Raw genomic sequence first — 121,896 nt, forward strand, 5'->3', positions numbered from 1 at the left:
TGCAGAAACGTTTTAGTTTAATGCAATCCCAATTTTCTATTTTTGCTTTTTTGCCTGCATTTTTGGTGTCACGGCCAAAAAATAATTGCCCAGACCTCTGTCAAGATTTTCTTTTTTTTTTTTTTTTTTTTTTTTTTTTTTTTTAGATGGAGGCTTGCTCTGCTGCCCAGGCTAGAGTGGAGCAGCAGGATCTCAGCTCACTGCAACTTCCTCCTCCCAGATTCAAGAGATTCTCCTCCCTCAGCCTCTCAAGTAGCTGGGATTAAAGGCCTGTGCCACCATGCCTGGCTAATTTTTGTATTTTTAGTGGGGATGGGGTTTCACCATGCTGGCCAGGCTAATCTCATACTCCTGACCTCAGGTGATCCACCCGCCTCAGCCTCCCAAAGTGCTGGGATTACAGGCACAAGCCACCGCAGCCAGTTCTGTTTTCTTCTAGTAGTTTTATGGCTTAAGGTCTTACAGTTAAGTCTTTTGAATTTAATCCATTTTGAATTGCTTCTTGTATGCAGTATGAGGGTCTAATTTCATTCTTCTGCATGTGGATATCCAGTTTTTTCAACACTATTATACTATTTACAGAAGAGACTATCAGTAATTACAAAGTAAATGATTTTCTCCCAAAACAAAAAGCACCAGGCCAGACTGGTTCACTGGTAAATTCTACCAAACATTTAAGGATCAAATTTTACTCATTTCAGAAGATAGACACAGAAGGAACAATTACTGTTTCATTCTACAAGGCCAGCATCATCCTAACACCAAAATCAGACAGACTTTACAGGAAAACTGTCTACCAATATCTCTGATGAACATAGATGCAAAAATCTCCCCCAAAATATTAGCAAATCAAACCCAACAATGTATAAAAACAATTATCCACCAAAACAACTGGTATTTATCTTTATGCAAGCCTGGTTCAACATACAAAAATCAATTAGGCAATCATCACATCAAAGGGCTCAGGAACAAATATCACATGATCATTTCAACAGGTGCAGAAAAAGCATTTGACAAAATTCTACACCCATTAATGATTTTTTTTAAAAAACTCTCAGTAAACTAGGGATCCTCTTACTTGACAAAGAATACCTATTTAAAACCTACAGCTAATATTATACTTAATGGTGAGAATCATGAAGCTTTCCCACTAAGATCAGGAACAAGGTAAGGGTGTTCTCTCTCATCACTGTCTTTCAACATTGTATTGGGAATTCTACTTAATAAAATAAAGTGAGAAAAGGAAATAAAATGTGTACAACTGGGAAGAAAAAAATAAAACTGTATTTGTTTGCAGATGGCATGATTACCTATACAGAGAATATAAAATAATACAAAATAACCAAGAAAAAAACTTCTGGGATAAATGATTATACCAAAGGTGCAGAATGCAAGTTTAATATACGAGAGTCAATCACTTTTCTTTACCAGTTTCAAGAATCAGTTTTAACAATGAAAAGTAGAAACTGAAATTAAAAGCATAATACCATGTATGTGCTCACTTTGGCAGCATGTATTCTAAAAAACATAATGTCATTTACATTAGCACCCTGTAAAATAAAATATTTAGTTATTAACAAAATATGAACAAGACCTATGCAAGGCAAACTATAAAACCCTGATGAAAGAAAACTATATAAATGGATAGATAGTTCATGTTCATGAATAGGATTCAATATTTTTAAGATGTCTGTTCTTCCCATCTTGATCTATAGATTCAATATAATCCCAATGAAAATCCCAGCAAGTTTATTTCATAGATATTAACAGAGTATTCTAAATTTTACATGCAAAGGCAAAACACCCTTAATAGCCAATTCAATATTGAAAGACAGGAACAAAGTTGGAGGATCAACATACCTGACTCCAAGACTTTCTCTAAATCTGTAATAAGTAACACAGTGTGGTATTTGCAAAAGAATAGACCAATAGATCAATGGAACAGAATAGAGAGTCCAGAAATTGACCCACATATAGTCAACTGAGCTTTGTCACAGAACAAAGGCAATACAATGCAGAAAAATTAGAATTTTCGAGAAGTGGTGTTGTAACAAATAGACATCCACATGTTAAAAAAAAAAGAGAGAATCCAGACACACGCCTTACACCCTTCACAAAAATTAGCTCAAAATGAATCACAGACCTAAATATAAAACACAGAACTATAATACTCCTAGAAGATAATAGAACAAAATCTAGATGGCCTTGGGTTTAGCAATAACTTTTTAGTTGTGACACCAAAGTCATGATCTATGAAAGAAAGAATTGATAAGGTGAACTTCATTAAAAGTAAAAACTTCTGCTCTGCAAAGGACACTGTCAAGATAATGAAAAGACAAGCCTTTGACTGTGAGAAAATATTTGCAAAAGACATAACTGATAAAGGACTGTTATCACCAATAAAAAAGAATTCTTTAAAACTCAAAAATAAGATAACAAGCAACCTAATTTTGTAAATGGGCCAGCAGACTTAACACAACCTAACCAAAGAAGATACACAGAAGCAAATGAGTATATGAAAAGACATTCCACATCCTGGATAACCATGGAAATGCAAATTATAACAATGATGAGATACTACTAACACTAATTAGAATGCCCAAAATGCAGAATACTGACAACACCAAACACTAGTGAGGATGTGAAGCAACAAGAACTCTCATTGGTGGTGGGAATGCAAAATGGTACAGCTGCTTTGGAAGACACTTTGGAGGTTTCTTACAAAACTAAACGTACCCTTACCATACAATCCAACCAGCACACTCTTGGTATTTACTCAAAGGACTTGAAAACTTATGTCCACACAGTTACCTACACATGGATGCTTATAGAACCTAATTTTATTCTTAACTGCCAAATATTAGAAGAAACCAAGATGACCTTTAGTAGTTGAATGTATAAATAAACCATGATACATCCAGACAAAAGGATATCATTCAGCACTAAAATGAAATGAAATATCAAGCCATGAAGAGAAACAAAGGAAACATAAATGTATATTACTAAGTGGAAGAAATCAGTCTGAGAAGGCTACATACTGTGTGATTCCAACTATATGACATTCCGGAAAAGGTAAAACTATTGAGACAGGAAAAAGATCAATGGTCGCCAATGGTTAGAGTGGAGGGAAAGATGAACGTGGAACACGGGATTTTTAGGGCAGTGAAACTACTCTTTATGACACTGTAACAGTGGATGCATGTCACTATACATGAGTCCAAACCCATAAAATGTACAGCACCAATAGTGAACCCTAATGTCACTATGGACTTTGGGTGAAAATGATGTGTCAATGTAGGTTCGTCAGTTGCAACAAATAGGCCATTCTGGGAGGTGATACTGGTCATGGGGAGGCCATGCATGTGTGGGTGCAGGGGAATATAGGAAATCACTGTAAACCTTCTGCTAAATTTTGTTTGGAAGAGAACAGAACCCAACCTAGTAAGTTCCATTAGTAACAAGTATTCCCATGGGGGCTGGAGAGATTAAAAACAGGTGGGCAGGGTCAGAAGCTTACCTGAGAGAAAATGGAAAGGAGAAGATAAAAAAAAAGACAAAGGAACAAATGTGATGAATAGAAAACAAACATCAAGATGGTACGTTGTAACCCAAGCATATTGATAATCTTGATATTAGTTATAAATGTACTAAACAATGATATGCTATATACAAGAAACCCATTTTTTGCTCATATCATTTTTATTTTGATTTTTAATGCTGCACAAGACAGTATCTATTTCATTATTTCTTTTATTTTATTTATATGCTGCTATTTACCAAAAGTGAGAGGGAACTTATGTGGCCTTTTTCTTTTTCTGTAGGCCACTTCAAGCGTTCTAAACTTGGAATACTTGATCAAGCTGAAGGAAAAAGGGAGTTTCACAAATCTGCTGGGTGCGGGGAGGGGAAGGTTGCTTTGTTAATCATGCCCTGTGGTGGTTGATTAACTGCTTGTACAATTATGTTTCACTTTTAATAAATGGCTTAGAGCGCTCCTGCTGATGAAGGCAGCTGAGATTAATAGTTATATCCATGGTGCGAGTGAAGGGATGGTGGTATTAGTGGCAGTTATCTCCACTAGCAGGGCTGATTCTCAGAAAAGTCACAGCCATGTGGTCCCTCTGGGACTTAGGAGTAGCATCCTCAGGAGTAGGTGATGAGCAAATTCTGCAAAGTGGTCCCAGAAGTCATGCCTTGGCCACAAAGCAGGTCTCAGTTGCTTGGCATGCAGTCAGACTGCTGGCTGACACAATCTTGCCCAGGAAGATTGTGGGACATAGTCCATGGGCTGGTACTGGTGGGAGCCAGGGTAATGGGGTGCACATCCATCCTCCTGAAACAGGTCAGGGTCATTCATCTCATGGTCTAAGGTATTATCTGAGCTTGTGGTCTCACAACCAAGAAAATTAAGGCACATGGATACAAAGGGTGTGGTTGGAGCAAAAATATAATAAGAAAAAGAAGAAAGCTCTCCACTGAAAAGAGGGGTCCCGGATGGTTGCTGGGTTATAGTGGAATTCAAAAGCTTTTATAAGAAACTGCTCTTATCTCTATAACTGTTTGAGTAACTTTTCTTATCTATAAAACTGTCTGCATCACTCTCCCTTACTTGTGTAGCTGTATGCCTTGAGACAAGCACAAAGGAAAGATTTTTGTTTTGTTAAGTGTGGCTTTTTTTTAAGTAAGCCCCCTTCTTCCCTGTGCAAGTTCCCACAGAGCCCACCATGCACATATGTGAAAAGGGGAGGAAACTTTTTCCTGGGAGCTCGCTAATCATACATAGAACAAACAGCCTTCGTGCCGGACTTTGTCTGCCTTGCCTCTTTATCTGTGTCTTATCTGTACAGCTGCAGTCTGAATTTTGTCCAGGCTGCTCTATTTTTGCCTGTAGCTATGATTTTTCAGCCAGGCAGCTTCACAAGTTTTCAGACAGGCAGCTTCTCCGAGGACTAGTCAGTTAGTTGTTTACCCAACTAATTTTTCCTTTCCTTCTTCCTCATCCCCCATGTCAGGAGTGGAAACCCTAACTGCTGTTAGGGAGATTGGGTGTTGATCTTTCTGGCTACTTCACACTGAAGAGGGGCATTATGTGGGAAACAGCAGCTAGGATTCCCCCAGGGCTGGTTTAAGGATCCTCAGAAGAAAGGGGCATTTATGCATGGTTCCGTTTGCATTACCATTTGGAGGTTGATAGCCTCTAGGCAAAAAGAAACAATTTTGGTTATTAGAGAACATGTATTAAAATGAAACAAGGTGGGTAAGGACAGCTTAAAAAAAATCACAAGGCTGCTGACATGCCCTAATAACTGGTGGCTATAGTTATGCCTGTTAAGATTTGGGTGCATGCTCTTGGCTTTGTTTAGCTTTCTTGGTCTTACTTTTCCAAAAAGGAAACCTTTGGGTTATAGGTAATCCATTTATTCTTATTACCTGGCAGGTTTTGTAGGATAATTGCCCAGAACTGGAATGTTGTTCCAGATTTTTATATTACCCATCCCTTTCTGTCTCCTTTGAGCTGCAGCTACAGATCACTCATTGGTTTACAGGAATAAGCAGGGTTGGTTTAAAATGTAGGCAAGAACCTAAAAACAACTAATAAGACTAGAAATTAATGACAATTGTATGATAAGTTTTTAAACATAATTTATCTCTCTCTAGTCCTCATTTCTGTTAAATACAGATTATAATAGGTCTGAATTGTTCACAAAATAGACTTTAGTCTTATACCTGGTCTGGTTTTTTGTATAAAGTGCAACAAGAATAATTACTTTTACTTAGACCTGTCAGATTGGCTCTTACAGAACTCTGTTCTGCAAGTAATCTCAGATAGGACTCTCTAAAGCAGAGCCCCACCATGGGTTTGTACCCTCAAATACTTGTGAGTTGGGTAAACTCCTCTTTTCTTGAGATTCCAAGAATATGGGGTTCCTGGGCCTATTAGAAAGTGATATTCTTTACTTACCACAGGTTAGGAACCCTGTACAGGGGCTGTGTAGACAAAGTATAAGGCCAGTTTCCCTAGGGGCTTTTATCAGCTCTGCAAGTCAAGCTTGACTCCTGAAAGAGAAACACACTCTTCCAATCAAGGCCTTGGTAAAACAACCAGTTTTTCCAATTGTGTCCTGTTACAAAAGAAAATGGATTCTTATTGCACTGATGCAAACAACTATATTGTTATAAGTCAGTACTCACAACCAGTTTCTGAATTACAGAGGAACCAGGCAGAGAGAAGCAAGCATGTTTCAAAATTTGCTCATAGAAGTATAATTTACTCAATTATTAAAGGCCATAAATAGCTTGAAATAAGTTTTCTTGACCCTGAAAAACAAAACAAGGATTAGTGCTCCAAGTGTAAGTCAAAAATATTATGCCAGCTTTCTACTAGTTCAGTCCATTTAGCTAACTCTTGTTCTGCTTGACACTTATAAACATTTTAGCTTTCCATTAATCCTATACATTTTGTTATGAGAAATTTGCATTTGAAAGCACCTGTTAAAGCCCCACATCTGATTATAAATCTTTTGAAAAGGATAAAACAAGACAACAATTGTCTGTAAATGACAAAATACCCATGATGGTTACAGTCAAGAACATGATTGACAAAGAAATTTGGTTATTTCTGTGGTTTACAATAACTTAACATAGCAATCTTAATTGTAATTGATAGCATATACTCAGACATTAGAACTTTATGGCCAGGCACAGTGGCTCACACCTGTAATTCCAGCACTTTGGGAGGGCAAAGCAGGAGGATCACAAAGTCAGGAGTTCGAAACCAGCCTGACCAACATGGTGAAACCCCATCTCTATTAAAAATACAAAAATTAGCTGGGTGTGGTGGCATGTGCCTGTAATCCCAGCTACTCAGGAGGCTGAGGCAGGAGAACTGCTTGACCCCGGGAGGCTGAGGTTGCAGTGAGCCAAGATCATGCCACTGCACACCAGCCTGGGCAACAGAGTGAGACTCTGACTCAAAAAAAAAAGAACCTTAGACATCCCGTGTGGTTTTTGAACATATGCTAATATTATTCCTAAAATATAACTTGAAGAAAATTAGACATCATTTTGGCAATTCCGTGTACCTAAACATGTCAAATAACTTTCTTTAACTCTCTTCTGGATATTCCAGAGATCCTCTGTAGCACCCAAAAGCTAGGGGTCAGGAAAGCAACCTTTTTTTTTTTTTTTTTGAGACGGAGTTTCGCTCTTGTTACCCAGGCTGGAGTGCAATGGCACGATCTCGGCTCACCGCAACCTCCGCCTCCTGGGTTCAGGCAATTCTCCTGCCTCAGCCTCCTGAATAGCTGGGATTACAGGCACGTGCCACCATGCCCAGATAATTTTTTGTATTTTTAGTAGAGATGGGGTTTCACCATGTTGACCAGGATGGTCTCGATCTCTTGACCTCGTGATCCACCCACCTCGGCCTCCCAAAGTGCTGGGATTACAAGCTTGAGCCACTGCGCCCAGCCCCGGAAAGAGAACCTTGTGTCTGAAGTTTGATTTGGTGAAGCCTGTTAAATATGTTAGAGGTTCAAAACTTGATATTATGAAATAGAATTTTAGATTATCATTAAGTCATTTGTTTTGCCAAAATGATGAGTCAAAATATGAAAAAGCAAAAAATATTCATTCGCTTTTATTAGTACATGAAAATCCTGTTCAAGAGAGAAAGTTAAATTTACTCTTGCATTAGTCTACTATTAATGTTAACCCCAATTTTTGATGAAACCTTATAGACAATTCTATCTGACCTTAACCAGTTTGACCATGAGGTGACATTTTCACAAACTTTTTATAACTCTTTAAAATTTTGCTAAAGAGCAGATTAATGTCTTAAGAAAACCTTGCTGTACTTTTACTTCAATGCTCAATTTACAGAAAAATCATCTGTAATTTTCAATTTAGTCAGTATGTTCACACATAGTTTCCTTTGCAAGACTGATTTTTTCAATTTTCCCCAATTTGTTAAACATTCAGCTTTATCTAATTTAAGACAGTTCTTTATCCCTAGACAAAATGTACACTTCCATGCCTTCTTATAATCTTTTACTAAAACACGTTTTACTGTTTTTACACACCTTGCATGTAAATCTATTTCAGTAGTTTCAATTACATGTCATAATGGTAATTCTTAGCAATTTTTAACTTGAATGGAAAACCTGGCAAATTGTTTTTTAATTATGTGCTTGGTGTAGATAAAGTTTGACTCCTTCCAAACATATGGGGTGTAGTTACTTCCCTATGTTCCCAGGCCTTACCAATTGTGGAGCAGGCATGTTGACAGTTTTTAAAGGCCACAGAAACAGTTCACAACCTCAAGACATTTAGCAAACTTAGTATTTGACCTACATAATTTAGACCACATCTTTAAACCTTGAAGACGTTTGTATTTTACCAATAATCCCTAAGACTGTTCTAATTTTTAAAGATTAAAGTTATGTAAAATAAGAGTTATTACAGCTCTTACTTTTCCTTTAAAAATATTTTATCCAAGTGCTTATTCTTTTTAAAGATAATTAGAGCTCTTTTTAAAATTAATTTTAAAAGGCATACACATCACATATATGACCACACAGACAAACAGAAGGTCGAGCAGCTCAGGGTGGAGCCCTTTAAGAATAGGGTCAGGAAAGCATGTAGTTTCTAGAACCTAATCAACAGGCATGGCTGGAAGACAGAAACAGATTTTGAGAGGGATTTATTTGCCTTTAATTCCATGGGTTCCATGATGAAATCAGATATTTATCCCCAGATGGGGTCTGTGGTGCCTTTTCTGTTTTTCCAAGGGTTCCATGCCACCAGAACTCATCTTAGGACCTTCCATGCATCCGCCAAGAGTGGCAAAACAGAGTAGACAAATATAATTCAGTCAACTGAGAAAAATATTTTCCAGAAAAGCAAGATCTAAGAGGTGGGGAAAAGGGCTTTTAATATATCTGTAACTAGGATATCCACTTTTAATTAAGCTGAGCACTCTTTAAGAAAATGCTTTTTCATTAATTAAAACTTTACAGGGAATATAAGCAGTGATCCTTATTATTACTCCTTTTACCAGTTTGCACCACTACCTGTTCACTCATGTTCAGGTTCTCCAGTTTCTTCTGGGAGAAAGTGGCTGGGTTCAGGCAAGGCAAGGTTCTTAACTGGACTGTAGATCCCTCTGGCAGCAAAGCTTGCTATCTGAGGGGGCAATTGTCTGTTAGCCAGAGACTCCCTTAAAGGACAGCAGCTCTGCTATACTGCATGAGATGCAAACAGTTAAATTATTCCCCATGGTTAACCTGGTGGCCTCCGGCACCAGCAAAGCTACCACTGTAACTGCTTGAAGGCAAGCTGGCCATCCTTTAGCCAACAAGTTAAGTTCTTCACTTAAGTAGCCCACTGGCTGTTGAGCTGAATCTTGAGCCTTAGTTAAAACTCCCAGGGCCATTTCCTTCCTTTCTAATACATAGATACAGAATGCTTTTCCTATGGGAATATTGAGGGCTGGTGCTTTAAGCAAGGTTTGTGGCAGAAACCAAGGCTGGTTAAAGGCTTTTGCGTTTTGGGTTTCCAAGTTAGAAAGCAAGTTTCAGCTGCTTGTGTTTCTTTTATGGGGTGGTATAAAGGGTGAACTATTTCACTGTACCCAGGTACCTACAGTCTGCAAAATTCTGCAATGCCTAATAATCCCCTCAACTGTTAAAGAAAATGGGCTTAATCCTTTCCTCACCTGGTGCTCTGGTCCCTCTTGATAAGACTAGGCCTGCATACTTTACTGAAGTCTGACAGAACTGAGCCTTAGATTTTGAAACTCTATATCACCTTGATAGCTAAGAAATTGAGGATAGCCTCAGTGCCTTCCTGAGACTTCCTCAGCTGCGGCACAGAGAACAGTGTCATTTACATACTGCAAAGTTTCAACTTGAGGGTGAGAAAAAATTAGAAAGATCTTGGACAGGGCCTGTTTCAGCAAATTCCTTTCAATATCAGGAGCTGCCTGAGTAATAAACCTGTTCTTTATTGAATAAAAAGGTTCAGGCCAGGCACAGTGGCTCATGTCTGTAATCCCAACCCTTTGGGAGACTAAGGCAGGTGGATCACTTGAGGTCAGGAGTTCAAGACCATCCTGGCCAACATGGTGAAACCCTGTCTCTACTAAAAATACAAAAATTAGCCAGGTATGGTGTCAAGTGCCTGCATTCTCAGCTACTTGGAAGGCTGAGGCTGGATAATGACTTGAACCCAGGAGGCAGAGGCAGCAGTGAACCAAGATCACACCACTGCACCCTAGCCTGGACAACAGCAGAAGACTCCATCTCAAAAAAAAAAAAAAAAAAAAAAAAAAAAAAAAAAAAGGTTGAGGGATTTTCATCTAGTTTTTGATCTACCATGGAAAGTTTGGAGTTGTTATAGGTTTGGCTCTAATCCTTTTCAACCCTCCAATATACACATTTGAAAGAGTTTCCTTCTCCATTTTCTGATGCCATCATCCTGGTCTCATAAGAGTCCACCAAGGGCACTGCTACTTTCCTCATTTTATTCCACTTCTATGGTACATTCTTGCAGGACAGTTTAAATACTTGAGTTAAATCCTGGAAAGCCTCTGTGAGTAAAGTTGAGGCTTGCCCAGAGCGAACTTCAGGGTCTGAGAGTTAAAGGAGATCCATGTTGCACTCAAGGGGAGTGTAGGCTTGAAGATTACCCGTCTAGAAAAGAGACAAGGGAAGAGGCATCCCTCAGTCTCCTTCTTCTTTTTGGAGTGACCCAGGATGGAGGGTAAGGCCAAAAGGGCATCCCCCTTCACCCATTTTCTCCCATCATCTGGGTCCCAGTGACCATCATAGGCACTGCCCTGTGGATGCAAGCATGACCTTCATCCACAGATGTGGAGAAGCTAGTCAGCAGAATTAGTCATGCTCACTTACATAAAGCCCCAGCCCTTTGCTCTACTGGTTTCCTAGACTCGCTTGGCCCATAAGGCTCCCAGGGTACCCTAGAGGTCCAGGAGAGGTTGTATTTGGGTGAGACGCTTTAAAGGAGGAAGTGTTTCAATACTATCCCTGGATTCCCTTGCAGTGCTCCTAGCAAAACACTGAAATACCAGAGAATGGGAACAATTGACTTCCATAGAATCCCTTTTTTGTTTAAATGCCAACAGAGTTGGATGTAGAACAGGTGTCTCAAAAGAACGTATGAACTTAATAGCTGTCCTCTCAACTCTTAAAGGTGGAGTTTTGCTGTTTATAGATGAGGCATGGAGCCTGGTCCCTAATAGAGGGTTGTAGGAGGGAGAGAAATTGGGGAACTAGAGGTTTTGGACAAAGGGCCAACAGGGCCCCCCCAGAGGAAAAAATTATGCCATCCCAATAGGTGGCGCTGTAGGATCTGAAATATTAAGTATGGCCTCTGACTCCAAATTCTTCGCAGGCAGAAGTTAGAAAGAGAGGTTTGGGGCTTAATAGACTGTCCCTATAGTATGCCTTCAAGCAGAAGAAAATTAACTTGTCTCATAAAGGAACTGTTTAAATTCATCAGGCAGTGCTGAGCTTTTATATGGAGGGAAGAAACAACCCAAATGGAAAGGGAAGATATTCACTTGGTGTATTAATCTGTTTTCATGCTGCTAATAAAGACATACTTGAGACTGAGTAATTTATAAAGGAAAGAGGGCTAATGGACTCACAGTTCAACATAGCTGGGAAGGCTTCATAATCATGGTGAAAAAGACAGCATGTGCAGGGGAACGTCCCTTTATAAAACCATCAGATCTCATGAGACTTATTCACTAGCAGGAGAACAGCATGGGGAAAAAGCCACCCTCTTGATTCAATTACCTCCCACTGGGTCCCTTCCACAATACATGGGAATTATGGGAGCTACAGTTCAAGATGAGATTTGGGTGGAGACACAGCCAAACCATGTCATTCTTCCCCTGACCCCTTCCAAATATAATGTCCTCACATTTAAAAAACAATCATGGCTTCTCAACAGTCCCCCAAAGTCTTTGCTCATTTCAGCATTAACTTGAAAGTCCACAGTCCAAATTCTCATCTGAGACAAGGCAAGTCCCTTCTATCTATGAGTCTGTAAAATCAAAGCAAGTTAGTTACTTCCTAAATACAACAGGGGTACAGGTATTGGATAAATACATTCATTCCAAATGGGAGAAATTGGTCAAAATGAAGGGGCTACAGGCCCCATGCAAGTCCAAAACCCTGCAAGGTAGTCAAATCTTCAAGCTCCAAAATGATCTCCTTTGGCTCCATGTTTCACAACCAGGGTGTGCTGACACAAGAGGTGGGCTCTCAGGCACTTGGGCAGCTCCACCACTGTGGCTTTGCAGGATATAGCTTCCTCCTGGTTGCTTTAACAGGCTGCGATAAACATATGAATTCATTTCTATATTTGTTTTTATTAGTGTATTGTTTAACACACACATACCAAGGATTGATTGAGATTGTATTGAATCTATAGATCAATTGGAAAAGGTTTAACATTATTAACATAGTGAGTCTTTCAAGACATGAACATAATATATGCCTTCTTTACATAGATCTTCCTTAAGTTCTCTCAATAATTTTTTACAGATTTCGGTGTAGATGTCTTACACATCTTTTGTTAGATTTATTTTATTAATAATTATTGCATGTATGAATCATTTTATTAGGAACTGCCAAATGGTGATTTTCTAATTCTACCATTTATTATGCATTCAATTCACTAGAATTATCCTATAAATAAAAACTCTCCCGCATTCTCTAAGACTATTTCATTTTCCTGATATACAGTTAATACAAAAAAGGCAAGATAAATGCTTCTTTCCTTTTAATTACTTTTTTCTTTTATTTGCAGACATCAACCAAGAGAAGATTAATTACTAATTTTTAAACAAATAACTTGGTGCCCAGCAATCTCCAAAAGTGACTAGTTTTATTTATCTTTCTCTTTTGAACTATAAATTAATGATTTTATATATTCAATATGTTTGTATAGGTTGTTGGCATTATGTTGGGTTTTCAAATTCTGCCATCTTTAGACAGAATGTCCCTTCAAGCTAGCTCCTGTTTTTTCTTGACAAACTCCTTTTTTTACCTAGATAGACAAACGCCTTTTTTTCCCCAAGTTAGAGCCCAAGAAAAGGGCTTGTATGTAGATAGTGCATTTGGGAAGGTGATTCCACAGAGCGGGAGTGAATGCCACGGGAAATGCTAGGAATTGGGGACGTGTTGGCCACTGGGAGACTTTTTCTTTTTTTCTGACTAGTACTTTTTGAGGAGCATTTTAAAACATGTCTCAGAATTATCCACCTAATGGCACAGAGGTGAAGCATTTATACACTGGCTACTACTCCTCACTGATCAAGAGTAGCTTCCTGGGTATTTATTCTACCTGAATTCCCACTTGCACATGCATGCCCATTAGATGGGTTCCTACCAAGTTTCTACACCTCGCAAAGAGTCAGATATGCCCCAGGGTGAAAAACAGGGTGGAAATCAGTAGCACAATCAGGCAGGAAACATTATCTCTTTATCCCTGTACAAAGCCTGTCAAAGCTTGCATGAACAATTGACTACAACTGTGACCGAAATAAGAGGTGAGGCTGGGAAAACATTGAAGTGCTGCACAAGAAGTGTCCAGTGCTGTTCACTCTGAGACATTCATGTGACTTATAAGTCTAGTCCATCACAGAACCTCCTCCAACAGTGGTCAGCCCCAATTTCTGCAAGGATCCCATGTAAGTGGATAAGTGGAACAAAGTACGGTTCCCATTGCTCAGCAGGTCTAAAGGTTGATTGGGATAGTCATCACACAACACCTTCATCCTCACTTCAGCCTGCAGCATACTTCTGAAAAGAAGTTAATCTCTTCTGAGGGTTTTTATTTTTTACCTTTAAATGTACATGTGATTGCTATATTGTAAATACCAGTTTCTGGAAGACTGTTTCTGTAAGCAGAATAATGCAACCCAAAGTGAAAAGGTGTTCCTCTTATTCCAGCAGTATCTTGCCTTCAAAGAATAGTCCATTACATCTTGCCTGATTTTGAAGGTTGTGTTATTGGATGGAAAGCTTAACTGGGTAGTAATTTCCAAATGTTCTTTACTCTGTATATTATAAGCAAAATTGTTTTTTTTAATCTTTTTCTGTTGAGCACTTTATGCTTTTTAGACAACTGCATTTGAGAATATAGTTTAGAAATTCTTTCACGTTAAAGCCATGTTAAAACTGATAGAGGATAATGAAAATGAGTGTACATTATTTTGTATTTAACTTACTGGTTTGTGATGCATGTAAGCAAAACATTAGAAATATATTGTCTTTTTGTAATACTACTCTTCGACCTCATTTAAGGTGACCTGCCACGAGGTCTCAATGATCAAGTTTATTTATTTTAGCATGTTTTATTCTAATACCTAAGGAATTCAGGCAACTTTGTTTCTATCATCAATAGTCTCAAAAAATCATGTGCTTTATCTATATTACTGCCTGTTTTCAATATTTAAGAGAATAATTGTCTTCTGATTTCTACTGAGCCTATTAATAATCACTAAAAACCTAAAAAAGTGAGTAATTTTTTCCTTCTGTTAGAGTATTTGAAATAGCCCATTCGAGATAATGATAGTGTGAAAATGAATCATCCAAGCTTTGCTGTGATATCTAAATTTTGAATAATTAATATCCACTTCCAAAAATTTCAAACATTGTCTTAAAACAGTCACTACTGTTTGCATTAATCCTGGATATTCAGTGGATGTGAAGTCATAATTTGGCATTGTATTAGAAGTAGTGCTAGTCACTGGTCTTGCTCTTTGAACATTACTTTCATTTGTAAAATCAGGGAATTGGTTTGTTATGATGGGAAATAAGTCAACTTTCAGGGTCCTGAGAAAGTTGCTTCATTCATGGCAGTGTTTGGAATAACTAAAGTAATGTTTTTTCAGGGATTTGGTATCATGGTTTTTTGTTTGTTATTTTGTAGTTTTTGGTTTTTTTGTTGTTGTTGTTACTGTTGTTAAGACAAAGCCTCACTCTGTTGTCCAGGCTGAAGTGCAGTGGCACGATCCTGAGTTGCTGGGATTACAGGCACCCACCACAGTGCCTGGCTAATTTTTATACTTTTAGTAGAGACACAGTTTCACCATCTTGGCCAGGCTGGTCTTGAACTCCTGACCTCATGATCCACCCACCTTGGCATCCCAAAGTGCTGGGATTATAGGTGTGGGCCACTGCACCAGCTTGGTGTCATGTTTTGGAGTTAATGTTTATTGCTTACATAATATTAAATTATTACATAAGTTTTACTGGTATACATTTATAGATACTAGAGTTTGGATTCTCACCAAACTAGTAGAATGGTATTCTCTCTTTAATATGTTATTGCCTGTAATGGCCAAGTAGATATACCTTAAAGTACTAGGAAAGGTTTTATATGTATATTAAAATGTGTGTGTGTACTTTTAAATCTGTGAAGGTTATCTGGAATTTTTACTGTGTTAACTTCAGAAGTATATGGGCATTATGACTTTTTTACTATACAAAAAACATTACTACAATCATAAATGTTGAAATACAGATGTTCCTTGACTTATCATAGGGCTATCTATATTTCAAAAGACCCATGGTAAATTGAAAATACCTTAAGTTTAAAATGCATTTAATACACCTAACCTACCGAATACCCTAGCTTAGCCTAGCCTACCTTAAATGTGCTCGGAACACTTAATGTTGGCCTATACTTGAGCAAAATCATCTAATACAAAACTTTTTTTATAATAAAGTGTTTAATATCTCAAAAAAAGAAAGAAAGAAGAAGAAGTTAATCTCTTCCCTGCCTTGTTCCTGTCAAGTGTTGTTCCCATGAAAACCAAGGGGCCAGGCACAGTTGTTCACACCTGTAATCCCAGCACTTTGGGAGGCTGTGGCAGGTGGATCATTTGAGGCCAGGAGTTCCACATTTCTTGAAAAGACTCCTAGATTTGATAAATAAATTCAGTAAAGTCTCAGCTTATAAAATCAATGTGCACAATTAGTAGCACTGTTATAACAGCAATGATAACCAAGCTGAAAATCAAGTTAAGAAATCAATCTCATTGAAAAGTAAAAATAAAATACTTAGGAATATACTTAACCAAATAGGTGAAAGGTCTCTACAGGATGAACTACAAAACATAGACGAAAGAAATCATAGATGACAGAAACAAATGGAAAAATATCTCACATTCATGCATTAGAAGAATCAAAATTCTGAAAATAACCATACTGCCCAAAGCAATGCACAGATTAAATGTGATTCCTATTAAATTAAAAATGTCATTTTTCACAGAACTAAATAAAACAATCCTAAAATGTATATGGACCCAAAAGAGAACCCAAATAGCCAAAGCAATCCTAAGCAAAAAGAACAAGGCTGGAAGCATCACATTACTCAACTTAAAATTATACTACAAGGCTATCGTAACCAAAACCGCACGGTATTGATATAAAAGTAGACACATAGACCAACGGAACAGAATGTAGAACCCAGAAATAAAGCCAAATACCTACAACCAACTAATCTTTGACAAAGCAGACAAAAACATGCACTGGGGAAACAACACAACATACCCTTCTATAATGGTGATAAGAAAATTGGATAGCCACATGCAGAAGAATGAAACTGGTCCTATCTCATAACATATACAAAAATCAACTCAAAATGTATTAAAAGCTTAAATATAAGATCTGAAGCGATAAAAACTCTAGAAGAAACCCTAAGAAAAAAATCATCTGGACATTGGCTTAGATAAATAACTTATAACTAAGACCCAAAAAGCAAATTCAACAAAAATAAAACAAGTAAATGGGACTTAATTAAACTAAAAGGCTTTTACACAGCAGAAGAAATAACAGTAAATAGATAACTTACAGAAAGGGAGAAAATATTCACATACTACATATCTGACGAAAGACTAATTCAAGAATCTATCTACAAGGAACTCAAACAAATAAGCAAGAAAAAAAAATCCCATTTAAAGGAGAGCAAACAACATGAATAGACATATCTTAAAAGGAGATATGCGAATAGCCAAGAAACACATGTCAAAATGCTCAACATATCTAATCATTAGGAAAACACAACTTAAAACTATGAAATACCACCTTACCCTCATCACAATGCCATTTTTGTTTTCTTTTTTTAAAAAAAAAAATACAAGCGGGCCTCACTATGTTGCCCAGGCTGGTCTCCAACTCCTGGGTTCAAACAATTCTCTCTCCTCAGTCTCCCAAAGTGCTGGGATTGCAAGCATGAGTCATTGCACCCAGACACAATGGCCGTTTTTTAAAAGTCAAAAAACGATAGATGTTGGTACAGATGCAGTGAAAAGGAAACACTTACACATTGTCGGTGGGAATGTAAGGTAGTACAACCACTATGAAAAACAGTATGGAGATTTCTCAAAGAAGCAAAGGTAAATCTACCATTTAATTCAATAAGACTACTACTAGGTATCTACCCAAAAGAAAATAAGCCATTGTATTAAAAAGACACCTGCATTTACATGTTTATCATAGCACAATTCAGAATTGCAAAAATATAAAATCAACCTAAGTGCCCATCAACAGATGACTGGACAAAGAAAATGTGGTATATGCATACCATGGAATACTACTCAGCCACAAAAAACAATGAAGTAAGTCTTTTGCAGCAACATGGATGGAACTGGAGGCTATTATCCTAACTGAAGTAACTCAAGAACAGAAAACCAAATACTGCATGCTCTCACTTATAAGAGAGAGCTAAACTATGGGTATACAAAAGCATACAGAGTATTATAATAATACTGGAATCTCAGAAGAGGGAAGAGAGTGAGGGATTTTTAAAAATCACCCGTTGGGTGCACACTATTCAGGTTATGGGTACAGTAAAAGCTGAGACTTTACCACTACACAATTTATCCATATAACCAAAACTACTTGTACCCTTAAAGCGATTGAAATAAAAATTTTTTTAAACTGAGTCATGAAGAAATAGAAAATCTAGATAGATCTATCACTAGTAAGATTAAATCAGTAATCAAAAACCTCCCAATAGAGAAAATACCTGAATCTAATAGCTTCAGTGGTGAATTCTACCAAAGTGTTAAAGAACGTATTTGTCAAACTCTTCCAAAACATTGAAAAGGAGGGAACACTTTCTACCTTATTCTATAAGGCCAGTATTGCCCTGAAACCAAAGTCAAAGACACTGCAGGGAAAAAAAAATACGGACCAATCTCCCTCATAAGCACTGATGCAAAATACTAGCACATCAAATTCAATAGCATATTAAAAGGATTATGTATTATGACCAAGTGGGATTTGTTCCTGGAATTCAAAGATGTTTCAATATGAAAATTGATCAGTGTAATACATCACATTAACAGCATGAAAGAAAAAAATCCGTATGATAATCTAAGTTGATATAGAAAAAGCATTTGACAAAATGTAACACCTTTTCATAAGAACATTCAACATAAAAAGCATCATATTTGAAAAATCCACAACATCATAGTCAATGGTGAAAGACTAAAATATTTTTCTCTACAATCAGCAACAAGATAAGGATGCTTTTCCTACTTCTAATCAACATAATAACGGAATAGTATTATTCTACCAGAGCAATTAGCAAGAAAAAGAAATCAAAGGCATCCAAATTGGAAAAGATATAAAACAATCTCTGTTCAAATATGATGTGATCTTGTAAGTAGAAAACCTTAAACTATTCCATACCGAAAAAAAGCTTTTAGAAGTAACAAAAAAAAAAAAAAAAAAAAAAACTGAGCTTATTACCAAAACACCAGAGGTTCTATCTAGGTCCCATCACTTGCCACACACAGAAAGCCAATCACTGAGATAATGAGTACTGTCAAGGAAAAAATATTTTATTTGGGTGCTGGAGGTGAGCAAAATAGAAGATCAGTCTCAAATCTGTCTCTCAACTGACTAAAATTAAGAGTTTATATAGCAGAGAAGAACAGTAACTGTGTGTAGAGAAACAGGAATTAAAGAGGAGTAAGGAAGAGGAGTTGGTCAATAGTTAGGCAATCATATACTAGTGAGAAATCTGGCAACTATTGTCCAAAGGTGTTGAATCTGGTAAGTTTTAGTTCTTTGATACTATCTGGGAGGCATGATGGTTGGTTTCCTGAGAAAGAAACTGAGATAAGACAAATGTAAGTTTCTTAAGTTTTAAGACTGGGAGGGTCAGTATCTATGTTTATTCAGAAAAAAAAAAAAAAAAAAAACATAAACATTAGTTCTATGGAACAATGGGGCCAGTTTCAAGTTCAGCAAAGTAGCAGGTTACAAAAACCAACATTCAAAAATCAGTTGCATTTCTTTTCACTAATAATGAACACTCTGAAACAAAATTAAGAAAACAATTCCATTTACAATAGCATGGAAAATAATAAAATACTTAGAAATAAACTTAACCGGCCAGGCACGGTGGCTCATGTCTGTAGTCCCAGCACTTTGGGAGGCCAAGGTGGGTGGATCACGAGGTCAAGATATCTAGACCATCCCCGGTCAATATGGTGAAACCCAATCTCTACTAAAAATACAAAAAATCAGCTGGGCATGGTGGTACGTGCCTGTAATCCCAGCTACTCAGGAGGCTGAGGCAGGAGAATTGCCTGAACCCAGGAGGCAGAGGTTGCAGTGAGCCAAGATTGTGCCATTGCACTCCAGCCTGGGTAACAAGAGTGAAACTCCATCTCAAACAAACAAACAAAAGAAATAAATAAACTATAAAGCATTGCTGAAATAAGAAAGATATAAATAAATGAAAATATATTCTGCATTCATGAACTGAAAGACTTAATAGTGTTAAGATGTCAATACTGCCCAAAGCAATCTACAGTCAATGTAATCCCTAGCAAAATTCCAATGAAACATTTTGCAGAAATCAAAAAGTATGTCCTAAAATTTATGTGGAATCTTAAGAAATCCCAAATAACCAAAACAATCTTGAAAAAGAAGACCAAATTCACAGAACTCACACTTTATGATTTCAAATTGTATTACAAAGCTACAATAATAAGAACAGTGTGATACTGACATAAAGACAGACAATATAGATCAATGGAATAGAAAAGAGAGCCAGAAATAAACCCTCTCATATATAGGCAAATAATTTTCAACAAGGGTGTCAGAACCATTCAACAGGGAAAGGACAGTCTTTTCAACAAATGGTGCTGGGAAAGCTGTGTATCCACACACAAAAGAATAAAACTGGCTCCCTACCTAATATCCATCAAACAAATTAATTTAAAATAGGTTGAAGACCTGAACATAGAGCTAAAATGATAAACTTCTTAGAAGTAAACATAGGGGGAGTCTTTATGCCATTGGATTTCACAATGATTTCTTGGATATGATACCAAAAGCACAGAAACAAAAACAAAAATGGCAATTCAACTTTATCAAAATTAAAACTTTGTTTGCATGAAGGGACACCATCAACAGAGTAAAAGAGCCATGCATATAATGTGAGAAAATATTTTCAAATTACATATCTGATAAGGGATTACTATCAGTGTATATAGAGAACACCTAAAACTTGACAACAACAACAACAAACAAAAACCTAAAATACCCCATCCAAAAATGGGCAAAGGACTTGAATAGGCATTTCTCCAAAGAAGATATATAAATGGCCAATAATCCCATGAAAAGATGTTCAACATCACTAATCATCAGGGAAACGTAAATCAAAATTACAATGAGATAACACTTTATACCCATTAGGACTGCTATTATCTAATAAAGAGAAAACAACAAATGCTGGAGTGGCTATGGAGAAATTGGACTTGTTGTGTACTGCTTGTGGGAAAGTAAAATAGTGCAGCTGCTGAAAACAGTATGATAGTTCCTCAAAAACCTAAACTTAGAATTACCATTTGACAAGCAACTCCACTTGTGGGTATATACACAAAAAATGAAAGCAAGGACCAAAACAGATACTTCTATATCAATTTTCATAGCAGCATTATTCACAATAACTAAAATATAAAAACAATCTGAATGTCCATCAAGTGATGAATTGATAAAGAAAATACATATATGTATATACACACAATGGAATATTATTCTGCCTTCAAAAGGAATGATTTTCTGATATATGACACAACATGGATGAAATTGAAGGCATTATGCTAAGTAAAATGAGTCAGACACAAAAAGACAAGTATTGTATGATTCCACTTCCATGAGGTACCTCTAGAAGTCAAATCATCCATAGACTAAGAAAGAACAGTGGTTACCAGAGGCTGGGAGGAGGGAGGAATGTGGAGTTATGTTTAATGGGTACAGTGTGAGATGATGAAAAAGTTCTGGAGATGGATAGTGATAATGGTTGCACAACTATGTAAATATACTTCATGTGTCACAACTATGTAAATATACTTAGTGTGCAATTAAAAATCAATAAAATGGTAAATTTTATGTTACATTTATTTTACCACATTTTAGAAAGAAAGAAAGGCATTCTATAATTCAGTGTGGATCCTGTTCAGCAACCTGCCCTTGTTACCTGCCTGGCTCTGTATCTTGAGTTTCTTTCCTTCTCTCCCTTCCTTCCTTCCTTTCTTTCCTTCCTACTTCTTTCTTTCCTTCTTTCTTTCTTTTTTTGTGACAGGGTCTCACTCTGTCTCCTAGGCTGGGGTGCAGTGGCACCATCATAGCTCACTGCAGCCTCAAACTCCTGGGCTCAAAGATCCTCCTGCCTCAGCCACTCAAGTACTTAGTATTACAAGTGTGTGCCATGATGCTCCACTAATTTTTAATTTTTTTATAAAAATGGGGTCTTGCTGTGTTGTCCAGGCTGATGTCAAACTCCTGGCCTCAAGCAATCCTCCCAACTTGACGTCCCAAAATGCTGTGATTACAGGTGTGAGCCACTGTGTGGCCTGTATCTTGAATTTTCGCCTCTTACCTGCTTGCCCCTGTATCTTCCATTTTCAGTCATTTCTGGATAGTCTCAAGTTCTGATGGTCCTAAATACTATCCAGCTTCTGCAGTGCTCCAGGCCCTCCCATGTTTGAATCTCTCAGGTGTGATACGTCCCAGGCAGGTTCTTCTAACTACAGGTCTGCAGGCAATGCAAGCACAAGGGTAGCAAGGTCAGCCAACTGCAACTTTTTAACTTTATCAATGCATCATAACAATTTTTCTGATCGATAAATTTAAATCTAGTTCATCCTTTTTCAATGTAATACATTGCAGAAATATAACATATTATCGAAAAGGCATACTATATTTAACTATTCCCATGGTGACAGACATTCGCTATCTTGCACAATGGTGCAATACGAATCTTTAATTACTCTTCTTTTTTTTTTTTTTTTTTTTTAGAGACATTGTTTCTCCATGTTGGCCAGGATGGTTTCAAACTCATGACCTTGTGATCCACCCGCCTCGGCCTCCCAAAGTGCTGGGATTACAGGCATGACTGTGCCCGGCCAATTATTCTTATCTATCAATTCTCTACAGTGGAGTTCCTAAACTGATTATTAGGCAAAGTGAATGGTATATTGAGATTTTTCTTTAACCCATCTTTAATTTTTGTTTGTTTATCATGTAAAACAGAAGGGGAGATTTTCTGCATTAGTTAGGATATGGATTCAGCTATATGTAACAAAAACCTCGAGTATCTGTGATTTACATAGATATAATTTTACTTATCTTTCACCTAACAATCTGGAGGTGGTCATTCCAGGTGGGCACTGGTGGGTACTAGTTTAGTAGTCTACATTAATAGGAGACCACTCTGTGAAACTATCCCAAGAACCTAGCCTCTTTTCACCCTCTTGCCCTAACATTGGTCTAAGACAACCCATTATTATCTTCTGGGCAGCAGGAAAGGGGAAAGGGAGAAGATGGGCACACTGTTTTTTTTTTCAGGACACCCCCTAGAAGCTGCCTGTATCAATTCCAATCACAGCCCCTTGGCCTGAACTTAGTCATATAATTCCACCTAGATAAAAGGAAGGCTGGTGTGTTAGTCCATTCTGACACTACTATAAAGAACTAACTGAGAATGGGTAATTTATAAAGAAAAGAGGTTTGATCAACTCACCATTCCACAGGCTATATGGGAGGCACAGCTGGGGAGGCCTCAGGAAACTTACAATAAGGGTGGAAGGGCAAGAGGGAAGCAAACACATCTTCACATGATGGCAGGAGAGAAAGAGAGTGAAGGGGGATGTGCCACACACTTTTAAACAACCAGGTCTCATGACAGCTCATTTACTATCACAAGAACAGCAAGGGGGAAATTCGCCCCCATGATCCCATCACCCCTGACCAGGCCCCTCCTGCAACACTGTGGATTACAACTCAATATGAGATTTGGGTGAGGACACAGAGCCAAACCATATTATTCCACCCCAGCCCCTCCCAAATCTCATGTCCTTCTCACATTTCAGAGTCAATCATGCCTTCACAACCACCCCCCCAGGTCCAAAGTCTTATCTGAGACAAGGCAAATCCCTTCCACCTATGAGCTTGTAAAATCAAAACTGAGTTTGTTACTTCCAAGAAACAATGGGGATACAGGCATTGGGTAAGTGCTCCTGTTCCAAAAGGTAGAAATTGGCCAAAACAAAGGAGCGAAAGGCCCCATGCAAGTCCAAAACCTAGCAGAGCAGTCATTAAATCTTAGAGCTCCAGAATAATCTCCTTTGACTCCATGTCTCACATCCAGGGCACACTAATACAAGGGGTAGGCTCACAAGGCCTTGGGAAGCTATGCTCATGTGACTACAGGGCTCAGCTCCAATAGCTACTCTCAAGAGCTGGCAGTGAGTAGTCCTGCAGCTTTTCCAGACACACAGTGCAAGCTGTCAGTGGATCTACCATTCTGGGATCTGGAGGACAGTGGCCCTCTTCCTCACAGCCTCACTAGGCAGTGCCCCAGTGAGGACTCTGTGTGGGGGCTCCAACCCTACATTTTCCCTTTGCACCGCTCTCATAGAGGTTCTCCAGGAAGACTCTGCTCCTGCAGCAGACTTCTGCCTGGATATCCAGGCATTTCCATACATCTTCTGAAATCTAGGCAGAGGCTCTCAAACCTCAGCTCTTGCCTTCTGTGTACCTGCAAGCTCAATTAGAAATAAAATGGGAGATATTACAACTGATACCACAGAAATACAAAAGATCATTTAAGATTACTATGAACACCTTTGCATGCACAAAGTGGAAAATCTAGTGGAGATGGATAAATTACTGGAAATATACTACCCTGGTAGGTTAAATCAGGAAGAAATACAAACTCTGAACAGACCAATTACAAGTAGCAAGATTGAAACAGTAATTTAAAAACTGCAGGCCAGGCACAGTGTCTCACGCCTGTAATTCCAGCTACTCGGGAGGCTGAAGCAAGAGAAGCCCTTGAACCAGGAAAGTGGACATTGCAGTAAGCCAAGGTCGTGCCACTGCTCTCCAACCTGGGCAACAAAAGCAAAACTTCATCTCAAATAATAATAATTACCAACAAAGCTGGGCATGGTGGCTCATGCCTGTAATCCAAGCACTTTGGGAGGCCAAAGTAGGTGGATCACAAGATCAGGAGTTCGAGACCAGCCTGGCCAACATGGTGAAATACCGTCTCTACTAAAAGCTTAAAAAAAAAAAAAAAAGCCCAATGCGGTGGCTTGCACCTATAATCCCAGCTACTCAGGAGGCTGGGGCAGGAGAATTGCTTGAACCCAGGAGACAGAGGTCACAGTGAGCCAAGATCATGCCACAGCCTGGGTGATAGAGCAAGACTCTGTCTCAGGGGAAGAAAAATTGCAAACAAAAAAAGTCCAGGACCAGATGGATTCACAGCTGACTTCTATCAGACATTCAAAGAAGAATTGGTATCAATCTTACTGAAAATATTTCAAAAGATAGAGAAAGAGGGAATGCTCCCAAAATCATCCTATGAAGTCAATATCACCCTAATTCCAAAACCAGAAAAGGACATAACAAAAAAAAGAAAACTACAGACCAATATCCCTGATGAACACAGACGCAAAAATCCTTAACAAAATACTAGCTAACCTGGATTTGGGGATTATGGCAAATGGAAGGCAGGACTAGATCGCAACTCCAGACACTGCACCACGTAGAAGCTTCCATTGTAAATTCTACTCTGGATCAACTGCAAGAAAAAAAAAACAGCAATACTGAGAGGACCCAAAGACCCTCTGAAAGAAGCAGACTGCTCCTACAGGATCCAGGAGACACCCCGAATTCTGTGAGTGCTCCAACTGCAGAAGTAGGAAAGGGAGACCCTCCCTTCCCAAACACACACCACCACTAAAGAAGCTGAAGGTCTGTTTGTGGGAGAAGTTTCCAACTTTACCTGGAGCTGAGTCAAGTTAGAGAGCTGAGCCAAGGGAAATACAAGGGTAGAAGCAGCAGAAAGGCCCTGGGAGCTTGCCCAAGCAGGCCATTCCTGCCTGACACCACAGGGATCCATGGGGAAGGTAGCCAAAGGAGCAGGGCATAAAACTCCACAGGGAGAAGGAATTCTCTAGCTGAATTTTTTAACAATTAGAAAGGGGCAAGAAACCTCCTGGCCACAACTTCAGGGAGGGCACAAATCTACGAATCTGGGGTACAGACTTCACAGGCGGGGGAAGAACTAAAACCCTAACCCCCTTCCCCCATCCCCCGCCCGGTAGCTGGAAGGAGGAAAACCACAGGTGAGTTTTCAAGCCTGTCTCACCCTCTGCCTGGAAACAGACTCAAGGCTGTTGTGGGAGGCCCAGTGGGAGTGAGACTGGCCCTTCAGTTTGCATGGGAGCTGGAGGAGGCCTGTGACTGCTGGATTTCCACCCTCTTCCCTGACAACCTGGATGACTCAGCAGAGGCAGACATAATCCTTCTACATACACAACTCCAGTGACCTGGGAATCTCACTCACATTCCCTACAGCAGCCACAGCAAGACCCGCCCAAGGAGAGTCTCAGCTCAGACTGCCAAGCCTCACCTCCACCTGATGGTCCTTCCCATCAGGTGGAGAAGACAAAAAGAATTTAATCTTGGGAGTTCTAGGGTCCCGCCCATCACTAGTTTCTCTCCACACTACTTCAGCTGATGCTTTCTGGAAAGCGCCACCTCCTGGCAGGAGGCAAGCCAGCACAAAAATAGTGCATTAAATCACCAAAGTTAAGGACCCTAACAGAGTCTGTTGCATCGTCTGCCACCTCCACTGGAACAGGCACTGGTATCCACAGCTGAGAGGCCCATCTTCTGAGTTCACATCACAGAACTGTATGCAGACAATACCCAGTACCAGCCTGGAGCCGAGTAAACTCACTGGGCCGCTAGACCCAGAAGAGAGACAATAATTACTGCAGTTTGGCTCACAGGAAGCTACAGCCACAGCAAAAGGGGGAGAGTACTACATCAAGGGAATACTCCATGGAACAAAAAAAATCTGAACAACCTTAAGCCCTAGACTTTCCCTCTAGCAGAGCCTACCCAAATAAGAACCAGAAAACTCACCCTGTTAATATGACCAAACAAGATGCTTTGACACCCCCCAAAAATCATACTAGTTCACTAGTAATGGATTCAAACCAAGAAGAAATACCTGATTTACCTGAAAAAGAATTCAGGAGGTTAGCTATGAAACTAATCAGGGAGGAAGCAGAGAAAGACAAAGCCTAGTGCAAGGAAATTCCCTAAAAATGATAAAAGAAGTGAAGGGGGAAATATTCAAAGAAATAGATAACTTAAAGAAAAAAACAATCAAAAATTCAGGAAACTTTGGACACACTTTTAGGAATGTGAAATGCTCTGGAAAGTCTCAGCAATAGAATTGAACAAGTAAAGAAAGAAATTCAGAGCTCAAAGACAAGGTATTTGAATTAACCCAATCCAACAAAGTCAAAGAAAAAAAGGAAAAGAAAATATGAACAAAGCCTCCAAGAAGTCTGAGATTATGTGAAATGACCAAACCTAAGAATGACCACTGCTCCTGAGGAAGAAGACGTTTCTAAAAGCTTGGAAAACTTATTTGGGGCAATAATCAAGGAAAACTTCCCCAGTCTTGCTAGAGACCTAGACATGCAAATACAAGAAGCATAAAGAACTCCTGGAAAATTCATCACAAAAAATTATCTTCATCTAAGCACATTGTCATCAGGTTATCCAAAGTTAAGACAAAGCAAAAAATCTTAAGAGCTGTGAGACAGAAGCACCAGGTAACCTATAAAGAAAAACCTATCAGATGAACAGCAGATTTCTCAGCAGAAACCCTACTAGCTAGAAGGGATTGGGACACTATCTTTGGCCTCCTCAAACAAAACAATTATCAGCCAAGAATTTGTATCTAGCAAAACTAAGCATTATATATGAAGAAAAGATACAGTAGTTTTCAAACAAACACATGCTGAGAGAATTCACCATTACCAAGCCACCACTGTAAGAACTGCTAAAGGAGCTCTAAATCGTGAAACAAATCCTGGAAACACATCAAAACAGAACCTCTTGAAACCATAAATCATGCAGGATCTATAAAACAAAAATACGAGTCAAAAAGTAAAAAAAAAAAAAAAATTAAGTACATGGGCAAAAAAGAGCATGATGAATGCAATGGTACCTCATATTTCAATACTAACATTTTATGTAAATTGCCTACATACTCCACTTAAAAGACAGAGAACCACAAAGAGAATAAGAACTCACCAACAAATCATCTGCTGCCTTCAGGAGACTCACCTAACACATAAGGACTTACATAAACTTAAAGTAAAGGGGTGAAAAAGGCATTTCATGCAAATGGACACCAAAAGCAAGCAGGGGTAGCTAATCTTACATCAGACCAAACAAACTTTAAAGAACAGCAGTTAAGAGGAACGTTACATAATGGTAAAAGGTCTTGTCCAACAGAAAAAATCACAATTCTAAATATATATGCACCTAACACTGGAGCTCCCAAATTTATAAAACAATTCCTACTAAACTTGAGAAATGAGATAGCAACGCAATAATAGTGGGGACTTCAATACTCCACTGACAGCACTAGACAGGTCATCAAGACAGAAAGTCAACAAAGAAACAATGGATTTAAACTATACCTTGGGGCTGGGCATAGTGGCTCATGCCCATAATCCCGGCACTTTGGGAGGTTGAGGCAGGTGGATCATCTGAGGTCAGGAGTTCAAGAACAGCCTGACCAACATGGAGAAACCCTGTCTCTACTAAAAATACAAAAAATTATCCAGGCATGGTGTCACATGCCTATAATCCCAGCTACTCTGGAGGCTGAGACAGAATCGCTTGAACCTGAAAGTCAGAGTTTGTAGTAAGCCAAGATCATGCCACTGCACTCCACCCTGGGCAGTAAGAGTGAAACTCCATCTCAAAATTAATTAATTAATTACTTAATTAACTGTAGCTTGGAACAAATAGACAAGAGAACATTTCATCCAATGACCACATAATACACATTCTATTCAACAGCACATTGGAACTTTTTCCAAAATAGACCATGGGATAGGCCATAAAACAAGCCTCAGTAAATTTCAGAAAATTGAAACTATATCAAGCACTCACTCAAACCACAGTGGAATAAAACTGGAAGTCAACTTCAAAAGCAACATTGAAAACCACACAAATATATGGAAGTTAAATAACCTGTTCCTGAATGAGCACTGGGCCAAAAACAAAATCAAGATGAAAAATAAAAAATTCTTTGAACTGAATGACAAAAATTAATCTATCAAAACCTCCAGGACACAGCTAAGGTGGTGCTAAGAGAAAAGTTCATAGCCCTAAATGCCTACATCACAAAGTCTGAAAGAGCACAAACAGGCAAGCTAAGGTCACACCTCAAGGAACTAGAGAAACAAGAACAAACCAAACTGAAACCTAGCAGAAGAAAGAAAATAACCAAGATCAGGGTAGAACCAAATAAAATTGCAACAAAAAAGTTACAAAAGATAAATGAAACAAGAAGCTGGTTTGTTGAAACGATCAATAATCTGATAGACCATTAGCAAGATTAACCATAAAAAAAGAGAATAAAAAATCTAGAGAGAGATCCAAGATGGCTGATCACTAGCAGCTCGGGATTGTAGCTCCCAGTGAAAGCGCAAAGAACGAGAGGACGCCATACCTTCACATGAATTCTTGTTGCTCACACACCAGGAGAGTCCCAGCGGAGGAGCCCCACGGGTCGCCAGCGCGACTCTTGTGACCGGCGAGGCAGTTTTGCCGGTGACTTGGAGCGTCAGTTTTTGGTGCAGAGTCAGAAAAGCACCATCAATCTTAACACCGCTGATTTAGTCGGCGCAGTGGGTTGCTCAGATTTCGGCGCTGAGAATCAATAAGTTGGACGTCCACTCAGAAACCCAATTACAAAGACAGTAAATACAAAGACCACAGATGGATAAATCTACAACAAAGGGAAGAAAACAGCCCAAAAAGGCTGAGAATACCCAAGATCAGAACGCCTCTCCCTCAGCAGGGGATCATAGTTCCTCATCAGCAACGGAATGAGGCTTGATGGAGAGTGAGTGTGTTCCAATTACAGAAGCAGGCTTCAAAATGTGGATAATGAGAAACTTCTGTGAATTAAAACAACTTGTTTTAACCCAATCCAAAGAAACTAAGAACTTTGAAAAAAGATTTGACGAAATGTTAACAAGAATACACAATTTAGAGAGGAATATAAGTGAATTGATGGAGCTGAAAAACACAATACGAGAACTATGTGAAGTATGCACGAGTTTTAACAGCTGAATTGATCAAGCAGAAGAAAGGATATCAGAGGTCGAAGACCAACTCAATGAAATAAAACAAGAAGACAAGATTAGAGAAAAAAGGATAAAAAGGAACGAGCAAAGTCTCCAAGAAATATGGGACTATGTGAAAAGACCTAATCTACGCTTGATAGGTGTACCTGAATGTGATGAAGAGAATGAATCCACGCTGGAAAATACGCTTCAGGACATTATTCAGGAAAATTTTCCCAACCTAGTAAGGCAGGATAATATTCAACTCCAGGTAATACAGAGAACACCACAGAGATATTCCTCAAGAAGAGCAACTCCAAGGCACATAATCCTCAGATTCACCAGGGATGAAATGAAGGAGAAAATACTAAGGGCAGCCAGAGAGAAAGGTCAGGTCACCCACAAAGGGAAGCCTATCAGACTTACAGCAGATCTCTCAGCAGAAACCCTACAAGCCAGAAGAGAGTGGGGACCAATATTCAACATCCTTAAAGAAAAGAACTTTCGACAATAGAGCCCCCGCGCGTAGAGCGAGCGCTTTCAGCCTCCCCGCCCCTCCCGCAACGCTGGACCCCAGGATTCCCTCGGCTCGCTTGCTAGCCATGGCCGACAAGGAAGCAGCCTTCGACGACGCAGTGGAAGAACGAGTGATCAACGAGGAGTACAAAATATGGAAAAAGAACACTCCTTTTCTTTATGACTTGGTGATGACCCATGCCCTGGAGTGGCCCAGCCTAACTGCCCAGTGGCTTCCAGATGTAACCAGACCAGAAGGGAAAGATTTCAGCATTCATCGGCTTGTGCTGGGGACACACACATCGGATGAACAAAACCATCTTATGATAGCCAGTGTGCAGCTCCCTAATGATGATGCTCAGTTTGATGCATCACACTACAACAGTGAGAAAGGAGAATTTGGAGGTTTTGGTTTAGTTAGTGGAAAAATTGAAATAGAAATCAAGATCAACCATGAAGGAGAAGTAAACAGGGCTCGTTATATGCCCCAGAACCCTTGTATCATTGCAACAAAGACTCCTTCCAGTGATGTTCTTGTCTTTGACTATACAAAACATCCTTCTAAACCAGATCCTTCTGGAGAATGCAACCCAGATTTGCGTCTCTGTGGACATCAGAAAGAAGGCTATGGGCTTTCTTGGAACCCAAATCTCAGTGGGCACTTGCTTAGTGCTTCAGATGACCACACCATCTGCCTGTGGGACATCAGTGCCGTTCCAAAGGAAGGAAAAGTGGTGGATGCGAAGACCATCTTTACAGGGCATACAGCAGTAGTAGAAGATGTTTCCTGGCATCTGCTCCATGAGTCTCTCTTTGGGTCAGTGGCTGATGATCAGAAACTTATGATTTGGGATATTCGTTCAAACAATACTTCCAAACCAAGCCACTCAGTTGACGCTCACACTGCTCAAGTGAACTGCCTCTCTTTCAATCCTTATAGTGAGTTCATTCTTGCCACAGGATCAGCTGACAAGACTGTTGCTTTGTGGGATCTGAGAAATCTGAAACTTAAGTTGCATTCCTTTGAATCACATAAGGATGAAATATTCCAGGTTCAGTGGTCACCTCACAATGAGACTATTTTGGCTTCCAGTGGTACTGATCGCAGACTGAATGTCTGGGATTTAAGTAAAATTGGAGAAGAACAATCCCCAGAAGATGCAGAAGATGGGCCACCAGAGTTGTTGTTTATTCATGGTGGTCACACTGCCAAGATGAGCCTTGGGTGATTTGTTCTGTATCAGAAGATAATATCATGCAAGTGTGGCAAATGGTAAGGGTCATTTATTTGGGGGAGCTGAAATGAGAAAGCCATTGAATCAATTTGCATTTATATATTTCATGATTACAGCTACCATCTGTGTTCATTTTACTCCCAGGTGTGATTTTAAGGCTTGTCTATACTTTGTCATTTTTGACTGCCTACTTGTATTTGGTTATCCCACTGGTATTTTAAATTCAGCTAAACAAAACCGATCCTCTCTCCCACTTCTCTTTTCTCCTCTTTCCTCCTCCTGTCTTTATTTTTGTTTTGTTTTGCTTTGATTTTGAGACAGAGTTTAGCTTTTGTTGCCCAGGCTGGAATGCAGTGGCGCTCACTGCAACCTCTGCCTCCTTGGTTCAAGTGATTCTCTTGTCTCAGCCTCCTGAGTAGCTGGGATTACAGGTGCCTGCCACCACACGTGGCTAATTTTGTATTTTTGGTAGAGACGGAGTTTCTCCATGTCGTTCAGGTTGGTTTAGAACTCCTGACCTCAAGTGATGTGCCCACCTTGGCCTCACAAAATGCTAGGACTTCCTTCTTTTTCTTAACATGGCTCCAATATTTTCCCAGCTAACCAGACTGGAAAACTCAAGAATTTTTCATGTCCTTTCACCTTTAGTTCTAGTTCATTCCCAAATTTCATACCATCTGTCTGCAGTGTTTCTCCTATCTTTCCTCATCATCTTACAAGTACAAATTTACATACCCAGAGGAGGTGTGTCATCATAGCATCAAATACTACCATTTCTCCATGAAACCTAGCTAGATTTCAAAAATATTCCTTTATCTCTACCTCAAAGAAGGTAGTCACCCTCTTCAAATTTTCAAAGCACTTCAGTTTAATAAAAATAACTGGTGTCTCATATTAATATTAAAAAATAGTTACATTCTGGAAAAAAAAAGAAAAGAAAAGAAAAGAAAAGAACTTTCAACCCAGAATTTCACATCCAGCCAAACTAAGCTTCACATGTGAAGGAAAAATAAAGTTTTTTGTGAATAAGCAAGCACTCAGAGATTTCATCACCACCAGGCCTGCTTTACAAGAGCTTCTGAAAGAACCACTACACATAGAAAGGAACAAACAGTATCAGCCTTTCTAAAAAAAATACCAAAAAGAGCATCAATATAATGAAGAATTTACATCAACTAATGGGCAAAATAGCCAGCTAATATTAAATGGCAGTATTAAACTCACATATATTATTATTAATTCTAAATTTAAATTGACTAAATCCCTCAATCCAAAGACAGACAGGCAATTTGAATAAAAACTAAAACCCATCAGTATGCTGCGTCCAGACCCATCTCACATTCAAGGATACACAAAGACTCAAAACAAGGGATGGAGAAGGATTTACCAACCAACCAGAGAGCTAAAATAAATAAATAAAAAGCAGAAGTTACAATTAAGCAACAAAGATCAAAAGAAGCAAAGAAGGACATTATATAATGATAAAAGGATCAATGCAACAACAAGAAGAGCTAAAGATCCTAAATATATACGCACCCAATACAGGAATATGCAGACATACAAGACTTATAAAGAGACTTAGACTCCTACATAATAATAGTGGGAGACTTCAACATTAATATTAGACAGATCAATGAGACAGAAAATTAACAACGATATCCAGGACTTGAACTCAGATCTGGAACAAGTAAATGTAATTAACATTTATAGAACTCTCCACTTTAAATATACAAAATATACACTCTTATCAGTACCACATCATATCAACTTAGAAGTTTAAACGAAATGTTGGTTGGCTCCTTGTTTGTTATTCTCTTCCCTCATTTTCTTTTATATCTCCATTATTAAGGACAATTATAGGCATACCCATATTTAGATTGCATTCTAGCCCAGGCAATAAAGCAATACCCCCATCCTCTCTCCCTCTTCCTCCTTCTCTTTCTTCCTCTTCTTTATTCTTTTTCTTATTAAAAAAAAAAAAAAGAAAGAAAGAAAGAAAAGAAAGGACAGGTTTTCAGATCTATTCCTGTCCACAGTTCCCTGAATAACCAGTTTGAAATATATCAAGAAACTGTGTTCTGAGGTGGCACATTCTTGCCTTCCACATTACCTTCCACTTATTCCCCCAGGAGTTTCCTAGTCACTTCCTTACCATGCACTGTCCCTCAGAGTCCAAAGACCCTTAAAAAAAAAAAGAAGAAAAAAAAAGAAAAAAGAAAGAAAATCCAAATAACCACACTAAGAAATGAAACAGGATATATTACTACTGACACCACCGAAACACAAAAATCATTCAACACTGCTGTGAACACCTTTATGCACATAACTAGAAAACCTAGAAAAAAAATGGATAAATTCCTGGAAAAATACAGCCCTCCTAGCTTAAATCAGGAAGAATTAGATACCCTGAACAGACCAATACAAGCAGTGAGATTGAAATGGTAACTTAAAAAATATCAACCAAAAAAAAGTCCAAGACCAGACAGATTCACAGCAAAATTCTACCAGATATTCAGAGAATTAGCACCAATCCTGACACAATTCCACAAGGTAGAGAAAGAAGGACACAAGAAGGAACCGTCCCTAATTCATTCTATGAAGCCAGCATCACCCTAATACCAAAACCAGGAAGGGACACAACCAGAAAGGAAACTAACTACAGACCGATATACTTGCTGGACATAGATGCTAAAATCCTTAACAAAATACTAGCTAACTGAAATCAACAACATATCAAAAAGATAATCCACCATGATCAAGTGGGTTTCATACCGCAGATGCAGGGATGGTTTAACATATGGAAGTCAATAAATGTGACACACCACATAAACAGAATTAAAAATCATACGATCATCTCAGTAGATGCAGAAAAAAGCATTTGGCAAAATCCAGGATCCCCTTATAATTAATACTCTCAGCAAAACTGGCATACAAGGGACATACTCAATGTAATCAAAGCTATCTATGACAAACCCACAGCCACCATAATACTGAATGGGGAAAAGTTGAAAGCATTCCCTCTGAGAATGGGAACAAGACAAGGATGTCCACTCTCACCACTTGTCTTCAACATAGCACTGGAAGTTCTAGCCAGAACAATCAGATGAGAGAGTGAAATAAAAGGCATCCGAAGCAAAACTAAGCAAAAAGAAGTCAAACTGTCACTGTTTGCTGACAATATGATCGTTTCCCTTGGAAACCCTAAAGCCTCCTCCAGAAAGCTCCTAGAACTGATAAAAGAATTCAGCAAAGTTACTAGACACAAGATTAATGTACATAAATAAGTAGCTCTTCTATACACCAACAGCAACCAAGTGGAAAATCAAATCAAAAACTCAACCTTTTACAACAGTAGGGCAAAACAAACAAACAAAAACAAAAACAAAAAACACTTAAGAATATACGTAGCAAAGGAGTCAAAAGACCTCGACAAGGAAAACTACAAAACACTGCTGAAAGAAATCATAGATGACACCAACAAATAGAAACACATCCCATGCTTATGGATGGGTAGGGTCAATATTGTGAAAATGACCATACTGCCAAAAGGAACCTACAAATTCAACACAATCCGCATCTAAATACCACCATCATTCTTCACGGAGTTAGAAAAAACAATTCTAAAATTCATATGGAATTAAAAAAAGAGCCCACATAGCCAAAGCAAAACTAAGCAAAAAGAACGAATCTGGAGGCATCTCACTACCTGATTTCAAATTATACTATAAGGCCATAGTCACCAAAACAGTATGGTGCTGGCATAAAAATAGGCATATAGACCAAAGGAACAGAATAAAACACCCAGAAATAAACTCAAATACTTATAGCCAACTGATCTTTGACAAAGCAAGCAAAAACACAAAGTGAGGAAAGGACACCTTATTTAACAAATAGTGCTTGGATAATTGACAACCCACATGTGGGAGAATGAAACCGGATCCTCATCTCTCACCTTATTAAAAAATCATCTCAAGATGGATTAAAGAATTTAAAATCTGAAACTATAAAAATTCTAGAAGATAACCTCAGAAAAACCCTTTGCCTAGACATTGGCTTAGGCAAAGATTTCAAGTTCAAGAACCCAAAAGCAAATGCAATAAAAGCAAAGATAAATAGCTGGGACATAATTAAACCAAAAAGCTTTTGCACACCGAAAGAAAAGTCAACAGAGTAAACAGACAACCCACAGAATGGGAGAAAATCGTCACAGTATATACATCTGACTAAGGACTAGAATCCAGAATCTACAACAAACTCAAACAAATCAGTAAGAAAAAAACAGTCCCATCAAGAAGTGGGCTAAGAACATGAATAGACAACTCTCAAAAGTAGATATACAAATGACCAACAAACATATGAAAAAATGCTCAGCATCACTAATGATCAGGGAAATGCAAATCAAAACCACAATGAGACACCACCTTAATCCTGCAAGGATGGCCATAATTAAAAAGTCAAGAAACAGTAGATGTTGGCATGGATGCAGTGATACAGGAACACTTCTACACTGCTGGTGGGAATGTAAACTAGCACAGCCACTATGGAAAACAGTGTGGAGATTCCTTAAAGAACTAAAAGTAGAACTACCATTTGATCCAGCAATCCCACTGCTGAGTACCCACCCAGAGGAAAAGAAGTCATTATTTGAAAAAGATACTTGCAGAGGCATGTTTATAGCAGCACAATTTACAATTGCAAAATTTTGGAACCAACCCAAATGCCCATCAATCAATGAGTGGATAAAGAAACTGTGGAATATATATATACAATAGAATACTACACAGCCATAAAAAGGAATGAATTAACAGCATTTGCAGTGATCTGAATGAGACTGGAGATTATTACTCTAAGTGAAGTAACTCAGGAATGGAAAAAAAACATTGTATGTTCTCACTGATATGTGGGAGCTAAGCTATGAGGACACAAAAGCATAAGAATGATACAATGGACTTTGGGAGCTTGAGGGGAAGAGTGGGAGGGGAGCAAGAGATAAAAGACTACAAATATGGTGCAGTGTATACTGCTCAGGTGACGGGTGCCCCAAAATCTCACAAATCACCACCAAATAACTTACTCATGCAACCAAATACCACCAGTACCCCAATAACTTATGAAAAAAAAAATTTGAAAGATAATACAGCAATGGCCAAGTGGGTTCCATACCAGGGATGCCGGGATATACTGGTCAATAAATGTGACATATCCAGTAAACAGAATTAAAAACAAAAATCATATGATTATCTCAATCAATGCAGAAAAAGCATTTGACAAAATCCAGCATCACTTTATGATTAAAACCCTCAGCAAAATTGGCATGGAAAGGACATTCCTCAAGGTAATAAAATGACAAACCCACAGCCAATATTATACTGAACAGGGAAAAGCTGAAAGCATTTCCCCTGAGAACTCAAACCAGCCAAGGATGTCCACTTTCCCCACTTCTATTCAACATAGTTTGAATAGAAGTCCTAGCCAGAGCAATCAGACATAAGAAAGAAATAAAGGACATTCAAATCTGTAAAGAGGAAGTCAAACTGTTGCTGTTCACTGATGATAAGATTGTATACCTCAAAAACCCTAAAGACTCACCAAAAAAACTCCAAGATTGGTTAAAAAAAAATCAGTAAGGTTTCAGGATGCAAAATCAATGTTCACAAATCAGTAACACTACTATATACAACAATGACCAAGCTGAGAAACAAATAAAGAACTCAATCCCTTTTACAACCGCTGAAAGAAAAAATACTTAGGAATATACCTAACCAAGGAGATGAAAGCCTCTACAAGGAAAGCTACAAAACACTGCTGAAAAAAATCACTGATGACACAAACAAATGCAAACATATCCCATGTTCATGGATGGGTAGAATCAATATTGTGAAATTGACCATACTGTCAGAAGCAATCTACAGATTCAATGCAATTCCTATCAAAGTACCATCATCATTCTTCACATAACTGGAAAAAAAAACAATTCTAAAATTCATATGGAACCAAAAAAGACCCCATATAGCCAAAGCAAGACTAAGAAAAAAAAATCTGGGCCGGGCGCGGTGGCTCAAGCCTGTAATCCCAGCACTTTGGGAGGCCAAGGCAGGTGGATCACGAGGTCAAGAGATCGAGACCATCCTGGTCAACATGGTGAAACCCCGTCTCTACTAAAAATACAAAAAATTAGCTGGGCATGGTGGTGCGTGCCTGTAATCCCAGCTACTCAGGAGGCTGAGGCAGGAGAATTGCCTGAACCCAGGAGGTGGAGGTTGCGATGAGCTGAGATTGTGCCATTGCACTCCAGCCTGGGTAACAGGAGCAAAACTCTGTCTCAGAAAAATATAATAATAATAATAATAATAATAATTAAAAAGAAAAAAAATCTGAGGGAATCACATTAACTGACTTCAAACCATCCTACAAGGTTTATACCGTTCCAAAACAGTACAGTACCAATATAAAAATAGGCACATAGACCAATAGAATAGAGAACACCCAGAAATAAAGCCAAATACTTACAGCCAAATGGCCTTCTACAAAGAAAGCAAAAAATGCAAAGTGGGGAAAGGACACCCTAGTCAACAAATGGTTCCGGGATAATTGGCAAGCCACATATAGAAGAATGAAACTGGATCCTCGTCTCTCACCTTATATACAAACGTCAACTCAAGATGGATCAAAGACTTAAATGTAAGACCTGAAACCATAAAAACTTTAGAAGATAACATTGGAAAAACTCTCTAGACATTGGCTTAGGCAAAGAGTTAAAGACCAAGAACCCAAAAGAAAATGCAACAAAAACAAACATAAATATATATGACAATTAAATTAAAACACTTCTGCACAGTGAAAGAAATAGCGAGCAGAGTAACCAGACACACCCACAGAATGGGAGAAAATACTCACAAACTAGGCATCTGACAAAGGACTAATATCTAGAATCTGCAAGGAACTCAAACAAATCAGCAAGAAAAAAAAAGAAATAATCCCATCAAAAAGTGGGCAAAGAACATGAATAGACAGTTTTCTAAGGAAGATATACAAATGACCAACACGCACATGAAAAAATGCTCAACATCGCTAATTATCAGGGAAATCCAAATTAAAAAACCACAATGAGATACCACCTTACTTCTGCAAGACTGGCCATACTTTTCAAAATCAAAAAATAGTAGATGTTGGTGTGGATGTGGTGAAAAGGGAAACACTTTTGCACTGCTGGTGGGAATGTAAACTAGTACAACCATGATGGAAAACAGTATGAAAATTCCTTACAGAACTAAAGGTAAAACTACCATTTGATCCAGCAGTCCCACTACTAAGTATCTACCCAGAGAAAAAGAAGTCATTTTATGAAAAAGCTACTTGCATATTCATGTTTACAGTGGCAGAATTCACAATTGCAAAAACATGGAACCAGTCTAAATGCCCCTCGACCAACAAGTGAATAAAGAAAATGTGGTATATTTACACCATAGAATTCTACTCAGTCATAGAAAGGAAGGAAGTAATGGCATTTGCAGCAATCTGTATGGAGTTGGAGACCATTATTCCAAGTGAAGTAACTCAGGAATGGAAAACCAAACATCAAATGTTCTCACTTATAAGGAAGAGCTAAGCTATGAGGATTCAAAGGCATAAGAATGATATAATGGACTTTGGAGACTCAAGGGAAAGAGCGAGGAGGATGAAGGATAAAAAAAGTATGTACTGGGTACAGGGTACACTGCTCAGGTGATGAGTACATAAAAATCTCAGAAATCACCACTAAAGAACTTATCCATGTAACAAAAAATGACCTGCTTCCCGGAAACTATCGAAATGTTTGTTAAAAATGTAAACATTAGCCAAGGTGTTGGTGCGCACCTCTAGTCCCAGCTACTTAGGAAGCCGTGGCAGGAAAGGGTGCAGTGAGCCATGATCGCACCACTGGACTCTATCCTGCACAACAAAGTGAGACCCTGTCTCACACACACATAAACACACACACACACATACACACACACACACACAAAATTGGTTTTGTCCTGACACCTGGTTATTATACTTTGAGGCAGAAATAATTTTCTTTGTTTAGATTTTTTAATATTATGAAGCATCTCTACCAGCCAGTAACTATACAGGTAAGAGGTCACACCTTTGTTTCATCATCGTAAGCAAAGTAAATATTACTAAAGAAAACATCTGTCCATAAAAGGAATCTGGTGGCAGACGACAGCCTCTCCCAGGGTAACAGATATTCAGGACGTCACTCTATCAACAATTTCAAAAGCAATGGGTGTGAGCAAGTGCTAGGATAAGATGTGTGTTAAAGTTCCCGAGCTGAAGACAAATTTAAAAGATGCCCTCCCAGCTCCTGGCTGTGGCCCATCCTGCCTCTAACAGGGTGCACAACTCCATTATCCTTTTAACTGATGGCACTGCCTCTTGGCCATTACCACCTCCCACCAGATCTCATTCACTCTATTTTACCAGGGAAAGATCTATTCCAGTTAACGTCTTATCCTTCAAAGTGATTTTCTCTGACTGTATAGAAAGGGAGAGCTATTTGGTCAAGAGGCTGCCCACTGGATTCTGCGTCCTTCTGCACTGCGAATGAGTATCCATGGCCCTGCTTTAAAGCCCAAATACAAACATCTCTTCCATGAATCCTTTCCTGATTGCCAGTGGCCTCAACAGCAGGGAATAAGCTGCCAGGCATCTTAGAGGTCTAGACCCACGGTCCTCAATCCCGACTTCCCCAGGCCTCCTGAGAAGCTTTTAATAGGTGCATCAGCCGGCACTCCTCCCCTGGATTCTTAACAGTAGGTCTGAGATGGCGCCTTAGAGCTTGTGTTCATTTCATATTGTGCACAGGGGTGATGGGCAACACACAGAGTGCAGAACCATTCCACGAGGCCAGCCTCGTAGCTTACAGAAGAGGACGCTGCTGCGACAGCACAATATCACAAAGAAAGTCACGCGCTCCTCAGCAGGAAGCCCCCTTCTCCAGGACAGGGACTTTGTCTCCTCAGCTCTATCGCCAGCACCTAGAACTATGTGTACCTGACAGATCTGTCATCAGATGAGCACACGGCAGATTTGTTGAATGAATGAATGAATGAAGGAGTGAACTATGTGACACTCAAACTTAGCCACCAAACTTAAACTAGAAAACCTGGATCGTGGTCTCTGATGTACCGTTGGAGCCTTCTTCCTTTGCTGGAGGGTGATCCGTTTCTCCCGGATCCGTGGCTGTTTCTCCTGTGTGTTCTCACTGGTTGCCTGGCTTGGTAACACTCTTCCGGAGCCACAGCCTCTGCTCGGGGTCCGCGCCTCTTCCCAGGCCCGGCCTTCGCTTTGCATCCCAGGAGGTCACGGTTGGTTGCAATCCTCCTGGTGACCCAGGAACCAGACGCTCCTGAAGCACACAGCTTAGGGAGTTCCCGGGACCAGAGACATCTCCAAGGGAAGATCAAGGGCGTGGAGGAAGTACGGGCCCGACGACAGAGGCCCGGCACGCTGGCCCGGACCGGGAAAGGCGGTCAAGGTTGGAAAGGGACTGGCTGCTGCCGGGCGGGGCGAAGAGGAGCAGGGCGGGGCGGGGCGGGGCGCAGCGGGGCGGGCCTGGAGCTGCACCTGCTCCTGGGCGGCCGCACTTGGCACGCAGCGCGGGCTGCAGACGGCTGAGAGGCGCTGGGCACAGGTCAGTCGTCCGCACCCGTAAGGGGCTGGAACCTGGAGGAGGGCTCGAAGGGATGAGGGGCCCGCCAAGGAGCTGGGCTGTGATGGAGAGGGGGCTCCGGCTCGCAGGGTGACCTGCGGCGGAGGGGACGCGGACAGGGAGGAGCTCTGGGACAGGGTGGAGGCTTCTCTAGAGGAGGGCGGGTCGGGGGAGGAGGGCCCTGGTGCCTCGGAAGCCCACCTGGGGCCCTCTCCGGGCTGCAGAACGGGTGCGCCCACTACTCCCACCGCCCGCGAGCGCCTCCGGCTGGCTGGCAGCGGCCCTGGAATGAATACTGCTCAGTCCCCCGGGTCAGGTCCGCCACCGGGTGAAGGGACGGTGTGAAGCCCCGGGCCTCCGTCTGGCCCGTGGGTCCCGGGACTCGCGCCGGCGGCGATGGCTCCACCCGGCCCCTGGGCTGTGTCCAGCCGCAGCTCACATAGCTCTGGGCACTGGTACCCCGACTGCCTCTCCTCCTTAGCTGCGAGCCACAAAAACTCGAGCCAGATCCTTTCCTGAGGCCAGGAAGCCTGGAATCTAATAACACTGAGCGGTGGATAAAGTCCCCTGAGCCAGCGCTTAGCTTCCGCTAATAAGAGTAATGGATGGAAGCGGATGTCAGGCGCCGTGGGGGAGAAATTTGCGGGGATGGCCCTGTCTAGGACCAGAGAAACAACCTCTGAAGTTTTGATCCAGCCCTAGACGGAAGAAAGATGTGAGTTTCAGCCAGGGAAACCTAGCATTTTAAGAAATAGGAACCCTTTCAAAATTTGAGGACAGGTAGCTCTCCTAAAAGTTGCAGAAATGGCCACCTCCTTTCACGTTCTCTTCGACGGTATTCTGCGATGTCTGCCGTTTTCCTCTTCGTCCCAGCAACTTTTTGTCTCCTAGGGTTGAATAGCTTCTTTCCAAACAGACCTGCCTACAGCATTTTTCCTGCAATTTTACACTCATTTTAATGGGAAGGATGGCTTACTGTTCATGAGAAATGTGTACTGTTTTTAACCAGGCATGCAGTATCTTCAGTACAACCTGAGTACTGCGCAGTGGGGAATTATGAAAAGAATCGGGACACATGGTGAGGTAGGGGCCCAGTGGCTTCAGACTTAGCTCTTCGTGACTGCGAGCTTCTTGGTTGAATAAGGATATTGGCACCCTCTGTTTCTGGGGTTTCTGGGAAAAGATACGAAGCTGATACGAAGGTATTATTGAATGTGGCCCACTGATTTTACGGCAGAGGTGCTTGAGATAAGCAGAAGGCGAGGCATGACCTCTGGCTGTGCATTATTTGTTCTGATATTACAGGAGCAAGCATTCCATTTCCTTCCTTTTAAAGAGCTTTGATTTCCTCTCCAATCTTCATGAAGATGGAAACAGTATCCCCACTTACTTATCCTGGGACCACACCTGTTCCCATTTACACTTCTGTGAGTTCCTCACTTACCCTTCTGGTCGATGGTTTGATCGCGTAAGCGAAGCTATTAAAACTCACATTTGGCACCAGTTATTTCTGTTTCTTATCTCCCCCTACGTTCAGTTAGACATTGGCTGCCATACTTAACTGTTCAAAGTACAGATGTTACCTGTGTTGGGTGTAATCAAAAGATTATCTCTTTGCCTCAAATGTAAAATGGTGAGGACATGTGAGGACACATAGAGTCACTCCCCTAGCCAAAGTCCTTGCTATTGCTAAACTTTTATTGTAAGAGAAGTGAAGTCACTAGCTAGTCATCAGATAATGGGTACTTGTAGACACATTCCATATTTGTTTCTATAGACAGGTCATAAGACAAACACTAGACTATTCCCAATATGAGACCATAACTGAATGTGAACAATTAGAGGCCACAGATGAGTGCTGGCTGTCCCCCTCACATTTTCTTTGAACTCTTAAGCTTCTGCCTTTTTAACCAGCCAGCCCTCTCCCCGAAACCTTCACTGAAGCTAGAAACAAACACAAAGAGACTGAATTTTAGCGAATTCTGTCTTTCTTTTCTGTTCTCTTGTGTAAAAGTTAAATGGTCACTAGCTACACTACTGGAGGAAAAAGGAACGTCATAAGGTCCATCAGCCTCCTGTATGTGATGTAGAGTTCAGCTGAAGATAGCAAGGCACACACCCGCATTGTTCTCCTCACCGAGACTTAGATATCATAAACCATCACCTTGCTGGTTGTTGAAATCATAATGGGGCTTTACAGAGCACAAGGCGATGTTTGTAACCAGCACTGTGAGTTAAGATTAGAATCGTATTTTTTAAATGAGGAGATAGAAACAGAGATATTGTGTGTGTGACCCAGTAATTAAATGGCAGAGCCAGAACTCAAACCAGCATTCCTTCCAGAATATCACAGCTGCCTCCGGGGTGGTTTTTCTGAATTTTGTGATGGAAGATTGTGATTTGTTTTTCCCGAACACTTATTTTCTGACTTAAACTGTTAGAATCTAAATTTAGAAACTATCTCATTTGGTATATTTCATGCCCATCTTTGTTCCATGTAATTACAAAACTATCTTAGAACTGGGTATAACCCTAAAGATTGTCAAGTCCAATCTTATGGTTTTTCAAAGAAGAAAACTGGATTCAGGAAAAATAAAAGCAAGTACCTCAGGTTGCTTCCCTAACTCTACTTCATTGGAGAATTACTAAATTCTCTAAATCCAATGTTCAGATTAGTGCTCCTTCTGGCATGTGGTCTGTCCCTTGAGAATCTGTGCCTTTATTTTATTTTCATTAGCCTTTTGCCTCACTCCTCTTGAGGGTATTACTTTATTTTTTAATTTTCTACTTTGGTCAACACAAATCAATGTATAGTCTTAGAAGTTGTTCGTTGTAGATTTTACTGAGTTTGTACTGAGTATATAACCCTAGCGGCAATTACTTTCAATGCTTTGGGTTGCGTTTTCTGATATTACCATATCCTGAATAGCATGCAAATACTGGCCATTTCTTCTTCTCTTTTTCAGTTCTGGATGACATCTATTGATATCCTACCTAGAGGGATGAGGGTTTAGCTCCTTTACACTCCAACCCTCTTATCTTATCTTCACATCCCTTTCTTGTAAGTTCCCAATATGGTTATATCCTAAATTTTTGATAAGTCAATGTTTGGTGTTTACATTATTATGACCATGGATATCTTATTCCCAACTAAGGCAGGTGATACACCATGATCTTTACATTTCCCTTCTTAACCAGTCTTTCCCCTACAAAGTCCTGGAGTTAGGAATTGCTACGTTTTCTTTAGTTTATTTACTTGTTTGAGAACTCACCAGCAAGGAGTCATTTCCTGAAGCCGAGGAAACTCATGGAACCCCTCTGAGTGCCGCTAATTGCATTGTAAGCTGTTGAGTGGGGAGGAAAATCCAGGCTGCCATCAAGAAGCATTTGTAGTAAATTTTCTAAGCACATCTGGAAAGAAAGAGTCTAGAACATTCACGGCCCCTGTCTGTTGTGATTTCTTTTCTCATTCTAAATACATACCCACTTTTTTTTTTTCTATCCAGGCCATCTCTTGTGGAATACATATACACTTTCATACCCAATTATGTACAGTTTTTGTAATTTTATGCCTTTTTCTTAAAGAAGGCTCCCAAAAGTGTGTAAGATTCAGGCCCCATGAGACACAGTTGCTTTTTGAGCTTGTACCCATTTAAGATGTCACCTTTCTTCCTTCACACTTGATTGCCGGTTTGGCTGGGTATGGGATATTAATCGGAAATCATTTCCTGTCCGAATTTTGAAAACATTGCTCTATTTTCTTCTACTTTCTTACAGTGCTGTTGAGAAGCTGATGCCATTCTAATTCCTGACCCCTTGTATTTCGTTTTAATCTCTGGTCATTTGTAGGGTTTGCTTTTCTTTATTGCTCATGTTCTGATATTTCATGATGTTGTTATTTAATGTTGGGGAGGAGCTTTTTGGCGGGGGATATGGGGAACTATCAGTCACTGTCCTAGGTATTTTATAGACCTTTTCAATCCAAAAATTACATTCTTCAGTTCTGAGTGATTTTCTTCTGTTATATAATTTTCTCGTTCTTTCTTTCTGAAACTTAAATTACTTAGACTGAATCTGAAAATGGAATCTCTTGGATCTGTCCTGTAATTTTATCTTTTTTATTTTTAAAATGTCCCATGATTTTTAGTTCTAATAAATCTTCCAACGCTGCTATTAAATGTTTACATTCCTACCATTTTATTTTTAATTATCAGGAGCTTTTATGGGCAAGAGGTGTGGTCTTCTAAATGGTTTTTACAGTATCCTGTTCTCATTTCATGAGTGAAGTATCTTATTCTACTGAGAATATTAACTCCGTGCTTTTTCTACATTTTAAAAGTTTTCGTCTGGGCACAGTGGCTCACACCTGTAATTTCAGCACTTTGGGAGGCTGAGACAGACACATTGCCTGAGGTCAGGAGTTCAAGACCAGCCTGGCCAACATACTGAAACCCCGTCTCTACTAAAAATAAAAAAAATTCATCAGGCATGGTGGCACGCACCTGTAATCCCAGCTACTCAGGAGGCTGAGACAGGAGAATCGCTTGAACCCAGTAGGCAGAGGTTGCAGTGAGCCAAGATCACGCCATTGCACTCCAGCCTAGGTGACAGAGTGAGACTCCATCTTAAAAAAAAAAAAAAAAAAAAAAAAAAATATTTTCTTCAGCTGCCTACAATGTCTGTGTCTATTTTCAAAGTGGCTTTCAAAGTTGCTTTTGGCCTGCCTTTCATGTTGGAAGCTTCATTCATGGGTACACGTTTAGGAATGGTGTGCGTCGTCTGTGAGTGCCGCTTGTAGGTTGGTGGGCTTCATTGTAGGGTGGTTAGGCAGAGAAGGCCTTTTTGATGGCTTATCATCTGTCTCTAGTGCTTTCTAGTACGTATAATGAGTTTATCTGTAGAAAGATCCCACTTCTAGCCATTTATTCCTGTTTGAGAAAAGTCCAATAATAACTTAGATGTATTTATTATGTAATCTGTTTAATAACAGATGTTCTTGTTATAAGGTAGCTAAGTGGAAGTCTAGGATTCAAACTGGGAAATGTGTCCTTGATTCTGCCTCACTTTGAAGTTGCTGATATTCGGCATGGTTTTTTTTTCTATTGAAAAATAAAAATAAAAAGTACTGAGATATTAGAGAATGAAAACTCTTAGAATACATGTGCAACTAATTACTTTTGGATAACCATTTGCAAAATATTCATTACCCACCTACGAAGAAACAGTCACTAATCCAGAATAAATTAGGGCCTCTGGAGATGCTCCCTGCCATGCCGGTGTTTTTCTTTACAGGTTGTGTAGGCAGAAGGCTTAGTTAAGATGGAAAAGTATAATTAACAGTGTTTTTCTTTAATGGGCTATATTGGTAAACATGTTTCTAATACCTCTAGAGAATGTTTTGGTTATAGAATTTGGGACCAATTTTCTGCCCTCGAAGGTCACCCTTCAAATCCATGCAATTTTTCCCTTGTGCAGCCTGACAGTGATCATCAAAACTTGGAGTAGATTCATCTTTTTTTTTTTTTTTTTTTCGGGAAAGATTTAGAGCACATGAAGGGAACAGATAATATATATGATAGGAATAGTTCCTGTTTTAGCTTCCTAAGACTTCTCACTTGGAAAGCCTGCCCATTCAACCTTGGATTTTTTCCTTCTTAGGCACCTTTAAAAATGACTGCAGACTTCCTGATAGCACGGGCCCAGGCTTGTCACCTCTTCTCCTCTATCACCCAGAGCACTGCCTTATGCATAGTAGGCACTTGATGAATGTTAGTGGACTTAAATTGACCCTATTATCTGTTTTAAACTAGACCTTCCTACCTGTCCTCTTGCTATTTCCTCTGTTTCTCTTAACATCTTTTTATGTCACCACCTCTTGGATGATGCTACCTCATTCTCAAATCTGATGGTATGGAACAGCTATGAGCAAACAAAGTTGGAAGATCTCTAACTGCTAGGACTCTAAGTAGAATTTCTAGGATTGAAAACTCCCCATATCACCTGACTAAATATCTAATTATTTCATAGATTATCACCAGCCACCCTGCATAGGGTCCCTCTTGAGCCACAGTTCAATTTGGATTATTTTTTCCTCATGTTTCATCCTTTGACTGTAGTGCTCTTCCCATCCTTCCAATGTCTTTGATCAGCCTCCACTTTGATCCAGACCTTCTCTTTGATCTGTTCTAATGGTCATTTTTCTGCCTTCTTCCCTACATTGATCTACCATCTGGCATATTTTATAGATTATACAAAGCACAGTGTTGTGCTAATTTCAAAATACCTTTTCAAACCTAACTCAGACCCACGATGAAAATCTCTCTCCTCTGGCCATTACTGAGATAACTCCTGCTTTGGTCTCCCTGGGGCTGTTTATTTCTCTATAGGAGGCTCTAGAACAGTAACTAAACTACAGTGCAAAACAGTGATCTGTAGATTCGTGTTTCTCAGTCATCTGCACTAACAATAGAACCTAAACTCCCAAGGACCTGGAGACTTGGCTGGGAACAGCCTAGTGTAAGCTGCAGTCTCCCTTAATACTAAAAAACATATGCCACCCCAAAATATGTCTACATCTGTTTTAAAATGAAAATCATTTTTCCAGAATCTGTAGGTGAAATTGATACTCTAGGATTATGAGCCATGTTTGTCCTGTGATTTCAGATATCATTTGTGGGGAGAGGATTCACACATACACAGTCTGTGAGACACAGTACTAGAAATCAAAGGACTTATCTAGCTCTAAGAATTATATGAAAGCAGTGATGGTACCAGCAACTTTACCAATGACTAGATTTAGGAGATGATGTCCTCATGATTCAAGATTAAGGCTAAGCTGCACCCTTTCAGTTCAGTTCAAGACCTATTATTATATATCAAGCTTGTGCTAAAGCTTGATATATAATAGGAGATGATAAGGTGCCTGCTCTTGAAGGTTCTGTAGACTAATGGGCAAGACATATGTCACTATAATTTTAATATGACATGGTATGTGATAAAAATCAACGTATGAATAAGGTCCTTTGAAAACACAGAGGTGGGGCACTTAGCCCAGCCTGGAGATTCAGAGGCTTCCTGGAAGAGATAAGGCCTAAATATGGAAAACAGATTCAAGGTGAGCCAAATAAGAGGAGTGAAAAGGACATGCAATGCAGAGGGGACAACATGAGCAAAGGGGACACTGTCAGGTTCATGGCGGGGAGAAATGGGAGGTGACACTGGAGAGGAGCCACATCCAGGTACACCCAATACAACAGGGTGTGGACCCCTCCACAGGGTGCTGGTTACCCAATGGAATATTTTTCATTCTCTAGTAGCATAGTCAGATTTACACAGAAGGTAGATGACTCTGGCTGCAGGATGGAAGAAGCATTCATGGACAGCAGGACTAGAGGCCTCCCAGTCGTTTAGGAAAAAGACAATGAGAGCCCAAATGAGATCATCGCTGCAGGCACAGAAGGGAAAAAGAAAATCCCAGAATAAAAAAAAAAAAAAAAAAAAAAAGAAAAGAAAAGAAAATCCCAGAATACTAGGGGAAGCAAACGTAGCAGAATTTTGGCGTCTTTGTGGGGAATGGTGAGGGGAGAGGAGAGTCCAGAATAACTCCCAGGATTCTGGCTTTCTGGGTGACTGGACGTTAAGCTATTACCCACGTTTGGGATATGAGAAGAGAAGCCTATTTGGTGGGGAAAGAAGACGGTGAATTCAGTCTTAGACTTACTGACTTGAGGTGTCTAAGAAACATCTATATGTTTACGTGTGTGTCTGTCTATTCAGCAGGTTGTTGGATCTATGAGTCTGAGACTTAGAGACAAGGTCAGGGCTGGAGATGAAGGTATGGGAGTCATCAGTGTGCAAGTGGTGATTAACCCACGGGTGTGCATGAGAGTTCTTGCAAGGGGAAGAGGAAATATAAGTAAGGGCTTGCGCAAGGAGGACTGTCGAGTGAAGTGGAAGTCCCAGCCTCCGCCTATTCACTAATGCCAGTGCTGAACAAGCTCACTGGCAGTGGATGCTGAGGGAAGGAGAGAAGGAGTCTATCTGTAGGCTTGAGCATTTTTCTAAGAGTTGGAGAAGGCAGAGAGCCAAAGCCTTGGAGAAATGTTCCTTAGTGGCCTGCCATCTTGGAAATTTGACTCCATGACTTTGAAGAGATCTTTCCATTGTTAGTTTCCTTGACCACCCAAAAACAGAATTCTGAACTAAATGTACTCTTTCACATGGGTGAATTAAGGATAGTGTTAATTATTGAAATACATGTAAGGTTTTGTTTTTTTTTTTTTTAAGTTGTTTGAAAACTAAGCCAAGCTTTGAAGTCCAGAAATGCTCTTTCACTCTAATGCATGCTGACATGGCAACTGGTAACTGTTTCCTTGTAGGTCATATCCATAGCCTTAGTTTCATTCTCCCTTATTCATGATTGAAACTTGCCCAAACTTCTGCATTTTTGTTTTTGTGATGTATTAACGAGGAGCAAAGACATAAAGGGATTCCAGAATTAGGAAGAGCCATGGAGAGTCCCTCTTCCAAACTACCTATTTAACAAATGAAGAACTTATGACCCTGAGAGGTTATGTGTCTTGCTCAAGGTCACAGAGTGAATTCATAGCAGAATTCAGGCTAGAACCCAGGTATTCTGACTCGGTGGCCAGTGTTCTTGTTAGATGTTGAGAAAATAGAATTTAGTCCAGATTTGTTTTTCAATCTTGAATTCAAGATCCAGCAAAATTGCCTAAGTTTCCTGACAGTTTGGAGAAAGGCCCAGATCAAATGCCACCTCCCCTGTGAGGCCTGGCCAGTTTCTCAGGCGAGGGTTACCCACTTTGTATTCCATGTGCTAGGATGTCCCAGAACAATCATTCTTTCACAAGTATTGTCACGTGACGCTTAACAGTGGGGACATGTTCTGAGAAACGTATCGTTAGATGATTTTGTTGTGCGGACATCCTCGAGTGTACTTGCACAAACCCGATGTCATAGCCAACCACATACCCAAGCTATGTGGTGTATAATGTCAGTGCTGAGCAAACACGCTCTTAGCAGATAGTGAAAGAAGGAGTCTGCAGGCATGAGCACTTTTTCCAAGAATTCACTCCAAACCTGTACAGCACGTTACAGCACCACACACTGCAGGCAGTTATAGCACAGTGGTAAGTGTGTGTATATCTAAACATGGAAAACATGCATTAAAAATACAGTATTATGGCGAGGCACAGTGGCTCACACCTGTAATCCCAGCACTTTGGGAGGCTAAGGCCTTAGGGCAGATCACTTGACCTCAGGAGTTCAAGACCAGCCTGGGTAATATCAACACCCTGTCTCTACTAAAAATACAAAAATAATTAGCCAGGTATGGTTGTGCACACCTGTGGCCCCCGCTATTCAGGAAGCTGAGGCAGGAGGATCACTTGAACCATGAGGGCAGAGGGTGCAGTGAGCTAAGATGATCCACTGCACTCCAGCCTGGGTGACAGAATGAGACCTTGTCTCAGAAAAAAAAAAAAGGTATTATAATCTTATGGGGCCACTCTCATACATGGCGTTCATCATTGACCAAAACATCACTATGCAGCACCTAACTGTATACAGCTTTCTACTAGATTATAAACTCCTTGCAGATAAAACCATTCATTTTATCATTATTCATTATATTATTTCCTTAGCACTCAGAAGAATCCTGTATTTAAATGGCTTATACGGAAAATTTTAGAAAGAGAGGGACAGCAGGGCTGAGACTATCTGCTGCTTAGGAACCAAACCAAGCTGGGAAGTAACAGAGTTCTTTTCCATAGTAATTTCGTATAGAATTATCATGTTTTGTGATAATTTTATATCGTGGTGGAATCGTGCCAGAACAAGCTTCAGACTGTTTCTGGCCTTACTCATTCTGACCTTGCTGTTCCAAAGAACCTCTCATACAGGAAATAATGATGGCAGTAACTGTCAAATTCTAAAGACGGGGAGGGATTCCAGACCTCTTTAGGTCCCTGAGGCCACTGTAGAGCAGGGACGTGACTTAAGTGAAGTTCAGGACTACAGCCATAGTCCCACCCACCTGTGAGCAATGGAATACTTTCAACACTGAACCCTCTTCTTCCCCTGCATTCTATTACTAAGCAGTTCATAGAACACGAAGAGGTATTAACCTTGTTATTTGCAGGGTTACAAAAAGCTGAGTCAGATAGGTTTGGCTGTATTCCAAACCAAACCCAGACCAGAAGCCATCTGAGAGTTCCTGCTGGCAAAGACTGGTTCAGAATGCATAAAAACAATGAAAATAATATGCCAAGATCACCCTATAACCTGCTTCCTTACTGACCAAACACACATCTCATTCTCATTAAAAAGTTATACTCAGCCACTGCCCTCTCTAGGATTACGTGATGTTAAGCAGTAATTTTGCCTACTCAAAAGCAAAAAACAGCAGCTTTAGTTCATAAGTGTATTCTCCTAGGAGAGCAGCCCAAGCCTCTCCCCCATTATTGCGGGAATAGTGTACGAGCACCAGACTAGAGAGGAAGCTAACACTTATTAAACACGTATTCTAGGCAGCTGCGAGACATTTTCAGAGAAGCCTCACAGGATCCCTCCAAGGTGGTGTTAATGTCCCGGTTTTAGAAGGAGGAGGAGTACTGAGATTCAGAGACGTTGGAGGACTTGTACAAGGTCTTACCAGTAGAAGGGGCAAAACCAGGATTGAACTTAGGTCTGACACTACGTAGTTCATATTCTATTATGTGACTGTATTCCTCCTCAGGGTAAAATTTAGGAGTTCAGTTTCCTTTAGGAAAATGTAGGAAATAGAATTACTCAAACTAATACAAAGTTGACTTAAGTCTTTTCTAACTCAGCCTTCCTCGGGCCCATGTGTGAGTTGGTTTCTGTGCTTTCCCTGAGACTCTTGGGCACACAGGACCATAATGTCTGTTTGATTTGACTTTTTTTTTAATGAACATATGCTGTATTTCTTTTTGTTTGTTTGTTTTACTTTAAGTTCTGGGGTTCATGTGCAGATCTTGCAGGATTGTTACATAGGTATACACATGCTATGGTGGTTTGCTGCCTCCATCCCCCCGTCACCTACATTAGGTATCTCTCCTAATGTTATCCCTCCCCAATCTCCCTACCCCCTGCTGTCCCTCCCGTAGGTCCCCCCTACCCCCCAACAGACCCCAGTGTGTGATGTCCTCCTCCCTGTGCCCATGTGTTCTCATTTTTCAACACCCACCTATGAGTGAGAATATGCGGTGTTTGGTTTTCTGTTCTTGTGTCAGTTTGCTGAGAACGATGGTTTCTAGATTCACCCATGTCCCTGCAAAGGACATGAACTCATCCTTTTTTGTGGCTGCATAGTATTCCATGGTGTATATGTGCCATGATTTCACTTTTAATTATATTCTTTTCATCAGTCCCAATCTAACAAAATTTTAAGATTTAATGCATTCCATTCATGCAAGAGAATTACATGTGATTTTGTTTGGCAAAGAAGGTGGAAATGGTATAGGGTAAAGAGAGTAAGTGACATTATCTAGTTCACTCCCACCATATGATGATTGGCTGCAGCTGCCTCTCAGCCTTTGCATATGCTATTTGCTCTGCCTAGAACTCCACCCACACTACCTGACTAATGCCTGTGTGTTTTTCCAGGAAGCTTTAATGACACTAACCTGCATAATCTTTTTCCTGTTTCCTCCAGGCCGAATAGGAATCCTCCCTTTATTTTCATTGTTATGGGTGTTCTCTGTATACTGTAGTAAAGTGTTTTTAATACGTATCATAATAGTTTAATTAATTAATCTTCTGATCCACAGTTGAGCTGGTTATAGGCAAGGTCCTTCTGTAAATAAAGAATTGATGAAATCTACTTTTAAGAGTAGAAGGATAGACAAGAGACCAAGATAATTCAATAGGGGAAAAGAATAGTTTTATTAACAAGTGGCTGGAACACTTGGATATTCACATGTGAAAAAATAAAGCTGGAGCCCTACCTCCACAATATACAAAAGGAAATTCAATATAGATCAGAGATCAGGTTCGGTGGCTCACACCCATAATCCTAGCACTTTGGGAGGCCAAAGTTAGTGGATCACCTGAGGTCAGGAGTTCAAGACCAGCCTGGCCAGTATGGTGAAACCCTGTCTCTACCAAAAATACAAAATCTTCACCGGTGGTGGTGGCAGGTGCCTGTAATCCCAGCTACTCAGGAGGCTGAGGCAGGAGAATTGCTTGAACTGGGAGACAGAGGTTGCAGTGAGTCAATATCATGCCATTGCACTCCAGCCTGGGCAATAAGAGCAAAACTCCATCACAAAAAAAAAAAAAAAGGAACTTTTTAGACACAGACACACATGAGAGAAGACCATCTGAATGAAGACACAGGGCGAAGGTGGGCATCTACAGCCCAGGAGAGAGGCGTCAGAAGAAACCCACCTGCCAACGCATTGGTCTTGGACTAATAGCTTCCAGAACTGTTAGAATATAAGTGGCTATTGTTTAAGCTCCCCAGTCTGTGGGACTTTGTCTTAGCAACCCTGGCAACCGTACAGATTTCACAGGGTGCTGCTGAGCAGGCGCAGCTTTGGAACAGGGTAAGGACTGGAAGAGTTTGGAGGTGCATGTTGGAAAAGGCCTAAATTGCCTTAAAGAGACTGTTGATAGAAATGTGGACATTGGAGGTGATTCCGGTGAGGACTGAGAAAGAAAAGAAGAGAGCTGTAGAGAAAGTGTCAATCATCTTCAAGAACACATACATCAGGAACAGCATCCTGGTTGAAATATGAATGATAAAGGTACTTCTGGTGAGATCCTGGACAGAAATGAGGAACATGGTATTAGAAACTAGAAGAAAACTGGACCTTGTTATAAAGCGGCAAATAAATTTGTTGAATTGGATGCTCATGTTTCATGGAAAGCAGAACTTATAAATGATGAACTTGGCTATTTAGCTGAGATTTCTAAGCAAAGTACTGAAGGTAGCCTGGTTTCTTCTTGTTGCTCGTGGTAAAATATGGGAGAAGAGAGATAAACTAAAAAAGCACTTTTTAAGAAAACAAAAGGAACCAAAACTTGAAGATTTGGAAAATTCTCAGCCTATCCAGTTTACAAAAAATGAGAAAGCACTTTCTGGAGAAAAGACCAAGGGTGTGGCTGGACCCCCATCTGAAAAGATGACCAGTGTGATGCGTGGATACAGTCATGCATGGATACAGCTCAGCGAGGCAGAACAGAGATACGACTACCCAGGTACGTCTGTGGAGAGCCCTCTTGTCAAATGGCCTCGCCCCCTGTGGATTGCATAGGAGGCCAACAAGGTTTTTGAGAATTTATGCCAGCAGACATTGCCAGTTTGGACCAAAGGAGACAGAAATGGGAAGAAATGAAGGAAGATTGTCAGACTCTGGAATGCTGCAGGACCAGCCAATGCAGCAATATGGCTGTGATCATGAGTTATCCTTAAAGGAAAGAGAATAATGACTATGAGGGCAGTTCAGAGATCTGCCAGGCTGTTACTGCCACCTTGGCCCCAGGGCACACAGATTCAGGGTCCAGGACTGGTACCATTTCCTTGGTTTCAGCAGACCAGGATGCCCCAGCCCAGGACCAAGGGGCTGGGCCACCACTTAGGGTAAAGGGTCAGGACAGTGGCCCTGGAAGGCATGGCCATCCTGTGGACCCAGACAACAGAGCATTGAGCCAAAGAGGATTATCCTCAAGCCTTAAAATTGAACAGAATTGGGCCTGGTGCAGTGGCTCATGCCTGTAATCCCAGCACTTTGGGATGCCGAGGCGGGCGGGTCACCTGAGATCAGGAGTTGGGGACCAGCCTGGGCAACATGGCAAAACCCTGTCACTACTAAAAATACAAAAAGTAACCAGGCATGGTGGTGCATGCCTGTAATACCAACTACTTGTGAGGCTGAGGCAGGAGAATCACTTGAATCCAGGGGGCAGAGATTGCAATGAGCCAAGATCGCGCCGTTGCACTCCAGCCTGGGCAACAAGAGTGAAACTCTGAAAATAAATAAATAAATAAAAATGGAATGGAATTTGCCCTACCATGTTTCAGGATAGGAGATCCGTGACCCCTTTCCTCTTTCCCTTTTAAAATGGAAATGTCGATGCTATGCCTGTCCTGTTTGGGAAGCAGATCATTTCTTGTCTGGTCGTAAAGGTTCATAGCTGGAGAAGAGTTTTGCCTCAGGATGACCCATACCTCCAATCTCACCCATACCTGGTTTAGAGGATACTTACATGAGATTTTGGACTTAACGTTCATGCTGGTCTGGGTTAAGTAGTTTGACCCTGTTGAGTGTATTTTGCATGTGAGAAAGACATCGATTTTCAGGGAGCGAAGGGCTCCCTGAAAGTGTTACGGGCTGAACTGTGCTCTCTCCAAATTCAAATGTGGAAGTCTTATGTGACTCTTTCGAGATGAGATCTTTAAAGAAGTTATTAAATTAAAGTGAGATCATTAGGGTGGGGGCCAAATTCAATATGAGTAATGTCTGTATAAGAACACAGACAGCCGGGCACGGTGGCTCAAGCCTGTAATACCAGCACTTTGGGAGGCTGAGGCGGGCGGATCACAAGGTCAAGAGATCGAGACCATCCTGGTCAACATGGTGAAACCCCGTCTCTACTAAAAATAGAAAAAATTAGCTGGGCATGGTGGCACATGCCTGTAATCCCAGCTACTCAGGAGGCTGAGGCAGGAGAATTGCCTGAACCCAGGGGGCGGAGGTTGCGGTGAGCCGAGATCGCGCCATTGCACTCCAGCCTGGGTAACAAGAGTGAAACTCCGTCTCACAAAAAAAAAAAAAAAAAGAACACAGACACACACAAGAGGAAGACAAAGTGAGGACACGGAGGGTAGACGGCCATCTCCAAGCCAGGGAGAGAGGTCTCCAGAACTGAGAGTATGAATGGCTATTTAAGCTGCCCAGTCTGTGGTGCTGTGTTACTAGCCCTAGCAACCAGTACATATGGTCTACCCACACAATGAAATACCATTCAGCCAACCAAAGGAGTCCCTGGTGATCCGTGCCACAACACGAAGAACCTGGGACACATCGTATCAACAGAAAGGCCCAGTCACAAAAGACACATGCTCTGTAATTCACCTTATGAATTGAAATGCAATATGAAGTCGACTGGAGGCTGCCTGCTGGACACCCTGCAATATGCGGGATCTCTGTGGCCCGGAGTATCGGCAATGTCAAGGTTGTGAGATCCTGCTCTCGCCCAGGCCTGCTTCCCAAAGCCCTTTACTCCTGAAGGGAGAAGGCGGCCTCCTTTCTTTGTTAGTTAAATCCCACTTACTCCCTCTTAGAGCAAGTTCTTCTCCCTTTAAGACCAACCCAGACTGGTCTCTACCAAGTAGGTAGATAGGGCTAGGGAAGGAGAGGATTGATGAAAATGGAGACTGATCATAGGTGAGGGTGTTTCTTTCTCTCTCTCTCTCTCTTTTTTTTTTTTTTTTTAAGAGAGAGTCTTGCTCTGTCACCCAGGCTGCAATGCAGTGGCACAATCAGGGCTCACAGCAGCCTCAACCTCCCAAGTAGCTGGGACTACATGCGCTCACCACCACATCTGGCTAATTTTTTTTTTAATAGAAATGGAGTTTCACCATGTTACCCAGGCTAGTTTTGGGTTATTCTGTTTGTTTGTTTTTTCGTTTTCTGGAGTTTGTGTCTTGCTCTATCGCCCAGGCTGGAGTGCAGTGGTGCAATCTCAGCTCACCGCAACCTCTGCCTCCTGGGTTCAAGCTATTCTCAAGCCTCAGCCTCCCGAGTAGCTGGGACTACAGATGCCCACCATCATGACCAGCTAACTTTTGCATTTTTAGTAGAGACAGTGTTTCACCACGTTGGCCAGGCTGGTCTAGAACTCCTGTCTTCAAGTGATCCACCCACCTCAGCCTCCCAAAGAGCTAGGATTACCGGCGTGAGCCACCATGCCCGGCCACCAGGCTAGTCTTAAAAGGAGAAGAACTTGCTCTAAGAAGGGGTTAGTGGGATTTGAATAACAAAGAGAGAAGGCAGCCTGCTCTCTTCTCCCTTCAGGACTAAAGGGCTTTGGGAAGCAGGCCTGGGCGAGAGCAGGATCTCACAGCCTCAGCATTGCTGATACTCTGGGCCACAAGGGTCTTGGTTGTGGGGCTGTCCTGTCCATTGCAAGATGGTCAGCAGTGCCCCTGTTCTCTACCCATAGGAGCCAGAGCGCCACCCCCAGTCCCCATTGTGAGCCACTGGACTCGAGAATGACGTAATGGCTTAACCTTGTACTGTGACAGAGCCCGAGTTACCTGAATTTTAATGATACAAATTTTTTAATTATAACTATTTTATTTTATTTTATTTTATTTTATTTTATTTTATTTTGAGACAGAGTTTCACTCTTGTCGCCCAGACTGGAGTGCAATGGTGTGATCTCCACTCACTGCAAACTACCCCTCCTGGGTTCAAGTGATTCTCCTGCCTCAGCCTCCCAAGCAGCTGAGATTATAGGCATGCACCACCACGGGAAGTTAATTTTGGTATTTTTAATAGAGATGGGGTTTCAACATGTTGGCCAGGCTGCTCTTGAACTCCTGGCCTCAGGTGATCTGCCCGACTCAGCCTCCCAAAGTACAGAGATTACAGGCGTGAGTCACTGTGCCCAGCCTATACTAATTACAATTATATAGTATAGGCTGGGCTCGGGTGGAGGAACTTGGGTAGTATTTCAAAAGAGAAAATATATCCACTTGAGATCATGCAATAGAGGAGGAAATCAGGGCAGTTCCGCATAAAGTTTACCAAAATTACCTGTGGTACCTTGTTGATACAATTTCTGCCATTCTAATAACGCCATAACCTCCTCCTTGGATATAAAAAGGATTTTTCAGGCCGGGCACGGTGGCTCAAGCCTGTAATCCCAGCACTTTGGGAGGCCGAGGCAGGTGGATCACGAGGTCAAGAGATCGAGACCATCCTGGTCAACATGGTGAAACCCCGTCTCTACTAAAAATACAAAAAATCAGCTGGGCATGGTGGCGCGTGCCTGTAATCCCAGCTACTCGGAGGCTGAGGCAGGAGAATTGCCTGAACCCAGGAGGCGGAGGTTGCGGTGAGCTGAGATCGCGCCATTGCACTCCAGCCTGGGTAATAAGAGTGAAACTCCGTCTCAAAAAAAAAAAAAAAAGATTTTTCAGTACTTTTTTTTAACTTCAGAAACCTGTGTCCTGACTCTAACATAGCTAAACTTGTATATATCTGTGTGATTCTGAACAAGTTAGGTTAAACTAGATGAAAGCAGCCCACAAATCTCAGTGACTCATTACAACTGTGTATTCCTCACAGCATGTGTCCATCAAGGTTGGTCTGGGGTTCTGCTCCACGCCTCTCCACCCTAGGATGCAGGCTGATAGAGGACCACCAGGTGCCCACTGACAGTCAGTGTGGTGGAGGGAAAAGCGTTCTGGGAGTCCTAAACTGGCCATGGCATGCTTCAGCCCAGAGGTAACACAGGACACGTCTATTCACAACTCATTGGCCATGGCCAAGTGCGGTGGCTCACACCTATAATCCCAGAATTTCTGGAGGCCAAGAACAGAGGATCACTTGAGCCCAGGAGTTTGAGACCAACCTGGGCAACATAGCAAGACCCCATACTACCAAAAAAACCCTTTTTTTAAATTAGCTAAGTGTGGTGCAAGTGCAGGTTTTGTTACATAGGTAAGCTCGTGCCATGGGCATCTGTTATACAGATTATTTCATCACCCAGGTATTTTTTTTTTTTGGAGATAATGCCTTTTTTATTAGAGTATTCTGAAGATCAAAAGCAAACAAAAATACAATGTAATATATACATGCACAAGACAAATATTAAGTTATATTAACCTAAAGGACTGGGTAGTTTATTATTATGAATAATGATTAATAAAGTTTCTAATTAGCATCTCTCATTAGCTAATAGCCTTTCCAGGGAAGAAATCCTACTTAAAGTCTAACCAAACAATTTGTGGTTTTAGCATTATTTTCTCTTGCTTATTTCTCTATGAAAAGTAATGAAAATGTATCACCCAGGTATTACGCCTAGTACCCATTCGTTATTTTTCCTGATCCTCTCCCTACCCCCACCCTCCACCCTCTGAAAGCCCCCAGTGTGTGTTGTTCCCCTCTGTTTGTCCATGTGTTCTCAGCATTTAGCTCCCACATACATGTGACAGCATGCCAAATTTGGTTTTCTGTTCCCGTGTGAGTTTTCTAAGGATAATGGCCCCCAGCTCCCTGCATGTTCTGCAAAGGACATAATCTCACTTTTTTATGGCTGTGTAGTATTCCATGGTGTATATGTACCACATTTTATTTATCCAGTCTATCACTGATGGGCATGTAGGTTGATTACAGGTTTTTGCTGTTGTGAACAGTCCTGCAATGAACATACACGTGCATGTGTCTTGTCTTTATACTGGGATAATTTCTATCCTTTGGGACTATACCCAATAATGAGATTGCTGGATCAAATGATATTTCTGTCTTTAGGTCTTTGAGGGATCACCATACTGTCTTCCGCAATGACTGAACTAATTTACACTCCCACTAACAGTGTGTAAGCCTTCCTTTTTCTCCACAACCTCACAAGTATTTATTTTTTGACTTTTTAATAATAGCCATTTTGACTGGTATTAGATGGTATTGGTTTTGATTTCCATTGCTCTAATGATCAGTGATGTTGTGAAATTCTTAATGAATTGAAGTGTCTCAAAGTACTCTTCCATATTGCTTTCACATTCATATAGCTGTATATTCATATATATGTATACACATTTGAGGGACATTATCATTGTTCCTCAAAATGGCTTCACATTATAAGCATTCTTTTTCTTCTTGCTTGTCTCAGCCAACATCTCATGAAAACATTTCTCGGACAGGGACAGCTGGCATACCTCCAATTCATGCTTTTTAATGGTTATATAATGTTTCACAGTAACCATAAAATATAATTTATTCAGCGAAACACGTGATTGGAACTGAGTAGAGGCCCAAGCTCTCTGTGATATTTGGGGATCTATACATTTTGTATCTGCAACCACAAACTGGGAGACACTTGCTCTAACTCTCCACCTGTGGGAGCAAAGTAATGTTAGAGCATGCTGGCTGCCACACCTACGCTCTCGAGAAAAACAAAATTCGCTTTCCCCCTTTTTCGAGTCTTCCATTTATCTAGACATCTCTTCCTTCACCATTCCTGCTTTGCCCCCTCTAAAATAAGGGGGAATGCCTGCTTTATTTTTTTAAAGCACCATATCAAGTTTTACTTTTAACTGCAACCAAATGCCATCGACCGTCATTTCTCCTTTCCTTGGCACCATTTCCTCTCTCTTCTGTGACTCTGCTTCCCTTTTGCTTCCTTGCTCCTCAATCTCCTTTTTCTCTTTCTGACTCCTTCTACCTTGTCTTCTATTTTACTTATCTCAAGTGAGAGAGAGAAAGAAAGAAGGAGAGAGAGAGGGAGGGAGCAACAGAGAGAGGGAGCAACGGAGAGAGGGAGGGAGGGGAAGAAAGCAGGGATGAAATGTAGATTGGGGAAAATTGTTTAAAAACAAGAAGTACAAGGAAAATAAGGTCAGATCTCTTACTCAGATTGTGTTCTTTTTCTGATGATCTCCCTAGATATGAAATAAAAAGGAACAGTTGCCCAATCCTCCAGTTAGCTTGGTTCTTATTTTTAACGCTAGGCCATAGCAGCAGACCAACCAGGGATTTAACAGGGAGATTCTGGAAATGAGAGTTGTGGAAGTGCTGAGATGAGCTCTTCACACATCCCTGTCCGAATGAAAAAGCTATGCATCTATGGGGAAGACCTGAGAGAGCCCAGCAGAAAGTGAAAGGTGAAGTCACTCCCTGTCCAAAACGTTCAGTCCTCCGCCTCACGCTCCCGTCATATCTCATGTGAAATTAAAGAAGGGTAAATACATTGAAATAAGCAAGTTGGGGGATTTGCCTTTGTGAAAGCACTTATTTTTTTCCTTTGGAGACAGGGGCTCACTCTGTCACCCAAGCTGGAGTACAGCGGCACCATCAAAGCTCACTGCAGCTTCAATCTCACAAGCTCAAGCAATCTTCCCACCTTAGCCTCCCAAGTAGCTGGGGCCACAGCCGTGTCCCTACATGCCCAGCAATTTTTTTTATTTTAGTAGAGACTAGGATCACACTATGCTGCCCAGGCTGGTCTTGAACTTTGAGACTCAAGCAAGCCTCCGGCCTCAGCCTTCCAAAGTGCTGGGATCACAGGTGTGAGCCACCGTACCTGGCCTAAAAGCCCTATCTGATATTTGCTTTTCTGTTGGTATGTTTGTCCTTAGATTGAAAGGTTTTATTGTACAATGCCCACATCAGTTGGGTATATTAGGAAACACATTCGTTAAGTGTTTTTTAATTTAACATTTATTTTATTTAAAACTTTTTAATGCTAAGTCACACCAAGGGCTTAACCTGTATTTGGATAATGGGTTATCCAAATTATTTAGAAGTCCAAATTTTATTGCTCTACTTAATTGTTACCTTGTTCCTCCTCTAACTAAAATTGGCCCATCCTCCATCTCCTCCACGTGTTCCATAATGTAGCTAATATGTTTTGGGTTTTTTTTTTTTGGTTTTGTTTTGTTTTGTTTTGAGATGAAGTCTTCTCTGTTGCCCAGGCTGGAGTACAATGGTGCAATCTCTGCTCACTGCAGCCTCCGCCTCCCAAATTCAAGCAATTCTTCTGCCTCAGCCTCCTGAGTAGCTGGAATTACAGGCACTTGCCACCACATCCAGCTAACTTTTGTATTTTTAGTAGAGATGGGGTTTCACCGTGTTGGTCAGGCTGGTCTCCAACTCCTGACCTCGTAATCTGCCCACCTCAGCCTCCCGAAGTGCTGGGATTACAGGCAGGAGCCACCGCGCCCGGCCCCATAATGTAGCTAATCTAATGAACTAATCCATTAATTTGATAATGGAAGAAATACAGCCCATCCCCATCAAATCAAAGTGCTCAGCCTTCTATGAATCATACATAAGTTTAAAGAAATTTCTACAGACATGCTGCAGGCCCTGCTGTCCACTGGTGTGAATTTTAGATGAGGTAGAAGGGAAGGGTGTGTCTTGACAAACCAGTATCAAGGACCTAGAGGCAAACAGAAGTCTACCTTTATTTCGGTTACTGCTTTTGAGAAAAATGAGGAAGGGCAGGGAGGAGGGAAGTTGGTTAGTCAGTGTGTAGTTTTGACATACAATTGCAAAGCTGGTTTTTCTGTGCCTTTGCCTAGGAAAATGAAGTATAACAAGTTTGATACGGAAAGGAACCTGTGTTAAACATTAAACAAAAATGGAAATTTTTTTATGTTCAAAGGAGGATTTAAAAAGGAGGAGGGCCAGGTGCGGTGGCTCACGCTTATAATCCCAGCACTTTGGGAGGCCGAGGTGGATGGATCACTTGAGGGTCAGGAGTTTGAGACCAGCCTGACCAACATGGTGAAACCCTGTCTCTCCTAAAAATACAAAAAAGTTAGCCAGGCATGGTGGAACATGCCTGTAATCCCAGCTACTTGGGAGGCTGAGGCAGGAGAATTGCTTGAATCCAGGAGGCAGAGGTTGCAGCGAGCCGAGATTGCACATTGCACTCCAGCCTGGGCAACAAGAGCAAAACTCCATATCAAAAAAATAATAATAATGAGGAGAAGGCCTTCCAGTTGTGGCAGTACAAAGAGGTAAGCAGTTCAATTCTGTTAAAAAAAAAAAAAAAGCAACAAACAGAGAACCAAAAAATATATAAAACTAGACAAAATTATTTATTGAAACCATCCATTTTAGGCAAATGGAAATTGACAAAATACAGGCAAGAAATTGAGTAGCATTTGTTCTTGAAAAAATACTAGATCTTCAGGCAAGTAGGAGATTGTGGCTTTTTTGACTGTGGCTGCTCCTGTCATCCCCCAGCTCAGCCACTGACTTTTAAGTAAGATGGGGCCAGCCATGAAAACTAGTAGCTTTGCTGCCACACAACACATTCAATTCAGAGCAGTGGCTGGGGGGTTGAAAATCCTTGCCTTTGTTGGCTTACCATGGGAATAAACACTTGGAAATGAGCAGGGAAAATCCACAGCTTTGCTCTCTTGAGGTTGCAGCCCCCCTTGGGGCAAGCAGCAGGCCAATCAGGAATTTAACAGGGAGATTCTGGAAATGAGAATCCTGGAGGTGTTAGATGAGCCCCTCACATGTCCCTGGCTGACGGAAAAAACTATGTATATATGGAGAAGACCTGAGAGACCTCAGCAAAAAGTGAAAGACAAGGGACACTTGAAAACTGGCCTTCCCCAGCCCCCACACGGATTGACTGACAGTAACCGGAAGTGTAACGGACTTGAAGTATTGACTTAAGCAAACCTCTTCCCAAATAATTGGCTGACTACTATAACAACTGGCTATGCAGGCAAACGAGCGACCTCTAGGAAAGCAAGTGACCTCTAGGAAAGCAAGGGACTTTCCCCTTTCTGTTCTCATAAATAATGAGTTTAGGAAAAGTTATGATTTTGAAAAGTTTTATGATTTTTTAGTTTATCTGGCTATTGTTGCTGTCATACCAGCTTTCCATATCCTGGATTCTTTGTGTTTTAAGAATTTTTTACTATAATCTATTTCATATGTTCTACTGTATACAATGCCGATTGATGCTTGCTTTTATTTATTTGCAGTTTTGATTTCTTCTTTGAGCAAAAGTTATTTGTGACTTTAAAAATCTTTAAGGTGATTGAGATTTTTGTAAAAGACAATATTTCTGTTGTTATAGCATTGTAGTAGAAGAATGTGAGCAATAAAATTTCTGCTTTGAGGGAAAAAAGTGGGCAAAAGACCTAAATAAACACTTCTCTAAAGAAGACATACAAATGGCCAACTGGTTTATAAAAAGATGTTCAACATCACTAATCGTCAGGGAAATGCAAATTAAAGTCACAATGAGATATGACCTTACACCTGTTGGCATGACTATTGTCAAAAGTCAAAACAAAAATCAAAACCAGATAGGTGTGGTTGTGGAAAAAGGAAAGCTTTACATACTGTTGGTGGGAATGTGCATTGGTACATCTATTCGGAAAAATAGTGTGGAGGTTTCAAAAATAGAACTACCTTATGACCAGCAATTTCATTTCTGTGTATATATTCAAAGGAAATAAACTCACTATCTTGAAAAGATATCTGCCTTCCCATGTTCATTGCAGCTTTATTCACAATAGCCAAGATACAGAAACAATCTAAGTATTCATTGATTGGTGTACAAAAAGAAAATGTGGTGTATATGTAGAATGGGATATTATTCAGCCTTAAAAAAAGAAGGAAATCCTGCTATTTGCAACAACATGGATGAACCTGGAAGACGTTATACTAAGTGAAATAAACCACACACAGAAAGACAAACACTGTGTGATCTCACTTATATGTGGAATCTAAAATAAACTGATATAAACAGAACAGAATGCTTGTTACCAGGGCCTGGGGCAGTGGGGGAAATGGGGAGATGCTGGTCAAAAGGTACAAACTTGTAGTTATGAGTAAATTTTGGAGACCTAATGTACAAGAAGGTGACTATCATTAATAATAATATACTGGCCAGGCACAGTGGCTTATGTCTGTATTATAGCACTTTAGGGAGTTGAGGCGAGAGAATTGCCTGAGTCCAAGAGTTCAAGACCAGTCTGGGAAACATAGCGAGACCCTGTCTCTACAAAAAAAATTTTTAATTAGCCAGGCGTGGTGGCACGCAGCTGTAGTCCTAACCACTTAGGAGGCTGAGGCGGGAGGATCACTTGAGTCCAATGAGTTCAAGGCTACAGTGAGCTATGATGATACCACTGCACTCCACCCTGGGTGACAGAGTGAGACTCTGTATCTAAAAATAATAATAGTAATAATAAACTATATACTTGAAATTTGCTAAGAGAGGAAATCTTAAGGATTCTCATTACAAAGGAAAGGAAAGAGTAACCAGGTAAGGTGATAATATGTTTGTTAGCTTGATCACAGCAATCATTTCACAATGTATACATATATCAAATCATCATGTTATATACTCTGAGTCTATTCAATTTTTATTTGTCAATTATACCTCAATAAAGCTGAAAATATATTAAAGGACATCCTTCATGTTGAAAGAAAATGAGATTTTAGAGTTATTAAGATGGACAAAAAGAAATGAAGAACACTTCATGGTAAATACGTGATTAAATATCAAAGAATATATATATTAATTCTTTAAAAAATGTAAAATTGCATAAAGAAATAATTGCCACACTGTTGGTTTGTAACCTAGACTTCGCATATTCTTAAATGTTAAACTTGAAAAGTTTATAACAAGTCGAGACATGAATGTGATATGTACATATGTGTACACACACACACATCTCTGCCTTTTTATTGGAATGGCTTATTTAGTCCATTCATATATATCCATATTAATGGCTTATTTACTAAATATATATATAAAATATATATATACAAGAAGGGGGGTAAGAAATAGAGCTATTATATAGTGGAACAAAGTCATTATATTTTATCAGAATTAAATTAGTGTTAAAATAGATCATAGTAACTCAAAGATGCATACTGTAATCCCTAGACTAGAGCATACAGTAGGAAAAAAATAGCTTAAAATATGAAAAAAGTAATTAAAATCATATCCTAAAATTATTTGTCAGACATAAATTACAGCAGGAAATGATGCACAGAGGAACAAAAAATGCATGAGAGACAGAAAATAGCAAAATGACAATTGTAAATATAACCACACCCATAATTACATTAATACAAATGGACTAAATAAACCATCCCAATAAAAAGGCAGAGATTGTCAACCATGTAATTTCTCAAGGAATCTCCCTTATATGCCTATTTTGGGGAATGCTAGACTTATATTAAAGGAAGTAAGCCAAGAAAGAAAAATAAATGGCATCCAAGAAACAGGATCCAAAGCAAGGAAAAGGCTCTTCTGGAAGCTGTAGCAAAAGGTGGGGGTCAGGAGGAAACAAGAAAAAGGCAAAGGGAATTTGTAAGATGGTGTACGATGCTCCAGGACAGACAACCAGTTCAATTTTGAAGAGAAGATTCTCAAAAAAGTTCTCTAAGAATAAAACAGAAATAAGTTATCTGAGGATAAAATGTCCAGAATTTAATTTGGTCAACATTTGACAGATCTTTTGGCTCTTTTGTGGAAAAACATAGTGATCGGTATTTGGGAAGATAAACAAGTAAAAAAAAAAAAAAGGCAATTATTAACCCCAGAATACAACAAAAGTGTTAGGCACAATGGCTCATACCTGTAATCCCAGCACTTTGGGAGGCGGGAGGATCACATGAGGTCAAGAGTTGGAGACTAGCCTGATCAACATGGTGAAACCCTGTCTACTAAAAATACAAAAATTAGCCAGGTGGTGGTGCCCACCTGTAATCCCAGCTACTCAGGAGGCTGAGGAGAATCACTTGAACCTGGGAGGTGGAGACTGCAGTGAGCGGAGATCACGCCACTGCACTCCAGCCTGGGTGACAGAGCAAGACTCTGTCTCAAATAAAAAACAGAGTTAAAGAAAACATAACCCACAATACACTACTCGGATCCACATTCATTCATTCCACAGGTATTTACTGAGCGCTCACTGTATGTCTGGCCCTGCAATATTGGATTGTGATTTGTGCTTTACAGAAAAGTTACAAGTCTACATAGAGTGAAAAGTGGGGCAGGCCTGTATTTTACATGCAGAAGTCAGCGAATAAAGTGGCATTTGACGAGAGACCTGAGTAAAGTGAAGGAGACAACTGTTGGCTTCCCGCAGGAACACTGTTCTAGAAGGCACAGACAGTGCAAGGTCCTGAAGCAGGACTGGATTGTTCTCAGCTGTTTAAAGGAATGGAAGGGATCCAGTGCAGCAGGGGATGAGGGCTGGGAGGAAGCGAAGAGATGGCCCAGGATCATATATGGCCTCACTGGCCCGGGTAAGGACTGTGGATTTACAGAGCCATGATAATGAAACTAATCATTTCAACAAACGAGTATAATGCAACTGCTATGAAAATACAGGATGGGAGGCCGGGCGCCGTGGCTCAAGCCTGTAATCCCAGCACTTTGGGAGGCCGAGGCGGGTGGATCATGAGGTCAAGAGATCGAGACCATCCTGGTCAACATGGTGAAACCCCGTCTCTACTAAAAATACAAAAAATCAGCTGGGCATGGTGGTGCCTGCCGGTAATCCCAGCTACTCAGGAGGCTGAGGCAGGAGAATTGCCTGAACCCAGGAGGCGGAGGTGAGCCGAGATCGCGCCATTGCACTCCAGCCTGGGTAACAAGAGCGAAACTCCGTCTCAAAAAAAAAAAAAAAGAAAGAAAAAAGAAAGAAAAAAGAAAATATAGGATGAGGAGGAGGGAGTGGCTGTGAGAGAGCTCCAGGAAGTTGGTAGATGATGCCTGACGATGATGAATTAACAAATGGCCGCATGCGCGAAGTATTAGTTCAGTGCAAAAGTAATTGTGGTCTTTGCCATTACTTTTGCATCAACCCAATAACTAGAATGGCAGGGGTCAATACCGAAGGAAACAGATGAAAGGTGAAAGTGGCTTTGCTGGGGATGAGGAGGCATAGAACATGAGGCTGTTGCTTTTCACTATAAGCCTTTAATACTATTTGATTTTTTGAAAACTGTAAACGTTTTTTATAAAGCTTGAGAAAGTTCTTGATGATGGCTGGGACCCCCATCTGTTAATGTGTAAGATGTGAAACTGCCCTGACAATGTAACTGGTGCTAGATTCGGGCCTGTATCCAGGGTTGGAATATGCTATGCAGACCAGGGATGCTCTACATTCCGGGGTAGTCTTTTCTAGAACACTGTGTTAGTCTGCCGGTGCTGCTATACAGAATACCACAAACTGGATAATTTGTAAAGAACAAACGTATTTCTCACAGTTCTGAAGATTTGGAGGTCCAAGATCAAGACACTGGCATGTGGTGTCTGGTGAAGGCTGTAGCCTCATATGGCAGAAAGGGCAAAAAAGGGAACCAACTCCCTCCATTCAGCCCTTTACATGGGTGCTTAATCCCATCCACAAAGGATGAACCTTTATGGCTTAATCATCTCTTAAAGGCCCCACATTTAATACTATCACATTGGCAACACCTGAATTTTGGAGGGGACCCCTTCAAACCATAACACTCCACTCAGCCCCCCAAAATTCACATACTTCTCACATACAAAATGCGTTCGTTCCATCACAATTGCCCTCAAAAGCCTTAAATCATTTCAACATGAACTTTATAAAGTCTAAGTTCAAAGTCTCATCTAAATCATGTCTAAGGGAGACTCATTCACTGTGAGGTAAATTTCATCCTGAGGCAAATTTCTCTCCAGCTGTGAGCCTGTGAATTCAAATGAGTCTGTACTTTCAAATACAATGACATGTCAGGCACAGGACAGATGTTTCTAGTCCAAAAGGGAGAAACAAGAAGAAAGAAAGGAATAACAATAGGTCTCAAATAAGTCCAAAACTCAACATTAGATCTTAGGCTTGAGAATAATATTATCTGACTCCACGTCTCACCTTCTGAACACACTGGGGTGGGGGTTGGGCCCCCAACACTCCAGGTGATACCACCTCCAAGGCTTACCTAAGTACTGGCCTATTGGAGGCTCTCTGCAGTGGCTCAAAACCCAGTGACAAATCTCTGCTTGGGCTCTGAGATCCAAGACATCCTTTCCATCTAGGTGGAGGCGGCCATGCTCCTACAGCTCACACAGTCTGTGTACCTACAGAGTTGGCACCACATGGATGCCACCAAGGTTTATAACTTATGCACTACACCTGGTCCTGCTTGAGCCACAGCGAGGGTGACTGAGGAATGCTCTGCTGGAATGTGGGGAGCAGAGACTCAAGGTGGCCCTGGGCAGTGATCTCTGAGACCTCACAGGCACCTGAGCCCTTCCCCTGAAACTGTTCTGCCCCAAGGCCCTAACCTTCTGGGCCTATAACAAGCAAGGCAGCCCCAAAGATCTCTGAAATACCCTTGGGGCCACTTTCCCATTTTCTTGATGACTAGCACCTGGCTTCCTTCTATAATCTCCTTACAGTTATGTGGCCATACCCATGGTTCTCTCTCCTAAACACACATTTTTATCTTTTACATAGCTAGGCTGAGACTTTTTCAAATATTGACGTTCAGCTTTCCTTTTGATGATAAATTCTGCTTTCAAATAATTTCTCTTTTCTCATATTTTTCTTTTTTTTTTTTTTTGAGACAGAGTCTCGCTCTGGTTACCCAGACTGGAGTCCAGTGAACTCCTGACCTCAGATGATCCGCCTGCCTCGGCCTCCCAAAATGCTGTGATTACTGGCATGAGCCACTGCACCCATGTGATCTGCTTTTATCCCATTTACAGTAGCATGAGAGTGTATTATTTAAAAAAAACTCTCGTGTTTTTCTGTAAGCAGTTAAGAGAGGCCACACAGCATCCTGAACACTTGGCTGCTTCGAGATCTCTTCTGCCAAATATCCTGGGTCATCAGTATTCTTAAGTTCTGCCCTCTGTGAAGTCCTAGAACACGGATATAATTCAGTTAAGTTCTTTGCCACTTCACAAGGATAACCTTTCTTCCAGTTTCCAATACCTCGTTCTTTATTTCCATCTGAGACCTCATCAAAATTTCCCTTACCATCTATATCTCTATTAACATTCTGTTCATGACCACTTGGGCAATCTCTAAGAAGAATGAGGCTTTCCCTGCAGCTCTATTCTTCTTCTGAGACCTCATCAGAATCATCCGTAATGCTCCATTCATGGCAATACAGGCTTTTTTCAGCATTCACTTCAAAGCTGTTCCAGCTTCTATTCATTATCCAATTCCAAAGCCATGCCTACATCTTTATATTTGTTTTAACAGATGTTACAAACTTCTCTGGTACCAGTTTCTGTCTTAGTCCATGTTGTGCTGATATCACAGAATGTCACAGACTGAGTAATTTATAAAGAATAAAAATGTATTTCTCACTGTTCTGAAAGCTGGGTAGTCCAAGATTAAGGCACCAGCATCTGGTGTCTGCTGAGGGCTGCATCCCCACGTGCTGGAAGACAAAAAGCCAGCCCCCGTATGAGCGCACCTACTCCTAGTTCAGGAGGGAGGAGCCCTTATGGCATCATCCCTTATTAAAAGTGTAATCCCTGCACTTTTGGAGGCCGAGGCGGGTGGATCACCTGAGGTCAGGAGTTCTAGACTAGCCTGGCCAACAGGGTGAAACCCCATCTCTACTAAAAATACAAAAATTAGCCAGATGGCAGCAGGTGCCTATAATCCTAGCTACTCAGGAAGCTGAGGCGGGAGAACTGCTTGAACCCAGGAGGTGGAGGTTGCAGTGAGTCGAGATCATGCCACTGCATGCCAGCCTAGGCAACAGAATGAAACTCTGTCTCAAAAAAAAAAAAAGAGTCCCCTTCTCTTAATGCTATCACCTTGACAACACCTGGATTTTGGAGGGGACACATTCAAACCATAGCAATCTCCAACAACTGGTATTTTTCTCCCACATCACATATTCTTTAGGTTACCACCCCAACCAGTGGGAAAAATAATCAATCTGCTTCTGAATAAATCCTAGCTACACTCTTCTGCTACTGTAAATGGGATAAAAGCAAATCATGCCTGAAATTATTTTGGAATAAGGTGATGCTTGTATTGTTATGCTGATTTTTACAAAATGTGAATCATATTGACCATGCTCATTTGTACTAGACCGCCACACCAAAAGATTTTTTTTTTTTTTTTTTTTGAGACGTAGTTTCACTCGTCACCCAGGCTGGAGTGCAATGGTGCGATTTTAGCTCACTGCAACCTCCACCTCCTGGGCTCAAGCGATTCTCCTACCTCAGCCTCCCAAGTAGCCAGGATTACAGGCCTGCGCCACCACACCTGGCTAATTTTGTGTTTTTAGTAGAGATGGGGTTTCTCCATGTTGGTCAGGCTGGTCTCAAACTCCCAACCTCAGGTGATCTGCCCACCTTGGCCTCCCAAAATGCTGGGATTACAGGCATGAGCCACCGCACGCAGACCAGAACTTTTTAAAATTATTTTCCAATTAGGTGAAAAATGAAGTTGTGCTTTCGTCTGTACATCTCTAATTTCTGGGAGATTTATAACCCGTTTGTGTTATTTTGAGAATCATCTGTCCATGGCTTCTGCTCATTCTCCTATGGTCTTTTTCTTATTAATGTATAAAGACTCTAATGTAATAGCCGTTTACCATACAGCTGCTATAAGCATGTTTCTGATTTGTTGTTTACCTTCTGATGTTCTTGATATGAAAAGATGCTTATAGAACTGAATATTTTTCTTTTCTACTTCCCCCCTTTATGATTACGCTTTTAAAGGTTTCTCTACCTGAGATCAATAAATATTTACCTATCCTCCTCTTTTCCCACCCTCATCCTTTTATTTTACTGTGTAAAGCATTAGACAGTGGAGCCCAGATTGTCACGTAACTCACTTTTCAGATGAGACTTCAGTGACAAAAACATAAAGGCTTGTTTTATGAGAATATGTTGATCCTTCTTTTTTTTTTTTTTTTTTTGACGGAGTTTTTCGCTCTTGTTACCCAGGCTGGAGTGCAATGGCGCGATCTCGGCTCACCGCAACCTCCGCCTCCTGGGTTCAGGCAATTCTCCTGCCTCAGCCTCCTGAGTAGCTGGGATTACAGGCACGCACCACCACGCCCAGCTAGTTTTTTGTATTTTTAGTAGAGACGGGGTTTCACCATGTTGACCAGGATGGTCTCGATCTCTCGACCTCGTGATCCACCCGCCTCGGCCTCCCAAAGTGCTGGGATTACAGGCTTGAGCCACCGCGCCCGGCGAGAATATGTTGATCCTTCTTAACGTGGCTTATGATTTGCAATCTCAGGCACGTATGGTGTTTCCTGCCAAAATATACATTTATATGTCTTCTTCATTAGCCACCTAACAGCCTTCCCCTCATTTTTTAGGTGTCCTGATGGCAAATTTCAAGGGCCATGCCCTCCCAGGGAGTTTCTTCCTGATCATTGGGCTGTGGTGGTCGGTGAAGCACCCTCTGAAGTACTTCAGTCACAAGCGGAAGAACAGCCCACTGCATTCCTATTATCAGCGATTCGAGATCATCGAAGCCGCAGTCAGGACTTTGTTTTCCATCATTGGTAAGAGCAGGGGTCATTTGGTCCAGAGAATGACCTCATCATACCCAGAACCTTTAATTCATTTTCTGAGCCCTGTGAAATGGATGTTTCCACTGGTGGAGGTAATAGGGCAAGAATTTCCAGATGGCCACTATTTTATCATAATATCCATTGTGTGTAGAGCTTTATAATACTAACAGTTGACAGCTCTCACACCATAGGTCACTGTGAAAAACTATCAAATCAACAAGGACACAGGTATAGAAAGTTGCAGGAGCAAAACACCCACTGTGTGAAAAAGATATGACACAAATTAAAAAAGGAAAAAAAAATAGATTAGGCTCATGTACATGAATTGTGTGATAAAGCAGAAAAATCACCTTTTTTCCTCAATTGTCTCTCCCTCCAGAGCCGTAGTTAACACCCAAGTCATTGACTTATCCTCAAGTCTCAAGTGCTTACAGAGAGGGAGTTTATGTAGAAGATTAATAAGTTAGCCAGTGGAGAGAAAAAGCAGCAGATGGCTGTTGGAGAGGGATTTTCCTTCACCCTGCCCCATTCCAACAAGACTCACCCACTCCCACTGTTCCTTTTCATCCGCTTGGCTCCACTGGGGCTCTCCAGGTACAAGCAGTGATGACAGTAACAAGTGTTCTCCCTCAGAACCAGCCCCGCATGGGGAATGAAGGTCTAATTCTGTAACTGACAACTGCCACTTCTCATCGGTGGTCTGTGGTTTCTTGGAGAGAGTGAAGCAACATCGGGCTTCTCTTGGAGGAAGCAATGCTTTACAGAGCTTTGCTGGCCTTATCCTGCTGAATTTCCCCATGCACCAGTCATTCAGGATCAGAGAGGCCTCCCGTGAGAAGTGACAGAGACCTATGGCTTAAATGATCAGGACAGCATCAACCTTGCCTAAATAAAGCTAGGACTATTACAATATTTGGCCCCCTGACTGGGTGAAAATGGCACTCATTCAACAGCTCTCTGGCACCTGTACCACATGCCAGCTGTGAGAGATATACAGGGGAACCACACGGTCTCCGCTCTCACAGGGCTTCTGTTCTGGTGTCACTGGGACTCTTCCTGAGTCATTTCCACAACTCCCTGACCCTTTGTGTGGGAATTCAAAAAGGGTCTGGTTTGAAAAACAAATGCCTAAGGAACAGAGTCTGGAATGTTGTCATGGAGGATTTCTTCTAGGCTTCCCCAAGAACATTTTGGGTACCAGGCATAAAGACAAATCTTTAGCCTTTCAAATTAGGTGATACAAGCAGAAGGGATAAGAACTAAGAGCTGTCCTGTGGTGCAGCTTCATCAGTTTTCTGGCCCACATTATGGAGCCTCCGCCTTGTTCACCCAGTGTTTTAACACAGAGCTGGGAGGAGGCACAGGGCTTGCAGAGTGGCTCCGTGCCTGGGAAGACACACAACTGGAAGCCGCTCCTCTCCCTTCTCTCTTCTCCTCTCCGTACAGGTATCTTCATTACCAGTGTGTCTCTGCTCAGATTCTGGTTTCAACCTTATTGTTTCCGTCTGAGATTTCTTTCATTGCTCACTTGGCAGCGAAGCCCAGAGATTATTGTATCAGCCACACTCCAACTTAAGTGGTGGCGCCTTGCTCATCTCCGCCCCTGGGCAAACCTCCTGGGGATCTGTGTGGTTGTGTTCACTGATTCTTCTTCCCTCAACCCCAAACCCCTAAAGGAACAATGATGGCAAAATGTCTACACAGATTACTCAGCACACACCCTATTTTATACTGAAGTAGCTGCACCTGAGGCAGCAAAGTAGGTCTGCTGACCCGTAGGCCACCTTCACCCGCTCTCTGCTTTCTTTGGGTTGTTTCTTGCTCCAATGTGTCTTGGAGCTATTCTTCCCTCTAAAACATCTGCTCTCATTTCCCCGCAGGGATCCTGGCAGAGCAGTTTGTTCCGGACGGGCCCCACCTGCACCTCTACCATGAGACCCACTGGATAAAGTTAATGAATTGGCAGCACAGCACCATGTACCTATTCTTTGCAGTCTCAGGAATTGTTGACATGCTCACCTATCTGGTCAGCCACGTTCCCTTGGGGGTGGACAGACTGGTTATGGCTGTGGCAGTATTCACGGAAGGTAACTTTGTGGAACGGATGGAAAAGAGGAAGGAGAGCCTGACAAGTCATTATTTATGAAGGATCAGAACACAAAAGACCAGAAATGTTACCAATATAATCTTCTCCAGAAAATCCGCATCTCTGGACTTCCAAAACCTGCATAGGACTTAGTGCTATGCTCTGGATGGGCCAGATGACATATTCCCTAAAGCAGCCCATGAAAGCTTCGAGGCTTGCAGGCAGTTCAGGGTTAACCCTGAAGAGTCCTCCTTGCCTTCCCACTGCCCCCAGCAGGCCCTGCTCCCACATTTGCATATTTCCTCAGTGTGGATGTATGTGTGCGCATACACATGCATGGACACACACTGCCCCAGCTGGTTGAATGCCATCACTCAGGACACATCTCTTAGGTTAAGCAAAACCGCACACCACCCTTCACCCAGGGAGGTACCCTCTTGCCTCCATCACAAGTCTCAGGAGACCCACCCCGCTGCGAGGGGAGTGCCCCCAATATGACTCACACTGACTGGGGTATGAAAATGCATTTTGTCATCTAACAACCTCATTTCTGTACCTCAGCAAGAGTTGAAAAAGGTTGAGGGCAAAACTGAATTTCAAGTACACACACACACAGTCTGTTACAAATCAGCAACATGCTTCAGCCAGCCCACTCTGTACTGACCCCACCATGGGCTCCGTAGAGATTTTAAAAGAAACATCCTTTGCTGCTTTATACTCCTAAAATACTCAAGGAATACACTTACTCAGATCTGTTTGCTGCCTGTAACGTTATGTAAATTAACTTCCTAAATGCTGAGGAATCTAGCTGAGACAGGTGTAGGAAGAAACTTCGGTAATGGGGAAAGCCAAGTGTAGCCCTGACGGCTACCATCTGGTTTGTGACAGGTTTCCTCTTCTACTACCACGTCCATAACCGGCCTCCGCTGGATCAACACATCCACTCACTCCTGCTGTATGCTCTGTTTGGAGGGTGTGTCAGTATCTCCCTAGAGGTGATCTTACGGGACCACATTGTGCTGGAACTTTTCCGAACCAGTCTCGTCATTCTTCAAGGAACATGGTTCTGGCAGGTGATTTTCCACAGGCCCCTTGCTGGTCTGGATGGCAAAGCCCCACCGAGCACATCCAGGAGAAATCCCTGACGAAAATATGGGGCCTGAAAAATGCAGCACTGATGTGCCATGCAAACAAGTTTAGATGGCCCTTTTCCCCCATGCCCACCCTTCGACCTCTAGTTTTATCCAATTAATATCCAGCGGATGCATTAGCAATCCAAAATCTGGAGCATGCGCAGTGAAGTTCAGCTGTCGTCCCCAGAGGATGGGCTGATGCCTTTCACAGGCTCTGCTTGCTAAACTGTACACTGGAAATGTGGGCCCTGAAGTTCTGTTTTTTTGTTGTGTTTTGAGACAGTCTCACTCTGCCACCCAGGCTAGAGTGCAGTGTGGCACAATCTCAGCTCACTGCAATCTCCATCTCCCAGGTTCAAGCGATTCTCATGCCTCAGCCTCCTGAGTAGCTGGGGCTGCAGGCGCCCGCCACCACGCCTGGCTAAGTTTTGTTATTTTCAGTAGAGATGGGGTTTTGCCACATTGGCCAGGCTGGTCTCAAACTCCTGACCTAAAGTGATCCGCCCACCTCAGCCTCCCAAAGTGCTGGATTATAGGCATGAGTCACTGCACTTGGCCTTGTTGTTTTTAAGTTAGCCTATACTAAAACCAAAATTAAGTTAGCGCTATTTTCTTACGTGAAAAGCCCTTTCTATGCTAACAAAGTATGGGAACTATGAGGCAATGGGAACATATGGGCCACTTTGGTGGGCACAGGATGATGGCTCGGTTGCTTCTCAGGACAACCAATCATAAGACCAACTTCTCTGTAATCCCCCAGATTGGGTTTGTGCTGTTCCCACCATTTGGAACACCCGAATGGGACCAGGAGGATGAGGCCAACCTCATGTTCATCACCATGTGCTTCTGCTGGCACTACCTGGCTGCCCTCAGCATCGTGGCCATCAACTATTCTCTTGTTTACTGGTATGTCTAAGACTTCAGTGAAGCTTTTCCTCCTAACCCTAAGCAGGACTGATGTGATTAACTTGCAGGGTCTGATGAGTACCAACTACATCCCAAATCCTGTGCAAGGTATTCTCATGCAGGGAAGGTATCACTACCCTTATTTGCAAACAAGGGGAATGAGGCTTTTTACAGTTAAATGACCTGTCACAGTAACCTGAGGGACCCAGGTTTCAAATGCAGGTCTCAGATTTTAAGCCTATGGTGTGATGGGGAAAACTGAAATGGGAATCAGTACCGGATGGGAGACCCTGCTGTAACAGGTTCATTTCTGGGTCCATCATCTTATTTCGGGACCTGCCCTGCCTGCTTCCCCAAGATGATGTGACAATCAAAAAATAAACCAGAGCAGAATGTTAAGACAAACTGCCCTCTACCCCTCACTAAAGAGCTCTTTAGAGGTATACAGAGCATAACAGCTATGGACTCCTATGTACTTGCTGTGCCCCAGGCCCAGTGGGAAGCAGCTACACTCTATTATCCCATTTAATCTTCACTGCTTTATGAAGTATGCCCCATTATTTTTTACAGATGAAGACAAGGCTTCAAAAAGCTGAGTAACTTGACCAAGGTCACCCCACTAATAAATGGCAGAGCCTCTCAGTACAAGGGTGACTTTCAGCAAATGTTATTACCAGTTCTATTTGCTGTTCAGCTGCCCCTACCTTTTCTTCTAGGTCATTTCTCTAGATCCCAAGCAGATTATTAGGTTGGTGCAAAAATAACTGCAGTTTTTGCCAGTATTTCATCCAGAAAGAGTCCCACACATACCAAAGAGAAGGGAGCTCAAGTCATTTTTAGTTCTGCTGCCCAGCCACTGAAACAGCAAACCAAGAGAGGCAGACCTTCGCCTCCACTGATATTCAGTGGTTTCCACCATCAGTCCCTTCATCTACTGATGAGTATTTTCTAAGAAGTCTGGTTCATAATCACAGTATTTGATAGAAATATAATGAAAATACTTTAAGAACCAGTAGATGCCCTCACATCCTTGAGTACTGGATTAAGGGAATCTCTGGCTAATTGGCTCTTATTGTTTCTCTGTCAAAGCCTTTTGACTCGGATAAAGAGGCACGGAGGAGGAGAAGTCATTGGAATTCAGAAGCTGAATTCAGATCGCACTTACCAGACTGCCCTCCTGAGTGGCTCAGATGAGGAATGAGCCGGCATGTGGAGGGCGTAGACATCCCACTGAACAGCTGGAGTGAATGGAGTGTATCCCCTGATTGCCTGCTGTGGTCTGATTTTAAGAGTCTACGTATTTGTACTCCTCATTCAACGCAAGGCTGGAGGTTCTAAAACAGGAAATCAGGCCTACAGCATCCTATATATCTTGCAGTTAGGATTTTTAAACATAATTTAAAGTCTATGTTGGTACAGTACCCTTCATAAAGAAAAATGAAGTAATGCCTCTGAGCAGCAAGCCTTTGTGTCTCAGTGTAAAGACAAATGAAGAGATGCTAAAAGCTTTACAACCGAAGTGGCCCTATGGAAGAATCCATGATATGAGCCCAGCAGGAGAACTTGCTGCTTTTGGTAACTTACCCCTTTTTCTCTTAAGAAAGCAGGTACTTTCTTACCAGAAATATGTCAGAATGTATAAAATGGCAGTGCCTTTAGAGTTGCAGGTCTAACTTACATATTTTTTATAAGTAAAATAATTCACAGGCTTTGGTATTTTAAAAATATTACTTATTAAACATATCATAACTGAGCCGGGCATGGTGGCTTATGCCTGTAATCCCAGCACTTTCGGAGGCTGAGGCAGGTGGGTCACCTGAGGTCCGGAGTTCAAGACAGACTGACCAACATGGTGAAACCCTGTCTCTACTAAAAAGATAAAATTACCTAGGCGTGGTGGCATATGCCTGTAGTCCCAGCTACTTAGGAGGCTAAGGCAGGAGAATCACTTGAACCCAGGAGATAGAGGCTGCAGTGAGCCGAGATCATGCCATTGCACTCCAGCCTGGGCAACAAGAGCGAAACTCAGGAAAAAAAAAAATCATACCAGAGTACTGCAACACTTCACTGTTTGTAAGTGACAAAATTAGGCCAAAGGTGATTTACTTTTTAACTCCTGCCCTCCCTCCAAAGGTGATTTTTTTAATCAGGAAGTTAGTTACCAGCTCCACTGAGAGCTGCAGCCCTTATGTTCTGATTCCTCAAAGTCACCCTAATACAAGATCTAATAGAAAAGCTGTATAATGAGGTAGAAAAATGTCTGGTATGGAAGGCTTTCAATTTTAATATAGCTGAAATCAAAGGACATGAATTCTGAATTAGTAATGTGAAGTCTTGATACCCTAATCTTGTTTCTGGATCTGTTCTTTTTTCTTTTTTAAAAACTTCCTTCAACAAGTATTTATTAAACGTCCACTTTGCAACAGCACTGACATGGCTGTAAGGACTCCTGAGGTAAGTGTCCAGAAAGGAGTTCAGTCGAACAGGAGAGACATGCTAGTAGTTACATCCACTGTGATGGGTGCCATGAGAGGCAAGTACATCCACCAAGTCCTTTATGTAAGTAAGTAAATAAATAAATGAGAGGCAAGTACAAACCACAATGAGAAAAAGAAGAGGAGGGAAACGCGGACAGAGTTTGCCCTGTAGAAAAGGCACATCCCACGAATAGTGTAGCACATTAAAAAATGAAAGCACAGGCCAGGCGCAGCGGCTCACGCCTGTAGTCCCAGCACTTTGGAAGGCCGAGGCAGGTGGATCATGAGGTCAGGAAATCAAGACCATCCTGGCCAACATGGTGAAACCGTCTTTACTAAAATACAAAAAAAATTAGCCAGGCATGGTGGTGCACATCTGCAGTCCTAGCTACTTGGGAAGCTGACGCAGAGGAATCGCTTGAACGTGGGAAGCAGAGATTGCAGTGGGCTGAGACGGTGCCCTTGCACTCCAGCCTGGCGACAGAACGAGACTTCGTCTCAAAAACAACAGAAAAAGAGCATAATAAGAACACAGAGAACTTAAAAAGATTAAGTTCTACAAACTGTTAAAAGTGGGTTAGGACCGGCCGGCCGTGGTGGCTCACGACTGTAATCCCAGCACTTTTGGAGGCTGAAGTAGACAGATCACCTAAGGTGAGGAGTTGGAAAACAGCCTGGCCAATGTGGTGAAACCCCATCTCTACCAAAAATACAAAAATAAGCAGGGCATGGTGGCACATGCCTGTGATCCCAACTATTGGGGAGGCTGAGGCAGGAGAATCGCTTGAGCCCAGAAGGTGGAGGTTGCAGTGAGCTGAGATCTCACCACTGCACTCCAGCCTCAGCCACACAGTGAAACTCCATCTCAAAAACAAAATCAAAGGCCGGGCGCGGTGGCTCACACCTGTAATCCCAGCACTTTGGGAGGCCGAGGCGGGTGGATCACGAGGTCGAGAGATCGAGACCATCCTGGTCAACATGGTGAAACCCCGTCTCTACTAAAAATACAAAAAAAATTAGCTGGGCATGGTGGTGCGTGCCTGTAATCCCAGCTACTCAGGAGGCTGAGACAGGAGAACTGCCTGAACCCAGGAGGCGGAGGTTGCGGTGAGCCGAGATCACGCCATTGCACTCCAGCCTGGGTAACAAGAGCGAAACTCCGTCTTGGGAAAAAAAAAAAAAAATCAAAACACTTACCATAGTTGCGCCATTCATCTATCAGAAACCTGAAGCCAGCATATGACGGAAGCAGGTGTGACACATATCCTGGGGCCGTCACCGTAAACAGCTCCAGTAGGGAGTTTCCATTCTATGCTATTGCTATTCCATCCACAGACTGGATAGTGCCAAAGTTGCACTTCCTGAGTAGTCAGCTCCCGCTGGCATCCTGAAGCAACCCGAACTTTAAACTCACTCCCTGCTCTCCAGAATACACGTCTGCATTCGCAAAGATGGCAGTCAGGTGGCCTGAGCACACAGGAATGTGGGCAGGGCTGGGACTGAATGCCAGAGCTACTTTTACGAAATTCCTTGTTAAGTAAATTCAGAAGGGGTTTGTTTGTAGCTGGCAATAAATACCTAAGAGAGGATCTCTGGAATTTGTACCTTTTTTTTTTTTCCATTTAAAAACTGTCACATGGCTTTCTAAGTGAAATGTGACTCTTCAAAATAACGAAGACACACAAATATCAAAGAATTATCAAATGCAGACACACTCACCTTTACTCGGGTGGGAAGACCTGTTTCCCCACACTGCACCCTACATCTCCGCACTGCCAGCCTCATCTGGTGCCAGTCTACTTGCCCATCACAAGCTCAACCTGGGAGGCCCATTTGCCTCTGCTCTCTGCAATGCAGGCTTCCTACCTCCTAAGACTGGATTGCCCCTAGGCTCACCAGGATACAACACAAGCATCCTGCCCAGAGGAAGGTAACAAAAAGGGACTTGACTTAGAAACAGAAGACTGCTTCTAACTTCAACTCAGACTCATGTCTTCCCACGGTTAAAAGGGGAATGACGACACTGATTTTACGCTCTAAGAATTGAACGAAATGCCTGTGAAACACCTGTGGAGCCAGCAAGCCTCCCAGACCCTCCACTTCTCCACAACCCGCCTAACCACCCAACATCTAAGTTAGGCTGCTTCCATCCCACATCCTCCGGTTCTAGCTCCACTTCTTCACCCAGAACCCACAAAGAGTTTCAATACGTTCCAAAAATTAAAGATACATTTTTAATAATTTGGGCGCTTTCAAGAGAGACAAGGAAGCCCTATCGCCTCAGAAAGCCTTTACCACCCACTGCTGCCCCAAAACAAGAGAAGTATATATTGTTGACAACCAGTGCTTGAATTACTTATTACAATTTAAAATATCGTCCCATGGTCTGCCTGTAGCTGACAGTGGCTGAGAAGCATGAAGTAGCCAGGATTAAATGACCTGCAAATCTAGACTGATTGCTTTTGGGGCTGGTACTGCCAGGCAGGCAGATGCCCATCCCTTGCAACCCCACTGTCCTCCATCATCTTGACTCTGGAGCAAGGGTCAAAAACCTTTTTCTTAAAAGGCCATATAGGGAATAGTTTAGGCTTCAGGGCCAGCCAGTCTCTATGTCAACGACTCAATTCTGCCTTCGAATCTGAAAGCAGCCACACAGATAATACAAACACAAATGGGTCTGGGCTGTGTTCCAATAAAACTTTATTTACAAAAACAAATGGCCAGCCCCAAGAGCCTGGTTTGCAGCTCCTGCTCTGGAACAGAGCAGAACGTATACTCTCTGAACTGCAACGAAGTTTGTGCCACAAAAGCAGCACCTCTGCAGTCATTCCCCTCCTCTGTCCACTGGCTCTGGACTTCCATGTGAACAAGTTTGCCAAGAAGGACAAAGTGGACAGGTGAAGCTGGGATGGGGCCACCACCAAGATCCCAACCCCCACCCCCATCTTTAACAGGTAGCGCCAAGCAAATCCCATTTCAGGGGACCCACTCGACCTTGCTGCCTACTGTGTCTTCCCACCTTACAGCCTCTCAATTACTATGCAGTTACCAACTTGGCCACCAACTTACTAAGATTCTTGCCATTCTCTCATTCTAGTCAAAAGAATAAGTCACCAGTTTAGTGGAGGGGACAGCTGAAGCCCAAGTTTCTATTTGATAAAGATGTACGACAAGTTCTTTAAAAAAATAAACTACGTAAAGTTTTCTGGACACAAAACTCCTATCCAGACCACTAGTCATGGAGACCAGAAGCCAAAAAGTACAATCCTCATGGAGAACCGGCTTATTCGCTGTCTGTGCACTCTGTGCACTCTGCGACTGGTAAGCCTTCCCTGGGGGTCTTACTCTCAGAACTCTGGCATGTATGACACAACTCGTACCTCCTGCAATTCCAACAGAACATTCCCCTGGATTGGTAGAGAGCAGACCTTGGAACCCTGGAGTGAACCTTCCTCAGGGTGCTCTACTATGGCACGTGGCAGCAGAACCCGGGCCACTGTTGCCATCATCCCCCACCTAGCTGCCTTCAACAGGCAAGCTTAAAAGAATGATGCAACCTCCCTGCTCCCTTCTTCTCAGCCATGACAGACCAGACATGGTCTTGCATGGAAGCCAGACTCTCTCATAATCACTGTTGCTCAGGTGCCTGTTTAGGAGATGGAGCTGTAGTCACAACAACAGTGGAGACTGCTTTGGAGGAGCCAGAAGCTGTTCCCTGTTGGAGATGGGATGCAGGGACAGTCTGGATGCGCACCTGTTTGCAAAGAGAGGAGGTGAATTGCAAGTGGGTTCACCAGTTAAAAACAGCAGTGGAGTCAGAGAGGAGCCCGATATGGCCAAGAATTTTCCCTGGGCCTTACCTGTGTGGCCTGACCTTGCTGCTGAAGCTGCTGCAACTGCTGAGCAGTGAGGAAACTAACAGGCTTATTGCCAGCAATGAGCTTAGTGCCCGCTGGCATCGTTGTGAGGATGATGTTGCGGCCCAACCCACTGAGGCTGTGGAGGGAAAGCAGGAGTGAGGTATAAGGATATCAGCAGGTATTCTCCAGTCCAGATTTAAGCCGTGCATTGAAGGACAACAGGGAGGTCTGTACCAGTGAAAATCCCAGCATTTCAGAATGAAATGGAAACCAACTGCTGAGACCACCTTTCTTCCAGCTTCTCCACTTCCTATGGCAGGAGAAGATAGTAATCCCAGAAGCCGCCAGTGCTCTGGATAAAAGGTGGCTTCTGGATAAAACGGCCCCTGGCTCCTGGGCCTGACCAGCAGGAATAATGGACAGGGCCCCAGAGAGGTGTGTACTTCTGCAAGAAACTCTCCCACTAATAGCTACATCTCACAAGCCGCCCTGAGATGGCCAGACTGGTTTCATTGTGCCCTTTATCCCTGTTTAAATCAAGACCACAGGTAGCCTTCATTCCCTGAACTGTTTCGGTTCAGAGTTCAACTGTCAAAGGGAGGCTGTCCTCACACCTACCTGAGCCCCATCCTAGCACTTCCCACTCCCTTTTCTCTCCAGTATGTACATGCTGCTTTATTATTTCTCTCTCTCCTTTACAATGTATGCTTGGAGAACAGCATGGATTTTCACCTGTTTTAATCACTGCACCTAAAACAATACTAGGTACTCAAAAAATACTGTTGATGAGCACAGCAAAGAAGAGGTATCAAAGGAAGACTCCAGAAACACCAGCCACTTTGCCATTTGGTGACAAGGACTGATAAGCCCTGCCTGTCACCTCCACCCCCAAACTGGTTCCTTCGCCACGACACAGTACTTACTTGGCTCCAAGGTTGCCTTTGATGATGGGGGCTGTGACCACACTCTTGCCCTTCATTGGCTGACTGATCACAGAGAGGGGAACTGTGATCCGTGTAGGCAACTTCCCCTAGAAAGAAAAGGCAGTCAGGTTTTTTAAGACAGGAGGAAAGGAAAACCAGCAAGTGTCACCTCCAAGGCATCAGGAACCGAGGAGCAAGCACTACAGATGCTGTCATCCCCAGTACCCACCAGAGTCTCAAGACTCCTGAGGTTTGGGCCCAGAGAGCCCTACTACTTACATACCACAGTCAGGTGAAATCTGATCTTTTATCATCCTCTTTCATGCTACCAAAATAGCAGCAACCCTAACTATCTGCATCTAAATCACAAAGGCAGGTGTGTCCTCACTTTAGCACAGTCCTAGATTCTGAGTTCCTTGGAGGACAGAGGCTTATCTCTGTATCCCTCAGTACATGGCACAGTACTGGGCACGGAATCACTATTTGGTGAAATAAATGTGAGGAAGGACAGAGGAGCTCAAGAGTCAATACTGAGAGAGAGCGCACAACTACTCACTGGAGTGTGGGGCCACCGGTGGGGAACAAACAGCAGGGCGTGCTAGATTAGAGAGAGGTCACACTTTCTGGTGCTTTCCATTTCTCCCGGAGATAAGAGAGGTTAGCTAGGGGACACTAATAATAAACTCAATCAAGTGAAAAGTCCAACTCTCAAGCGCCTCAGAAGAATTTTTTCAGAAACTAAGAAGGCCTAGAGGGCCTTCAGGATGGGATGCCAGGTTGGTTAAGATAGGTCACTGCATTACCTGTTTTCAGACTGCCTTGGTTTTAATGCTTGACTGGTAAGAAAGTTTATATGAAGTAAAATCTTATGTACATTAAATCTGAGTTTTAAAAAACAATTGAAGAGGGCGGGCTGACAGGATGCTGGGAGAGGACATCAGCATTCCACAGAGGCAGGCTAACTCTAAAGAGACTGGCAATCAGCTGCAAAACTGCCCTGCAGGTCACCGTGCCCACCTCCGTGGGCTCACTGACAGCCTGGAGCCTGCTAAAAAGCATGCAAAGAGGGCAACGGGCAACAGAGTACCTTGAGATAGAACCTCCAGATACATTTACTTACGGTCTTCTTCCTCAGAATGCCTTTGTTGCTTAAAACATTTCAAACCAGTACACCAACTAGAATGATCCCTTCAGAAACTATCTAAAAAGCTGAGTGGGGCTGGGCGCAGTGGCTCATGCCTGTAATCCCAACACTTTGGGAGGCCGAGGTGGGTGGATCATGAGGTTAACAGATTGAAACCCTGTGTCTACTAAAAATACAAAAATTAGTGGGACGTGGTGCTCGCCTGCAGTCCCAGCTACTCGGGAGGCTAAGGCAGGAGACTTGCTTGAACCCAGGAGGCAGGGGTTGCAGTGAGCCGAGATCATGCCACTGTACTACAGCCTGGTGACAGAGCAAGATTCCTTCTTAAAAAAAAAAAAAAAAAAAAAAAAAAAGCTGACTAGACAGGGGGAAAAAAAGCACCACCGATACTTCCTGCCTCACCAACTGCATCTACCCAGGTTGATTATAACAGGACAGAAGACACTTGATAGGACCTTCCTATGTTAGAGGGATTCGACGAAAACAAAAGTGGATCAAGTAAGTGCAGTTTCCCCGCTTAACCGAAGTCTCTCTCTCTCTCTCTCTCTCTCTCTCTCTCTCTCTCTCTCTATATATATATATATATATATATATATAATTTTTTTTTTTGAGATGGAGTCTCACTCTGCCACCCAGGCTGGAATGATTTCAGCTGACTACAACTTATGCCTCCTGGGTTCAAGTGGTTCTCCTGCCTCAGCCTCCTGAGTAGCTGGGATTACAGGCGCCTGCCAACATGTCCAGCTAATTTTTGCATTTTTGAGTAGAAACAGGGTTTCACCATGTTGGTCAGGCTGGTCTCGAAATCCTGACCTGGAAATCTGCCCACCTGAGCCTCCCAAAGTGCTGAGATTACAGGTGTGAGCCATTGCACCCCCACCAACTATTTCTTTTTTAACTACACTTTGTTGGGGTTTTCTGTTTTTGGGTGTTCATTTGACTTATGTTTACATTCTTCTTCATTGCTCTGGCTTTTATCCCAATTTATGAAGGTTTCCCTACACAGCTTGCTCAGTAAAGCAAAACTGTATTTTATACTGTCTATATACGCCCCTCTTCTGAACAATGCTCCTCACCAAGAGGTTAAAGAGTAAACCCACATGCATCCACAAACACCTGTGTGGATATGTGGATTTGATTTAAGATAACATAGACTTTCAACCTAGTTGGGGAAGCAGTAGTTATTTTGGCAAATTTAGAAACTAGGAAGTGAGATTTCTACTTCATCCTATTCACAAAGATATATTTCAAATGCATTAACAAAATACTTTTTTAAAAAACTCAAGATATTTATGAAAATAAAGGTTAACATTTTATAAACCTGGGGTAAGGAAGGCAAGACACAAAACCTAGAAACCATTCAAGAAAATGCTGACAGATCTAATGAAATAAAGTTATAAATACCTGTAGAGCAAAAGACTCCACATGCAAGGTTAAAAGATGACAGACTGGAAAAAAATATTTTCTATGTATATAAAGAATTCACATCCACAGATCTGCATCTTCTGGATGTTATAAAAAGCTACCTCAAACAATATGAAAATGCCAAATACCTCAAAAGAAAAGTGGCAAAGATTTACTCACCAGGGAGCACATGCCAGCCTCCAAATAAATGAATACTCAACTTCGCTCACATCAGGGAAACGAAATTTAAAAAGAACCCCCTTTTCACCAGTAAGACACGTATGCAAGGTTAAAAAGACGTGGTATCAGCACTGGTTAAGGTCTCGGGGAAACAGGAGGCTTGCTGAAAGGTGCGCATGTATCTATGGCCTCTCAGGCGGCACCACTGGAGTACTGCAGCTCTCCATGTGTGCACCTCCATGGTGCGTGCTAGAACTCTCCACTTCAGAAACATCACGCGTGTTCACACATAAGCACAGGAACATTCGCCACAGAGTGGCTAAGAGTGGAAACTCATCCTTTAGTAGAGCACTTTCTACCAGTTACTATGATACATTAAAAAGACCCCAGTCAATATCTGTGTATAGCCTAGAACGATCATCAAGGCATTTCTAAAAAAACAAATAAAACAAATAAAAAAATATATAAAGTCTCTCTCATGAGTGTTTTTCAAACTACATGTACATGTATGAAAATGCTCAAGAAAAGGACTAGAAAGATAAATGCCAAACTACCAATATCAATTAGTGTTCATGACAGAAGAACCGGAACACGCTCGTTTTACTTCATCTGCACTGTTCTTTACTATTTGAAAAGAATGGGCTGGGTGCGGTGGCTCACACCTGTAATCCCAGCACCATTCTGGGAGGCCAAGGCGTGTGGATCACAAGGTCCGGAGATCGAGACTATCCTGGCCAACATGGTGAAACCCCATCTCTACTAAAATACAAAAAATTAGTAGGTATAGCAGTGTGTGCCTGTCGTCCCAGCTAGTCAGGAGGCTGAGGCAGGGGAATCACTTGAACCGGGAGGCAAAGGTTGCAGTGAGCCAGAATAGTGCCACTGCACTCCAGTCTGGTGACAGAGCAAGACTCTGTCTCAAAAAAAGAAAAGAAAGAAAGAAAAAGAAAAGAATGTATGCATGTACTACACTTTAATAAACTGTGTTTCAAGGGAAAACAAAAGTCTATCAGTAAATGAATCTATTTGGGGTAAATGAGGTGATATAAACAGGGCCTCTAATTTCCACTCCTAAAAAGCAGTTTCCTAGTTTTTAGGCAGTCTCTCGTGTGATGGGCAGTTAAGAGCCTTGACTAAGTTTCCTAAAAAGAAGGCCTAAGCTTTACCGCTAGTTACTCACAGCCTGGGACGTGGACACAACCGTGGTGCTGACAGGAACCTGCCGCACAGTGGGGGCGCCTGTGCCGATGCTGATGGGGGTGCTTGCAGCCCCAGAAGCCACAGCTACAGTCTTGGACACGGCAGCATTCATACTGGACAAGGACACTGCTGAAGTATGGACAGTTCCAGACCCACTGGCTACCGAGGCTCCTTGCTTGGCGTGGGTTGCGACAGTGATGGTCTGGCCTGCTTTGGGAGGCATCACTCCCAGTCCCTGTACGATGCGGATTGTGGCAGCTGGTTTTGCTTCTGAAGAGGCCACTGTGCTTTTTCCCTTCTGGTCGGCCACACTCACACCCAGAGCTGGCATCAAGCGAAAAGCTGAACTTGAGGCTTCTGCTGGCTTGAGGTCAGGGGTCACTTTGACCACTGTGGTACCTGTTGGAGTGGATGAAGGGGCACTGGCTGAACTGGCCTTGGCAGGGCTATCAGCTGCATGGACTGGATTGGAAGTGACGTGTAAGGTGGCAGAGATGCCTTTGCCTGTAGTGTTGCCTCCTGTCCCGAAGAGGTCCTGGGTCAATTTGACTGTGGTAACCTGGGACTTGGCCAATGTGGCCATCATGTCCGGAGTGATTCGCAGAACCGTCTGGCCCTTGGCATCTGTGGTGATGGAAGAGGGTGGCAGACGCAATACATCCTTACCCTGGATGCGGAAGTTAGTGGCTGTGAGTGGAATGCTGTTGCCTGTCTGGGGCTTCACACCAAGCTGCCCAGTGATTGCCACCTGGATGGGGAGAAGCGGCACTGCTGAGGGATTTACAGGAGTAAACTACTTACAAAATTCAATTAGACCAACTTCCATTTCATGGGTAGATGTTTCGTATTTTTTTAACTTTTTATTTTGCTAACATTCACAGAAGTAAAGAACAGTATAACAAACCTTATGCCCTTTCATCCAGCTTCAAAAATTAATACTTTGTTTTAGCTATCCCCCCTGTGGTGGGGGCGGGGGGAGGAATTAGAATTTTAAAGTAAATCCAAGATCTATTATTTTACTGATCAATACCTCTGGTACACATCTATAACCTAGAAAGGACTTTTTGAGACGGAGTCTTGCTATGTCACCTAGGCTGGAGTGCAGTGGTACAATCAGAGCAGACTGCAGCCTCAAACTCCTGGGCTTAAATGTTCCTCCTGCCTTAGTCTCCTGAGTAGCTGGGACTACAGGTGTACCACTGAGCCTTGCTTCCCACCTCCTGAGGCCAATTCCCTCATGTGTAACAGATGTAAGCCTTTTAGTCTTATTCAGGGACTTCCTCTCTCTGTGGTGTGATCAATTTTCTCTCTTCTACTGAACCACAGCCATCAGAATGCAAACATGCTCTAATACTTCCCATCCTAAAAAACAACCAATCCTGGCTAACTCTACACCTCCCTCCACCTAATCCACTCCACATTCAACTTCAGTTCTCTGCTCTCTTCAGAAGCAAAATACCTCTAAAAATTACCTGTACAGACACCCCTTGGTATGTGCAAGGGATGCCCCCAGGTAGATACTAACATCCACAGATGCTCAAGGCCCTTACACAAAATGCACTATCTCCAAATAACCAACAAACAAGCTCCCGTGTAGTTAAAATCATCTCTAGATTACTTACAATATCTAATACATTGTAATTCCTGTGTAAATAGCTTCCATACTGAATTGGGTTTTTTAACCTGTATTGCTGTTTTTTATTAGGGTTTTTTTCCCAAATACTCAATCCACGGTTAGCTAATCTGAGAATGTGGAACCCACGCGTAAAGAGGCCAACTGTACTCACTGTCTCCACTTCTTTGCCTTACCTTCTCTCTCACTTTTTTTTTTTTTTTTGAGACAGAGTTTTCGCTCTTCTTGCCCCGGCTGAAGTGCAATGGCACGATCTCGGCTGATTGCAACCCTGTCTCCTGGGTTCAAGCGATTCCCCGCCTCAACCTCCCGAGTAGCTGGGATTACAGGCACACGCCACCACACCCGGCTAATTTTGTATTTTTAGCAGAAACGGCATCTCTCCATGTTGGTCAGGCTGGTCTCAAACTCCTGACCTCAGGTGATCTGCCTGCCTCGACCTTCCATTGCTGGGATTACAGGAGTGAGCCATGCACCCAGCTTACCTTCCCTTTTGAACTCATTTCCCAAAAGTCACAATCCACTGGATCAGTCAAGCCCATGAATCACCCTGATCCACCGAGTCTCATCTCACGCTGCCATCACATCTCACACAGGTGCTGCTCCCTCCTTCTCAACCATACTTTTCTCTGTCTTACAGTCTCCACACCTCAATTTTCTTCTACTTCAGTAAATGATGCTACCATCTATCCAGGCACCCGAGCCAAAGCCACGGACGGGGTCAATCTCAGCTTCCTCCTCTCAGACCCCTACTCAAGGCACCAGCAAACTCCAGTGGCTCTCCCTTCAACCACATCCAGACCCCACCATTCCGCTCCACCTCTGATGAACGGTCACTCCAATCTACGCCAGCCTTACCTCTCACCTGGACGACTGCCACTGCCTCCTACATGGGTTCCCTGTTTCCATTCTTGTCCCACACTGTTCATTCTATCCAGCAGCTGGATGTTTCTTTAAATGCAAACCAGATCAAGTCACCCTTGCTCACTATATTCCCGTGGTTCCCCCATTTAAATTAACCTCAACGTCCCACATCATCTAACCACTGGCAACCTCTCCCATCCTCATCTTCTAGCACCCTCACACTTACTCACAATGCTTCAGCTACAATGATTTTCCTCTCGTTCCTCAATCATATTCCTGACACAAAACATCTGCATTTGTCACTGCTAGGCCTGGAATGTTTTATCTCCCATCATCACTACATGGCACGCTCTAATTTCATTCATCTCTTTGAAATGTCATCTCCCCAGAGAGGCCTTCTCCAATTACTCCAGGTAAAATAACACACTACTACTGGTCTCCACCCCTTAGCCTGTCTATATATTTGCATCGCATTTCATACTATCTGACACTGAGGTACTTGTCTCTTAGCTCTAGGAAAATATGAGTTCCATGAGGGCAAGGACTTACTCTGTTTAATATACCATTAAATCCCCGATACTTAGGATAGTGCCTGGCTTAAGATTTGCTTTATCATTATGTGGTTCCATTTTTTAAAAATGTTGCTTTATCATTTCGCATTTTGAGGTTCCATTTCTTCATCTGAACATAATAAGAGTGCCTACCCCATAAAGCTAAGAAGATGAGACTATTTAACAGGCATAAAATGCTTAACGCGGTCCAGGTGCACAGGAGGCACTCCTATCAGTATTAGTTGCTATACTGCTTAACAATTCTTTGAAGTTCGATTATTCTTTTATATTCACAACCAAGAAAGTACAAGCATATTCTACTTTTATGAGTGGTAAACTGAGAAGCCAATAAAATACGGCCATGGGAATTTAACTAAATCAATTCATGCATAGTCTACTCTAAATCCAGAAACTCAACTACTACATGCTGAATTAAATGGAAATAAAAAGAAGAAATCTCTTCAGCATCTATGAAGGCTGCACTGCCTTTGGTGGGAACTCATGCCTAAGTACCTATAAGCTGCAAGTCAAAGATGACAAATCTTCCCATGAGCATGCAGTCTGACCAAGAACCTCCAGCTCTAGTGGTCCCTGCTCCAGGACGAAGGACTGAGATCCACCTGGAAAGAGCCCCACCTACCTGCTTGATGATGTTCTGTCCTGCGACGTTTTGAATGACGGCAGCTGTGGAGGCACTGGGAGCAGAGGTCCCAGGAGAACTCGTGGCTGGCTTACTCACAGGGCTGGCTGTGGCAGGGAGACTTGTCACCGTGAGCCCTGTCTGCCCAGGTCCAGGCCGCTGCACAGTGGCTGCTGTAGTCTGTGCTTTCACTGGCACAGTGGCCATTACTGTCTAGTTCAGGGCATGAGGCCGAGAGCTTAATTAGACACTAAGATACAGACCAGCACTCTAAGCACAGTCGCCCACGTCACACCCAGGAAGCATTCCTCTCCAAGGGTTTCTAATCCCACAGTACTTAAGGCACGCCACTCTCTAAAATGGACACTGTAAATGTCTTATTTGTATACAACAGCTAAATTCTCAGAATGCTTTTACATTTAACATCTCATTGTATTCCTACATACTGAGGACAAATACTATTTTACCACTTTTATAGCAAAGGAAATTGAGACAGAGAATACAAGTCTTCTCTCAACTCGCACAACTAGTTTGTGGTGTGACTAAGACTGAGGCACATAGAAGGAGCCTGAGATGTAAACTCACAAGGTCCAAATTTACAACCCACCTCTACCAAGATCCTGAGGTTAGGGTCCTGGGGAAATCACTCAGCTGCTCTGAAGATCTGATTCCCAACACATAAACACTATCTAAAAATGCTTACACAGCTTTGAACAGTAAGTGGCTTGTTCTGATGAATGTCACCAGTAGCAATAATCTACGGCTCCCCAGTCCTTAGCCAGACTCTGCCCGTTTGACTCATCAGCCCACCTCTGGGTCTGCCATCCCTGCTTCCCTGTTTACCTGGGGCACTACTTTGGTCTGTGTGGCACTTGCTGGAACGCGGATCTGCGGTCCTGCTGGCATCTGTGGCAGTGACTGTGCTGGCCCTGTCGACTGCTGAGGAACAGCAGAAAGGCTAGGCTGGGCCACCACTCGCACCTGGGACAGTCCGGCAGAGCCAGAGTGGCTCACAACCCGGGCAGCAGCCTGAGAACTGGGTGTAGTCTGGCTGGAAGCTGGGGAAAGCATTGTTCCCAGATGTGGCATTGTTGGTGAAGACACTAGAAGAACACTATGAGGAACATCGGGGAAAGACAAAAAACAGAAACTTAGGACATGCATACAGGACTCTAGAAGAAAAAAGCTGAAGAAGAAAAGGAGGAGCTTACCCTGAGCTAGACTTAGCTGGTTCTGAGACTGTGGTAGGGCCGCTTTTGTTCACCGCCGATACAGGTGGAGGGGAGATGGGAGTGGCAGGCAATGCCGGTGTGGTGGGGGTTACAGGTGTGACTGGGGTGGGTGGCATACTGGAGTCACTGAGGCTCATCTGGCTCTGCTCAGAAGGGCCACTGCTAAGGACCTTTATGGAGCTCTCCTTGCTACTGGACTTCTAGAATGGAAGACAAAGAAAACTCACCTGCAGGTGTCATGAAGATTCCCCTAAAGGAAGGGATGTTCCTGCAGCTCCTGATGCCGGGAGTGAAAGCTGACCAGCTACTCTTGGTTGCCTCCATCCAGAATCTCTAAGGCAGACACTCTCCTGAGGTCACTTACCACCTTGGATGGGGGCTTGGGTTTTTGCTGAAGGGCTTTTCTGGCTTTAGCTGCAGCTGCTTGTGCTTGGTGAATCCGCTCTGTGAACAAGACGGGTAAACTTCAACCAGAGTTTAATCTTAGCAAACTAAAAAGAGGGGCTTTGTTAAAAACCAACACCTCGCTGGTGGACTGAATCCGGCCTCTACAATCCTGTCCCACCTATATGCCAATGAAGAGAACAATGGAATTGGGGCAGAAAGTAAAAAAGTATCCCCAGTCTAGTTGGACACAGTGCCCACAGGCCTCACACACCGAACTCTTCTTCACTCCGGTCACGATGCAGGTAGATCCACAGCTTTCGTCCAATGTCATATTTCACACAAGGATCTTTTTCATAATGCAGCCGATCCAGTGCACCACTCACTACCGTATTTACCTACAAATCAAACAGAGGGAAATAAAATTTCAGAGAAGTTATTTGGACGCTAGGAAAAAAAAGTCATTAGATCTAAATCACCGCTGATACACAGATCCTATCTCAGCCTACCTGCATATTACCAGTAGATCACCAAATCGTTTGCCAAAACAATAAATGCTGTAAGACTACAGAGACATTGATCTATTTTTACTGTAAGGATAGTGTGAAGCAAGTGACCAGCTGCCCTTTACCATAAACTAAAAGAAAGCCTAGAGCCAAAATTTGTGTTTGACTAACAGCAAGGGTTTTGATCACTATGCATTTTTCAAGGTATCTTTTGTCACTTCATTCAGATTTTTTAAACTTTGTTATATTTTACATTTCCTAATAAGTTTTCTCAAATCCATTCTGAAACAAAGCAAAAGTAATAATCTCCTCTCCATCCTACCTGAGTGCTGGTGACATCTGGTGCAAGAAATTGGGAATCCTTAAGCAGTTCACAGATCTCTGCCCGTGTACCTTCTCCATTAGGCAGTCGGGCCGCAGCGTCCCGAACTGATGACATGAGAAAGCATAGTCCACAAGTCAGGCAGGGTTCCTACAGAGGTACAGCCTCCCCATCGGCTTCGGTGGGCAAAGCTCCCTGGGATTCCTGCTCCTCTACCTTCACTGACTCGATAGGTGCACTCTGCCCTCTAGCAGCCGGCAGCTCACCCACTGGAGTTTCCTATACACTATTTTTAAGACACTTTTGCTCATCCCCTAGGCTGAAGTGCAAGGGCATGATCTCAGTTCACTGCAACCTCCACCTCCCAAGTTCAAGTGATTCTCCTGCCTCAGCCTCCTGAGCAGCTGAGATTACAGCCATGCACCACCATGTATGGCTAATTTTTGTATTTTTAGCAGAGACAGGGTTTCACCATGTTGACCAGGCTGGTCTTGAATTCCTAAGCTCAGGTGATCCGCCTGCCTTGGCCTCCCAAAATGCTGGGATTACATACGTGGGCCACCATACCCAGCCCCTATAAGAGTCACTTTTAGGTGACACCTTAGAATTCAGAGGGACCGTGAACTCAGGTGGGAAGCAAAATTACATCTTAAACTGAAACTAAGCATCTCCTTCAATTATGAACAAAGGAAACAAACCACATATTGGCAGTGCTGTGATGTGTAACATAAATCATACATTTTCATATACAGCTACTACAGACAGCTAAGAATATCATTTATAGTTATCACTATTTGGAAACTGCAAAAATATCAGACCTGCTGCTAGATCTTGTCATATAACATCGTAACAACAACACATATTTCTGCACCATAAACTTGTTTTAACATTTTGATAACTATTGCAAAACAACTGGTTTCTTTTGTAACTGTATTTTATTTTATGCATTTAAAAGCGTAATTATGGCCAGAAGGTGGCTCAGGCCTGTAATCCCAGCACTTTGGGAGGCCGAGGCAGGCAGATCATCACCTGAGGTTGGGAGTTTGAGACAGCCTGACCAACAAGAAGAAACCCTGTCTCTACTTAATATTATCCAGGCATGGTGGAACATGCCTGTAATCCCAGCTTCTTGGGAGCCTAAGGCAGGTGAATCACTTGAACCCTGAAGGCGGAGGTTGCAGTGAGCTGAGAATGAACCATTGCACTCCAGCCTGGGCAACAAGAGAGAAACTGTCTCAAAAAAAAAGCATAATTCTGAGAAGGGGGTCCATAAGTTCCACCAGAGTGTCAAAGGGATTCCTGGCATTCAAAAAGGCAAGAACCCTCACTGTTAAATGAAGCATAGCCTCGAGGAAGCGAATTCCTATATTTAATTTTTTTAGCTGGTCTGGGAGGAACTCCTAAGTAAACATTAATGTAAGCCCAGACTTCAGGAAGAAGACTGGGAGCTGAAGATTTCCCTTCAGGCCCAAACTTCAACGCTTAGAAAAACTATGCTTGTTCTCAAAACCTTCCCAGGGTGGAGGGGTAAAGGGAGGACAGGGTTCAGATGTGACTAGAGAAAAGCTGTGGGGTGAAGAAAGGGATCCATCATAATCAACAGGTGCCACCTACCAAGAGACAGAATGGTGACGTAGGCAGGCCGGTCAGAGCGCAGCAGGGAGTGCTCCCGAGCCTTGTTGAGCGACGTCTCCTTGTCAAACACACCCTTCACTGGCCCCACCACAGACTCAAAGCCGTGCATGCGAAAGGTGAACGCCTTATGGGGTTGGCTATACCTGTAACGCTCCTACCAAGAGACAAGGGACAAGACTCCTAGGTCAGAATTATTGGGTTTCTCTCTCAGGCTTCCTTGCAATATAAGCAGATCCACACGGAACAATTAAAACAGGAAGGAAACAAATGATTCCTTAACCAACCACAGTAGGAAAAGGATGGTTTTCAGAGCCATCACTGGGCAGAGGGTCAAGGAGGTAATACAAAGGCACTTAGCTAACTGGAAGACAAGATCATCCAAGTATTTATTTTTACTCTCTTTCCCCACACTGTTTTCACCCTCAACATGCAATCCCAGCCAACAGGAGGCCTAAGGGGGACGGTATGTTTCCTGCAAGGAGGAGGATGCAGGAGAGTCAGACTCAGAGCTTCTCTCTGCATGGCTCACAGAGGCAGAGACTTACACTGCTCTTAAGTACATCTTACCTGCTCCTGAAAAACCCGTTTCTCCTCCCCGGTGCTGGGCCGCACCACATAGTCAGTTCTTCTGGAATATAAAGAATTCTGTATCAACCCTGAGAGCTGGCATGTGTGTCAGACCCATTGCCCCTGCTTCAGAGCCATTCCCACTGTGACATGGAAAGATGTCCCTCCAAAAGCACTCAACTCTTACAAAGGTAAAGAGCCCACTTTCCAGCTCCTATAAAGTAACTCCTGTTGGTATTTCCAAAATCACTTCTTAGAAATCCAGAAAGGTGGCCGGGCGCGGTGGCTCAAGCCTGTAATCCCAGCACTTTGGGAGGCCGAGGCAGGTGGATCACGAGGTCAAGAGATCGAGACCATCCTGGCCAACGTGGTGAAACCCCATCTCTACTAAAAATAGAAAACATTAGCTGGGCATGGTGGCGCATGCCTGTAATCCCAGCTACTCAGGAGGCTGAGGCAGGAGAATTGCCTGAACCCAGGAGACGGAGGTTGTGGTGAGTCGAGATCGCGCCATTGCACTCCAGCCTGGGTAACAAGAGTGAAACTCCGTCTTAAAAAAAAAAACAAACAGAAACAAACAAACAAAAAAGAAATCCAGAAAGGTACTGGGTAGACGGTAAACAGGCTGACATCTTTACCTACTGTTTTCAATACTGCTGCTAAGTAGGTCCATTCTAACGGCAACAAACAATTCGGCCTTAGAGGAACAAAGGGCTTCAGGTGTGTTAGATAAGGGTTGTTTTTCTACTTCCAGGGAAAGTACCCAGAGCTTGAGTTCTACACCCCATTATATGAAGCAACAGTCCTGCCACTTAGACTGGGCCTCTGTGCTGGTGTCAGAAAACTACAGAACCATGCCAGGACAGAAACAGAAACACGAGACAATGAGATAAAAAGAGCCTACATAGGACTGAGAGTCAAGAGATCTAAGTTCTAGCTGGGGTCCTGCCACTAACCTTCAGCAAGTCACTTAATGTCATGCTTCCATTCATTGGACTGAGAAAGGTGGCTTGGACAATTATTCTCAAGTAGGAGCCAAGAAAAGAGTACACATTAAAAAAGTGTGTCCACCCACAAGGCAGAACATATGCCCCTTAGAGGCTACCCCCGCCACCCCCGGCTCCTCTCTCCACCTAAGCCCCTTCCACAGGAAGTACCGCTCACTCAGGGGGTGTGGCCTTCCTCAGTATGCCGAGTCAGGAAGAACCAGCGGACTCCTCAGAGCTCTGAAGCCCTTTACAGCTCTAGCATAGCAAGAAGTTATCAGTACAACCAAGGCAGTATCTGAACTACAGGTTCCCAGGACACCACCCACCACTACAGTATAGTACTCACACCCGAGGGACAGGTGTCGTGGCATCTGAGCTGTCTTCATTTTCTTGCTGGAGAAAAAAAAAATGTTGATGGGTAAATGGACTAAAGAAATTGGGCAAACTTAAGAGCTCTGAAAACCTATTGAGAAGGATCTGGTATTTCTTTAAAAACTATACCTTACAGAAGGCCTGATCTTTGGTCTCTAGCCATAGCTGGAAGAGGGCAACTAATTCCTTTTCATTATCTTGGGACTGACCTATTAGAGGAATAAAAAGACAAAAAATCAGAAGGTCTAAGGTATTACTGAGAATCCTGCTTTCTCTTTACTAGCTGTATCTACACCACAGAGAGATTGTATCAGGAGCTGCAGCAATGATCCCTCGCACATCCACTGCCTTCCAGCGGGTGGAAGTCAGCCTGGACCACCATTCTTGGATGCCATCTAATCAAATCATTCACTCCGTAGGCATTCACTGAGTACCCATTGTGCCAGGCTTGCATGTGAGGCTAAGGTTACTCAGTGAATTCAGTCTCCAGTCTCATGGAGTTTACAGTCAAGTGAGGAAAGAGCACACATTAAACAAATTCAAAAGCAGTAGGCATCACAAAGGATGTAACGAGAGCTTACACCAAGGAAATTATTCTATTTTTGTAGGTAAGAAAGGCTTATGGCTAGTGGGGCACAGAAGAATTCTATTCACTAGCATAGCAAGTAAGATCCTGGGGCAGGTAAAAGCTTGGCTTCCCATAACCTGCCTAGAAAGAGATAAGCCCTGTCTCCTGTGCCCTCCTCTCAGGTTACTCTGTTCAGGCTGCCTGAGACACTGATGGCACCTGTGTCTCCTACCCAGGCTAGAAGCCACAGAACCATCATCGGCCAGGTCTGCTTATGTAATGAATACAGCTACCCTTCTCAAAGAGGCTGTTTATCTTTGTCTTCATAGTCAATACACAATACCACCATTTGCAGAAAGCTCTCAACAAAGGCAGATGGCTTCAAATAAAGCATCTGCCCCATAAGCTTCAAATGCTTATTATCTGCCTTACAAGAAAGTCTGCCAAGCCCAAGTATACATGCTCCCTCCATGGCTACTGCAGCCCACAACCTGATGCCAGGAGGGTGATGGTGGTGCTTGCAGTCAGCTACCATCATCACCTTCAGCTCACAGTGGCTTCAGCTCCACCATTCCACTAGGGAATCACACTCACTGAAAAATATGCAACTCCCTCCATATTCACTAACCTTTTAGTCTTCATCTTACTGAATCTTTTATAAACTATGGAGGCAAATGACCACTCCCCGCTTCTCAGGCACTCCTGTCTCCTGGCTTCCACGACTCAGGAAAACCCTGTCCCAGGCTTCCTCCACCTCTGTAGTCACCTCCCACCCACACACTCTCACTCAGCCCCTCTGCCATGAAGAGCCCTCCTCGGCCCTGTCTCCTCACTCCGTGCTTCCTCCCCAGGTCACAGCACCATCTGTGCCCTGCGCCACACACATGCCAACACTCTCCCCCTTAACTTCCTGTTCTGAATTCTAAACCCACACATCCTACTGTCTATTCAACAACTCCACTGAAATACCTCAAAGGCAGTTCTAAAACTAAACTCAGGCTGAGAGCGGTGGCTCACACCTATAATCCTAGCACTTTGGGAGGCCAAGGCAGGTGGATTACCTGAGCTTAGGAATTCAAGACCAACCTGGGCAACATGGGGAAACCCCATCTCTACTAAAAATACAAAAATTAGCCAGGCACGGTGGCATGTGCCTGTGGTCCCAGCTACTTAGGAGGCTGAGGCAGGAGAATCGCTTGAGTCCAAGGAGGCAGAGGTTGCACTGAGCTGAGATTGTGCCACTGCACTCCAGCATGGGGGACACAGCAAGACTCTATCTCAATAAATAAAGAAAACAAACTAAACTCAGGATCTCCACCCTCCAAATCCAGTCCTCTACAGCTGCTCCTGCCTGAACAGCATCTTCCTCCACTAGCTACAATCTAGCAGGAGCCATGCCTCACACTATTCTCCCTCACTCCCCACAGCCGAGCCATAAACCAAGTCCACATAAATCTTTCTCAAATGTATCCATCTTCTCACCCCGCGTCTAAATTACCGTCAGCACTCATAGCCCGTGGGTTGTGTGACTGTTTTAGATCAACTCTTCCCCATGAAAAGGTTCCACCTCCTCCACCTCAAATGCTGCAGCCTCCCTTCTGCCTGCCTGGCTCAGTCCTATTCATTATACAGCTCTGCTCAGATGCTGCTTCCTCAGGAAGGTCCTCCCGACTCTGCAAGCTACATTATTTCCTATTATAATAAACTCCCACCCTCTCTGTTACTTTTCCTTTACAGAAAGGATCAGTCTGTCATCTAATCTAAATGAGTATGTTCCCCAAACAGACCTTAGGACCCATGAGAGGCGCGCACTGTCTCAGAAGCCGTGGTAACAATAGTACCTGACACCTAGAAGCTGAATAAATGCAATACACAATGAATGGATGGGTCTACTGTTTTCATAAACTGCTCTCCATACACCTCTCCACAGACCACTCCAAGAGCACAGAGAAAGATTTATCAATTTCAATAGGAAACCAACACTGGATTTCTCTCTTGTCACCATCACCAGGTAACAGCCTCTAAGGGACTTCAGATGCATGTTATGACAACTTACACACTAAGTGAGCTTTATAAGCTTAAACATAAGGACACTGTTCTTTATAAATAACTTATTCAGGGCTGTTGCACATTCTCCTCAACAGCAAAGCCCATTTTTAGGAAAGAAAAATATTTGTATTACAAATTAATCCAAAGTCATTGCTATGATTAATATAAATGTTGATGCTATTTAAAATACCCTTGCAGATTTAAATCTAGCCATCACCAGACTGCATCATACAGAAAAAGCTATTCCTTCCATCTCAGCTTTTGTCCAATGAAGGGAGTTAACCCATCTTGAGAGTACAAAAAGGGTCTTGAAGGGTTCCTTCACAGAGCAAAATCAGCTCTGATATTGCCTTTTTCTTTAACCAATCTGCAGGACTATATTGACTGGAAGGCAAAGAGGCTTAGGGGAAAGAATGAGAGAACGAAAACCTGATATAAGTAGGTAATACTGATTACTTACCAAGCAACTTCCACTGCTGGGTTTTCTCTTTGAATTCAACAAATGGAGAAAAACTGGAAGGAACAGCTGTAAGAAATGGACCACATAAACAAGCCATACAGGTCAGAAAGGGTGCTAAACTCCTAACAACTAGCATCCCTGAGCTCTGACACAGCTTTTGAGTGTTCCACAGTACATCAAAAATGCAGGAACGTTCGAGGCACTGCATTATGCAGAGGCATAATGGATTACACAAGCAAACCTGCAGTTTATTCTAAGTGATTTACAGTTTTGTTATTCTAAGAATTAATTAGACTAAAGGGGGGAAAAAATACTGACCCTACAAAAAAGAGCAGCTTACCTCGACTTTCTCCAGCAAGATATTGCAAGGCTGGTAGTACCAACTCGGCCCAGTTGGGGGCCGCAGAGAACCAGCTGTTGAGGGAGCTGGCTGGTGATGACTGCCAATCCAAAACTCGCTCCTCTAGCTGAGGGAAAGCAAAGGCAGAACCCAGTCAGACTTCTCCTCTATAGCAGCAATTCCACAGAAGTGCCACAGCGAGCTGGGGCACATGCATCCAGAGTTTGTCCAAGTCACAAAGCAAGTTAACTGCAGAGCTTTGAGGGGAACCCAGAGTTGTGCTTCTCAAGCTATAGATCATTTAGATCACTCAGGATTGGAGCACTTGGAAAACTCTGATGTACATCCAACTTTTCCAAAACTCTTACCATGGCAAGGCTAGCCTGACTCTCCAGCAGCAAGATCTCTAATAGAAGAGAAAAAAAGCTGGAAGATATTTCATTGATTCCAAGGCAAGGCTTGAGGTCTTCAAGGGGCCTAATGAGGAAAGAAAACTGTAAGAACCAAAAAGACCAAGAACACATCCCTAGACTGGTTCAGGCCTCCAAGCCTCCTACCAGTCATAAAAGAGTTCAAGAAAGCAAACAACACATGTTCCCAGCAGAATCCCTGGGACTCCAGGTATACAAGCCCAACACACAGCTACAACAAGCCCTGGGGCCAGGGCACAGCCTACAGCTTAACCATTCACCCTGAGAATTACAGAATCTGTTGCTCACTTACTCTTCCTTGATAGAAGGAATTGCCAGTGGAGAGGGGGCCTGTGAGAGAGGTGCAACCCCATCAGCATTGCTTAGAGGCTCAGCCAGATCATCTGCCTCTGATTTGATCGTTTTTATTTTCTTCTTCTTCTTTTCCTCTTTTTCCTTAACCTTTTTTTTAAGGACAGCCAAGTCATATAAGGCTGAGAAGGAAAATTAACACAAGTCACAGAAATACATCTCCTACACAGGGAAATGAGAGGCCTTATTTGCATATTCTTTTCCCAAGTCCCACCAAAGACAGAAAAGTCTCAGTAATAAAACACTCAAGGAAACCAAATTCAATGAGTGATTTACAGTTTTCTTTTTTTGTTTGTTTGCTTTTTGGGGGGAAGACAAGATCTCACTCTGTTGCCCAGGCTGGAATGCAGTGGTACAATCATAGCTCACTATAACCTCAACCTCCTTGGCTCAAGCAAGCCTCCCAACTCAGCCTTCCAAGTACACAGCTTAGTTTTAATATTTATTAAAGAGCTGATGCTCTGTCGTACTGATTTTAAATTCATTTCCCACCTGTAAGCCCATAAGAGGTTACTGGCATGAAGGCAGCCACAGTTTCATTTATTTTTGCCACCTGTGATAGGCTCATGCAACTTAACACCATAGTCAGGTGAAGGCTCCTGGAGAGGGCCCTGTCATTTACCTGCGAGAGAGCCCTTCCTGCCGGCATTTACTCGAGTCATGATGTCATTGAGGGTCAGGTCCCCTGTCAAAAGGTCCGGGTGATCCTAGATGTGATACCCAGAAATTTGGTCATAGAGGCCCAAAAAAGAGCAAAAACTGAGGTGACTTTGCCAATTTATGTAACAATTAGATGTTAGGCATATTTGGGGAAATCACATTGAATTAAAAATACAGAGAGATAAAACTATTCATTTTTTCCCTATCCTATCCCCATCTAACTAAAAAAACTTGATGCTGGTGCACAGAACCCAGTTCCCATCTTTCTACCATACAGTGTTTATTACAAAGCTCTTCTGCATTCCTCGTCTCCTGTGCTTTGCAAACAGTCTCGTGGAGCATTGTTTTACAAAGTCTGGAAACGGGGCTTAGAGAAGTTGGAAACGGGGTTTAGAGAAGTATCACAGTAACTAGAAAAGACAAAGAACTCAGTACTGATTTCCAATGTGGGGTTTTTCCCATTCCACCTCCTAGCCTTAGAAGGACTGTCTTTTCTTACCAAAAAGGTATCAACTTTTCTCCACTAAACTCAACTCTCTGGCTTGGTGCTAGCTACCTCAACTTGGCAGCATGGAATAATGGAAACAGTAAAAAATGGGACAAGCCCAGGCCCGACTCCTGGCTCCCTAACCTCTCAAGCACCGTTGAGGTGGAGACAATGATTCCTATACTTGACAGTGTCACTGTAACAATTAAGGCAGACACTACGTTCAGCAGGCCTTGGGAAGTCAAAGCCACTGTGCCTCACGTTGTTAATGTTAGCTTGCCTCGCCAGCTGCTCCTGTGCTCACAATGGTAAGGAGGGCAGAGACGAGGCCGTGACACCCCATGTCTCCCTCAGGACAGCCAATCCTGAGACATCAGGCTAAAAACCACACGGCCACACGCCCTTCCCATCTTACTGGCTGATGTTTCCGCTTCTCGTGGTGCTTCTTTAACATTATCTTCAGGTCGCTGTCCCCCAGTTCTATTTTATCTGAGAAAATAAACCAAACCACATTCACTACCATGATTCTCCAATTCACAACTCTCTGGTTACTTATGACATTCAAAAGTAAGACATTTCTGAGTTTCCCTTCTGACGCATGTGAACCACAAGTTACAAAAATCTTTAAAGTCACAGGATCAAGGCTTCCACTTTTCCATACATTGGTAATAAATGACTTCAGTGACTCAGCTGGTCCTAAAACACACTTAAGGTTCTTATCATTCTTCTTTGCTTCCTCTTCCAAATAAAAACTCTTCTCCAAACGCACAGACACTCTGGATAATTCCCTGGCTCTGGTTATCCCTTTGTCCTCTTACTCAACTGTCCCTTTGTACTGCTGTTTCAAGATTCTGCTTTCTGCCGGGCACAGTGGCTCATGCCTGTAATCCCAGTACTCTGGGAGGCGAGGCAAGTGGATCACCTGAGATCAGGAGTTCAAATCCAGCCTGGCCAACATGGATAAACCCTGTCTCTATTCAATACAAAATTAGCGAGGCATGGTGGCGCTTGCCTGTAATCTCACTACTAGGGAGGCTGAGGCAAAAGAACTGCTTGAAACCAGGAGGTGGAGGTTGTGGTGAGCTAACATCATGCCACTGCACTCCAGCCTGGGCAAAAAGAGTGAAACTGTCCCAAAACAAAAAGATTCCACTGTCTTTAGCTCAAAATATTGGCTTCTGAGGAAAATTTTAAAACAAAGGAAAAAGGTCCGACACGGTGACTCATGCCTGTAATCCCGGCACTCTGGGAGGCCGAGGCAGGCGGATCACAAGGTCAGGAGATCGAGACCATCCTGGCTAACACAAAATATTAGCTGGGAATGGTGGCACACGCCTATAGTCCCAGTTACTCGGGAGGCTGAGGCAGGACAATCGCTTGAACCTGGGAGGCAGAAGTTGCAGTGAGCCGAGATCGCACCACTGTACTCCAGCCTGGGTGACAGGGCGAGACTCCACTTAAAAAAGAAAATAAAAAGGAAAAAAGTGAGGCCTATCTCTATTTTAAAAATGATACAAAAACTTTACTTAAAAAAAAAAAATCACCTAGTTCTAGGGAGCTTTGTTTTCCTGGCAGGTAGGAATCTGCCCCCACCTCCCTCTAAAGGATCTCAGGTCTCCACCGGAACGTCCCAGAATGGTGACGGCGGCAGCTCGGTTCTCACCTGCAGTTTTCATATCCGTGGTTGAAAGCGTGGGCACCACCCGCAGGGGCACCGCAGGACTAGGAGAACGCGCTGGGGAGCTCGGAAGCCATGAGCTGAGATCTTCAAAAGAAAATTGTTCTTGTAAATCCAACGTGGCTGTGGACTCCAATAGGGGAGATTGGGTAAGTGGCTATTTGGGTTCAAAAAGGCTAAGCCAACAACATGGAGGCCAGGGTGCCATACTCCTTCCTGACCCTTCCCCAGAGGAGCTGCAGCACACTTAGGCCATCTAACGGCTGTTCCAGGAAGACAGACTTCAACAGAGTGCCGAGGTCACACTGCAGCAGGCCAATGGCCACTACTACTCTCCTGTAAGGGGAAAACAGTTCTCTCAAGCGGTAAATGGGACCAGTCAGGCCCACTGTGGGGAGCCCCGCCATGCAGGGAGTTGTCCAGTGGGCTCTCATCTAAGCTCAAATGCCACATGGCCATGAGGGTGAAAAGGGCCATACAGTCACTCTCCATCTGATGGCAATGTCTCGGCAACCCAAAGACCAAGGCCTTCTAAGTCCCGCTATCCACCCCAGACCAGACAACTCAGAGGGTTTCCTTGCTGGGGAGATAAATGGCTACCACTGGCTCCAACCGACAAGCAGCCATTATCAATCCAATGCCCCAGCTACCTCAAGCGCCCAAGGACACTCACCCTCTTCATCAGATGACAGGGCTGTGTCACCACACTCCTCTTTCACTTCCCTCAAGACCTTCAAGTAGCGCTGCTGGGTCCGCCACTCACGCTCCTCAGGGGAGCGGGATGGTGAAGGGCGTTTCTGCCGGAAGGGAAGGGCGGGGCCACTCCTCCGCGCCATCTCCAGCAGATCCTAGGAAGAGATCAGGGGAGGGTGCACGTCATCATCCAAGTCCTGGTATGGAACAATGAACACTCTACACATCTACATTTTCTTCTCTTCAGGGGTAAGCCCAGCTCCCTCCCTCCAGATCACAAAGAAAGATGCACATACATTAATAAATCCAAATAAGAAGAATCTAGATTGATTACATGATGAAAAAAATCCCAAGTGCTGAAGTACTCCACCAGGAATCCTTTTTTATACTAGACACCCAAGTATTTCTATACCAAAGCTTAAAGAATCACTTAAAATCCAAACAACTTTTGCCTCTAAGAATTTTCAGGTTGGTCCAGACCAGGGACCATTAGGTCTGTTATGCTACCATCCATCACAGCATTCAGAAGCCTGTGCACACCTTCACGTTCATTCCCAGGAATCCTGCTTTCCCTTAACAACCCATGATGGATACAAAATCCATCTTTTATCTGGGTAAATACTGAAGCTACTATAATTTCATCAATTTCAAGAAGCACATTTTTCTCACGAATTAACATCTCTGAAATCAGGACAATTTAAAGTTTATCATAAGAAAGGATGGCATAGCTTAAATGTGTCATAGATTAACAGGTAGCATTTTTTGTCTTAGCGGCCATTTTAGCATTTTGCACCTGAATTGCTTCTTTAAGTCATGATACCTGTGAGTTCACTGCCCACATTTTACATCCAGTTGCCAGTACTACTTACACTACGGGAAGCAAGTATTTGCTTCAGCAGCCGATGGAAATACTGCTGCTGGGAGTTGAGGTAACGCTTGTACTGTGACTTGAAGCACAGCTGCCGGTACTTGACCACCTCGGGGTTAAAGTGTCCATCTTAAAAAAACAGAGGTACAACCATAAATAAATCAGTCAACAAATCTATTTAATGAATGCTTAACATGGTAAGCTTTGTACCACAGAACTTAAAGGAAAAGCAAACATTTAAGAGAATCAGGAAAAAGAACCAAAAGTAAATGCATGCTGAGAAGCAATGACAGCTCATTTACGGCTGACGACCAAAACAGCCACAATAACATACCGTCTTCAGCAACACTCGAACTGATACACTGCATGGGTCACAGTGGAATAGGCAGGAAGTCCCGCCTTGACATTCCTCACTTGTATCCCTACCAGACTACCATACTGTTTCAGGGGAAACATGCCAACACAAGAGACAGTGCTACCATTATGAAAGGTCCTATACAGAGCCCCTCTAAAGCCAAGTGGGTCTCCCTGTCTTCTGCTCTATCAGAGGAACAGCACACCCTCATCTGCAGTGAAGCAGATCTCTATCAACCACAGAGGGGAATTCCTTTGTACACTAATAACTCACCAAAGGAAAGAATGCTCATTTTATTTTGAATGCTTACAATAATGAGATTTAAGATGATAACATCTTAAATCTCTGCTCTCTCCGGTCATTAGCAGCTGTCAAGTTGTCGAGTTTAACAGAACTCAAGGAGAGGTGCCGCCCATTCAGGGCCTCATGCCAGAAGAAAGCCACCCTGGAAAGGAAGGGGAAGAGGCTTCCTTTGCTCCTCTCCATGGTACAGAGAGCAAACTGGAATTTAAAGAGTGGTCTAAACCATTTTGCAACCCCCAATATAAAAACTGATGCAACTGAGAATCAACCATGGAAGCAAAAACCACTGGGTAAAACAAAGGCTTTTGGAAAATGAGACTATCACATGATCCCAAAGTATCATCCCACACTGCTTCTTAATTATAAAGTGAAAAAAGTACCCTTACAAGCAAGAGGTATGGCAGACCCCACTTAAGAGATCAAACGTGGCTTTACCAAAATGGAAACATTGACACTATGTGCTTCTTGAGGTGATACAATGGGAAAGACCACATCTCCTGCATCGTATTCTTACCAAAAGCCTTTAACCCAATCTAACCATGAGAAAACAAAATGACAAATATCCCCAGATGCAGGACATTGTATGATTCAAGTGTCCTGGCTCTTCAAGAATGTCAGTGTACTAAAAGACAAAAACAAAGGGGCAAAGAGCCCTAGATTCAAAAAGCTAAGGAGACATAAGGCCCAAGCACAATCCATGAACCCTGAACAGATTCTGGATTTAAACAGCCGCTATAAAAGACATTGCAGGCCAGGCACGGTGACTCATGCCCATAATCCCAGCACTTTGGGAGGCCAAGGAGGGTGGATCACCTGAGCTCAGGAGTTCAAGACCAGCCTGACCAACAGGGAGAAACCTCGTCTCTACTAAAAAAAACACAATTAGCCGGGTGTGGTGGCAATGCCTATAATCCCAGCTACTCAGGAGGCTGAGGCAGGAGAATCACCTGAATCCGGGAGGCGGAGGTTGCAGTGAGCCAAGATGGCACCACTGCACTCCAGCCTGGGCAAGAAAAGCGAAACTCCGTCTCAAAAAAAAAAAAAAAGACATTGCAGGAAAAATTTAGAAAATTTGAACATGAAATAGCCTATGATATTATCTGCTCAATGTAAAATTCCTTGAGTGTGGTAACAGGACTGTGATGATATGGGAGAGTGTCTAAGAGACATGTACATGCTGAAGTGCTTGGCAGTGAAGTGTCACCTTTTCTGCAGCAAAAAGTGTACGTGTACCTAAACACCCACACATACAAACATAGATACGTGCAAGAAAGCACACAGCAAGCTGTTTCTAAAATTTTTTTAAAGACCAGGCATAAAGGGCACCTCTAGTATGCTGAAAATGTTTTATTTTTTGTTGTAGGTGCTGGTTACACAGCTGAGTTCATGTTATGTATTTTCCATAAGAACCAATACATTTTTATTTTTATTTATTTATATATTTTTTGGAGACAGAGTTTCGCTCTTGTTACCCAGGCTGGAGTGCAATGGCACAATCTCGGCTCACTGCAACCTCCGCCTCCTGGGTTCAGGCAATTCTCCTGCCTCAGCCTCCTGAGTAGCTGGGATTACAGGCACGTGCCACCATGCCCAGCTGATTTTTTGTATTTTTAGTAGAGACGGGGTTTCACCATGTTGACCAGGATGGTCTCGATCTCCTGACCCTGTGATCCACCTGTCTCGGCCTCCCAAAGTGCTGGGATTACAGGCTTGAGCCACCACGCCCGGCCTACATTTTTATTTTTTAAAACACAGCCTAGACAGCAAAGTGTTACGAAAAACTGCTCTCTGCTGGCTCAGTATCTGTATATGAAGATAAAGAGAAGAAAAGGAAAAAAGGAATACCCACATAATGTTTGCCCATCCACCTCCCCTGTCAAAGAAAGAATATCGAGCTACAAACCTCGGAAAAGCTTCTGGGCAATGTGCAGAGGGTTTCCAAAGCGGAAGTTCTCCCCACTGAACAGGGCTAAGATGAGTTCATTCTGCTGCTCAACACTGTCTTCAGGAAAGTGAGGCAGAAACTGCTGGAGGTGTTCACGTTGAGAGTCACTTAATACTTCCTGCCACGTGGAGAGGCTGACAACATCAAAGAAGATCTCAGGCTAGGAGAAACAGAAAAAGTAAACAAAAGGAAAATACATTTGTGAGTTTTTTTTATATGTGTGTATACACAAAACATTACATAATATATACAAGATTTACCAATTTAACCATTTTTAAGTGTAGAGATCAGTGGCTTTAAGTGCAATCACATTTCCTGTGCAACTATCACTATAAAGTTTTTACGTTTTTTAAACAAACTAAAATTCCAATGCTCTTGAGATTATTAGACTGCATATGAGCCACAGTCTTTCTTATATCCAACAGTAAATAACAATCCAGAGGAAAATTATTTTAGTAGAGAATCCCACTTGGAAGCCTTCTCTGCCAACAAGGGTATGAGGGCAGACATCTGAATTCAGCTTCAACTGAGTGGCAGGAAAAGGTTAACACAAAAGGAATGAACTTGAGGAACTAAAGTCACCAGCTAAGAGTGAAAAGAAACAGGAGAGTTCATTTTCAACTCACAAGTTATATGGATACCTTCCATGAGCAAAATACTAAGTTGGCCTGGAATATGTATGGTCTGAGGTGGGGAACAATTAAATATGCAGTTACAAAGTAGTTAAAGAAGTGCTGATGTGTACAGAAGCAAACATCCCGCATTTATAATGAGAACAGTCACCAAAAACCGTTTCAGACAAGAGGGAAAAAGAAAGACAAAAAAGATGGCGGGGAAGGTACCTGTGGGGGAACAGAGAGGGAGAAGACAGGAAGGGGTACACGGCGGGCTTCAGTGGTTTTGGTAGTGTCCCCACTCTACTGAAGGCTACATACATGTTTTATTATTGTTTTACCTGTGTGTATATATGCATTTTATAGACTTTTAAGTGTAACACATTTCACTTTAAGAGTTCAGCCATTATTTGGCTAGAGTAAGGACAGGGAGGGAGGTGGAAGCAGCAGACAGCAGAAACATACAAAGGACTGTAAACATTTTAAGTAGTTGTGACTTTATCCTAAGGACAATGGAGGGCCACTGAAGGGTTTCAGCAGCAAACAACCCAGAAATCCAACCACCTACCCCAGCATGAATATATCAAAAACACCTCAGTCCCAATGCCTAGAATCTTCCCCTGCATTTTTGCATACCATTTTATTCCTAGCTTCTAGCTCAGTGTCTGGCATGCAGGTGCCTAATGGAACAAGTGTTTGCTGACTACATGAGTAACATAAAGGGACTGCTCTGAAAGAGTATGCCAAGAAAACGTGGATGTGAAGTATATACACCAACTGCGGTAGAGCTGTTACTACAGCGAGGAGGGAGGATCAGAGAACAGCACTGGTGGCTTTCATTTTATCCATAATGTTTGACATACTACAAAAGAAGAATGTGAAACAAACTAAATCATCCCTTATAACTGGATGACGCACAGATGACCATTTGCTATATCATGCTCCAGACCTGCACGTTCAAAATATGGCAAAACAAAAGAAATACAGAATTAAATGAATGTTTTCAGTATATAGTGGCTTGCAGATAATAAGCACTTAATAAACAGTAGCCACCTTAATAATGATGACACATCGTGCTTATGAAAGTGGTCAAAAACATGCTGCCATCCTATCCCAGGACATGTGCGATTATTGAGTAGAAGGTTACCTTATGGATTCAGAAATATGTGTAGATTTTATTTAATGTTCCACAACATGGTAACCATTTTAATGTTAATCGCACATATATAATTCTGCTTTTAAAATATACCTTTTTTTAATGTTTATTTTCTATTAGTAAGTGGCTTTATTGACATAGTTGAACATAACAATGTGTAACATTTATTAGTTTCCCACTGAAAGACTTCCCAGTGAAACTGTTTTCAGTAGAACACAGATCCGGGCATTAAGCATTTCCAATAATGTTCTATGTTTGAAAAGGTGGTGGTGACCAGAACCAGAGGCCCTGTCCATGCTTGCAATGGGACTCAATATTATCCTGCTGGGCAAAAGAAACAGCTAACAGATACAATCATGCTATGACTGAAAAAAGCCAGGAGCACAAAAGATGCCAGATAGCCCACTGGTTGAAAATAAGAGCAAACACCACTACCTCTCCCATGTGCCAATATGCTCTGAATCTAAAACAAGCTCTGGCAGCAAACTAAGAATGACAGTCTATTTCCTATGGGTCATTAAGTTTGGGCTCTGCAGTTAACACTGTCAGAAAAGCAGCTATAGCTTAAGGGGTTTGGACATTTACTCATCCAAATATAAACAATGATCAGCTCATTCAGATTCCTGGGTCCCTACTTAGTTGTTGGGATGAGAGCAAGCATGGGGTAATCCAGGCCAAACAGAAAAGGAGTGAACTGGGATGAACAACCCCAGGCTATGATGAATTCCCTGAGTCACCAGGACCCTCAGGGGCTTAAGGCCCTAAACAGAAATTCCACTGCCAGCCTTAGCACCATTAGCACTATTGTAGTGGCCACCATTGTACTCTACTGCCAATCAATCCATAACCACAGTGTACACCCTCTTCGTGACTGCATTTTTAGACCACGTATCAAATTATTAATGTGAACCAAACTACATTTAGTGATAAACACGTACTTCATAAATATCAGGGAATAAAGTGTCTCAAATAGTTGAAAAGAACCAAACAAATAAAGGGACCTAACCCTAAGTTTAAAACAAAAGCATTTAAAAGAAATACTGCAACTATTAACTAAAAGATTTAATAACATAGTAAGACACTGGGTCAAGGAGATATTAAATGCCAAATATTTCACAGTGAGGATTAAGTACTCATAACGCTCTTCTGGTTTTAGTAGAAAAGATACCCGACTTATGTATTTTCTCATATTTGTTTACTATTATTTCTTCCCCTCCGCTATACTTTTTTATTCTATTTTTAATTATTATTTCAGTAGTATTGGGGGAACAGGTGGTGTCTGGTTACACGGGTAAGTTCTTAAGTGGTTATTTCTGAGATTCTGGTGCGCCCATCACTCAAGCAGTGTACACTGCACCCAATGTGTAGTCTTTTACCCCTCACAACACTCCCATCCCTCCCCACGAAGTCCCAAGTCCATTATCAATCTTATGCCTTTGCGTCCTCAAAATTTAGCTCCCACTTACAAGTGAGAACATACGACATCTGGTTTTCCAGTCCTGAGTTACTTCACTTAGAATAATGACCTGCAACTTCATCCAGTTTGCTGTAAATGCCATTATTTCATTCCTTTTTATGGCTGAGTAGTATTCCATGGTTAAAAAATAAAACTTTTTTAAATGGATGAAGTTATCTTGTTAAAAATAGGGGCCAGGCACAGTGGCTCACACCTATAATCCCAGCATTTTGGGAGGCCGAGGCTGGCGGATCACAAGATCAGGCATTCAAGACCAGCCTGACTAACATGGTGAAACCCCGTCTCTACTAAAAATACAAAAATTAGCCGGGCATGGTGGCATGCACCTGTAATCACAGATACTTGGGAAGCTGAGGCAGAAGAATTGCTTGAACTCAGGAGACGGAGGTTGCAGTGAGCTGAGATCATGCCACTGCACTCCAAGTGTGAGTGACACAGCGAGACACTGTCTCAAAAAGAAAATAATAATCATAGGGTTTATATCACATTAAAAATAATAATAGGGTTTATATCACATTATCAAGTTATTTTGATATGGTTTTTTTTTTTTTTTTGAGATGGAGTCTTGCTCTGTCATCCACACTTGAGTGCAGTGATGTGATACCAGCTCACCGCAACCTCTTCCTCCTAGGTTCAAGTGAATCTCCTTCCTCAGCCTCCCGACTAGCTGGGATTACAAGCACCCATCACCACACCTGGCTAATTTTTGTATTTTGAATAGAGACAGGGTTTCACTAAATTGGCCAGGCTGGTCTCGCACTCCTGACCTCAGGTGATCCACCTGCCTTGGCCTCCCAAAGTGCTGGAATTATAGGTGTGAGCCACCTCACCCAGCCTTAAACTTACGATTTTCACATCCTTTTTTTTTTTTAATTGTATCTGGGCTCTGAGGTACATGTGCACATCCTGCATCCTGCAGGATTGTTGCATAGGTACATACATGCCATGGTGGTTTGCTGTCTCCATCCCAACCACCCTTTCTGCCCACCCCCCGCCCTGTTGCCTACATCAGGCATTTCTCCCGGTGTTATCCCATCCTTTTTTTTTTTTTTTTTTTTTTTGAGACCGAGTCTTGCTCTTGTTGCCCAGGCTGGAGTGTAGCAGCACAATCTCAGCTCACTGCAACCTCCACCTCCCAGGTTCAAGCAATTCTCCTGCCTCAGTCTCCTAAGAAGCTGGGATTACAGGCGCTGACCACCAAACCAGGCTAATTTTTATATTTTTAGTAGAGACGGAGTTTTGCCATGTTAGCCAGGCTGGTCTCGAACTCTTGACCTTGTGAACTGCCCACCTCGGCCTCCCAAAGGGCCAGAATTACAGGCGTGAGCCAAGCGCCCAGCCAACATGTTATTAAACATGCAGAACATAGCTTATGTTTTCCTCCTTAATCAGAATATTAAATAGACTCCAGACTTAAAAAAAAAAAAAAGATAAGAGATCAAGCTGCCTACAATGTAGAAAATGAACAAAAGGGAGCACAAAAGACTGGAAATGCAGAGTGGAAAACGTTTCAGCCGACAGAGAGGAAAAGGTCGCAACCATGTTATTACTCACATCTTCCAGAAGGTCCTCAGGCAGACTAACTCTGGTTCCTCCCAGGAGGCAATCCTCCATGATGCGTGTGCCATGGCCATCTCCACATGGACCAAGTTCCAGGGGATCTGTCAGCATATGGTCTAAGGAATCCATTGTTTCTTCTCCACAGGTACTCTGAACAAAGACATGCATCTTGAGACAGAAAGGCAGAAATTCCAGGGATATAGTTGACGCTAACACTCCTCCAGAAAAACATTCAACCTCCAGCCTGGTCTTACACCTTATCCTCGCACCTAATTACAGCTAAACAGCTCTTCTCCCTCCCTTCCACCACAGCACTCCCACTGGAATTTTCAAGTCTTATCTGGAAGAGCTCTTTTCTCAGAATGCTCTTACAGTAACTCCTAAATTCATAAATTTCATATGCCTGCATTTTACAGATGAGTAAAATAAGACTGAGATTAAATGATAAACAAATCACAATCTGTAAGTTAGGCTTCCCAGACCAATAATCACTCTCCCAATTTCTTTAACAACTGTTTTTTAGCAATTAATTCTCTGTTGTTGGCTGGGTGCAGTAACTCACGCCTACAATCCCAGCACTTTGAGAGGTCGAGGCAGGCAGACCCCTTGAGTCCAAGAGTTCAAGACCAGCCTAGAGAACATGGCAAAACCCCTACTCTGCAAAAAATACAAAAGTTATCAGCCAGGCACGGTGGCGCATGCCTGTAGTCCCAGCTACTCAGGAGGCTGAGGTGGGAGGATCGCTTGAACACAAGAGGCAGAGGGTGCAATGAGCCGTGATCACACTACTGTGCACTCCGGCCTGGGCAACAGAAACCCTGTCTCAAAAAGAAAAAAAGAAAAAGAGAAAGAATATTATTTGTCATTCTTTCACAAAAGAAAATTTGCTGAAAATTCACATACACTAGTAAAACGCAAATGCTGTCACTTTATGAGGGGCTGTTAAGAGCCAGTCCTTTCCCATATCTTATTTAATTCCTACAATTGTGCAAAGTAGGGTTATGGGGGTTATTACATCAGAATTAAAACTGAAAATCAGAGTAGGTCAATAACTTGCCCAACCCTGGAGGCAATACTGAAACTCAGGTCTGCCAGCAAACCCATGTGCTTAATACTACACACAATACCTGTTGCATAATCTCGCCACATTTAAATAATGAAAAGGAAAGGTACTGATATGACTTTATTAGTCCACATAAACTCCTAAGGTTCCACATACCTGACCATGACAACCAGCAAAGTCAATAGCCAATCTGCCTTTAGTTGGTCCATCTGATCCATATAATCATGTTACTTTTCTCCTTCCTGTAATAACTGAACACTGCTGATGACCTTTAGGAAACTACATATTACAACATTATCAGACTGATGGCTGGGATCAGGTGTAAAGTTGACAGCAAGGGCTGCACAATGCTAACAGGACTCCGGGGAGCTTAAATTCAATCACTCTACTAACATGTACTAAATCCATCCTTTCCAGCTCCTATTCCTACACAGTGGGCTAAAAAGCACACTAAAATGAAAAGAAAAAAGGATGTTAATAGTCAAAACACCAGAATTCCAGCCAAGGTCTGTCACTAATTCCCACTAACAGTCCACATATCTTACCACAGCAGGTGTCAATTTCTTTATTTGATGAAGGGGAGCTGGACCAGGTCCTCCCTCCCGTTATTTCCAATTCTGGAAGCCTGCAATGAATAATCTCTAGATGAGGAACAGTGTGTATTACTTACTACAGGTACTTTTCAAAAATTCTCAAATGATAAAGAACAAACCTAAAATAACTACATGTAAAATGAAGCATGTTCCACTAAATTATTTCAAGTTCCCTTGAAGAGATTGCAGATCCATGTAAAGACATAGCAGAAACTTTAGTGTTGGGTCAGGGCAGCTGGGTGGTCCCCAAGCAACTGTGCCACATCATCCCCTTTCAGCACATGGTGAAATGACATCCTGATCATGCCTGTGCCTAAATAAGTGAAGCGGGTGAGAGGGCACATAGCTTATGAGTTTAACAAAACTTTAAAATGCCAAAAAAAATTGCAGAAGCAACCTGATGCTCAGAATAAAACCTTCTTAACATAACTGGCATAGAACAGACTATCAGCTGCAAAGTCGGGATCCTACCTGCCTCTTAGGAGGTCCATCTCTGCTTATACAACTTGCTCACAACTTTCTTCAATGACAGTGCATACAACTTGCTCACAACTTTCTTCAATGACAGTGCATACAACTTGCTCACAACTTTCTTCAATGACAGTGCGTGTCTAGCTAAATTTCATCTAGTCCAGTGACAACCTTTGCACCGCCACTATTCTGAACAGGATCTCAAAATACCAAAACCAGGCAGCTGCCAGGGAGTCGGACCCCGGAAGCCGAGGATTTCCAGATCTTGGGGAGTCCAGGACCTCTTTATTAGAGCAGGAAGGCCTCTCCCCACTGGCTTTTCCTCTGCACCTGGTCTTAACTTTCCCCCGGACCCTCCCCAATGCAGAAGGTAAACCCGTGGGTCCTTCTGGAGCAACTGCCGTTTCCAAACTCGTCAACTCTGCAGCAAATCCGCCTCCGGCGCCAGCGCGGCCGGCCCAACCCCGGGGTCCAGTCCTCAGAGCCGCACGCCTCGGCCCCGCCCCTCCCCCACGCCGCGCCTAACCCTAACCCCCCGCCTCCCGCGTCGCCCCGCTCCCCACGCCCCGCTCCCGCTCCCCACGCCCGCACGGACAGCGACCTCGCGGACCCGGCCGCCAGCTCCCCGGAAACACTTTAACCCTTTCGTCGCCCCTTGCAGGCCCTTACCTGAACCGCAGGCGCGGGTCCCCTAACCCGCTGCCCTCCTACGGCCGCGGGATCCCGGACGCGCTCGCTCCCGCAAGGAGTCTGCGTGCGCGCACGCTCCGGGCCCGGGCGGCGGAAGGGGCGGGGCGGGACGGCGCGGGGCGAGGTCTGGAGAATGCCGGGGCGGGGCCAGGAGCGGCGCGGGCGGGCACGTGGGCTGGCTAGGGTGCCTGCGAGCGGCTGGGCCTGGGAGTGCACGTTTTTGCCAGTTTGCGCGTCTCACCCGATTTAGGAGCTCCCAGAGGTCCTAGACGGTACCTGTCTTTGCCTGACCGCGAATCAAAGTTCTATAGCCCATGAGCGAAGGCACGTCTATTAGCTGACGTTTGCAGAGAGCATGCCCTGCCCCAGGCCCGACGCTAAGCGCTTTCTATCCACTGTCTTTGTGCTGCGGCGCCGTGAGCTTTTAGAGCCCATTTTACAGTTGAGGACAGAATGCGGCCTAAGCCTGTACCTTGGAGTTCCCTCCTTCCTCCTTCCCCTCCCCGGGCCCTCGATGTCCAGAAAGAAAGTACACACATCGAAGGATCACATTTTAAGTCAAACTCCGTCATCTTCCTCTTATCCACTGGGTTTTGCTTAGAAAGGCTTCACACTGCTTATTCCAGGTACTACCAACAGTTTGCAGAGACCATCCTCAGTTCTCGGTGTGGCTGGAACGGGAGGAGCCGGCCGGCTGAGCTAATGTTCCTCACTTCCTGGAAAAGAGTGGTTTCCAAACGACCCAATCTCTGTTCCTCTACTGGCTCCACAAATGCTCTAAGTTCCTGTTACACTGTTGAGAGGTTCTTGAATTAGAAACGACCAAGTATAAATGGCAGTGGAACATCACTCCATAGTTGTTACCGATATTTCCCTTACCTTGGGACAGTGACGAGACCAGAAAGAGAAAAGAGTAAAAACACTGTAAACTATAATTTTTGATAGACTTTGGTTTTTAGAGCAGTTTAAAATTAACAAAAAATTTGAGCAGAGGGATCAGAGATTTTCCAAATACTCCCCGCCCCTCTCCCACATGCATCGCCTCCTGTTTATCAACATCCCTTACCAGCGTGGTATGTTTCTTAGAGAACTGGTGAGCCCGGCCGGCCAGGCGCGGTGGCTCACGCCTGGAATCCCAGCACTTTGGGAAGCCGAGCCAGGTGGATCACGAGGTCAAAATATCGAGATCATCCTGGCCAACATGGTGAAACCCCGTCTCTACTAAAAACACAAAAATTAGCTGGGCGTGGTGTCACGCGCCTGTAGTCCCAGCTACTGGGGAGGCTTAGGCAGGAGAATCGAACTCAGGAGTCGGAGATTGCAGTGAGAACAGATCGTGCCATTGTACATCAGCCTGGTGACAGAGAGAGACTCCATCTCAAACAAAAAGAACTGATGAACCTACATTGATACATCATTATGCACCATCACAGTATAATGCAGAGTAGTTTCACCACCTTAAAAATCATCTGTGCTCCACGTTTGTTCATTGCTTATGATAGCACTGTTTATAATAGCGAAGACCTGGAACCAACCCAAATGCCCATCAATGATAGACTGGATAAAGAAAATGTGGCACATATACACTATGGAAATACTATGCAGCCATAAAAAAGGTTGAGTTCATGTCCTTTGCAGGGACATGGATGAATCTGGAAACCATAATTCTCAGCAAACTGACACAAGAACAGAAAACCAAACACCGCATGTTCTCACTCACAGGCGGGTGTTGAACAATGAGAACACATGGACACAGGGAGGGGAGCATCACTCAGTGGGATCTGTTGCGGGGTGGAGGGCTAGGGGAGGGATAGAGGTGGGTAGGGAGATTGGGAAGGGATAACATTGGGAGAAATACCTAATATAGGGGACGGGAGGGGTGGGATGGAGGCAGCAAACCACCAGGGCAAGTATATACCTATGTAACAATCCTGCAAGATCTGCACATGTACCCCAGAAAATTAAAGTATAATTTTAAAGTATATTTTTTTAAAAAATCATCTGTGCTCTGCCTATTCAGCTCTCCCTCTCCTCTACCTCTGGCAACCGCTGATCTTTTTATTGTCTCCATAGTTTTTGCCTTTTTCCAGGATGTCATCTAGTTGAAATTAAATAGTATGTAGCCTTTTCAGATTGGCTTCTTTCACTTAGTAACATGCATTGACGTTTCCTCCATGTCTTTTCATGGCTTGATAGCTTCTATTTCTTTTTAGTGCTGAATAATATTCCATTGTGCCAATATACCACAGTTTTATCTATTCACTTACTGAAGGACATCTTCATTGTTTCCAGGTTTTGGCAATTAGGAATCAAGCCAATTGCCAAAGTGCCTTCCAAAGCAGCTGTACCATTTTGCATTCTCACCAGCCATGAATGGGAGTTCCTGTTGCTTCACATCCTCCCTAGCACTTGGTGTCAGCCTTCTGAATTTTGGCCATTCCAATAGCTCTGTAGTGGTATCTCGTATTTTTTTGTTTGTTTGTTTTTGCCTTTAATTTTTATTTTTTGTAGAGATGGGGTTTCACCATGTTGCCCAGGCTTGTCCCCAACTTCTGGGCTCATGCAATCCACCCACCTCACCCTCCCGAAGCACTGGGATTACAGGCATAAGCCCCTGCACCTGGCCCCATATTGTTTTAATTTGCATTTCCCTAATGACGTAAAATGTGGAGCCTCTTTCACATGCTTATTTACCACCTCACTCTCTCTCTCTACATATATGTGTGTATATGTATATATGTATATATATATATATATATATATATAGTTTTTTCCCCCTGAGGTGTCTCTGAAGGGCTTGCCCATTTTTTGATTTTCTTATTGTTTTCATTGTTCTTTGCATATTTTTGAAAATAGTCCTTTATTGGGTATGTCTTTTGCAAATATTTTCTCCCAGTTTGTGGCTTATCTTTTTATTCTCCAAACAGTCTCTCTCTCAGGGCAGGACTTTTAAATTTTAATGAAGTCCAGGCTACCAATTATTTATTCATGCCTTTGGTGTTATATCTAAAAAATCATCACAAAACTCAAGGTCATCTAGGTTGTCTCCTATGTTATCGTCTAGTTTTATGGTTTTGCATTTTACATTTACTCCTATAATCTGTTTTGAGTTACTTTTTGTGAAGGGTGTAAGGTCTGTGTCTAGATTTATTTTTTGCATGTGGATCTCAGTGTGTTCCAATACCTTTTATTTATTTTTGAGACAGGATCTCATTCAGTCACCAGGGCTAGAGTGTAGTGGTGCAATCTCAGCTCACTGCACCCTTTGCCTCCCAGACTCAAGCAATCCTCCTGCCTCCACCTCCCAGGTTGCTGGGATTATAGGCATGCACCACCACGCACGGCTAATTTGTTGTTGTTGTTGTTGTTGTTGTTGTTGTTGTTGTTGTAGAGATGGGGTTTTGCCATGTTGCCCAAGGTGACCTCAAACTCCTGGACTGAAGTAATCCACCCATCCTGACCTCCCAAAGTGCTGGGATTACAGGCATGAGCCACTGTGCCTGGTCTCCAGCACCATTTCTTAAAAAGACTGTCATTTCTACATTGCCTTTGCTCCTTTATCAAAGATCACGTGACTCTATGTGGGTCTACTTCTGGGCTCTCTATGCTGTTGCATTGTTCTACTTATCTGTTCTTTCACTAGTACCACATTGTCTTGATTACTGTACCTTTATATTGTCTTGAAGTATGGTACTGCCAGTCTTCTAACTTCGTGGTTCTCCTTTAATAACATGTTGGCTATTCAGGGTCTTTTGCCTCTCCATATAAACTCTAGAGTCAGTCTGTTGATATCCACTAAATAACTTGCTGGAATTTTGACTGGGATTACATTGAATCTGTAGATCAAATTGGGAAGAACTGACATCTTGACAATATTAAGTCCTCCTATCCATGAATACTGTCATTTATTTAGTTCTTCACTGATTTCTCTCATCAATCAGATTTGCAGTTTTCATTATACAGATATTGTGCATATTTTGTTAGAGGTACACCTAGGTATTTCATTTTTGGGTATGCCAATGTGAATGGTATTGTGTTTTTCATTTCAATTTCCACTTGTCCATTGCTGGTATATAGGAATGTGATTTACTTTTTAAAATAAACTTTATTTATTTTTCTTTTTTTTGGTCTAGACTGCTCAGCAGGAAAAATTAACTTTATACCCTGCAACTTTGGTATAATTGCTTATTAGTTCTAGGATTTTAAAAAAATTCTTGGCCAGGCACGGTGGCATATGCCTGTAATCCCAGCACTTTGGGAGGCCAAGGCAGGTGGATCACTTGAGGTCAGGAGTTCAAGATCAGCTTGGCTAACATGGTGAAACCCTGTCTCTACTAAAAATACAAAAATTAGCCAGGCGTGATGGCAGGTGCCTGAAATCCCCGCTACTCAGGAGGCTGAGGCAGGAGAATTACTGAATCCAGAAGGCAGAGCTTTCTGTGAGCCAAGACTGAACCACTGCATACCAGCCTGGGTGACAGAACAAGACTCTGTCTCCAAAAATTAAATTTAATTAACTTTATACCTGCAACCTTGCTGTAATTGCTTATTAGTTCGGTTTTTTTTTTATTCTTTTGGATTTTTGTCACCTTTAAACAGTGACAGTTTTATTTTTTCTTGCCAATTTATATAACTGTGGGGTTTTGTATGTTTTTTTGTTTTCCTGTCTCATTGCATTAGCTAGGACTACCTGTACAATGATGAAAAGCAGTGGTGAGAAGAAACATCCTTGCCTGATTCCCAATATTAGCAGGAAGGCTTTGAGTTTCTCACCATTAAGTATGATATTTGTTGTAGGGTTTTTGTGGATTTTCTTTACCAAGTAGAAAAAGTGCCCCTCCATTCTTAGTTTACTGAGAGTTTTTATCATAGGTGGGTTTGAGATTTTTGTCAAATTCTTTTTCTGTGTCTGTTGATATGATCATGTGTATTTCTTCTTAGCCTGTTGGTATGATATTTTATATTAAATTGTTTTCAAATGTTGAACCAGCCTTGCATACCTGGGATAAATCCCACGTGGTTGTGGTGTATAAGTGTTTTTATACATTGAGGACTTTTGCATCAATGTTCTTGAGCTATACAGGTCTGTTCTTTTTCTTGTAATGTCTTTGTCTGATTTTAGTATTAAGGTGAAGCTGCCTTCATAGAATGAGTTAAGATCCTCTTTTCTGCCGGGCACGGTGGCTCACACCTGTAATCCCAGCACTTTGGGAGGCCGAGGCGAGTGGATCACGAGGTCAAGAGATCGACACCATTCTGGTCAACATGGTGAAACCCCGTCTCTACTAAAAATACAAAAAATTAGCTGGGCATGGTGGTGCGTGCCTGTAATCCCAGCTACTTAGGAGACTGAGGCAGGAGAATTGCCTGAACCCAGGAGGCGGAGGTTGCGGTGAGCCAAGATCGCGCCATTGCATTCCAGCCTGGGTAACGAGAGTGAAATTCCGCCTCAAAAGAAAAAAAAAAAAAAAGATCCTCTTTTCCTCCCTGGCTGTCTGAGGGTAGACCACCATCATGAATGACACAGTAACTGTCCGAACAAGAAAGTTCATGACCAACCGACTACTTCCAAGGAAACAAATGGTCATTGATATCCTTCACCTGGCAAAGGCAACAGTGCCTAAGACAGACATTCAGGAGAAACTAGCCAAAATGTACAAGA

The 121,896-nt window shown here is 42.5% G+C and overlaps 2 protein-coding genes, 1 long non-coding RNA gene and 1 pseudogene across 13 annotated transcripts; 2 read left to right on the plus strand and 2 right to left on the minus strand.

Moving 5' to 3' along the window:
* Positions 1-3,732: 3,732 nt before the first annotated feature.
* On the minus strand, positions 3,733-6,808 carry LOC141584747 (uncharacterized). The gene is made up of 2 exons (XR_012517951.1): positions 5,963-6,808; positions 3,733-5,197 (listed from the first exon to the last, which is right to left on the minus strand). It is a non-coding gene; the product is annotated as an uncharacterized LOC141584747 (long non-coding RNA).
* Positions 6,809-30,250: 23,442 nt separating this feature from the next.
* LOC101038506 (histone-binding protein RBBP4 pseudogene) lies at positions 30,251-31,482 on the plus strand (annotated as a pseudogene).
* Positions 31,483-41,096: 9,614 nt separating this feature from the next.
* On the plus strand, positions 41,097-79,923 carry TMEM45B (transmembrane protein 45B). Of its 2 annotated transcripts, XM_003923510.3 has the most exons (6): positions 41,097-41,164; positions 72,217-72,405; positions 74,295-74,501; positions 75,389-75,573; positions 76,394-76,539; positions 77,629-79,923. In XM_003923510.3, exons 2-6 carry the CDS (start codon positions 72,225-72,227, stop codon positions 77,738-77,740), a joined length of 831 nt encoding a protein of 276 aa, XP_003923559.1. In that variant the 5' UTR covers positions 41,097-41,164; positions 72,217-72,224; the 3' UTR covers positions 77,741-79,923. The 2 variants fall into 2 exon arrangements, with proteins under 2 accessions (XP_003923559.1, XP_074256979.1); XM_074400878.1 differs by lacking the exon at positions 41,097-41,164 and having other exon boundaries at positions 72,118-72,405.
* Positions 79,924-81,692: 1,769 nt separating this feature from the next.
* NFRKB (nuclear factor related to kappaB binding protein) lies at positions 81,693-116,311 on the minus strand. Of its 10 annotated transcripts, none has more exons than XM_039470410.2 (27): positions 116,214-116,311; positions 115,026-115,105; positions 113,412-113,567; positions 108,569-108,770; positions 106,009-106,136; positions 105,120-105,294; positions 104,432-104,533; positions 103,184-103,257; positions 102,244-102,328; positions 101,563-101,743; positions 101,208-101,316; positions 100,840-100,966; positions 100,500-100,565; positions 97,552-97,631; positions 97,397-97,443; positions 96,062-96,122; positions 95,474-95,648; positions 93,860-93,966; positions 93,306-93,429; positions 93,012-93,091; positions 92,627-92,847; positions 92,259-92,529; positions 91,416-91,628; positions 87,708-88,475; positions 83,800-83,906; positions 82,877-83,012; positions 81,693-82,770 (listed from the first exon to the last, which is right to left on the minus strand). In XM_039470410.2, exons 3-27 carry the CDS (start codon positions 113,544-113,546, stop codon positions 82,645-82,647), a joined length of 3,900 nt encoding a protein of 1,299 aa, XP_039326344.1. In that variant the 5' UTR covers positions 113,547-113,567; positions 115,026-115,105; positions 116,214-116,311; the 3' UTR covers positions 81,693-82,644. The 10 variants fall into 10 exon arrangements, with proteins under 10 accessions (XP_039326344.1, XP_039326342.1, XP_039326337.1 ...); XM_039470408.2 differs by having other exon boundaries at positions 104,432-104,569; XM_039470403.2 differs by having other exon boundaries at positions 104,432-104,569; positions 113,412-113,585.
* Positions 116,312-121,896: the final 5,585 nt, after the last annotated feature.

This window comes from Saimiri boliviensis, chromosome 6 (assembly GCF_048565385.1).
Source record: "Saimiri boliviensis isolate mSaiBol1 chromosome 6, mSaiBol1.pri, whole genome shotgun sequence".
Taxonomy (NCBI): Eukaryota; Metazoa; Chordata; class Mammalia; order Primates; family Cebidae; genus Saimiri; species Saimiri boliviensis.

Coding starts and splice junctions, on each gene's coding strand:
- NFRKB (XM_039470403.2), bottom strand. CDS start 113,585: ATGCATGTCTTTGTTCAGAGTACCTGTGGAGAAGAAACAATGGATTCC. Junction 108,771..113,411: donor CTGAGGACCTTCTGGAAGAT/GTGAGTAATAAC, acceptor TGTTTCTCCTAG/CCTGAGATCTTCTTTGATGT. Junction 88,476..91,415: donor GACAGAACATCATCAAGCAG/GTAGGTGGGGCT, acceptor CTCCCCATCCAG/GTGGCAATCACTGGGCAGCT.
- TMEM45B (XM_003923510.3), top strand. CDS start 72,225: ATGGCAAATTTCAAGGGCCATGCCCTCCCAGGGAGTTTCTTCCTGATC. Junction 72,406..74,294: donor GACTTTGTTTTCCATCATTG/GTAAGAGCAGGG, acceptor ATTTCCCCGCAG/GGATCCTGGCAGAGCAGTTT. Junction 76,540..77,628: donor AACTATTCTCTTGTTTACTG/GTATGTCTAAGA, acceptor TCTCTGTCAAAG/CCTTTTGACTCGGATAAAGA.